Here is a 136540-nt window from a genome sequence, read left to right as displayed (position 1 = left end):
GTGCAGCAAGTTGTCTTGACATTTTCAAACCTGTTACATGTTTTGCAGTGTAGCAGCTCTTTCCCCCCCCCCCCCCCCCCCTTACTGTGAAGTCTGAAGAGATTCAGAACTCTGAAACACCCGGGGCCTCGTCTTGTGACTGCACTTCACACCAAACTATAGATAATTATAACGTGACAGCACATAAAACAATGAGTTTTGGCATCAGTCGTGTGGGCGTTCAGCAGCTGAATCATTCAATTTCACTTGACATATGAGACGGTGGAGGAACGTTAGACCCACCGGCGCTGAGGAAAGTCTTTGTGCTCATCACTGTGCCAGTAAAGACACCAGATTTACCAAAATCTTGGTTAAATTCTGACTCTCACATCCTCCTCCTCCTCCTCCTCCTCTTCTTCACGACTTCCTCCCACCTCTTCACTGTCTATCTGCTGGTTGCGAACAGCCTCTGGATTTCCTCTCACTGCCTCTTCAAAAGCGAGCTCTGATGTGTGGGTGGATGAGACACAACTCTGTAAATATTTCCTCCAATCAAGGAGTCAAACTTCAGAGTTTGGCTTTAATCTCCGCGAGTCCGTCGCTAAGACGCACTTCAAAGGACAGGATGAGGAAGATGAGTAGAGTGAGCGGGAGAGAGAGACTCTTCCACTCAGTGTTTGTGGGAGGAGGGTTTTCATGATTTCACCTCAGCCTTTCACAAATAAGCAAATTACACCATAGGGCATAAAATGTCTCTATATTTACCTTAAAACAAGACTGACTGTGCAAATATGAAACATTTTAGTTTTCCCCCATGTCTGCACCTGTGAATTTACATAAATCTATTGTATTTTTACACACTCTTTAAATACAGTCTATTGTTGCACACCTTTTCATAATCATGCTTTGGCTCCCATCATGGTTTGGGGGATGTAAACAGGAAGTGGCTTGTACAGGAAGTAGTTGACATGGGTTCATGTAGTAAACTGTGGGCTGCAGCTCAAGCCCTTTTTTTTTTCATGTTACAATGCTAGCTAAATAAAAAACAGTACAGACAACTTTCACTGGGTTACTGCTACACTGAGGGAAAGTTCTTCTGTTTGTAAGGTTCCTATGAAGAGTCTCGGACATGCGTTCATCTGGGACGTTGACGTCTCCTGAACGTGTCAGTGAATCCAAAACTCATATCGGTGTGTTGAGGTGTGTGTGAGTTGAGCCATTAAAAGTTTTAAAATGAGTTTGATCAACCTTTCTGTTTTCAATCATGAGGTTTGTTCACAATAAAAGCTAATTATATTGTACAAATTTCCTTTGTGATCCTGAATTCAAGCCTTTGCCGATGTGTGATTTAGGACGGTGTGATTATTATTATCCTTTGTATTCATGTACTTTTATTTTATTCCACTGGAACATCTGCTTCACACATTCTCTGACCCTGCTGATTCAGAGAAAGAAACCAAGAGACATTCAACAACAGGAAGCAGCGACCCAGCTACAGCAGTAACATCATACTTTGGTTTCATACAGTTTCAGTTTCTCTCTGAGCCGTCACTCTTCCCACAGAAAGCCAAATGGAGCCGGGGGCCAGTCATTACCGTCCTCTCGGGGTAACGCTCCACTGGCTGCTCCGGTCTATTCTCGCTCGCTCACTGAGCGGTGGGCGAGCGGCGGCTCTTAAAGTAGACCCCGGGTGACAAACACTCATATGGGATGTAATTCTTGCGGTGGTCTTCAAACCCCAATGAGGTGTGGGTGGAGCGCCGCTGACTACAAAACCAAACCAGGATTTCCCAAGTGGTGCCAGGGCCCCATGGGGGAAGAGACGAGTCTGGACCAAACCCGGGCTACATGCTGGCCCAGATGTGAATTCCTCAGGGGTTTGGTTTTGGGATTCGTCCCACATCCCGAGCTGCTGCTTTGCTTTACAGGTCCAACTTTTTCTGTGTGAAGCAGCAGGAAGTAGGAAACAGGAGCCGAGTCTCCAGAGCTCCGTCCTCAGTGCAGACTATGTCCATGTTTGGAGGTGCACAGCTACCTGAAGGCTCCTGTGGGTGCTGTCAGTCATTGTGGTTTGTCACGGCTCAGTCTGGACTCCATCACGGAGATACAGGCGACGTTATTTATGTTCTGTGTGTGAAGCAGCTGCTGAATGCGAAGCTGTAATAAAATCCACTGTTTTCTGTCCAGATTTCCCAACAGCCGTTTATCTTCATGTTATAATTACTACAGTGTTATCTCAGTTGTGCTAATACTTCCCTTACACGCATCAGGCTGCGTATTATTCATCAGAATCTCAGTGTCTCGGAGGTTTGTTACCGTTCTGCGAGAAACAGCAGAGACAGCGTGAGTTACTGCTCACAGGGTGTGTACTCTGGCTGTGTTTAGATTTAGAAAATTAAGACCTGCTCTTTTCAAACCTTTTCTTTTTTTGCACTCTCTCTCTTTACAGCCAGCGGCGGCTGAGATTCCTGACAGGCTATCATTTCCCCCCGAGAAAATGAACCTATTTAAAAAATGCGGCAGCGCGGCTGTATCATTTTATTTTCTCTGGAAGTGACGCAGAGGCCTCTGTGTGCAGTGCGCTGAAATAACATGGATAAAGGAACGGTCTCAGAAGCCAGAGTATTACACAGATAGCATCTCTTCCTGTGTTAATTGAGCTCAAAGTACAAAAAGAGGCGTTAGAGCTCCGGGAACTTTAAACCTCTCAGTGGCACTTTTCTGTGAGTTTGACGCTAAATACAATCACTTTTAATTATATTCTTATTGATTTGAGTAAAAGCACTGAACGAATCTCTTATTGAATGTGCCAGAAAGTTAGAGTAAGAAAAAGAAATTGAGCCAGAGAAAAACCACAGGGATTTCATGGAGGAAGCTTTAACACCAAGAGACAGTTACGATTAAAGACAAGAACAGAATCTGTGTACAATCAGCTCCTGAATACTGAGATAAGGATAGAGATACTGTAATGGTGTCTTTATAGATCTTTAAAATGTCGATCAGACAGCGGCTGGCGATCAAGATACTGTAGGAACTTTCAACTGGTTTCCTGCGTTTTACAGAAAGTATTTTAAATAGTAACTTTGGCTCTAATATCTGATCTGCTCCTCTATGAGCCCTCCAGACCCCTCACATGATCAGACACAGGTTTAGGTTCTATTCCCGGAGTCAAAACTAAACCTGATGGAGCAGATTTCTGCTTCTTTTCACCACATGGAACAAACTATCTGTTCCAGTTCAGCTCTTTGAGATAAACATGTTCTTCTGTATGCACTGCTATTTCAGGGTTTTTCATTGAATCAGTTTAATTCTGGCTTTTTTATGCTCTTTTTAGATTTTTTGTTTTTCAATCCAACACAATGCATTTCTTTAATACTTTACCCTCATGTGTTTATGGTTTCATCTGCATTTGTTTGTTCGTTTGATAATTAGTAGGATTACGTAAAAACTACTGGTAGGATCATAATGAAACTTGGTGGAAGGAAGTGGTAAAGATCAGGTTGCAGATCAGGGGGCTCATCCAGGAGTTCACTTTCACTTTCTTTAACAGTGTGAGATTTTTGGGTTTTCCACATTTTCCTTGATTTCTCAGAGAATAGTTCATGCATCTTGATGAAAAATAATCAGGTGTGTTCAGAGGCCTGATATTTATGAGTGTGTGAAATCTGGCGCTGATCCAGATCCTGCTGGGTCTTGGCGAAAGGTGCAGGCGCTCGACTGTGTGCCATCCTAGTTAGTGAGGAATGAGAAGTCAGAAGTGAAACTCTGAGACCCAGAAATGTGTCTCTGCATGAAGTCATAATGAAACCTCGACTCCCATTTCGACCACAACAGTAAACTTCAGTTTCATCTGTGGAAACACTTTGCACCAAAGCCCAGATTGCATTTTTTTGCCTCAGCGTTCTTGCTGTAAATGAATCCCTGTGCTGTAACATGGGGCTCTGAGAGGTGGAGAGCTCCTGAGTTATTCATCAGGCTCCTGCTCCTCCATCGTCAACGCCACCTCAGCAGCAGGTTAAGAAACTTCTTCCAAACTCCAGGAGCAGGAGCAGCAGGGGGGCTTCAGACTGTGGAAAAGTCCAGGAGCAGAGTTTGAGGTTCAGTTACAGAGTGAAGAGAAAAGTTATAACTCAGAATGTGAGTGTGCGAGGAACCAACTACGCCTCAAAGCTCCTGAGTAGTTTATTGCTGAGTCTGTAACTTTGTCCGTTTAGTGCTAATACCGTATTTGATCGGCTTAATTCCCTCGTTCCACGTGTTTATATTCACAGAGAGAAATGAAATGCTGACGAGCCACTCGACTTTTTTACAACGTAGACAAGGTGTCAGCCATGTTTATGCTCTGATATGTATTAACGGGGGCATAACAACCTGTGGTCTGGAGTTCTGGGCGTCAAGCTGTGTTTATTGTTCCCACTACACACTTGCATGCATCATTTCTCTCACCCTCACGAACACACACAAACTGCCCCTTCGCTTCCCGTGAATACTTGGAGAGCTTGTAATAGTTTATTTTCTCCTCTGGCCTGTGTCCTGGGCTGAACTCTCAGCAGTGGAGCTCTCTGTAATGCTCGTCAGGCCTCGCTGACCCTCCAGGCCCTACGTTACCCTCTGTGCTGAACTTTACAACCAAACAGCTCCGTCGGTTCTATTTCTGGGAAATGAGGCAATGGTGAGTCACCGTGTGCAACGAATGCTGCAAATATACATTTGTTGTTGACCAAGAACAGCACGTCGATTCTAAGTTTGTGTACGTGAGAGCTCGCACCTCCAAGGCCACGGTTCTCCCCTGGAAAATAGTGGATTGCTTTGTCGAGGTTGTGGGTGAGTTTCTTCTCCAAGTATCCCAACATGACTGTGGGGAACATGGGCTGGTTGATGCGGCATCAGCAGTAAGGCGGGTGTATCGTACCAGACTGGTGTGGTAAAGAAGGTGCTGATCCATGAAGACAAAGCTTCGACATTCTGACTCTCACCTGTGGGTCACCAGCTCTGCATAGTGACTGAAAGAATTAGAATAATTGTTTTTCCCTGCTGGGTGGCCAGGCTCAGCCTCAGAGATAGGCTGTGGAGTTCGGACATTCAGAGCGAGCATGGAGTAGAACCACTGATCAGAACGAATCGTCAAAAGGGGACAGTTGAGGTGGTTTGTCCATTTAATGTGGATGTTTACTGGACATATCCAACCAGGAGAAGACCCTGGGGTAAACCCAGAGGTCACTACAGAGACTGCAAATCTGACCTTGGAACGCCACATGGGATCCTCCAGGAAGAAGAATGTCTGGAATACTACATTTTGTATCTAGCAATCTATCTGTCACCCGATCTTGGACTAGTGGATGACAATGGATGGATGGATCCCCACATACTGTATTAAGTAAATCTTTTTATCTAATTGACATCATAGAAATCAGAGGTTGAAATGTTTGCTTTGGAATCCACAAAGAGGAATGTTCACTGAGCATTCAATAGACTTACACACTGAAGTTGATTTCCTGTTAATACCCAGAGCGACTCCTTGTGTTCCAGTTTAATGCTGCCACTCGCTCAGATTGACTCCAGCAGAGGTTTGCTCTCCAAGCGACGGCAGGGGAGTGCGTGATATGAGAGAGGTTAACAGTCTGGGGGGGGGATCACACAGTCTTGTCTTGGCTGCACTGGGGTCGGACGCCACAGCTGCAGCCCTGGAATTTCATTCTCTCGGCGGAGGCGTTTATTATGTTTCACCCAGTGGAGCAAAAAATGAGATATACTTGTGAGTGAGCCTCAGCAAAGCAAGACGAAAACCTGGTGAAGGCCAATCAGTTCTCTTCACAGATCTATCACACATGCAGTCCAGTTAAAAGGCTGACAGCTAAACATCTGAACTATCTTGAACTAATGTTCTAACTCCAACATCTGGAGGATTCAACAGCTCGAAGAATGTCTGTTAATTGTGCAGCAAAGCATTCAGGCTTCTCCCCCAGACTGCAGGTTGCTCATTTCACCAGTGATAAGCATCACACTATCCAGTCGCTGCGTAAACTCTGGGGACTTGAACAGGAAACTGATTTATGAAGTCTTGCTGGTTTTCTTTTTCTCTTCCAAGCGTGAAGCCTCAATGTAAACACCCTGACACGGCTAACGCTGATTACAAGTGAGGCAGATGGATTCCACTTCGAGGGAGTCATGTTTTTGCATTCCCCTGTCAGGGGGGAGCTGACAAATGCAACGCAGGGCACACGCACGGATGCATGTGCACATCATAAACACAAATGCACACGCTTTCCGTGCAGGTTCACTCCTCCACATTCCGTGAATTTTGCAGTCGTTTTTGTCTGTGTCCTCGAGGGGGGAAGTTTCTGTCAAGCAGCAGTGTCTGTGGAAAGCATTCAGCGGAGATGGTCAAGGTGGGTTTGTGTTCCTGCTGCGTCAGCACAGATTTGAACCCCCGCAGCAATTTGGACGTTTCATAAACCACCCAGGTTCAAACCTGAGCCTTGAAGGTGGGTCTCCACATTTGATATCCTCATAAATATATCATCTTTCTCTGCTGCCACCGTGCTGAGAACAAATGGTTCATGAACTCAGCAGTCGTACGGCTTTGACTGACGGTAATCGGCTGCGCCTGAAGGAAGAGATAGCTTACAGTACCAAGGGGCTTGGATATGAGTTGACTGTGCACAAAAAGATGAGATGTGTCTTGAACGTGTCAGCTCTTGTTCCTGCTCCTGACGTGAGGAGTAAATCATTAAGCTCTTTAGCTGCGGACTTGAAAGGTGTGAAGATTCAAGACAAGACGACAGATGGAGATTTTGAGAACTCCTGTGCATATACAGCCAGGGGCCTGCATGCACACAAATTTCCTGCAGTTCTTTTATTTCCGTCCAAAGACATGAAGGTCACAAGGATCTGCAGGCCAAAGAAAGTTTTCTGAGAAGCGAGCAGGGAAGGACATCTGCCTCCCCCCAAACCCCTCGGGTCTTGAAGGCAGAACTTGTGACAAACCCGTTCTGGCACAAGCACAAGCTGTTCATTCGCTTTTTCACACCAGTTCTTGCGCCACCGACTGTGCAGCGGTGTCAAAGTGCTTGTTTTCCAGTGACACGCAGCTCAGCTTGTTATCTCATGTGTCAGAGTGCGTTGACTGTCATGGCAGGGGTTTGTTCCGGCAGAGAGGTAAATGACCGGCAGGCCTCTGTGGGGACCACGGTCCAGATGGATGCCTCTAACCTGAAACTGTTGATTTAGTCAACCATGAGTCAACAGTTCCCAGCAGAGGGGGGACGGCAGGGTGGAGGGACAGAGGGGAGGAAGTGAAGTGGTGTTGAACGATTACATGGGGCTTAAGCTTCTGGGGTGGGGGCAAACAGGAAGCGGATGCCTGAGTGATTCAGTGAGGGATGTTTACTGACTTATGTGGATGTGAGCTGCTGTGGTGATTAGGTTGTTGGTGGGTGTTTGAGAGAAGGAGAGAGATGAGATGTTGGTGTGTTGGTGTTAGCGCATGAGAGCATGAGAGCATGAGAGCATGAGAGCATGAGAGCATGAGAGCTGAGAGCTACTCTCTCTGCACTGATGATATTTGTCAAATATGAAATTTGCAAGCTTCAGGGATGTCTCTTAAAAGTGTAGTGATTAATCTTTTGTCATTTACTCTTTGAGCTTAAACACAACGTCAGTTTCAAACAAGCTAGTTAAGTTAAATATTCCATTGATCACATCCAGAAATTCAAAAAATCTAATAAATGCTTCAAATGACTCAAATGAGTTTCATATAATTACCACTTATGAACATATTTAACAAACTAATCAGGTACAGTACCATGAAATCTTGCAGCTGTCGGATTGATCATAACTATCCTGCACGCCAACTATTGTTTTCAGACCTGTGTGCATGTGCGTGTGCATGTGCATGTCCATGTGCATTTGTAACACACCTAAGTCAAAATTGCATTGATTATTTCAATCAAACATGGGGCACATTACTTTGGGAGTGTTTCTCCAGATGCTTCAGATTTAGAGCTCATCTGTCAAAGGTCAATGGTCAAGGTCAACAAAATATGCCAACAAAAAACATTTTCTAAGATGTGAGCAAAATATTAGATAAAAGAGGTCTAATCTTGCATTGATTAGAAAGCTATTGCCTATCATGTGATGTCTGTGATTCCATGGTAGGAATTACATCATCATTACATGACAAAGTAAAAAAGTTAACATTTAATAGATATTTTTTATGGTGAATATTCCTTAAAACAAGAACATGAATGGACTTTTGCAGACGCACCAGTCCTGCACGTTAACATTCTGCTCTGCGTCTCCTCTCCGGTGTCTCCCGGCCTGTCGGGTCCTGTCCTCAGAGAGTAAAGCTGCTCTCTGACTTTCAGCTGCGTCGACTTCCAACCTGGCTCAGATCTACCGTCCCCATCAGCAGCTGTGTGCGCAACCGTGTTATTATCTCAATTACCCCTCCACCAGCACGCTCCTCCAGGCTCCACCTAAATGAAAGGGAGAAAAAAAAAATTGACAGCATCTAATGGCTGTAGTCTGCATCATTCAGACGCAAATTCATGCTCATGTTGGACTTTGTTTGCAGCTTCTCTACCCATTTTTTATTTCCACAGAGCATGTGAGCACTGTAAGCTGTGTGTGGCATCTTCATATTCCCAGCAGCTCAGTCAGTGTGTGACCCTTCGCTGTGGGAAAGGCATGAATGGAAACAGATTGTTTGTTGACATCTTATTGATCTCAGTTTCTATGTCATTATGTGCAGGCTGTTCAGAGCGCCGTGCACCCAGGGCCGCACAAGTGCTTGTGGTCTGCAGCATGGAGTTGGCCTGTACTCAAAACTTCAGTCTGTTGTTTCATTTCAATGGACTCTCAGCCGTCGTGCATACAAGTGAGGGCTTGTATTTTTAGTCCAAGTCTGTGGGATAGTTCAAGCTGAATTCTGAAAAGCCTATCCGTCGCTGCTTGTGTGTTCATAGTGCATAGAAGGAGAGGAGGGCCTATATTTCTAAAGGGGATGACTGCGAGGCTGGGCATCGTCTGGGAACATTCTGGTTCCAGGATGTATATCATGGCCAGTAGGGGAACGGGCTGCTTGGATTTATTTGGCACATAATTGGCAGGATGAGCCCCTGGAGGGTGACTATCAGCTCGAGGGAGAGACTGGCAGGATGAATGAGGCTGGAAATATTGTCTGTATTCACAGCACCGCTTTCAAAACATCTCTCTGCCCGCCGCTTCCTCTCATGATGAACTGATTGACCTTGAGTACATCAAATGAGGAAAAAAGAAAAACTCCTCCTCTCTTTCCGCAAATAAAACTGCATCAGTCATTAGGAGTCTGTTAGTTCTGCATCATCATGAGACCCACAGACGCTCACCAGAATAAAATCATGACACACTTTGAGGTCAGAGCCTTGAGGACATTGTTGCCCTCAAACAAGGGACTCTGAACAAAGCCAAACTATTATTTATTTGTCAGCTTGTTAACTCAGAAATACTGTTCTGAGAAATGGCCTGAGGTTATTAGCAAATACAAATAAGATGAATGGTCCCTGAAACCAACAATATAACCATCCTTTGACCAAGTTTCACCCTCAATCATAGAAGTTAGAGAAGCTGCAATAACAGAAGCTTCAAACTTTGTAAAGATATTGTGAGAAAATATAATATGATGGTATAGTGTATTGTGGCTGGGACTAGCATCATTTTTGATGATTTTATTATTTTTAGGAGTATATTATATATCATATTGCAAAGAAGCTGTGTTTTTTATTGTGGTACAGTGCCTTGCATAAGTATTCACCCCCCTTGGACTTTTTCCCAATATGTACTGTTACTAACTGGAATTCAAATAGACTTAAATAACCTTTTTCCCGTTTGATCAACAAAACATGCATAGTACTTTGGAGGTGCAAAATAAATTGTATTGTGACACAAACAATAATGAGAACAAAAAAGTTGACATCTGTTGGGTGCATAAGTATTCACCCCCCTGTGTCAATACTTGGTAGAACCCCCTTTCGCTGCAATTACAGCTGCAAGTCTTTTGGGGTATGTCTCTACCAGCTTTGCACATCTAGAGATGGAAAGGTTTGTCCATTCTTCTTGGCAAAAAAGATGAAGCTCAGTCAGATTGGATGGAGACCGTCTGTGAACCGCAATCTTCAAGTCTTGCCATAGATTCTCTATTGGATTGAGGTCTGGGCTTTGACTGGGCCATTTAAAGACATTAACATTCTTTAATCCAAACCATTCCTTTGTAGCTCTGGCTGTATGTTTAGGGTCATTGTCCTGCTGGAAGATGAACCTCCGCCCCAGTCTCAAGTCTTTTGCGGACTGCATCAGATTTTCTTCAAGGATTTCCCTGTATTTGGCTCCATCCATCTTTCCCTCTATTCTGACCAGTTTCCCTGTACCTGCTGAAGAGAAGCATCCCCACAGCATGATGCTACCACCACCATGTTTCACTGTTGGGATGGTGTGCTCAGGGTGATGGGCAGTGTTGGGTTTTCGCCACACATAGCGTTTTGCATTGAGGCCAAAAAGTTCAAAAAGGCTTCTGGCAAACTCCAAACGGGATTTTTTATGGATCCCTTTCAACAATGGCTTTCTTCTTGCCACTCTTCCATAAAGGCCAGATTTGTGGAGTAGACGACTAATAGTTGTCCTGTGGACAGATTCTCCCACCTCAGCTGTGGATCTCTGCAACTCCTCCAGAGTAACCATGGGCCTCCTGGTTGCTTCTCTGATTAATTTTCTCCTTGTCCGACTCTTCAGTTTGGGTGGACGGCCTCCTCTTGGTAGGTTTGCGGTTGTGCCATATTCTTTCCATTTTCTTATGATGGATTTTATGGTGCTCAGAGAGATGTTCAAAGCTCTGGATATTTTTTTATAACCTAACCCTGCTTCATATTTCTCCACAATTGATCTTTGTTAGGGGTTTCACAGTAAAGGGGGTGAATACATATGCACTCAACACTTTTCAGATTTTTATTTGTAAATAATTGTGAAATCCATGTAATATTTCCCCCCACTTCCAAATGATGCACTATTTTGTGTTGGTCCATTACATAAACTCACGATGAAATAAATTTTAATCTGTAGTTATACCATGACAAAATGTAGAAAAGTCCAAAGGGGGTGAATACTTATGCAAGGCACTGTAGATCCCCCCCAATCCATTATGTATACTGATTATCTTTATAAGGTTCCCTGGTCACTGGGTGTTTTGCAGGGTTGACATATAGATTATATAGAACAACCATTCACAAGTATAATTCCTATTGCGTTTTATTACCTACCAAATAAGTAGATATGATGGAAACTGGCAGCATTTCAGTTATACTCAATCAAAAAGTAGAAGATGCCGAAAATATATATTTGATGACGTTACACTGATATATGAGATTTGAGTTGCAAAATGCACAAATAAAAAATCCATTGTAACAAAGATCAAAGTCGGAAATATATCAAAAAATCCCGCTTGACGCACGTTACAACCTTTTGATTTGTTGTTTAATTTGTGCTAATTTTAATCAGATGTCTGAGAAATGTGTCAACACTTCATCTATGGTAAACTGGGGCTGTGTGTTGCACAGTCCAATCCAGTGGTTTCACATTCAGAAACCATCTTTAGACCATTTAAGTGTCACTATTCTACATCAGAAAATTATTATCAGATTATCCATAAAAACATTGATTAAAACTCTTTTGAAACTCTTGTTTTTCTAGATTTTTGATCCTCGGCTGCTGCCGACCAGAAACAGTTTATTATTCTATAAAGGCTGTAATTGCAGTCTCGTAAGTCGGCCCAAATCGTTCATGTGTCAACCAAATCTACACCTCGGACAAGACCGAGGAACCGACTCTGGATTCTCCTCTCGAAAACATGTGTGGTGCTCAGCAGTGATCTTGTTCCTCGGCATCAGTGGGGATGGGAGGGTGAGGACAGGAAGAAAGTGGAGATGAATTCAGTTTAGTTGATAATCGTATATTCATGAAAGCTACATACTGCGGAGATCACTTCATTATCTTGACAACAAACAGACACCGACGTCGGCTTTTATCTCCACAAACTCTCTTGACATCTTCGTCTGTGTCTTCTTTGCGTTTTTAGCTTTTTAGACGTTTGTTTTCTTTTTGTTCTCTTTCTTTCGTAAAAGCTCCTTGCATGACGTGATGTCACATGAAGTTAATTAAAACATGAAACCCCAAAGACCACCACGAATCTGAGCTCTATTTTTTCTTCGTCCCTGTTTTTCTTGCGTGATCGGTTGTTACACGGTTACATTTGTCATCGTCAGTTTTGGGATTCTGGAGCTAGCAACAGGTCAATGGAGAGGAGGCCATGTTGAGGGTGGTAGTGGTGGTGGTGGTGGTGGTGGTACGGCTACACAAGGTTGGCTGAGACAAAAGAAGCCGAATACTCTGAATATGGCGGCCAAAAACACGACATTGTCCTTTGACAGTCAAACAGCTGCTCCCTGTTCCCCTCTTCTTGTCTCTCAATCTGTCTGCATGTGTCTGTATGTGTGTGTGTGTGTGTGTGTGTGTGTGTGTGTGTGTGTGTGTGTGTGTGTGTGTGTGTGTGTGTGTGTGTGTGTGTGTGTGTGTGTGTGTGTGTGTGCGTATGACAGACGAGCAGAACTGGCTCCAGCTTGCCCCGGGGCCGATGCCTCTGTCAAACCATAATCACCGCTCTTGCTGTTTTTAGTGTCAGCCTCACATTTGATACTGTGTAAGTGTCGGTGGTCACGTTTGTGTGCCACATCATATTCTCTGCACTTCTGTAGCAACAGCTGTAATCTTCAGAAATGTGCCGGCTGTAATTTCCCCGACTTGGCAGCTCAGCCTTTCATAGTAACGTCTAATTGAGCTCGTGAAAAGTGTTGTGTAAGAAATGTACAGAAAACATATAGTGTTGCAAAGGAAGTTCAAGTTTAACGTCAATGCTTGTTCTTTTCATGCAGGATGTTCATCAGCCTTAAAAGCTGCTTTCAGACATGTCCTTCAGTCCTTCACTCCGGTTAATCTCCTGAAATCATCCGGTATGTGTCAAGTCAAAGGCTCCAGACTTCTCCAGAGTTTCTCCTGCCACCCCCCGTGTACAAACCCTGGAATATGTGAGTGGGTTAATGATGTTTCTAACATGCAACTGAGGCAGAACCGGAAAAAAATAAACAGATTACAAACATCTCTCTGCAGATTGTCGACCGTGGTGGTGGAACATGATGGTGGTGGTGGAACGTGATGGTGGTGGTGGATCATGATGATGGTGGTGGTGGAACTTGATGGTTGATCGTGATGGTGGTGGCGGCTGATCATGGACTATGATTACAAGACTTCTTGATATACAATATGTCTACTAGTAGTTTTATGTTGTTGAAGTTTAAGGACAAATTGTGCTTTGTGAATATGGGCTATACAAATTAAATTTGTTTGATTAATTGTTTGATTGATCTCAGGATGAAAAAGAGTAAACAAAGACTGGAAAGACAACAAGGTTCAAGATTTTTTACAAGACGACTCTTGAAACAAAAACACATGGTGTCCACTGCACCACCCTTTACTGCACACTACAGAGATACCTGGGTGAACACGTCTGAACAGAGAACATCCTGCTGCTTTGTTTTAATGTGCGGACATTCTCCGGAGTTCATGTCTAAGAACTGCTATAAAACCCAACTTGTCTCTTTCTGTCACTTTTCTTTGTTATTCACTGTGTGACATTTTTGAGGGATTTGATCTGCAAATGAAACCAAATCCTGAAGCTAACAGAGCCTGAACAGCTCCAGTGTTTTCACCCTACCGTCTCCAAATACCATAGAAAACCAGTGTTTTAGGATCCGAGCATCACCAATCATGTGTCAGCAACTTTGCGAAGGAAAGCCATAAACACAGTGCAACATTGTTCCTGCTTATTTTGGGGGTGTATACTTAGAATCTTTACCAGTTCCCTGTAAAACAAAGCCCATCATTATACCTCGTGTGTAAACACATGGGGATTTTTGGTTTGTTGCTAGTAGCTGTGCTGCCGGCAGAAGAAGTACAGAAGTGGAAATGATTATGCATGATCTGGGCCTGCAGCTGAGCAGTTTTTCTTCTCTTCACTGGATGTGTCTGAGCTGCAGGCTGGCTGACAGTGAATCAATGTGGCTGGCTGTTAATAAACCTGTTGTTCGGGCACTAATCCGAGGTCCTGGAGGAATTCGCTGAGAGGCTTCACCACTGCATCCTCCATATCCAGCACTTCAAGGCTGTCGGAGGAAGCTGGCCAGTCACATAGTTTCCACGTCGTGCCGACTTGCATGTGCACAAAGAGCTATTCTTAAATATGCAAATTACGAGGGGTTCATGAAAGAGCTGCTTCAGTAGTGGCCTCGTGCACGGCCTTTGTAAAGTCTTACAGATGTGCACAGCTGTAGCAATAGCAGCATTGTTTGAATGGAAGGACAATGCTCAATTCCTCTTTTCAATTATTAACTGCAGGGAGGTTATGTTTTCACCTCTTTTTTTTTTTGGTTTAGATTTGTTTTTAGCAGGATTACGTAAAAACTTCTTCAAGGATTCCAATAACTAAGTGTAAGGATGGAATATGGGACAATAAATAACCCATTGAATTTTGTACCCGATTCGGAAACATTTAATAAGACTCTGCAACCACCCTGTTATAATACTAAACATACAGCAAGCAACACTGTTATACCACAGACGTTATTTAAAGATGGACGACGTGTTTCAACCTCCTCCTGCCGTTCAGAAATGAAGCCAAAATATCCCGGACATCAATGCTGCCATCTTGTGCATTAGCGATCGGGGGATGGAGCTATGATGGCAAGGCCTCCCCTAGTTTTTCACTTCTAGAAATTACATGAAAGTTGTTTGCATGTAACCAACCTGCGACGTACATGCAGTATGCCCTGCAACATTATTTTAAAACAATGAAACCCAAACACAGTTTCCTACTTCGTGAGGAATGCACTCACCTCTTTAAATAAATGAAACTACTCTTTTGATACGAGTTAACAGCAGCTGCCCTGACTCCGGGATCACCGGTGCCATGAGCTGAGTGGGAGGAATGTGAGAACTGAAGCTGACTTGCTTGGATCCTCATGACATTTGGCAACTGAGACGCCGTCCGCAGTTTGTGAGGAGAAAGACAGCGGTGTGGAGGAAGGGAAACTATGTGACTGAGGAGGCAGGGAGGACCACGCTGGGCTGCCAAGGTGTTGAGATGTTTATGTAATCTCCCTCCCCTCAATTTCTCCTCAACTTTAGCAATTCCTTCTGTTCCTCCTACGCTCACTCTATCCAAGTCAACCGCTCAGTGTGGAGTGACAGAGCGAGGGCCAGGGACTAGGGTGAACACTGGGGCCTTATTGTAGCCCTGGTGGTGGTGGGACCTCCTCTGCACAACCCCAGACCATTTCCTGTCCCGGGCTTCCCGCCTTAATACCAAACAGACCTCTCCCTACATCTCCTTTCTATTCAGGACCGCATGGGTGTGCCGGAAGTCAGGTATTACACCCTTTACTTGGTTTGTTATCAAAAGCTTAGATATACAGTATTATGCACTATACAATATTTTAAAAGTTAAAATGAAACATGTGAGAAACAATCTTCACCAGTTATAAGTTTCATATTGTGCTTTACAGGTTTTTCTCTCCTCTAGTGTGTCATATCGTTTTCTGTGTAAAGATCTACAAAGTTAAAAAGCCCAAAGTTCCTTTTCAGTCGCTCGTCCGATATTCAGCATCATTGTTATGCCACGATGCCCATCATTTGGATAATACCCGACATTTCCTACATGCACTGGAAGTGGTTGATCAATCACAACACAGTGGATCAGCTGGCCAATCAGTGCAGACTGAGCTGTATCAGGAGGGGGCCCTTAAAGAGACAGGAGCTAAAAACAAGAGTTTCAGACAGAGGCTGAAAAGAGGAGCTGCAGCAATCGACTTTTCTGAATATTAAACCTTTCAATTAATTACTCAAATTACAAAGATGTCTTTTTTGACAGACTGCCTTTTTAAAAGCTCCAACAACTATTCAAATTGTGATTTAACCAGAGTGAATGTTCCTCAGAGCAGCGTTTAAAATGGTGACATTTTGCAGTGGAACCAATTCATTCAAATGAAAATACCACCAGCCAGGGTTGTCCACCAGCCAGAAGGTCAGTGGTTTCATCCCTGGCTCCTCTGAAGTGTTCTTGGACAAGATACTGACAATTTTCGCAGTTAGCTCGCCAGCCACAGTAAACCACCAACGGCTCTTATGAGTCCTCCCTGTGTCACCGAGCTTCAAGTATTTTGCAGGAATGCGTTGATGAATTTCACTCTGCTCTAACCCTAACCCTGATTTATTATTTATGTGCATGCGGAGGGAGTGGAAAGTCACAGCAGGGAGGACTTGAGATCACAAAACAATCCCTGTGCACAGGAGTGTGTTCCCTGTGCTGCGATCCCATCTGTGCCATAAAGAACCTCCCGCTGCCAGATGCCTCTACTGCACTTTTTTTATGGGAGGCTGGGGGTTAACGTGGCCGAAGACATGTGTTTTCATGTCATGCACTGCAAGGGTGGAGGGTGTGGACGTTACCTGAAGGTGCAGACGTAGACTACATCCATCGCCACGTTTGCCAGGGACTTTTTAATGAGCAGTTTGTAGAAACCACAGAGCTTCTGCCTTCAGTTAAAACTTCTCTTCCTCTCTTTTGTCTTCACATGTTCTGTCCTTGTTTCTCACACGATTCTCCCCCCCCCCCCCCGCCAATTATTTCACTGTCACTTGACGAAGGTTCTTCCAGGCTACATGTGTTTACAGTTTTGATATCTCCTCATGATTTTCATCTGAGGAAGAATGATGCTAAATCTCCCAGGACGCCATCCCAGGATATTCATTTCTTTTCATTCTTCAGAGAACAGATGACTCATCTGTCGGTGCTGTTTTTTTCTTCTCTGTTTCGCTCTGTCGTTGCACAAGGAAGCCAAAGTTTTTAATTATTATGCTTCCATGTCAATTATCAGATTAAAAAAAGTCACGTTGCCCTGTTAAGTGTTGGGGTTTTTCTGTAGTGGAAACAACTCGAGTGTCCCTGGTCTTTATTTTCTTTGCTTTGCGGCGTGTTTTTAAATCAGCTAAATCAAGCCTTTCATCAGAGGGCTTCATTCACACGGCCTCCCGAAGGTGCACGTCGCCCACAAAGGCTCTGTGAGGCAACCTTTGGAAAATGAGTGGGTGAGGCGGCTCTCTCATGAACGGCTCTGCAAATATTAATCTAGGTTAAAGATGGTGGTTTAGCTTTTGTTCCCATGAGGCCCGTCGGGAGCATATCGCTTTGTCAACGGGTGCTATCGTATTTAAATCTCCTCAACCCCCCCTTCTGTCCCGCACACACGCACACACACACACACACACACGCACACACACACACACACACACGCACACACACACACACACACGCACACACACACACACACACACACTCATACACACTCTGCTCGTTTCATCCTCTCCCACCTGCAGACAGACACTCCCTGGTTATCAGCCACATCTCCCTCCCCCATTTCCGCCTCCTCAACAGCTTATCATAATAAACTGTGTATTTACATTAAGCACCGCGATGGCAGCCTCAGGTTTTGTAAGACGTGATCCAGGGCCTCCTCGACAGCTATAGGTGCCCTGTAATTAGCCTGCCCTTGATTCTCTCTTAGCCCCGTTTTAACCTCTTCTTCGCTCACTTGCCTTTTCTCTCCTCTTGTCTTTTCTCTCTCCTGCCCCTAACTTATCCGCCCTCCTCAGACCAAACTTGTGCTGGAGTGTAAATCAGCCCCGGGGACAGGTGGACATCTGCCAGCCATGAGGAGATCCAGGCAGGAATGTGATGGAGCTCAGAGAAACATTTAAATCCTGGCACTGACGAAGGGGACTGAGCTTTTCCTCCCCAAAAAACCCTGTTCCATCCCCTGCACCACCTCCTCCTCGATGGAGTTGACAGTTGCTGTTGGTGAGATGCCTTCTGCTTTGCTTTTTTGTTTTGTTTGAATCCATGACTGTATCCATGATAGGATGAAGTTGGAATTTGAGGGAGAAGCATGTGGGCGGAGGTTTGATTTGGATTGATGTGCCTGAAACCCCCTGTGGGTGCGATATGCAATGTAATTTCAACCGGAGTGAGTCTACGTGACATGAATTCGTGGCTGCAGCTCAGGTTGGCGAGCGGGTTAATGAGGGAAATATGTGGGAATAAGAGCAAGATGTTCTTTCGAGCCCCAGCAGGGTGTAGCACAATAACAGCTCTGCTCGGATGTTGACCCTCTGGAAGAATAAAATGAACTCCTGATTTCATCGCCCTCAGCTTTTCTTCCCTTCTTTATCCCCATGAAGAGTCGTAGGAGCCTTAATGAAACGAGTCCTTATGCCTCTCGGAGCGTCTGGCTTTAATATAAATTTGGTCAAGACGACGCTCGGTGCATGACCACCGGGAGGGCGCGCAGCTCTTACAGCTAAGGAAATGTGTTGCCAGTAAAACGGAATATGACCAAATATGAGATCAGAGCGTGGGTTGCCTCGGTCGTGCTGGTGATCGCTGATGTTATTGCATTGGAAAAGTTGTCTCTGCATGTGGCTCACAGCTATTATTCCCTCAATGTGGGAGTTGACTACATATTTACCATGTTCTATGAGGCCACTGTCACCATAACTCCCACTGTGGTTATGGAAGGAAGTTGACTCCTGTAGTGACTCCTGGAGTTTGTTTTTATTGTGAGCCTCAATATACGAATGAGACATTATTAACCAGAATGGCGCTGAGTAGAGCCCATACCTCCACCAAGGCCCATCATTCCCCTTAAAGTCGATCAAGCTGCAACAAATTAAACTCATCTGTCATCTGACATAAAGAATACAGATTTTTCAAGATCCATAAATGATTCCCTGGGAAATATGTGTAAAAGTCCCAAAACATCCTTAAGGGTTAAAGAAAGATTCCTGGTTCTGCCACCTGATTTCTTGACTTGTTAAGTTCCAGAAAGTCAATACATCCCAAAATAGTCCGGGACCTGAAAGCCTGTGATTAACTGTTTGCCGCAGTTTCCAGTCGTTAAGCTACAGATAATCAAAAAGCTCGCTGGCACAGGTTTCGCAGGTTAGAGCGGGTCACCGTGCTTCACAGCTGACAGGTGAGCTGAAAACAAAATCATGAAATACAGCCAAATAGATTTCCACAGCATGAATAATAGTGAAAAGAATAAAGAAAAAAGAAAAAACACATTTTACCAAGTGTGTTTAAAGCAAAGCAGATCCAGCTTCACAGATGAATCACACACAGCTTCTCATAGATGGACACAAAGTTGCCTCTATGTTGTCGTTTTCTTGTGACACTGGACTGTGCATGGAAAAACTTGTGCTAATTTCCCTGGAGTTGCTTTCTCCCAGTTTCCTTAACAACAGAGGGAAAGCCCCCCCCCCACACACACACAGTACACACAGTATACACACACACACACACACACACACTCAGCCACTACTTTCCTCCCTCCTCTCTTGCCCTTTTTAGGCTGTTCCTCTTTTTTTTCCCTCCTTCATCTGAAAAAGGGGGGATAGTATGACAGCTTTTCCTGCTTCATGTGGATTGGAGCCGGGAGGGAGAAAACTCTGTTACTCACTCCGTCTCCAACTTTGAGAGGAAGTTACCACCTCTTCCCCAGACGCTGCACACACACACACACACACACACACACACACTCACACACACACACACACACACACTCTGTCTTCGGGACTTGACCACAGCAGCAACCGAGAATCAACAGAAACAGTCAGGACTGCTCGTGATGCCGTGTGTTTTTAAATGTGGAGGGAAAAGAAGGCTGAGATCTGCAGTTGCCTGAGGTTTTTTTCCCCTGTTTGGACTGAACTGTTGTAGAAGGACGTGTTTTGTTTTGTTTTTTCCTCGGCACTGACCGGTGAGTTTGACAGTTCATTTTACTGTGTGGACAGTGACATATGGAAACATCAGAGCTTTTCTGTACAGCTGGGTTTACAACATCTGGAGTTTTCTGGAGCAGAGACAGTCTAAACTCTCACTGTGTTGCATCTTATGTGAATTAAAACTTGGCAGGCTTTATCTGGAGGGGCGTGTGATTGGGAAAACATCCATGTGCTATAAAGTTGGATATAGCTGGTTTCCATCACAGCAGCTCCAGATAGTTTTTATAACAACACCTTTATAAAGTTGTTTTTCACATGATGCTGACTCAATTTTCTTTAATTTGTTGGTCAAAATTAGCAAAATTCAACTTGTATCCCCATTTGTATGTTTTTGTTGGAATCAGCCCAGATCAGTGTCCATGCATCGCTGTGTTAATGTGTGTTTCCAGCCAGAGGAGCTGATGCTGCACTTAGAGCTGAGGCAGGAGAGGAGTAGCCTGGCTTTCCTGTGCAGCTGCACATTATTCACTAACCTTGTGCTGATGAATTAGTTGTCACCTTTCAACAATCAAGGCAAACATCCTGTCGCGCTTTGTATTTTTTGTTTGTGAGGTCAGAAAGAGCAGACGTCATATAATCAGAGAGGTGAGAGACAGAGGAGGTCGTGCACATTCTCTCATATGGCTCCGTTTCTTTTCTTCTAAACATGTCCACTGAAACATTCATGCAACAACAGTTAACCATATGCGCTGGCTCTCTTAGCTCCCTCCCATGGGGCAGAACTCTTATCAGGGAGTAAGCAAGGTGAGGGTGGAGGCTGGTCTGGGCTTGGTTGCTCTCAGGGGTCTCCTTCTAATTTATCTGATCTGAATTAGCAGGCGGCACTTAAGCTGTGCCTCCTCCAGTCAATCAGATAACCCTCCATAGTGTGGATGCTTACTGCAGCTAAGTAACCCCCCTTCGGGGCGTCATGGCTGGAAAGAGTTGACTCCTGCATGACCTCTCCGGGCCAGCAGACCTTTTTTTTTTCTTCCCCAAAACCCCACTGACTCACTTATCAGTCGACCTGTCTTATCTGTCCCAAGTTGGTTGTTAACTTATTCTTAATGTGCCCGCGGGTCAGGGGTCAGACTCTGATTTGAAGAGCCTGTCTAAACTCCCCGGGCACCAATTGGTTTTCAGGGAGATAAAGAAAGTTTCAGGCCACACACAGTCAGGATGACCCCACAGCATCACAGGAAACAAACCTGGAAATGGGTTAAGGATAATCAATGATTCTGCTTTTTCATGTGTAGCACAGAAATAATCAACAAGACATATCCGCTTAAATATAGAAACAGGGACATGTGATGCTGCCATGTTGGATAAAACTCTCGTAGATGATGTTTCATCTCATAACAATGTTTTCTTTGTTCCTGCCAAACCTGTATTGTTATCACCAAACAGTCCCAGTGGAGGTTCTGCTCTAGTCACCTTGGCGGAGTGGTTCCTTTAATTTTCTGTTGCTCATTTAGTGCAGAGCCTGGGGAGAGAGTTATTCTACTAAAAATATGTTCGAATTTTGCAAATTGCATCAATAACAATAACAACAACATCGTAATTTGCAGTTGTGGGTTCAGTGATTTAGCTCATAGTGTACATAAACATAGAGTAGATAATGGGTCTCTTATGTCCCTGTATAACTTGGACATGCAGATAGTTTGTTCCCAGGTGGGCAGGTTCTGTGTTGTCGCTCTGTGCAACAGTAAATGTCAAACATATGGTGAAGCTTCAACATGCATAAACTAAAATGAGTCATGATCTCACGATGCAGCTCTGCTTCATCTTCACTCCCTGTTCTCTGACTCTTCAGGGATAAACCTGAACATAACTTGACTTTAGCCACTACATTTACTTCATTATTGTACTTAAGAACACATATTTACATGGATTTATAAATTTTACTCCTCTACAATGATTTACAATGATTTGCATGACATGTTCACATAGGTTGATATTGTATTTTTAGAAGTAAGCAACAATAAGAGAGGAATTTGCCCACTGAGTTTATCAAAACGGGTAGGTAACATTAGGCCCCACCTCTTGAAGCATCACCAGCATCACTGGTGAAAAAAAAAAAATGAGGGTGCGTACTTTGTTTGTACTTTAACTGAAGTAAAACCTTTGAATACTTCCCCCAGCCCTGCACAACTGTAGGGTACCAGTTGCACTCTTACACACTCCAGCAGTTAGTGAAGCTCTTGTGTAAACCTCATCTTAATCGACCTGTGATCTGGACTCTTCTCTGTGCTTCCACTGGGGACAGTCCACCAGTCAATCCAGAGATCAGTACGTTACCTAGTGTGACAAATATATATATATATCCATCAGAAACACACTGAGAAGAAGGGCTTTAATAAGGCTTGAAATGCATGAAGGATTTCATAGCTCATGTTTAAGAAATGACATGAAGTCATAAGTGTCGATCAGCTGATCGTCAGCTGACGTCATTGAACACCAGCTATACACCCGTCAGCACAGTGATCCATTCAAACTGAGAATTATTGCTGCTGCTGATTTGCTGTGGCTCCTGTTAACCACTAATTTTGCTCAGTGAGTTATTAATTCGCTTTAAGTTCAAATGTGATATTTTTCTTTAGTAATCTTGGTTTTTATGCACAGTAATCATGTGTCTCATTGACACCATTGGGGGGGAAACAAATTAAAAAACTCATCTTTGCTCCTTGCACCACCATGTAGCTGCTGGTTTTGATCAACGCCCTTTTCAAACGTTCACAGTGGTAAGATGATCTTATGGGGGAAATTATACTGTGGAACATGAAAAAATGAATCACTGCACCTCTAACAGTGCTTCCCTTGTGTAGCTTGTGGGTCAAAGCTGTTTAACATGCCTGTCCACTGGGGTTTGACTGAGCCTACACGGTGCAACCAACCTTTACTCTCACTGCACAAACACAGTTACTGTCACAAAATTTCCAACCCCCCCCTCCCCCCAATCTCAATGAGCTGCATCAATTGGACGGACCCAATCATGAGAAGGGCAAGCACGTGTTTTGTGTCACAGAGAAATCCGTAGGCTCCGTGTGATTGGTGCAGTGTGTGGATGGGAGCCAAGATCGATGAAAAGAGTGAGATCATCGCTCTATTTCTGGAGCTCGGAGTTTGTGCTGAGCGAACTTTAGAGGAATGTTCACGTGAATCAACTCCGACATAAAGAAACATACACAGACAAGCAGCAGCTGTCATCATGGAGTCGCATACTGTGCACACATGCACAAATAAACCCTTTCAGCAAACACACACACACACACACACACAGCGTGGGTTGCACGAGGCTTCCTGCTTCCAAGGGCTTCGCTTGATTTGCTTGATTGCCACTGAGATAATGTCAGTAAGAAGATAGTACGTGGGATATCTACTCTTCATTTACATAGTAAAGCATTCGGGCTCTGACTCACATCAGGAACACATCTGGGTGCGTTTAACCACTTGCCCTAACCCCCCCCAGCTCACTCCTATATCTCCATTACCCTCCCATTACCTGCCATAGCCCTGAAAATATGTTCTTCACGGGACAAGCAGCGCACTGTGGTTCCCTTCTGATGACACAAGGATACTCTGGGATTTTTTCGGGCCAGGGCTGCAGTTACTCTGAAGCGAGCTGGCGCCATGTTGGCTCTGCACCGATCTGATACTGATATCGGGTATTGACTCAAATTGCTGGATCTGTGACAACAGGGTCAATCTATGTGGCTGATCTATTCAATTCAAATCTATGTTGTTGTATTTTTGCATCAACGTGCACATGCTATGTCATGTGTCAGTACATTTTGCCTGAAGGAGAGTTAGCGGCGCAGAGGGAGCTGAACACAAAGAGTCAGCAGGCTGGAGGTATTTATTGCAGCTTGTAGCTATAAGGCTCCACACATGAAGCGTACAGATTATTAATTGAACACCGGTGCAGCGGTTTGCACTCACAGCAGGAGGCTTCCCAGTATGAATCCCAGCTTGGCCTGAGCCTTTGGAGTTTACATGTTCTCCACGTGTCTGTGTGGAGTTTCTCCTTGAAGTACTCTGACTTTCTTCCTGGGTCTTTTCGATCATGACGTAGCCTTCACTGATTTGTGGATAATCAATGACAAGAATTGATGTTCAGTTAAATTCTGCCTTTTAAGATGATGCAACTGCTCACATGCCTTGGAGACAAGCTATTGATCATGTGGACAGAGATCCTATTGGTTTGAAAATGCAGTTTTTAAACGAAAACATGGATATAGCTGTAGATGTAGATGTAGTATGGATGTAGCCTTTAAATTGCTCGTAGGTGAGAATATGACTGTAAGTGGTGTCTCTGCATATTGACCCTATGATCCACCTGCAGCAGTGGCAGCGGGTTGGACTTGGTGTATCTCAGTTCTTTCGTCGGGTATCATGATATTGTGTTTCTTTCTCAGTTTCAGCCTCAGGTTCAGAATGCTATGACTCATGTCTGTTATAACTGGTCTCTTGTTGAAAAGTCTAATGTCTAACATCAATTAATCAGTGACCAACACTGGCCAACTGTACGGTTTGATCCTCTTGGCAAAGGTTGTCGTCATCGAAAGAAAAGCCACTGTTCATTGCCCCCATTTGGAATAAAGAGCACGTCAACAAAGAAAAACAAAGCTTTCTTTCACACAAGCATATTCAAGAACGTTTTCACAAGATTGAATCATCTAATGGCGCAAACACCTCTTAAGTTGAATGGTGCACAAACAGCATGGGTTTATTTCCAGTTAAGTGGAAACTTGATAAAAGCTGGGCAAGTTCTGACTTCACTGTTTGTCCCTGCAGCTAAAATAGGTTTTCACCAGCAGGGGGTGTAACATTCGTGTTGAGTCAATATATAAAAGTCGGCAGAATGTTTTGTCGGAAGTGCTTATCACTGACTTGCTCTGGAGCTTTTGAACGTAATTGCATAGTTGCCATTTTATTGTATTACTGTAAACTTCAAACCCAAAGGATTTCTCATTCACTTTGGCTCAACAACTTAGGTTTACACTTTGTTCTTGATCCTGTAAACAGCCCTAACGACACAATCTGCCCTCAAGGTCTTCTTACTTGTTTGTTGTGGAACATCTGGGCACATCTCACAGTCTTCATCAGCTGATGCGGTTCGAACATCTTTATTTCCATTACAGCAGCTGTTTCCGAGCCAAGACGCGTCTGTAGCCTTGTACTTGAAAGATGCGAGATTGCGTCCAAACTTGGGATCAAGCTCCACTCTGCGTCATCATTTTTCTCTACATTTTGCATCCATTCGATGGGGTACAGTAAAAACAAAAAGGCAGAAATTTAAGACCGGAAGCGAGATTTGTACGACCTGCAACAAAGATCTCCAGCCAGAACCAAACCAGAGACTTTGCTGCTCTAATGAATGTGTCTTAACCGCTAGTCCAACAAAATGCCATACAACACTCTTTGGTGGTATTCATTACACACTGGGAAATGTGGCTACGCTTTGTGCTAACTGTCGTGCGTTTTATTTTCTGTAGCCTGTTTATCTCTATTAAATGATTTACGATCTCCCCCTATAGAAGATGCTGAGCCTTCTCCATCCTTTGATCGTAGCCTCTCTGATGTGGTGCATGAGGCACCGTCAGTCCTCACTTCTGCCATAGCTCCCAAAAACCCATATGGGGTTGTTTCTAAATGTCCTAGTCCATTGTATTACTCTATAAAGATACTATACTCAGTAGAGTGCATATCTCCACCAAGGCTTAAAAGTCATCTTAAATTCCATCATCTGCACCAAGTTTCAACCTCAGAGATAGTTCCATAAATGTGCCTGATTTCTCATTAAGCTCCCTTAATTATTCCCTGGAAAAAGAAAAAACAAAATGTTGAAAAACAAAATCCCTGGATATAACCCCTGACTCCGGTGAACACCAACATTTAATGGGTTCTTCCCTGACCCAACAAGTTTCGGGGGAAATCCATTTAGTAGTTTTTGTGTAGTCTTGCTTATAAACAAAGAAACAAACAAAAACTGACAAACAAACTAGAAGTGGTCTCAGTAGAGCGCATATCTCCCTCAAAGCCCAACAATCCCCTAATGAAACTACATTCAAATTCACTTATTCTGGATTTTTATTTGGATCTGCACCAAATTGCTCATAAATCTCAGTCCCCTTAATTTCCAGATCCTTGAATTGTGTAAAAAGAAAAGGGATCCACCTCAATTTCCCCGTCCTTGTAGCTTCCACATCCCTGTCCTGTCTCCAAATGCAACCAGCTTCCTCTCATGGGGAGACGCAGGCAGACCTTGAGAAGAGGGAAGCAGCACCGACAGTCGGCACAGCTTGAACCCCAAAGATCTTCATGTCAAGAGGAACTGGGACGATACACACTCTTACTTTCCCCCAGCAAACAAAATCTCCCTGTGGCTTCCACCAGACATTACCTCCCCCCCCCCGCTGAGCTTCATGAGCGCTTTCACAGACTCACAGATCTCGGGCTGGACGGTGTTTCTGTTTACCGAGGGGAAAGTGGGGAGAGCTTGCAGATCCATTACGGCTCAGGACTTGGACACCGCTCTCGTGCTTGATTACAGGTGTGTGATAAACGGCCTGTGGAGAAATCTAGCAGACATTTTCGCGATACAGTTTCAAGATTCCTTGGCAGTTTGTAGGAAGCCGTTAACCTCCCGTAGACGACTGAGGGGATTTCTTCTGGATGGAGAGAATAACCGAGCCAGGACTGAGCTCTGATTTCTGTATATTTTTTTAAGCGAACCACGCAGCGTTTCAGAATGTGCTCCACAAGCTGAAAATAAATGCATAAATTGAATAGATTTCCCAGATTGGTTTGTTTGAAGCTGTGTATCATGAAGTCCAGATGGATATATATTCGTCAGTAGCAGCCTCAGAATCAAAACAACTACTTTTTTAATGAAGATAATTGAAGAGCAGTATGTAAGATGCTATAAATTCTTTTGGTGGCTCATGATATCCGTTACTACAGCGAGCCTGTGTGTGGCCTCGAGGTTTAAAAACAATGAAATGGGATTGTGTTCGAGCCCGGCTATTTTCATTCTGTGGAGCTCCGTCCCAGGCGAACCACAGACGGACCCGTCCACTGTGCCAGGAATTGTGGCGGCCGCAGAGAAAGTCAAGGTATTGGAAATATTTCTCCCCCCCCCCCCTGTGGTTCGGCGTGTGTCGCAGACAATGAGGAAATAACACTGACTCGCTCCCCCAGTGGGATCTGACCTTTTCATCTTCCTCGTATGAATCAAATGCGGCTTGCGATCTGAATAAACTCAGCTGACGGGTCATTCCTTTGATTCCGAGAGGAGTGTTGTGGCTGGACGGTTTATGAAACAAGTATCTGGGGGACAAACTTTACATTAGAGGTCTGCCCCTGTAAGGAGGCACCCGATAAATCAGCCAGTGGACGTCAATGTGCATCAGACTGCTCAGTCATTCTGTCTGGAACTTATCTCAAGACAATGGCAGTGATGCTGGAGGAAGACTTCGACCTGGATGTTGTCCCCTGCGGAAAAGGGACAAACCCTGTGGGAAGGAAGAGCCATTGTGGTCATCTCCAAGTGAAGGGCCACCAGAAATAAACCCAGTGCATGACAGCTCCGAGGTTTTCTTCCACTCAGCTCCCTGCAACCAAACCAAAGCAAACAGTGCGAAGTTAGAAATAGTGTCTGACCTCCTCTCAGGCCACAACAGCGCAGCATCACTGTGTTTATGCTGGCTTCTGAGTAAGAGCACACTTTCTTTTGGAAATAGCTCATCGCTGAGACTTTGGGGAAATTGCTGAGCTGGTTGCAACCTCTATCGTTACTGACGCCAAGGAGGTGATGTTTTTGCCTCTGGTCTGTTGGTTTTTTTGTTTGTGAGAAAGATTACGCAAAAACTGCAGAACGGATCTTCGCGGAACTTGGAGGAAGAATGAGACTTTTTTTTATTGGTTTTCCCAGGGAATTTATACAATTTTGGATATGTTGGTGTGTGTGTGGAATTTGAAATTACCTGATAACATTTAAGGGGACTTTTGGGGCTTGACAGAGGTTTGGGCTCTGCTGGGTGCCATTTTGTTACTGTGATTATTAATTCCAATAAGGTGATTATGTTTTCCCCCCAAAGCTTTAGTTTCCCACACAATTCAAACCATGTCCTGATGGGCTATATGATTATTTATCAGTCAGCAGCATGTGAGGAGTCAAGATGGGTGAGTGTTTGACCTCATGCTTTGTGGACAGGACCGAGCTAATGATAAACTAGCAGGGACAAAAAAAAGGACTAAACATTAACATCACAGGAGCTCAGATGTGGAACAAAGACACGTGCTCACATTTCAACTGTCTGGTATCTTCTGCTTTCTGCATTTGACTCAAAAAATATAACAACATAAGGAAATGTATAGAAGATGGCTTGTACAAACAGGTAACACCATATTGTGTACTGGTTCATGAGATACTGTCAATTCTATGCTGGTCCTTCTCAAGGTGTTGTTAGTAGTTTGGTTTGGTTTAGGAGACATTACACGAGAACTGCCATTATTTTTATTCATAATATTAAGTTAGTTTTAGGTTGTGATGACACTTAAGCTGGAGTAAGAGATGCTAGGACAAAATGACACTTTGGATTTTTACATTATGATGAAAGTTTCCTTTTGGCCGAACACGGACATCTGCAATCCAAAAGCAAATTGGGTCAGCATGGAGAGAATGACTGAGAGTTGAGTCATGGATTGTACGGAGCTGGCGAGGAGAGGGTCTGTTAATAATTTCCTTCTCGGGGTGAAACAAAAAACACAACAAAACAACACGGCAGGATAATTAGTGTTTAGACGGGCTTTACACAGCTCTCCAGTCCACATTAAGCAACAGTTACAGATGCCAGAGTCCTGATGAAGCTCAGGTTTGCTGCATTCCCATGTGAGATGAGGCGGTTCATGTACTGTTGGTGTCCAACTGTTAGCTTCGACCTTGGCTCAGAGAGCGACTGTAGTCATCTGAGCCGCTCCCTTTATTACCCTTGAGACAAAAACAAAACAGCTAATTGAAAGCCCGTTTTCTTCAGCTCTGCTTGGATAATGATGAATAGATTCCATTAGGAGGGGGGCGGGGGGGGGGGGGGGGGATTAGACTCTGTGGGAGGGAGGAGATGAACTTGTTCATAATTGAAAAGAAAAGGAAGGAAGCTCGACAGGAAGACACCGCGTAGGTCCATCCCTACGGTGGTGAGCAGAAACAAAAGGCCCATCGTCTCGCTCCCAGTGGGGACAGAGGGGGTGGCCTGGAAAGAGTGTTGCCACAGTGAGTGCCCTGTCACTTGGCCCCCCGATGCGCTGTCTCGGTCCGGCGCTGCACAGTGTACACAGGATCTGCCAAGAGTCAGCGAGATCAAAATCTGCCCTGAAAAAGCACAGAGGCTCTGCAAAACCAACTGCAGCTGGCGGAGGAGCTTTTTCCCATAAACATCCCAAACCTCACAGCTTTACATTTTTGAACAGACCTGGATGGGCCGAGTTAGCACGTAAAGCACCAACCCCCCAGCAGGTTATAGGGGTTTTTATTGCCCTTTATAGAAAAGAGATTCAGGAGGCTTGGTAGATTGTTGTGGTTTAAATGTGGAGGACTCTGCATTGCAGCAATAGATCGCACGGTTTAAAAGTGAGCAGACATTTTGATTAAAACAATTTTTCTAACTTAAAACGACTTTAACGAAAGTAGTCCTGCATAATCTAAAGCACCCTGTTCAGTCTGGGATGGCAGAGAGCAGCTGCTCATATAACATCAGTCCCACAGCTGGCTCACTGCATGTGAGGCCTTTAAACCATTAAGAGATATTATTAACTGTTTTTAGTGTCTATAGCATAGACAGTAAATAAAGATGGTTAAATAAATTACAACCTCCTGGAAAACACCAGAGTATGTTGCACTGTCACTGAAAGTTTTTCCTGATCACTGATTTGAGCAAGTGAGTATACCCAAGCCCAAAAGCAAGGATTCTGCTGATTACTTTTAATTCAAGGTTGATTATAAAGATTCTAGTTTGCTTCGCCTCTTTCAGACAGCTCACACATTCCTGTGTCTCCTCAGCCTCCGTGCATTTTACAGTTGAACCGCTGCCTCTGGTCTCTTGCCCGACCGTGTATCCTGCAGCAGGCCTGTCGCTGTTTGCATTGCAGACACCTCAGTGAGTTTGGTCCTAATGAGGCCTGACGTCTGTATTTGTGTGGGTGACTCTCTCTCTTTCTCTCTCTCTCTCTCTCTCTCTCTCTCTCTCTCTCTCTCTCTCTTTCTCTCCCTCCCTCTCTATGTGTGTGTGTGTCGCTCTTGTCTCAGGGTTGCCAAATGAACTGTTTAGCTTGAGGACCAAAGATCACGGGCCCTGATCCAACAGTGAGGACAGAGAGAGGAGCTTGATCATTTCAAACTTCTCGTTACAACATGAGCTGGGACTGAGCCTGTGCGTCAACGTTTCATTTTTTCGGTAAGTTTGATTTTCTATCTGCGCCTCACTTTGTGTTTTACTTTCAGAGGAGAGCATCTGCTGTGTTTGAAAGTTTGTTAGTGGAGCCACACGACATATGGTTTACACGTGTGGTTTTTTATGCTGGAATTTTCCTAAAGGCTGCATCAACAAATAAGCACAAAAGCTACATAAGTCAACGAGGTATTCCCATCAGGATGGAGCTCAGGCACCGGGGTTATCAGTGGGCGTAATTTGGAGGTAAATGCAAACACAAACATGTGGTTTGTGCAATTTGAGGACCTCCACATGATCCGTGTGAAGTCACAGTGACATGTGGTTCGACTTAAGAGAGCAGTGCACACAGGTTGGAGTTGGACGGCTACGGAGCTCGTCATCGTTTTCACATTTTTACCACAACACGAAGGGGAACATTAACAGGAGAGATTAAAGCCACCTTTATTTTTTATCTGGTCTCTCTGCTATCACCTCACTTCTGTGCCTCATGGTGCAACACCATGATGTCATCAAACCCGGGAGGTGGGAATTGTTGACGAACTGGCAAAGTGGAGGAGAAAAGCCAGAGTCAGCAGGAAAGGGGTGAGCGTGGTGAAGGAGGGGAAGGTTACCAGAGAAAATACAGAGAGACCCAGCAGTACAACACGACCCCGGAATTCAATACAGGCAAATCCAATAAATGTTTTGTTTCAGATGAAACACAGACCCGCTTCTCCTGGAGACGAAGGCTACCAAGTGAGGAGGTAGCATGAAGGTAACAAGATCCGGATAATTGCTGAAAACAGACTTCAGCGGAGAATGAACATGAACTCTTGTATCTGCTGCAAGGCTTCAACGGGTTTCACTTAAATAAAGAACTTCCTCGGGAGTGTCAAAAGTCACCGCTGCAAACAGGAACAGCTAAAAACACACAATAGGGCTCCTCAGACTGACAGGATGCCAGGAGGAGTGACATCTTAAATGTCAGGGACGCCGTGTCAATAGACTTCAAGGAAGTCAGCAATATTGCACTGGCCGTTGTCCTCTGAGCTTTAAGCAAACTGATGAGCTGGGAAGAGTCCTTCGTGGGAACTTGGAAAAACGACTCCTGACCTCGTTTATAGAGGGGCTGTCATGATGCTGGGAGAATGGCAGAGGCACATCGCCATGTGCCAAATGCATTATGATGATCCCAGATGAAGCCAGTACTTAAGGAGGACACAGAGGAGCTCTTGTCGGACACTTGGAGGCCTCATCCCACCCACCCTGCTGCATATGAAGGACTGCAGTGAGTGGGATTGATGTTTGAGCGTCACACTGAATGTAAACCTGCAGGGTCGCCTAACTTCAAGCATCTGGAAGAGCGTTAATCAGGTGTCTAGATGCATTAAAGCCAGATTTGACAGGGTGTGAAATTTGTCGTTTACAGGTGTGAAGGAAACAAAGTCAAGATCACCATGGATGTGAAGAAAAAAGAAATGGACCTGCTGAGCAACAGCATAGCAGCTTACGCACACATTAAAGGTAAGCTACAGCCCAACAAAATCTGTTAGTGATGTATTACATTAAACTCTGTCTGATATTGTGTGTTTGTGTCCCTTCCTTAGCAAACCCAGAGAGCTTCGGCCTTTACTTTGTGCTCGGAGTGTGTTTCGGGCTGGTGCTGACGCTCTGCCTCCTGGTCATCCGCATCTCCTGCAAGCCACGCACCAAAGTCGCCTCCTCCTCCTCCTCCACGCCGGAGAAAAAACAATTAAAAGGCATCAGCGGGGAGGATGAGGAGGAGGAGAGTGAGGATGAAGAAGACGAGGAAGGGGACGATGTCGAGGCACAGGTCCCTTTGCCCAGCACAGAAATCCCTGTGGGTAATCATAACAGCCAGTCGGACGGGACGCTGAGCGTGAACGTATTTACTTCAGCCGAAGAGCTGGAGCGGGCTCAGCGGCTGGAGGAGAGGGAACGTATCATACGGGAGATCTGGAGGAACGGCCAACCTGATATCTTGGGGTCGGGGACAGGGACGATTGGACGAGTGCATTACTACTAAAGGGCTGACAAGGGAGACGCAAGCTGCAAACTCTGTGGAGGAGTGGCTCAGACCTTTGAGTGGGCCCAGTGTCCCTGAAGCCTGCACGACCGGAGAACTTGTGTCAAGATACAAAAGGACACACATCTGGAAACAGGATATACAGCAATGTGCCACATTTTGATACACTTGGCTCGGACAGAGCTGAACTTTGAGATATTGCACTTCTTATTAAGCAAAGTTATTTTTAACAGACAACATGAACTTAAACCAAGAGATGTCTTTAATAACTGATTAGACCACATGGAAAAGAGGCCGAATGAATGTGGGACGCTTGAAGTATTAAACTGTTTGGCGCTTAAGCACAGAGATGCACACAACTAGGTTTATGTAGGCTAAGTGAAAAATAACGACAATAAATGTACTGTATGTTGCAATGAAGATTATTTGTTCGCAGTGTAAAGGAAAATAAAATGTCATCGTTTGAACAAGCACATATCGATCAATTGTGGGGGTCAGATTATGAGTTAAAAACAATTAAAATTGGAGTCTTTAATTTATAAATGCATTTCAACTACGTCTATGTTTTCAGGGGTACTTCCAACAGAGGAAATGACAGATTTAAAGTATTAAGCCGGAACAATTTACTGTTGTTTCTCTTCATAATGTCAGACAAATATACACCAGAGCTCTTCCTCTCCGTACCTTTGGGCCATGGATTTATAATCAAGTTTTTTTTTTTAAAAGGCCAAAAGTCTATTTTTTGTCAGTGTGGTTAATGGAAAAATTTCGTTTTTTTTTGTCATTTGTTGTTTCTGCTCAATGTCTCTGTCTCTAAAGATTAAAGAAGAAAGAAGTTTTATAATAAAATTTCTAGAAACTCAACAACAATCTTCCTGTCATAATAATGTGTGTAAGTCTGATGGAATCAGAATTGTACGATGGCGTATCAGGTGCAGAATGAAGAAGAAAATAGCAGATTTCGAGATTAAAGTCATAGTAATATAAGAATGAAGTTGTTATTGAATTAGGACAAAAAACTCATAATCTAATTTGAAAAGGGTCATAATAATTTGAGAAAAAATGTTTGAAATAACAAGCAAGGAGAGCTCGAGCTCTCCGGAGTTCAACTCATTCTGGAGCCAAAATCTTGATTAGCAATCTCATTGTCTCTTGAGAAACCGCAAAATCCCTTTGGATACAACAGATGTAAACAATGATGTACTCCACCACTACCAAATAATTCCTCCACCGCAGGAGAGGCATTTCCTCCAAGCCTGTGTCATTCTTTCTTTGGAATGGACTCATTTCTTGCTAAATCTTTTCAAAGTCCTGATACTTGTGATAATGTGGCGCTGTGTATTTGTTGAACCAATAACTTAACAAGATCCTCCATGTTCCTCATTTGAAGGCAGGTTTGATCTTCTGATATCCCCTTCTAAAATGAAGAATAGCCAAACATTTAGTTATCTATATAGCCGATTTTCGCAAGTCACAATTTGTTGACTTCATATTCATAATATTATGACATTTTGCTGTCAATATTACCATTTTATTCTGGCAATGTTGTGACTTTTTTCTTGTTATATTATGACTTTTATTCTTGTAATGTTGTGACTTTCTTCTTCAAATATTATGACTTTTAAGATTACCACTTTATTCACATAACATTATGGCTTTTTTTTTCTCGTAAGATTACCACTTTTTTCTAGTAGAATGACCTTTTTTATTGTAAGATCACCACGTTTATCTCGTAATATTAAGGAATCTTTCAAATTAATTTATGCTTGTTCTTCTTGTAAAGTTATGGCTATTTGCTAGTAATTTAAGGCTTATGATGTCTTAAAATGTCATCTCTGTACCGGATGTGACGCACTTGAGTCGCCCCCTTTGATGAAAACGCGGCAAGTTGAGTCAGTCCTCAACTCCTTTCTCTCTCTCCTGCTGCTCCCATCATTTCTCTCGTAGTTTTATCGTGACAAACTTCAACAATGTTGGTTTTATGAATTAAAAAAATCATCTTCCCGTTGCTTCCCTCGTCGGTGTCGCGGCTCCATTATTGGCCGTTGATCTTCAGGCGTCCTCAAACGCCTCCTCAAACCGGAAGTCAGAGTTTGAACGGGCACCTGAGCAGCGGGGACCAGGACAACATGTCTCAGCTAAGTGCTAATTGTTCACCTGTGTAACATGGAGGATACTTCAACTCTACGTTGTGTGCTCCACAGTGACGTTAGCCACACTAGCAGTTGGTTGTTTCACCATTTTGGTTCAAACTCATAGTCTGATATGTTTTTATTTCCATATCTGACTCACATGAACAACAAACTATACATGTAAGTGGATAATGGTTGGATGGGTGGTTTTATTAAGGCTACATCTCTTTGTTCAGATATGTTTCTACCCTCCCCATGAAACAAATACATTAATATAATAATAATAGTACAAAAAGCCTAATAAATACAATGAGACTAAGTTTGGTCCTTTCCCATTCTGGTCTCTGGAGTTTAGCATTGTCGTAGAGAGTGAAATATCCTACGCGCATTGATGGTTATTCAGATGATCCCAAACACTTCTGTGATCCTATGATTCTCCTTTTAGCCCCAAGTTGCACGCGGACATCTTATTGTATCTGAGTGAAATGTCTCGAAATTTTTTTAGACGGTAAACATTCATGGTCCCCGCAGGATGACTTGTAGTAACATTGGGGTCCTCTGACCCTTTATCTAATGCCACCATCCAGTTAAAACATTCTGGTGTCACACTAAATACTGGCCAAACTAGTGTCAGTCCCATCAGCCTCAGCAGTTGTGTTAAGTGCTAAATAACAAATGTTTGGAAATACACTAAACCAAGATGGTGACCGTTGTAAACACTGCAAAGCATCAGGATCAACATTGGCATTGTGAGCATAAAGTTGCTAGTGCGGCTGTAAACTATTGTTAGATTGTGTGTTTAAAGCTCTTGACCCTGCTGAGCTTTGGCATGCTGGAGTTTGCTGCTTGTACCTTTCTGCTCTAACCCCCGCTGGCTGAATTTGCTGACTGGCTTTCTTTTCTTTTGGTGATGTTCAGCTTGTGCAATGATTCTTTTAAGTAACACTTGATATGCATGTTTGAATATTATATGTACTGGGCTCCATGGGTTTTGCAACGTCTTTTTTATGTGCTTGATTCACGAAGCCTCCTGATGTTGCACAGTGGCTTCAGGAATGTAAATGTGGCCATGACCACAGCTCATTATTATGATTACTTCCTTCTAATATTGGCTTCATACTAGTTATTCTCACATTTTCTAAAGCCACTTTATTTATCTTGGAGAAATTCTGTTCGATTCCTACTCGTGTTACTATTTGTCTTTTACATCTGTCTTTCTTCCTTCAGTGGCTGCTTTGCTTTTCTCTATCCAAATGCTGATGCTAATCTCTGGTTAGTCACTGATTCGTCATAACATTATTATTATTATTGCTCGATTATTTCTTGGTTGGAAATGCCTTGTTTAGTGGTGGCCAGACTAGTACCGGTCCCACAGATAGAAGCTGCTCACCAAACAGTGCTTCCCCTTCGTTTGTCTGCTGTGTCTTAGAATAGCCCACACATTGTAGATTCAACATAATAGATGGTGTCGGGCGCTGCTTTTTATGTGGTTTTTGGGGGGAGGAAACTGCTGTTCTGACATCGGTGCATGCTCGCAGGGAGGGAAGAGGTCATGGCTTGTATGGCAAACATCAACTCTGTATTACATTTGTTCCACTGCAATGACTGGAATATTGTTTCCCCTGCCAATAAAGACTTACAGAACATTAACGAATGACAAGCATTGGAAAAATGTTTATACTGGACTTTATCAGAAATCAATCTTCAGCGGTTTGGTGATTTACGGAAAGTTAAGGAAGTATGAATTCTTGGCATTTCATTAAGGTTGTACTAAAGGGAGATATCCTTAAAATACTCAACAGGATTTGGCATGTCCACATTCTTTCTGTTGGCCAACCTGGAGCTTGAATCTCTAGTCCATCCTTGTGGGCGACTGGTATGGCGTTACTTGGAGGAACGCCTCGGTTGGAGAGGAAAGCAGGCAAAGAACTTCTAGAATAGAGTCCTCCTCAAAGTTCACACTGTGCTGGAGGAGCAGACCGGGTTCAGGTTTGCCTTGGGGCCCGTTCTGTTTTCAGACAGAGCCCACACTGAAGTCTTCTCTGTTGAGGTCTTGGAAAAGCCCCTCATGTGGTCGCAGGCTTCAAGAAATCAGTGGCGCTGATGGTGTAGACTCTTTGAAGTAACTGTGTAATTATATTTGTTGAGAAAACCCTTGTGAACAGCATCCACCTCGAAATCACAAGACCAAAAATGGGGTTTCACTAGAGCCTACCATCGAATATTTTCAGTAGACCTATGGTACTTATGAGACAATACATCATTAAAATGAAGGGACCGTCATCATGAAGGAAATCCAGTTAGGGTAAGCTATCAGTCTGAGCTAAACCACAGCGTGGGAAAGATGTCCACAAAGACTTGCATGATACAAACTCTAAGGCTGTCATTTGTGGTTCTTGGCTAATTCCAGAAAACACCACTTTATAGATAATAACATCTATAGCTACGTCCATGCTTTTGAAGCTCCTTAGATAAATTAATCTTCTTTAATTACAATGGTCAAATGTAGAACATGAAGCACAGCATTTAACTCTAAAAAAAACTGTTAAAAGTGGTTTACATGATTTCCTCTGTCAACGGCTCCATATTAGATTTATATTTTTAACATGTGGAAGATGTATTACCGTTTTCCCTGAGGTCGTTCATATGATTTCTTTGACAGTGGTGAACTGTTCTTTCTCAGTTCAGCTCCTCCTTCACTATTTCTAATTTTAACTCTGACCTCTGAGCTCCAAAGCATTTTTCAACACTCCATTTTCAGTTCTCCCAGCAGTTCCCTCCTACGTATCTTAAATTTCTCGTATGTATACAGTGAACTGTGTTGTCTATGGCTGATAGCTCTACGTTTCTTCCAGGTTAGTCACACAAGGGGTGCATTATAATTAAGAAGAGTGCCTGTAGTGTAAGCAGGGTCCATCATCACTGAGATTATTGAAGCTTTTTGGGGTCGTTGAGTGAAAGAAATAAAATCTCAGCTTGTGTTTGCGTAGCTTTACTGCAGGAAGATTCTTTTTTCATAAAAGTCAATAATTCCCAAATTTACGACATATAATCTGACCCTTTGTCTGTTTACCCTCATGTATTTCACCCCTTGTCCAAAATGGAATGTGCCCTTGGTCGCCATTATTCAACACCATTTTTAAAAATAGTATATTCCCATGGCAGTTTCAGGAGCATCGGGTCCCTGATGAGCTCCAGATGTTGTCCAGATGTGCTCCATAGTGGGCAACTCTACTCGGCTTAGACAGGAACACACCACCACTACTAACACCGTTCGGAGCCAAAACCAAATCTCTGTGCCGCATTCTGAAGACGATGGGATCCAAATGTGGTTGAGTTAAATGTCTCTCTCCATGAATGCCGCAAAGAATTCCTCTTTATTTTTAATATACCCATGTTCACATTAATTGCAATGAGTCATTATTTTCAGTGAGTCAGTTTTTCTGAGTTACATTGGAATTCCTTTTCCACTTAACTGCAGAAAGCATTGCACCACAAACTTTGTATGAATCCTGCTGTTTTTTAAGATTGTCCATTAACACCAGTCATGTTCCCCAAACCTAAATGTCAACATGATTATTCCAAAGAATTAAATTTAAATTTTAGTTTTCTAATGGGAATTTAATAGCACCAGTTTACTTCCATTAATCCAACATTCACTGAAAAGTTTTAATGGTTCTCTTTATGTAGAATAATTGACATATAGTGCCCCTCAGTGGATTTATGCAGCATTACATTCTTATGTGGAAATTCACCTCCATGTTTTTACCTTGGTAATTCACTTATAAACATTCAGATGACAAAGCTCCTCACTCAAAATTAAACAATATTTTCTCCTATTTACAGCCGCTTATATTACACATTCTGCTTGGGTATCATGTAAAATGTGAAAAGTACAGTACAACCTAGGAATGTGATAGAGGTGACAGTTGTAATATAACAATATAAAACATTAATTTGCAACCAAGCATAACCCGCTTTACACCAATGTTTCTAATTTTCAACATTCAAATAACTTGAACAGTTCTGTATATAATTTAAAAGTCTTTTGGAGGATCAAGCTTGTCCGGTCCAGTCCAGGATCTTCCTCCTATGTCCAAATATACTTTCTAATATAGCACTGGTTTACAGGAAGAGCTCACTTGTCTTCTTTCTCTCAGCTCCACGTCAGAAAACTGCTCAACTTGTTTTAATTATCAGTTCGAGGGCCTGTACGAAAAAGTGTCGGACAGCCTGCCCAGTCACAGTGTGTGTATTTAATGCTTCATCTTCAAACTGTTGACTTCCTCCTGTTTAGAAAAGACATTTTAAACAATTAAACATTTCAGTCATGAATTCTGTGCTATATTTAGCAGGCAGGATGAGTGCATGCAAAACTCAAGACATGCTTCACCAACCTGCAGCATCAGTTGTTTGCTTCTCTCTTTCCGCAGTTCTTCTTTCACTTCCTGCATGTCTTGCCTGATCAAAAGAGGCAGAGATGAAAAAAGGAGTCTGTAGACACTCGTGTCTAAATAGGTCAGCCACACTGTTCACTGCAAGTTGAGTCAAATGGATAAATATCCATACAAAGACTTTTGAAGTAATTTAGTTTGTAGTGGATCTTAAATACTATAAATGCCGTGCAGTTAAAAAAGACATTTGTTAAATTTTCTTAAAATTAATACACTGTTAATTGTCATTTCTAATATATGACTGTTTGACTTTAACAGTCCACGTCTCACACACAACAAATTATACACAAACTGCTATCACTCTGAGGAATTCAGTGTTGTCTTAGAACTAGCTCGCCAAAATATTTGAAGCCAAAATTAATATCCAAACGTTTCCTAATGTGTGTTCTTGCGCTTATGGAAGTTGGCAGTTGTTAAAGAAATGTGATAAAATCTGTGTGTGCCTGAGTTAAACTGATATAACATGCTTTAATACAAACAAATAAGGGTTTTCATAATACTTGACCCTGTCCCATGTTGAGTCCACAATAAGAAGTTATGTGTCTACAGGGGCACATATCATGGCTCCTACCATCCAACCAGGCCTTTGTTTATTTTCATATTAAAGCAGCCAAAGAGACAAGAGATTGCAAAGATGCAACATTTTTGAGTCCATTTTTTCTGGACGGTTTTGATTGGTAACTTCCTGTGTGTCCACAAACATCATAAATCCAACTGTAATGGTATAAATAATACCTTGAGGCTCGGGTTTCACATATGCCCACACTCCAGATGAGTGTTCACTTACTCGTGTCGTGTCTGCAGCAGCTCCAGAGCCACTCTCAGCTCTCTGATCTCGACATCCAGGCTTTCCACCGTTGGCTTTTCTATATGGGTCACAGATTTTCTGTCCACAAGTACTTTGGGTGGTGCTGGTCGTACAGGAGTCGGTGATTTAGGGCGAGGCTCAGGCTTTGCAGGTGATGGCAGGAGATTTTCCGTACCCTGCATTAAATATTTGGAAGATGTTGCACAGATCAAGGAACTTGAACAATGATCATACTTTCTGAACCAGTGTTAAATTAAAATAAGATAAAAACACATGTACTGCACTGCACTCAGAAATCAGTCCATCACACACCTTTTGCAGGCCAGGTAATTTCTCTGGTTGGAACTTTGTTGGCAGCAGTTCTGAATCTGTCTGGTCAGTGGCACCCTGAGTCTGTGGAAGACAATACACAGCAACTTTAATGACATCCATTCCAAACTATGCCAGTTCAGTTTTATACCACTTTAACTATCCTTTGGGTATTAAAGTACAAACCATAAAAGGATTCTTAAATGTCTTTATTCCTCAGAACGACTCTGGATAGCCTGGAAATCAGGCCCAAACTTGTTGCCATCATTATAAAATTGGAATGTTGGCAGCTCATGAGAACCTGGGGTGTGTCTATCGCCAGGGCCTTTTCTCTTGCTCAAACAAATCTCTTGGCTGTGTTGCAGTCTGATCTACTAAAAGGGCGAATGCAGGATTTCTTATCTCTTCCTTTTTTACGATAACCTTGCTTGTATGGCTGCTGAACCCTCGTGCAAAATGGGCGAGGCAAGGAAATGAGTCTAGTCTAGAACACATTTACCACCTTTGACATAGTTTGGAAAACACATTCTGTTGTGCTAGAAATAACCTGACGAGGAAACTTTGCTCCATGTGGAAAATGAAATGTGGCAAAAAAAAATTGTGGACCTTTTCAAAGAAATCACATGCTGTGCATTTACCCAAAAAGCTTCGCAGAAGATGAGGCAGAGAGAGGCGTCATTATTGCTTTGATAATCTCAGGTTGCAAAGGTCAACAGTTTGTTGACGCACATTAGCAACATGTAGTGATCAATAAATGATATCACTAAACTGGACGTACTTGCGTGGGGGGGACCTGGCCCGTCGGCGGTCTCCTCTGAGGGGGCTTGGCTCTGTTTGCTGTTGGGTGGCTCAGCTTATCGGTCTCCACATCCAGTCCTTCAAACTGGTTGGTTTCTTTCTCCTCTGCTGGTTTTGGTGAGAGAGGAGCCACATGGCCATTGGTTCTACTAAAAAGAAGAGTTAAAAAAATTGGAGATTTAAATACCAACTTTTGAGAAATGTTCTAGTGCTGTACACAGACTTTGGTTCACATTTTCAGAGAACAACAACTTTAACTGAGCTTCGTAAACTCTGATGGGTGCAGGTGCAATGCAAAACGTGGCAGAATTGAAGTCTGTATGCCTCAATCTGCTCTATTACATATGTTACAGCACACACACACACACACACACACACACACACACACACACACACACACACACAACTCAATTTAACCTTTACATGCTGGGTTTTAACTGATGTTTGGCTCGTCAATAATTAGCCCGGAAGAGTGAGTTTATATAACATTTAGAAGGATTTTTAAAGGAACTGGAAACGCTCCTAAACATATTTGCTTGGAAACAATTTTCAGTAAAGGTTGTTCTTCATTAGCAGCCCCCTCATGACAGGGCCGTTTTTTGTTTTCTCAGTTGTGTGTGTTGGTGTGTGTGTTTTGCTCAGGAAACAGGAAATAGGCTGCTCTCGTCTGTTTAGGCCCGAATCTGACTCATCCTAGAGTTTCCACTGAGCCGTTAAAAGGTCGGGCATCCTGGCATTCTTCTTTAAGGACACCATGGCAACTGGTGGCGGCGACCAAAACCTTGAACATCTAAAGGCTCCAGTGGCCGGTGCTAGACCAAAGAGGAGAAAGTGTTCCTGACATTTTCCAAAGGCTCTTAGCTTTGGAAAGGTTGCAGATGAATCACTATTCATGTCACTGAATTGGAGTGGAAGTGCTAGGTGGTTGTGCGTGCAGATTAATAGTACAGGAGAACATCGGAATGGTTTGACAGCACTTACTTGGGTGAAACCTTGGCGGGTTTGTCTTTGACTGGAGGTGGACTGGGCTTGTTGAACGATGGCAACTTGACTTTCGTCGGAGGATTGCTTCTCAGGTCCTTCGTCTCTGGTTTATCATCTGTGAAGCAACGTCATCAAATGAGTCCACAACTTTATTTTCAGATTGAAGATGTCCCAGTAATTTTATAATAAGAAGTCATTGGTGTTTGTACCATTTGTCTTCGCTGGACCAACTTTCTCCATCGCTGATGCCTTCCCTGGAAACAAAAACAGCAGTGAATTACCTCAAAGCAAAAACAGTTGCATTTAGTATTCACCTCACACACAATGGAGCAGTGACCGGGAATTCGTCAGACAGATATTGTCCCTTGGAGTCCATCAGCCATCTGGAAAGCGTTTCTTTAGGTCGGCACTTTCATGGTCCCCTCAGTCTGCAGGACATTTCCCTGCTGCCCTTGCTTGTCATCAGTTTGATTCCAGAGCAGGTTGTTGCTATTAAAGGACATGCAAGCTCAGCAAATTTGTCTTTGATAATTAACGTTAGCTGTCGCATCTCATGGAGGTGGGGCTTCTCCTGTGCTGAGTGGACACAGGGACCCCCCCCTCTATCCATTCTGCGAAAGTTGACTTCGCCACCCCTTTAACTGTATTATAGGTTTCCTTGACGTTATTTGCTAATGGTCCTTTGATTAAATTGTAATCTAGTTTAAGAGCATTTGCCAAGGGAAGCCAAGATCACTGCAGCAGAGAAGGGCAGCTGTATCCAGTAGTATCTGTAGTAACAGTTTCCTGAAGGGCTCAACAAATTCACCAGGGACCGGCACTCACAATAACAAAGCACATAAGACAGTTTGCTTTGGAGACTGAGAGAACAGATGCTTAAATTAAGAAGCCTCGTTGAACTGAGACATCCCTGTTTGCCATGCAGGTCAAGTACTCGGTCACAAATAAGGTTGAGGAACCCGTTTACAGTCCTGCTAAATAAATACAAATCCAAGAAGTGAAACTGCTCGAATGCAGCGTCCTGAAGAAAACAAGTCACAGGACTCTGTGAGCAATAATGAGAACTTGAGACGCCTACCTTGACTGTTCAGAGCATGTGTAACATTCCCTCTCAACAAACAGCCCACACAGCACTAGTAGCTCAAGTGCTGCTTCTTGTGTTGGTTGTGAAAATCTCTGCGACAGAGCTCTCCTCCTCCGCCGCCTCCCCCCCTCCCCACTACACCTCCACCCCCTTGTTTCCTCCAAGACTCTTTAACTGTGCCACATTACCAGACTAACTATCCCCCTGTTTCACTATAGTCTGATACTTCCTGTGAGAATTATTGAGAATTAGTGATACTGTGTGGAAAACAAATGCTGTAAGGAGCAGTGGCAATAAAGTTATTTCAGGTGGCAGCTCTGGTTTGGGCCATAGCACCATTTTTTTTAATGCTTGTTTAACCACAAATGTTTTCATGAGTTTGCATTTCATATTTTCAGCCAAGAGACGTTTTTGTTGTTTTTTGTACAAAAGGTTGCTTAATTTGCAAAACTGACGGCGCACCTCAGCTGAAGCTCGAACCGTAGCCCACATCCTGTTTTGTGCGGGCTGCACGTGTAATTTCTACCTATTCTTGTTTCATAAGCTGTTAATGTGCAGTGAGTCTTTTTTAAGTAACTGAACTAAAAATGATATGTTTATTCAAAGTTGGTAATAAACGTATGAAAAGTATTTAGGCCAAATCTTTTTTCTGTGGATCCTGGTGTAAATTATGGTTTCAAATTGTGTGTTGATTCAGTAAGCACACAAGAAAATAAAAAAATTTAAAGAATAATTAACCAATGTAAAGGATGAATATGTAATATACTGTAAATGCTTGAAGTTGCCTAAGTAACACAGACATTGATCAGGTGACCAATTTTACACCACGTGCCAAAAAGGGCTCAGCCAGTAATGCTGCCAATTTCTCCATCTACTAAAACAACAGGCCATCCCTGTCAGAACACTGGCAGTCAAAACAGCACCACAGCCAGAAATCATGAGCCAGAAGATAACCTTTAAAACATGAGATCTCACCCAGCATATGTTCCCGTGCTGCTGTGTCTGATCAATCACATTGTCCTCTTACCTGTGAGTTTCTTGCTGATGCTGCGTGCAGGCGGTTGGCTTGTGGTCCCAGGCTAGAGGAGCAGAAATGGAAAAACTCAACAGGCTGGCAAGTTTGCTCCCTTGTGCATTGAAGGCATCTCTATACGCTCTCTTTCCACTGCGGGAAGTTTTAGTGAGTAATTCCAAAACAGAGGATATTTAAGAGAAGCCTGAGTCACTGTGAACTGGCTGGAGGTTAAAAACAAGGAGCTGAAGTCAGCCGTCTGTCAGCTGAAGATAAACATACATTAGCTACTTTGCAGTACTAAGACGTGTAGAAGTGTAGCTCAAATAATATTATAAATAGCAGCAAACTGCCTCAGTCTGACACCTCTGAACACATCGAAGGTCCAATTTCAAATGGTGCCTGATTCACTCACTTTCAGACTGTCCATTGGCGGTATCACCATGACGAAGTTATCAGGGAAGAGGCCATGGCGTCCGTTTATCTCTCCCTCCCACCAGCCTTCATCTTCTGTTTCCTTCAGATGGAGATTAAAGGGTCACATTAGAAACTCAAACAAACCACTGTCCTCTGGGACGTGAAATGTCTGCACAAGAGGTTAGCACACGGTCAGGCGAAACATGGCTGCCTTGTTATCAACTTGAGATATTTCTTTTTCGTGACGCCTAGCTATTCCGGATACCAGATTTGTGTCACTTAAACGTGTCTTGTGCACACGATTTCTCTGGAGGCCACACAACTGGTTAAGCCGGACTGAAAATGGCATAACACACAGGCAGAAGCCTTTGTGGCATAACACACAGGCAGAAGCCTTTGTAAGAAAAGAAGTCGCACCTGGAGGCGGCTGTCAAGAGCATGACATAATTAGAAAAAACATGACAGGTCAGAAAATGTCAACCAAATGTGCTCGAACCTTCCTCAGCAGCACGACAATGTCTCCCTTTTTCATATCCAACTCATCCTCTGCAACGGCCTTGTAGTCAAACATGGCTTGGCAGCACTCAACCACTGAGGAGACACAGTAGACAAGATAACATGTTAAGTAACCTCAAGAAACTTTCGGCATTGTTTTGTGTGATGTGAGAAGACGACTTCACCGATGATGACTAATCTTATCAGCCTTGTATGTTACCGTCTCATGACTAACAAATAGATGAAGTTACAAGAGGTCCTGATGAACTGGAGATAAAGGTTTTAAACGCCTGATCGTTGAAGGATACTTGAATCTTCTCTGCAGTGATTAATCAAGACTGGTTACGTGTACTTGAAGTATTTACTCCACCCATTACCAGTCAGCTAAAAGTGTGGAAAATACCATGAGCATCATGTTGACGGTGTCAGGAAATAAATAAACCTGTTTGGTTGCCTCTAATTAGAAAATTAGAAACCATGTCTAATGTGAGAACATCTCCGCGGTGTTTGGGTTAGTATAGTTCATAACTCTTCTATAAGACTATTTGAATTGGAGTAATTTTCACTTAAGAAAAAAATCTACATTTACCTTTTTTACCTTTCCTCCTCAGACTTGCTTTTTGAGTTATCTTCATGGGGAGAAAAACAAAATTAAGTAGAAGGGAATTGGTCTCGTATGTCTTTCTGGACAGTTATTTCTGCGGAACGTACCTCTTTAGTGAACACTGCATCTGTGAGTTTGGGTCTCGACTTCCCCTCAATGTGCTTGGATTCTTCAAAAAGGAGTAGAGATAATGATGAATTAAGCAGTTTCTTTAATGTTTGGATTAAATGTTAAAGCTTTACCAACCTTTAGGGGAAACAAAGATTTCTTTGACAAAATTTGAAGGAAATGCTCCCACTTTGCCGTTCTTTAGCCCCATCCACCATCCATCTTCAATCTGTCATGTAAAACATATCAGAGGGAGATGGAAAGAAGATGAGAGAAAATAGTTTTAAAGACAAAATAAGCATAGTTTGTTACACAGAACACTGTCATCCCGTTAACTATCAAGTAGTTAGATCTCTGATTACTTGAACACTTAAACTTCTAGTTTGTCTGAGAAAATGTTGTGAGCCTGGTGGATAAAGACAAAGAGAGTGTTGTACTCAAATTTATTTGTAAAACGCTCGTTATTTACTCAGGGAAGCCTGGCTGTGAAAACACCAACACCCCAATTTACATATAATAGTCAGGATTTGGCCATTGAGCAGCTTCAGGAACCATCAAGAAAAGTTCCTTTGCTCCAGGTGAATCTACAGTCTGCTATGACTCGTCAGCAGAGCGGTGCTGAGTCACTGTTCCGTTCTATGAGTTCAAATATGAAAGTATCAGCAGCGATAAGCGACTCTACCTCTTTTATGATCTCAATAGTCTCGCCAACAACCAGCTCCAGCTCATCTTCATTGACGGCGCTGTAGGCAAACACCGCCTCGCATTTCCTCGTCTGTTTTATCTTCTTTGCTGAAAATACAAAGAATCACCAACCCCATCAATAGACACAAGTAAAGTTCATAATCCTCCGGTAATGCTGATGGAGAAAATCAAAGCACTCAGTGTTTATTGCCACTTCTATCATGTCTAATCCCTCAAAGGCCTTGGGTTGGTCCTGATACACTCTATTTTCACACATTATAATTAGGCTTTGTGTGGCGAGGATGTGGTTAACATATATTTACAGTCTGCTTACTTGCTATAGCGTCTTAGTACATGAACCACACTGCCCCAAATGTTAAACGCTTGTGATTTTACACCAGTTAAAACAGAAAACCCCCCGACCTGGTTTGAATAACATTGTCGGATATTTTCATCGTCTATTTTAAGTTGACTGTCGTTCAAGCTGAGATAAGGAGGCTGTGTTGCATTAAATGCAGACTCGAGTATGTGAATCTTTTTACATACTCGAGGTCAGAAGGCAGTTAACTCTGGATCTTATCATGTTTAAAACGATTGATAAAACAATGCATTTATGTTCATTTGTTAAATTCAACTTATTTGAAATGTGTTTGTATTTGTGTCATGGTTTTATTTATTGTTTATATGATTAAACTGCAAAATATGTAGCCTCGATTACTTTTACTTGTCATAAGAGTTAGATAAATATATAAAAGATTTTCTCCCCAATATCAGCCTGCAAATAAAAAATATTACTCGGGGTAGAATTAATACATCTCCCAATTAAATGATTTAGAGGGTAACACCATTGTGGATTAATAGTATTTGTTTTTTGTAACAGATATCAGCCGACAAGCCCTTCACCTTTTCTGGTTAAAGTGTGTGCATAGCTACTTTATGCTTTATAAGCTGATAACAGTGAAGAAAAATGAAGAGCCTAGAATTAAGACTTAGCAATCTTACTTCTAAGGCTTCGTGGTTCCCTCTTGCTGTCACCTATCAAATAGATTGGCACCTCCTGTAACGAAAAACCAAAACAAGGCATATTGTAACATGTGGATAGACACAGACACACACAGACACTCTGTCAGTTACAGTACAATGGTGTGTTAACGCACCTTGACAAAGTTAGCAGGGAAGATGCCCCGCTTTCCTCGCAGCTCCCCCTCCAGCCATCCCTCCTCGCCGGCCTTGGTGACGTTCTTGACCACATCCCCTGCCCTCATTGTGAGCTCGTCTCCCATGGTGCCCTCGAAGTCTATCAGCACCAGCACCTCTACAGTAGAGCAGTAAATGGGGCAGAAAATTAGATTCATTGCACAAAGGCTGGCTACTTGCGTCCCAAGTTGATGTGGCCTGACATTTCCAAAGCACTGGAAGCTCGCCAAGGGATACAGGCTTCGAGCGAATCTGGATTATTGCAGATAAAACATAATTGTTTTTCTTTTGTGGGTAATCATTCTTTCTGTAAGAAGACGTATGTATCTTCCATTCCATTATTCTTCTGCAGTATAGTGAACTTTAAAGAACAACAAGACTCCATAATAGCAGTCAACAAGAAGGCTAACAAGTGCTGACATGAAAAGATCTCTGGATGGAGACAATATTTCTTTACAGTAATTAACATTTCTCAGCAAACACACATGCAAGCAATCAATCTATGTCAAGCTGCTAGTCAGTGGTATTCATACACTTCTACTTTATTCTTATTTGTATGTCAAATCAAAGTAGTTTTAATCAAGTCAACATCATTTTCAAAACACGCAGATTAACTTCAATGTTGTTTTCTGTGTTTTATCGTCTAATTCCAACAAACTGTGAAGCTAAGTCAAACGCTTAGAAAAAAATTCCACGTGCACAAGAAAACACAAAATTGCAGACTCACCCATGGTATATTCCGTTTGTTCTTCCTCTAATCTGAAAACGTAATTCCTTCACAAAGCAGCTGTAAATTCTTGAAGTCGAAGGAGATCTGAAGAGTCTGGTTGTGTCGTCTCACACCGAGAGATAAGACAGCCAAGGCCCTTCTTCCTACTTGTCAAACATTAACATTGAGCAACTTTTCCTGAGGCTAGTCATGGCAAGTCAATAGCAAGGAGTAGGAAGGGTCACACAGCCGAGAGAGAGAGAGAGACACGCACAGAGAGAGAGAAAGAGAGAGAGAGAGAGAGAGAGAGAGAGAGGGAGGGAGAGACTGTAAGACAGAGAAACAGGTAAGACAGGTTCGTAAGTGGGACTCAAAAAGGAGCATGAATATAGTTCCTCTGCAGTAGCAGAACAATAAAAGAACACAAATGACGCTGACTTCTCTCGTCAGCATTCACAAACAGAACAATGACACTTCACACCATCCAGGTCTTTTGTACCGTTTCATTTACTCTTCTCACTCTGACATGAGAAAGCTACAGATTCCATATAACTCTACGTTTTAGTACCTTATTTATGTTTATTGGAGGGAGTTTGTTTGAGTGTGTGCCTCTTCTGTTGTCTGTATGTGCTGCCCTTAAGGTGAAGTGGCTGGCAATTTATAGAAAGCAGAACCGCGTTATGCAACACTGAATTTCACAAGCCTAAAGAGAGACATTTCCTGTCCATTAAATTGTAATTTGCTCCCTCTCTTTGGTGTGTTTATGTTTTTCTTATTTTCCATTATAAATAATAAAATAAATAGAGGCTGTGGTTGTAACAGCTCACACCCTGTCCTTACTAAAGTTACAGTACAATGTGTTGGTCACCAGATATGGAGATCGACTGTGCTCACGTACTTCCTCATTATCCTCTTATGGATGTTGACATATGTCACGTCATTCATGTTTTCAGTAAAGTGAAGAATAGACCTTTTGTCTTCTATGGATTTTGTTCTGCACTGTTTTTCCAGTGTGTGGTTAAACTAGTTATTATATAATCAGTAGTTTTTCTCCTTTTCCGTCCGTGGGTTTGACCTGTCAAGAGGCCAATTTAAGATATAATAAAAACTTCATTACAACATTGCAGAGTGGACTTCAACTACTCATTAAATACAATAAAATAGTCAAATGCAGAACTAGAATGCCCCTTCATGATATATTATGACAATTAAAATGCTAGTACAGATTTGGACACTGCCCACGTGAAGCCTTTATGGACGGGAGAATATCTGATGAGTCTGTACTTTTGAATCAAGAAATGTGGAAGAGAGTGGAAGTCTCTGTTCAGGGTGGACATGCATGTGTCTTTTGATTTGATTGACCAGGGTCTGGAGTGATCTTCAGGGATCGACAAAAACAACCTTGATTGTGGAAAACAGTCTGACTCATTATTATTATTACTCCGCAAGAAGGAAGTAATCTGGGCTGCCTGTTTGAGCAGTAATAAATTCAGGCTGAGTCACTGTACTCATGCTTTCTCCACTAAGGAGGTTATGTTGTCGCCCATGTCATCATGTTTAGGTGACTAATATCTGTGAGTGTCTGCGATTTGTTGCAGCTTGATTGAATTTAAGGGAACTCTTGGGCTTTGGCCGTAGTGGCTTTCTAGTTGAGGCATAGGTTTACTGTACATTTTTTTGCCTGAGTATTTTCGATTGGAAACTAAAAAACTAAAACTGAAATTGTTGTAATGCAGCGGATACAGGTCTACCTGTGGGCATTAAAAAGCTGCTTCCAACTTCTTATGATCTTTTCCAAACAACATTAAGTCAAGAAAACCTCATGACATCTGTAAAGTGGCTCGTAAGAGAACAACAAAAAAACACAAAGAGGCAAGGAATCAAAGAAAACAGTGTCTCTTTAATTTACAATCTCTGAGAAAAAAGATGACAACAATACCTATTTAAAAAGAGCATTATTTCCGAAGCAGATAAGCTTTAAACAAGTGAATGTGAATTTCTATCTGACGGCCTGTGTTGTACAAATAAGACCACAGCACCCATGGTAAGGCACAAGTTGTTCAATTCAATTTTATTGGCAAATGAGTAATGAGTGGACATGATTGCCATGTAAACTGCTCTGTGTTTGTCTTACAAACTATTCGCTGAATTCTAGATCTGTTCTATCGTACCGTTGTCATTTTTGCACACAATTTACACAACTGGGTAAAGAAGAAAAGTTTGCAATCAGCCAACAAAAATTACATAAAAATCTATTCCAATAACAACACATTCTCCTGGACATTATTAAATCACAATCCTGTCTAGCAAGTTCCTAAAACAGCAAATAATGTCTCTGGAGGAAAACTTAAATCAACATAAATATTGTGAACTGATTAGTGGTACTGATGATTAAGCGCACAGCCACTGTAAAGGGTAGAAATCTCAGATAGCAGAAATGTTTAATGATAAATGTGTAGTACAGTAAACCTGTCGGATGTAGCATGATAGACTATAGAGCTAAACTTTTGACCCCGTACAGTTTGGTCCCACCGTCAAATCGGGGTCGTCTGTCGAGTGCTGAGTCAGCTTAACAGTGAATTTGTGTTGTTAACATAAACTACAGTGTATTTATTGCTGTCATTGTAATCCACACAAGATACCACTCAAAACAACATGCCTGCTTTTTTTCCACACAAATCTTTAGGGAATTGAATTAGATAGCATTGCATTTACTGGAACTAGTCAATGTATTTCTACAATGCATTAATCTTGTAATCTACTCAAGATAACATTTCTTAATTTTCACCAATATGTGGCACAAGTTGATATGATCTACATTGCATTGATTATCAAGCTGATGCACAGAAAATGTCGGTTTATAAAAAGAAAGGAACACGTAGTACTAAGTTGTGAATTTTCATGAGAAACAGCATTTCACCCTTCAAACAGTGCTCCTTCTAGTAACAAGCTGTATTTAATGTAGGGAAAGGTTGAGTCCAAGTGAAGAACATATCCTACAATAGGACCTTAAAACATTTTAATCTGTATTTAGCGATCCTCTGTGGTAGATACAATGACTGTGTCAGATCCTCCAACAACACAGAAGACCGTTAACATTTTCAGCAGACTGCTTCAAGGCTCAATTATTATCTCCATCTATATCTCCGCCATTATGGTCCTGCCCAGTTTCTTCTCCCTGAGGACCACCTTTCCCTCCATTGACCTGGAGCTTGTCATGGGCCCATCTGGGGTTGTTGGTGCTGGAACCTCCGGTTGCATTGCGGATAATGAAACGTGCCCTTCCACGAGAGAAGCTTCCTCGCCCTCGCCCTTGATTGTCCATCCACTTGCAGTCCGCCTCCTCATCTCTGTCGTCGTGCTGTGACGAACAAAGAAAAAGGATGGAGGGGTATCAAGCTAAGGACAAACCTGATCTACATCTGACTAAATTACACCATGTGCTTAATAGGAGGCATGGATAGGTAGGAGGTTGATCCTACCAGATAGTATTGTTTGCTTTTAGGTGTGTACTCTGGTTCCCAGCCTTCAGTTTTTTGTTGTGCTACCATGTTTATGGCATTACTATGTGAAGTGTTCCCTTGACTATTGCCTCTGTTCCAGCCCCTTCCCCGAATTCGTACTTGCTGTAATAAGAGAAAAAAGAAAAGGAACTGAAATGAAGCAAAACCTTTGAGGGCACAAACTATGAAAGTCTAATGTACAGTGTACAGTGACACAACTATTCCTCCAAACTACGATCTTTCAAGAGAAGTTGATCTCTTTAAAACACTTGTCTAAACTCACAAATCCACGTGGCCTTCCTCTTTCGGACCCCGGTAACTCCCCTTGGCCCAGCTGGGCTCTATTAAAGCCTTCATCTTTGGGATCAGACTTGTTAAGGGGCAAATCTCCTTCGTGCTGGGATTTTCTTGATGAGGAAGACGAGGACGAACGCGATCGAGAGCGCTTCTTCTTACTTTTCCTAAAATCAGAGAGGGTAGATGCAATGTCCTTCATGTCCAACTGTTTATTGTACAATGTATTTAACCCCGGAAAAAATTGTGTTGGGCAATTGCACATACCCTGATCTCTTGGGGCATTTGGAGAACTTTTCCACGGATCTCTCTCGGCTAGAATTTGGGGAATCTCCCAAATCTCGTCCCCGATCTTGATTATTATTTCTCTCATGGATGGAAAATATTTTACGCCTCTCAATATCCAAACGAAGGTCCATTGGGTCACCCTTTAATTTTCCCCCACCATCCTGAGCAAATCAAAACAGAACACATCGTAGTCCACAGACTTTGGATTAGCACAAGGATGCTATCAGTCTGCTCTTGGCCAAGTTGGCTTGTAAATTAAATGATGTCAATGGAAAATGGGGACAAACCCGGGATACAGCCAGTTGGCATGAATAAAACTCAGGAATGTTTGCATGTTTTACTAAGACTAAGAAGCTATTCTCTTAAGTATTTGGAGAACAGTTTTCTTCCTTAAAGATGGCTGTTTAAATATGGTGGGATGGTGCGAAACCAATCTTATATGCTGTGGGAAATAGTTGGTGTACATGCACTTTACAGGTTTTTGGCTATACATGCAAAGCCACCAGTATTGAATGGTGAAGAACAAGAAGATACAGTTTCCTATGATCAAGTTTACTGAATGTAAATCTCTTAGTTATGCTTCATGTTTACAAGAGGTTGATCATGCATGTCCATGTGCATCTAAACAGAAACACTGTGAAGGTCTACTCAAAAGGTTTGGCATGTAACTACACTTTGAAGCACATACTTGCTGAAGGATAATTCTGTTCCTGATTGAAATACTTACGAAGATAATTGTTTAGAGTCCTCTGAACAGCTTTGGCACAGTGGCTTCCATTTTTGACCTTATTTGATTCGTTAGCCTTGGTCAGGCTTGTGCCCACAGTATAACCAATTCACCATGTGTGAAGGCGATATAACAAACAACCAAGTCAAAGTGCCTTGTTTTGCATTTTGCATTTCTTAGACTTTGAGCCTCTTCCTTCAAGCAAAGCCACAGGCTTTAAGAGAGTGCAGTCTAAAGGCATCTGGCTCGCTCACTCTTTCTTGCTGTTGTTTGTTTTTCCAACATACTTCATACTGCAAATTGTTCAGTCACCTTGTAAGTGCCATCGTCTGAGCTTTTCATCGCCTCAAACAGTTGAGAGTGTTTCTTAAAAGCACTTGTAGAAACATCAATTCTTCTGTGAGAGAGGAACACAGTGAAAACAACAGAATTAAATGAACGTAGTATCAGGTACAGAATACAGGTGCCACAACAACAACAAACCGTGAGTTGCATAGAACTGTGAAGCCAACACCAAAGGAAAAGAAACACACTGGTGAGGAAATAAAACTGTCTCCACCAAGCACAAGAACAAATAAGTGAAGGTAGTCTGTGGATTTTCAGGTAGCAAAGATGAGAGAAATACCTGAAAGCTGTTAAAAGAGGTGGTGAAGCCACAGCACACTGAAGGTGAGAGGGTCACTCAAGAGGCGACTCTACCTGTGTATCTCTGGGCTTTTTCTTGGCTTCGTCATTTCCTTTTCGGCGGCTCGTCTGTGGTACATGGTGAACCGATCGTTAAGAGTCATACCAGACGATGGAAAGTGCTGCGCTGTAAAGGTAAACGGTCATAAAGAACAGCCATGATTACATTTTGATTTATTTATAAGATCGTTAAGGATTAGGTTGGATATGGATTAATTGTGATGAAGTACCCTGATTTGTCATTTTAAAATTCAAAGCATTAACCAAAAGCAGACATACCTGATGGTCTCTGTCTCCATTAACAGTTTCATAATTTGTTTGCCAGAACATTTACTCCACAGTTCCCTCCCCTATTGTTCTTTTTTATATCTCTCTCAATACAATGCCGCTTTTTCAAAATTCAATTGTGATGTTGCTTTTCACAGATTTGAACATTAAAACTCAGTTTAGATGAATGTACATTGTGAATAATACTCATGACTAGAGACAGAGGGGCCTCACCTTTAATGTGGTGAACGATGGTGACTATGTGCTGAGCAAACAGCTCAGAGGGACTCCTGGACTCCTGAGCAGCCTGAACGTGTTGAAAGATGGAGCGAAACTCCTGATCCTTCTTTGAGGCCTGCACAAGATCCTGAGACAACTGTCGCTCCTCAGCTAACAAATCTGAAGAGCTGAAAGTGACAAAAAGTAACGTGTTTTGTCTGCGGCACAAAATAGGTGTTGGATTGGATAAAACAACCTTTTATACTGACATCATCTTCTGATTGTTTTCAACTCACTGTTGAAAGACTGAATATGGGACAAGAAACTATAGTAAGTTGCTCACCTTAGCAGACCCTCTCCAGGAAAATCCATTTTGATATTACATTTCGCTTCCTGTTTTCTTGAAGACACGAAATACGAGTCCTCCTCCCTGACCATGAACATCTCCCTGTCAGAGTTCCTCCTGGGCGGAAGTGTAGGAGATGTTACAGAGGGAGATTTAGCCATCTTTCTGGCTTTACAATTCATATCTGGGGACAGTTCGTCAAGTTTCCCTGCCAACTCCCTCTTGGCGAGGGCGGCTGCAAAGGCAGAGGCCTTATCTTGCTTTCGACTAAGATATATCTCCTCTGCCATGGTGTCGAGGTCACTGTTAGCCACCTGTGAATAGGTCACGTTCTTCCATTTGCCAAAGCACTCTTCAAACAGCTCTCGGGCTGATGGACGGACCTGGCTATTCAGTTTAGGGGACTCATCCCCATTGTGCCAGTCTTTTTGGAGTGGCTTTGAATGAGGCTTGATGACCATCTCCTCCTCTTCCTCCCCATCAGCAGACAGAAAGGGAGAACTTTTCAGGAAGCTGTTCAGGGACAACACTTTCCCGTCCCCTTTGTACTTCCTTGACACAGAGTCAGTGTTAATGGCTGGTGCTTTGCCATTTACTCTCCCCTGATCCATATCCACATCATTCGTCTCTGCGTTCTTGCCGTTTTCCAAAGAAGATGCAGATTTCTTATTTTGCTCCTCCAGAAACCTAAACAATGACAAAGAGATGAAGAGCTGCATCCAAAAACTACTTGGAGAGACAACTGAATAAATTAGATTAACAGCTTCAAACAGCACTGAAATAGTCGTGTCTGATAAAGATACATGCATAGTGAATTAAAAACTGTTTGTGAAGACAACTAAAGTTTCTTTTAAATCTGTCCAAATCCCTGAAAATCTTTTTTGACTGTTACTACAATCTAAACTTGACCACCCAAAACGAGAGATTTGTATGATCTTAAAAAGGCATATGAAAGCATTTAAGCAGTAAACAATAACTCCCAACATGGTATTTGTATATCTGCAAAGGTTGCATGGTTTTCTAAAACAATGTCAGAAGTGATCTGAGAGAAGAAAAGTAAAATCAGCCTTACTTTCTGAAAGCAACGGAGATTGCAGATTTATCTCCATCCAGGTATTCCTCAGTGGAGAAGAAGTCAAAGCTGGAAAGCATTGGATTCAGACCTTCATGTGAGCTTTTTTTAGCAGAGGATGAACTACACACCGTCTGCCACGAGGGGGCGCCATTTCTGTTGTCGTTTGTGTTCTTAGAGGGGGCAGACTGGCTGCTCTGACCAGCATTAACAGCAGAATTAGTCAGAGGACAGGCTTTCTTTGGACTGCTGCTGCAGTCTGTAAGGCCCTGCCAGCTCCCCTCAGTTCTCTCACTGCCTGCACCTTCTTTGGCATCTCCTGCCAACGCCCCGATAAGCTCCACCGGACCCCCATCCTCCCCTCCTCCCTTCTGGACATCCTTTGAGGCCGAGGTCTCCTCTTTCACATCTTTGGAGTTCTGATTAGCCAGCAGCAAGGCTGGCCTGCATTTGGGAGAGGATGAATGCGAGGAGGAAGACGAATGCTGAGAAAGTCTGGATAAAGGCGAGGAGGATCGGTCAGAGCGGTGAGAGTGGCCATGAGTGGGGCTCTCTGGGCGTTTCTGGAAATTGTGCGATCGCCCTCGCCCTCGAGAATAGTTTTGCTGTTGTTGTTGGTTTTGAGGGTGCTGCTTGTAGTTCTTCCAGTTTGGGCGGAAGTTGTTGTTGTTGTTGTAGCCACCGCCGCCACCCCTACCACCACGCTGGAAGCGACCACGTGGGAAGTACCCTCGCCCTCTGCCCCTGAAATTGTACGGCCTCCGGAAGCCGCGGTGGTAGCCCCGGAACTCCCGGTTGTTCTGGTATTCTCTTGGATATTTCTTGTCTCGGTTATAAGATGGAGAACGAGATCTTGACCGTGACCGTGACCGAGACCTTGAGCTATTAAATAAAGGAGAGAAAGAAAAAACGCGTAACTAATTTCATGTAGGATATAACAATTGGTTCTGGCCCCAAAACAGAAATCTCCACAGCATTGTAATGTAATACACCACTACCATAAACTCTTCAAAAAAAACGCCCAAAGTCATCAGTTACATATGTATTAATTCTATTCACTGCTGTCAGACAATACAGTAAAACTTCAAAACAGGGATGAATATTTAAATAAGCATCAGTTTGAACATGATTGAACCTGGACAGTTTATAAAAGCTTTGGTTTTTGCTTAAATATTTATAGAAAGACCTGGCTGAACAAAAAAAAACATGACGTCACTGGTAAATGTTTGTGTGGGAAAATAACGTTTATAAAGACAAAGTATACTATTGCACTTTTACTACACCACTGTAAACCAGGCTCTTCAGTCTTTTTGAGAAAACACTGAATATGCAACCACTGGCCACATGGCTTCACATACTTTACCAGTCAAAAGTTTTAGAGCACCCCCATTATTTCCATAAAGTCCTGTGAATAACCTTAAATGGTTCAAAGGATAGCAGTCACCCACACATTTCCTGTAACTATGGAAGTAAATGAAGCCTTGAAAGAAAATGTAAACAATTCCTACACGTGCCCCAGATTTTGTCGATTTCTTCAAAACCTGCTGTACAAAGACAGTGTTGGAACAAACCCTGTGGTGCATAATCTGCATAAAATGTATTTGATGGTGGCTTCAGAACACGGAAGAGATGGAATTCTCTCTGGAGCTGGTTTGGCTGTGAACTGAACAGAAGGTCCTGTTACCTACAAGTGCAACACCTTTGTGTGAACTTCTGCAAAAATGTTAGAACAAACTTTTCAAACAATGGTCCATTGTAGAGTGAGCATCACACGTGATTTCAGCTGCTGAATGAGTCAAAAATGTAGATAAACTTTAGGATTTAAGATTCTATAATTCAATAAAATGTATATGCTTGAAGTACATCAAGCTGTCACGCAGTATAAACGTTATGACTGGAAAAAAAAACTGACCAGTGTATGGAAAAAGAAACATACGGTCCAAAAATCTGAAACCAATTTCCCTATTCATGAAACTTTCCCAAACCACGAAAGGAATGATGAACAGAATACATATGGCTGCTTTGTCCAGCAACCACAGACCACTTTGAATTGGTAAAACACACTGCATGTTAGTATAGAACATGTGGGCCTCCATGTTGAGAGAAACTCCCAGAGGAGAAGTGCTGAGCGAGGCTGCAGGTTCAGACTGGTCCACATGATGTCTCTGCTGAGCTGCTCATGGAAAAAAAAGCTTTGTGTCGTATTCAAGCCGAAACGTGGTCCCTACAGTATAACTCCGACACAGAGTTCTCTATTTTACATTAGTAATATCATCAGCCAAACTTCTTAGTTTGGCTGATGATAACAACACATTTCAAAATTTACAATTGTACACTGCCTTCACTGAGATCATGAATGTATCACATCTAGTCCTGACATCAGCCTGTTTCATTTTCTCTATTCAACTCTGTCTTCAGCAACTTTTTCAACAACTGTCACTAAACAAAAAAGTAACTGCTCTGTCAATGACAAGCTCAATACAATACGACTACTTGCTGAAGCTTAAATGCCAAAATATATGTGCAAAGCTTACAAATCATCGCACAACTACATCCTAAACACAGAGAGCAACGCAGCCACACTTCATGCAAACACACAACAAAGCAACAAACAAAAGGTTTGATAAAGCACAGCACTCACCTAGTGCGTTTTTTCATTGGAATACAGAATGATTAAAGAAGGCAGCGCACTGAGCAGCACTGCACACTCACAGCGCGAGCTACAGACACTGCAGCTCCTCTGGCCAGCTCTGGTAAAGCGGGGAGTCACATGCACCAAATGAGAAGGGGGAAAAAAAAAATCTGCTTGAATCCTTTTGACTCTATGTTTGCCAGTCAGAAGAGCTGTTCGACCAGTTAAGGGAGGATTCATCAAAAAAAAGAATTGGACACTTTACAAGTCTGATTAAGCCACAGTGACTACTCATTTAGAGATTTACTTTTATTGTGCCCAATATAAAACTCTGCGTGATATGTTTTTCACTACTCTTATTTTAAGTGTGATAAATCAATGGGGAAAGCACACACTGAACTGAAGCAATTAAGTGTTAATTATATAGGGATGTTGACAGGGACAAAATGTTTCTCTCTTTTTAGTTGTCAGACCTGTCAACACTGGACCTTTGGCCAAGAAAAATGTTGGAAATTGAATTATTTCTCTGTGTGTTTCTCTTCTCTAATGTTTATATGTCAATCAGTATTTATATAAAACGTATGCAATTGTGTGCATCTATGCTTTAACAGTTCAACAGACATGGGACATTGTGGATTCATTAGGAGCCTTCCATGTCTCTTCTCTATATCAATTTTAATAGGAGCTGTGGAGCTGCCAGGAAATGAGCTGCCCTGCCCTTTTACTGCCATGCCACTGCCATTCTGCCCGAAGCAGCAGAAGCATCAGAGCCTGCAGATCAACAGTCAGGGAGTTTTTTTTTAATGTTTTTCTTAAGCAAACCGCAAATGCTTCTGATAGGCTTGATAAATATCCCAAGTGCCACTGAGGTTAAGTGTTTATGTAAATGTTTTCTGAGGCAGTGCAATCAACCTTTATTATTCAATAATATTCACTCAAACTTCAATTAATTCACCAACGGGAGCTGAAACCTTTCTCAAACAACAATTTCCTCTGGATACAGAAGCTGAACCCAGATTTTGGGTCAGACCCAAATCCATTAATAAACTGCAGCAGCTTTCATATGAGAACCAAACTTTTAAAGTCCAGAACAAGACCAGGTCTTACAGATGAAAATTAATACAGGGAAAGCTGATATTTACAGAACACTGAACCGTCTTTTGACATATTCCTGTACTGTCAAAAATAAACTCCTGGCAAATATTTTTTTTTTTATTCTCAAAAGCAATGTACCATCCGTCATTTAAGATAAATTAAATTTATTAGATAGAATTTGAATTGTAAAGATTCAAACTGCAAGAAATAAAATCAATGTTGATGCCAAGTAGCACTTCGTCAGCTGCACTGGCTGCTAGTGTCTCATTCGTTCATAACCAACTTTGTGGAATCTTAACAGTTACACTCGGCTGCAGACTAAGGCTCAGGACTGAAATCACAAAACTTTTCAAAGGACAATCAAGAAAAACAAAGACATATACGGACAACAGATTTTACAGAGTGGAGGGTGGTTCATCGAATGGACTCTACCTGTAACGATGCTTCCTGGACCGGGACCTGGAGCAACTTCTGGAGCGGGAGGTGGAGCGGGATCTTGATCGGGACTTTGAGCGGCTCCGAGACCTCGAGGCTGATTTTATGGATCTGGACATCGTAGCAGCCAGTCCACCTCAAACTGTCACAAAAAAGAGTTGTACGTCCGAGTTAGGATTCAGGAAAAAAGATGGATTCAAACAGTAGTCCGTAAAAAAAAAAAAAAGAGAGAAGAAGGCTACTCGGTCACCTTCTCAAGACACCGGCTGCACAAAATGAGTATTAATCATCTGTGTGAACAGCTGAATCAGCAATAAGCATGGAAGCCAAACGAGTCAAAAATGCGTGAAATGAAAATATCCAGCAGAGATTAGCCATCCGAGATGCGCTGACTTCAAAGTCAGTCAGTCAAGAAGCAGAGCAGCTGTGATAAAGGAAGAAGGAAATCTGTGACAGTGTAGGGCATCCAAACAGAACCTGTTTTATTTAGTCACTGATCATTTGCATAGAGGGCAGTCTTCCTTCAGTCATCTGACTTCTCAACTGTCGAGTCAACTGTTTCCTTGAGTTAGTGCAGTAGACACCAGAGATTGTCCTGCACAGTAAATCAATATCTATACAATAAGCCTTGCAGACATGTTTGTCCTCTAAGTTCCAGGCTTCACATGAAGACGAGACAAATCTAGCGTTAAGTCGTATTTTTTGATGGAATTCAGGTTCTTGACATTATTACCCATATATATCGATATATATATCGATATATCGATATATATAAATATGAGTGTAAAGCATGTGAACAAGAGGAAGTGAAAGATATGAACAGATAAATCTGTGTTCAGAATTTTCTTGAAGTAATAAAATACCAGTTGAAATTATAAAAGAAGTACTTGTTACTGTTGAACTCAACTCAACCTCTCCCCCCCTCCCCCCTACTGTCGATTAGAAAATAAGAAAATACTTAATTTCCTCTAAAGCTGCTTCAGCCTATTACATTTGCTTGTTTTTTAAGATCTGCTGTGAGTCTTCTCCCAGAGATGCTCACCTCTGACTGTTTGCTCAGTGCACACACGCCTCCACTTTGTGACTCCTCCGAGGCTTCACTCATACACTCCCATTTATCTCAACAGTAAGAGCATAGCATTCCTTCAAACATCTTTGTTTGTGACATGTGCACCTTGGAGAACAGTAAATGCCTGGGATCAAATAATTGATCTTTCATTATTGGAGTCGTCCTCGGGGACATTGGAAGGAGGAAATTGCCGACTGCACATGACAGGGATTTCAAATCTGGTGCACGCCATCACACGGAGGTCTCGCTGTGAATCCTCGCTACTATTTTGGAGAGGATTGAAATGGGTCCATCTTCCCCCACCTCCTCCCCGTGCTCTGTGAACTTCCCACTCTCCTCATTTCTGGCAGCTTGTTGTTTTTGGCTTTCAGTGAATAATTTCCTGAAGGTCCAACCTCAACAGACCGCCAATACAGCTTACTGTGCACATTTGAAAGTGTGGCATTCAGATGTGCCCCCTTTCCAGCATGTGGTGGAATGTGATTTAAAAGTCAGACGTTTTGACAGCTTGCCACTCTAAAAATATTAATATAGTGTAAGAAGAAGTTGACATGGGAACTTGTGAGGAAATGTTTAACTGGTGTTATTCAGAATCTGTTGTAAAAGCTGTATGAAAATGTTAAAAGCCAACACATCTGTGTTTCAGACTCTTTCATATGGCTGAAAATAGTTTTCTGTGAAACTGTATACAAAAGGGCTTCCCCCACTAATGACACCGTTGATTTATGACTTCTGTATTCACTGTACACCCTAATTCGTAGCAATGTGCAGTATATCTACATGAAGGTGGAGCGGTTGCCTCAGCCTCCAGCGCTCAGTATGGAAATGAGTCGGTAGATTTGAACAGTGGGATCCGTTTCGATAGCCTCGCTCTGAACGCTCGAGTCGATAGATAACCAGCTGCAGCTGTCGCTCCTCCGCTCTGTGTGGTCGGCAGCATAATCACTGAGATTTCAGCCTTTCAGAAAGACTGTGGCAAGCTGGGCCTTTAATCACTTGCTACTAGATCAGGGCACGGGGACGCAGTTAGTGACACACATGCACACGATCGCAAACACTCATCAGAATATACTTGTTAGGACTTTATATTACATTTTCTCACCTTTATCACAGTCTAAACCAGAATAACAACAAAAAACACGTCACCCACTACCACCATTAAAGTGTCAACTAACCCCAAAACATGTTTCCTGTTTTAAAGTCTAACTTCCACCTTCAGTATTTCCCTCACAGGGTTTTGTTACTAACTGATTGTGCTATTGATGATATTTTTCTTGGTAGAGCTCGACTGATATGGATTTTTGAGGGGCCGATATTCAGGAAAAGAAAATGTCTGAGACCAATATATTAGAATATATATGTAAGAAAACAGCAATGATATTTACTAGCTTCTGAATGGATATCCTTGGTAGCCTTTTAGAAAAATTCTGGAACACAGGCAGGTCTTTAACAAAGCAGGATAGGAAACTGTGGGTGTAAAGAGCTGGAACAACAGGGTATGATGACAGGAGAACTACTAATAGATGGAGTAGCACTAGTGACACAATTCAATTGATAAAAGTCCCCACATGGATACAAGTTCAATACAATGAATGCGCTCATGATTTTCAGTTCGCTGGCAGTAGGCAGCAGCAGCTGTATAATGCCCATCAGCTGTTTATTTCATGTAACACCAAAAGCAGCTCAGATCAACAATGGCCCAGCAACTTGATACATAGCTCTTGATGTGTATGAGCAGAAACGCTTATGTCAATCAACTGCTCTATCATTAAGACTGGGATGCCACAGTGGCAGCTGGAATCACATTTGCTATCTATATGTGCCCCTGCAGACGCCCCGCTTGGCCATTTATGAAAAGCCACAGCAACTGTCACTGGCACAATCTTTTGGTTATTGAAATGTAGCGAGACACTTCACACGCGGAGGCGGTTAATGGGAAGCAAAGCCCTGTGGCTTGCTCGTACGAGATAAAACCCACAGCTTCCTCATTTGGATATTGAATATAACCAAATTAAACTTCTGAATATCCTGCTTCATTCACTCATTTGGTCTTGGACTTGTTTCTTTTGAGCGAGATACTGTCACTGATGATCTCATGCAGAGATTTCACTCCACATTGCTGTTTGCCATTTGGCTGCAATGACGGATGAGAGAACCATTCAGCTCGGCTTTGAGCTTGACCTCAATTTCCACGACAACAGGATCCCAGTAGCTTCTAACTGGCTAACCATTGCTGACTGAATCAATTCAATACCACTGTATTATCAGCAGGGTAATCATGTAATTATATTAAAAAATCTAGAACAGCAACATATAGAAGATAAAAACTAGAGCTTGACAGATATGGATGTTTGGAGTCCGATGCCGGTACCGATATTAGAGAGTATAAAAGTTACAAACATATGATATCAGCTCATATAAATTTTTATAAAAGTTGTCTGGAATTCCTAAGATGATATTATCAAACTTTAAAGTAATATAAGTGAGGCTTGATATTTCATAACTAACTCAAACTTTTAAATCATTGCATACATAAATGCAGATGTCAATATGTTTGTGAAAGGCTCATATCAGTGGTTTTTACTGGTTTAATCTGGTAATCAGTAAAAACTGCCCCTGCATGGTGTCTACTGTGAACATGAGGCCACTTTTGTGTGGAAAATGTCTCAAGGCAGAGTCACACTGAGACATCCTCCCACTGTCATGCCACATTCATGCCACTTTTGTCCAGACCGGTTGTGTACGAGTTGGAACTACACAGATTAAGGTCCTCCCTATTTTGGTCCGCTGACAAATTCGGAGTTTTAATTCTATATTTTCAATCTGTATATGCGGTTGATGTCTGTGTTTTCTGCTGCGCTGCAGGATCTCATCAGCATAAAGCTGGACACACAGTCTGTGTCTTTGTTGTGGGTATTATGAGTGACAGGTTGTGTAAGCCCCAGCTAAGTGCCCACATGGTTTAAATAACGTTGCAAACAGTCTTCTTTCCCACTGCAGCACTGTGAAATCGAAACATGGAAAGTTGAAGTGATCAGTAAATGGTCACAAACGAAGTGGCACAGGCAGGTCTGGGATCTCAGTATGTGCCAGCTTGTTTATTTTTCTGTGTGGCAACACCTTTTCCTTGTGTGTACTTTTCGTGTGGCTTGTGTTTGTTAAAGAGGATTGACCTCAACCCAGATCCTGTAGGCCAGCAGGACGTTGCGTGATAATGATCTCAAAGGTTTTTCTGTTTTTATGGGGATAACAAGACCCCAGAAATAGATTCAGATTGGTCCACAAAACCAACTAGATACGCATTCACAGGAAAGTCATGTCTAGGAGATTATACTTGTTTCTATATAAGACTTGTTTGGCTTAATTTGGTATTGTAGCTGTTTACAGTAGGCGGAGGGACAATTTACTAAAACTTGCAATCACAGCAGCCATTCTGCTAACCACCAAAAACAACAGCTCCACTGCAGCTGGGGAAATTAAACAACTGGTTTTCCTGAGGTCTCCGTGAATCCTCCATAGGTCCAAGGATCCACCCAAAAATATTTTCAACATATATATATATTTTTAAAAAAAAGTGCTTGGAAGATATTTCTTCAGAGCTTCCAGTAAATTACTCAGTGGCGTTAAAATGAAAGCATGGTAGAACCAGGGGGTCGTGTCCTGGAGGGGCTGGACGCTCTCTGGCTCCTGGTGCGCAGCAAATGCGTAATGATGCACCGATCAAGTCAAGAAATAACAAATCTGCCCACATCACATCAGAAGATATCACATCCATACTTTCTCTAACAGCTTACTGATGTTGTCTTCAACTATATTTATGTCAGTGACTTTCTTTTTTTTTTCGCCATGGATCATCCCCGAGCTGCGCAACTTCCCCTTAAACTCTCACTTTCCACGCTGCCGACACTGGAAATACATTATTTCATAAAACACGTACCTTCCCTGTCGCCCACAGGAGGAAAAGGAAAATGAAAGAATGAAACCAGTGAGCTCACCGCTGTGCGCTGTCGTTCGGTGTCTCCGCGTCACATTCAGCCACCGCCGCGTAATTATGCAGGAACGACTTAAAGATCTCCGGTCTTCAGTGTGTCTGGGCTCCTCAGCTCGTTTCAATGGTGTGTGTCTGTCTGTGTGTGTCTGTGTGTGCGTGTGTGTGTGTCTGCTGTAGTCTGCGGTGTTCGGGGAGAGGGGGGTGTGACTGCTCGGTGCCACTCAGAGGGTCATGTTTCCTTCCGCCTTCACCTCGGACTCTAAACACGTTCTGCTGTGCGCCACACTTCAGTTTACACTTTATTGTAATGGGCATTATGTAATATGACAGGTCTGCTGCCCCGTAATAACACCATTCTGTTATAGAAAACCAGTAATCCCAGTCGAAAACTCACTGTGGTCAGTGTACTCCTCCAGGGAGCTGCTATAGTTTGTGTGTGTCTGTGGGTCAATCTCACTCGTGTATTTATATTTATTAATAAGCTATAGTCTTTATTAGAAAATGTGTTAATAATATTTTTGTTAATGTCAATTCAGTTTATTGATCATACTGATGGTGCTGTGCTGAACTTTGTTTCTGCCCGTCCCCCCTCTGGTGCATTTTAATATTGAGGACAAAAACATTTAGATTAACATTAACATATTGTTTTAAGTGACCCGAATGCTTTAATATGACACCAGCAATAAGGATGTAATGGATTTTATTCAGTTCCAACGCTGTGGAAATATGAAGCACTTTACAGCAGAGCGGTTAGATGATTGATTAAAGGTGTAATAAAGTGATCATATAGACAACTTATATATATTATGTTGATTCTGAATGCAAAACACCAATGAGATCCATTTCACTGCACAGGCCTACGTGGTGTAATACAAGACAGTTGCAATCGTTCCCACAAATTAACTTTATCCCAAAGGAGCCACAAAAAACAACTCTTGATCAGGACAGAGACATAACCACTGGTCTAAAATATGAAATATAGGACTTGCAATTGGTTTTGTAAGTAGAGTGTTATCAAATAACTTCAAGTTACAAGTCATCTGTGGCATTTGATAGTGTGTGAATAATTAAAGTACTTTTTTATTATGCAATTAGTATGGGTGGATTAATCATGATATTTTATGTTAATCTTATAAATCACCAAGGATTATGCGACTGTGCAGTGGCCCACTTGCAAATTTGTGCACTGCATAAATAGTCCATTTAATACGTGTTTAGGTAAAATTACACTTTACACTTTAACCTGATCAGAGAGATCATCCGATGTCGAATGATTGATTCTGTTTGACCTCCTCTGTGTAAAAGTATCCTGTAAAATATACAATTACAGTATTAAATGTATTGTTTTTAACAATGTTTTGTATATTATCAATCCTTTATTGATTGAATTTCTTAAGTGTTCTCATACTGGTACCATTAGTTCTTTTGAATCCAAATCCCATTAAAGTACTTCACTGGTGTGGCACAGCACTGGGATCTCTTATCTGTTTGACGTAGCTCGTTTCCAAAATCAATACGTTCTCTCTTTATAACAGTTCAGGGGAAAGAGTTCATGTGGCTGATACTTTTTATTTCCCTCCCCCTGGAATGTCTCCCATAAAAGAGCTATTATCGTGATTATATCCTCAGTTCACAGTAGCCAACAGAAGTTTATATAGAGACACTTTTCTTCCACATTCCCCCTGGGAAGAAAATTACTGTCAATTGTCGTAATAACAAAAATAAAACATTGTAATGTGTTTGTAGACATACATCAAACTTGACATCGATGATATAACTTTTGAATAATGGCTGTCAGCTTCCTACACGTGGCGGACTCCCTGTCCCACTCTAATTCAAAATGAAGACATGCTCTAAGATTTCAGCCTTTTGTTACTTTATAAGAGACTTGAATCTTTTTACGAGGTGATAATATCCTTAAAAGCTCCTTTTCTCCAACCTGTACAGCTGCTGCTTGGCAGGAGGATCCTTCTGTCTGTAAAACATGGTGGTAGTGATGGAGAGGGGATGAACAGTTTATAATATACAGTATTGATGCTGTTTTATCTCAATGAAGCTAAGCACCATCTATATAAAATGATTCACTGTGCAATATTCATATCATTAATGTTATTTATAATAGTAAGATGGATTGATATATCCTATATACTCTATTGCTACCTTATGCTCTTCACACCCTCGTTACCTCCACTTGTGTTTGCTTAAATTTGTCAACTTTATTTTATACATCTTTGACTTATTATTATGTTTCCATTATATAGTAGCATTTGTATATTTTCTTTTGTAAATCCTCATAAGAGGCACAATTGGATTTAATGAGGAGCATTTCCCATTGTGATAGGATTAGTTGTTTCTTCTTTTCAAATAAATATCGTAGGCTGAGGCATTTATGTCCATTGGGCTCCTCTTTTTTAGTGCTATGGTAAAATGTTTCTTAAATATTTTGACTGTTGTGATATTGAAAATAATTATTAAATAAAAAATATTATTTTGTGAATAATATGCATCAGATAATTTCATGTAAATCAATCCAGTTCCTCCTAAATCCTTTCAATCTCTTCCTCTCATGATGCAGTTGCTTTCTGACTCACACTGTGTAAGTATTATCTCTTTTGGCAGGATTACTAATTATAAGTATGTGCTTAGCAAATCTTGTTAATGGGATAAGTATTTTATAGTATTTCGAGCATAATGAATTAGCCAAAAATTTGATAAAACACAAAGTAAACAATGTTAAAGATGAAATTGACCAATAGTAACATTAGTTTTATCAAACTTTACACTTTAACCATTATCACGTTTACATTTAGCGATAAAATACATCCTACTGCTCCCTATCCGCAAGCCTTAATGACGTCGGGGTCAGCTGCAGCAATGTCTATTTGCATTGGAAGTACTTTGATTTGCCTGTGACCACGTGTGCGCATTTCCTTGGAATAATTCAAAAATAGAAATTAACACGGTAGAGTAAAAGACTTGAAAGAAAATTAAAGGGTGAATAGACAGGAAGAGGTGTGTTTGTATATTTGTAAGTTCATATCGTCAGAGCAAAGAGCCGCTCTGAACACAGCACTTTACTCTGCAGAACACCAGTGCCAGCAGAAGATTAACTGTGCTCACGCTGAAAAGGCCATGCAATTAAAAGCCAATAAGTTAGCAATACGCCACAGCAAATCAGACGGGGCAGCTCATGTTTCTTTTTGAGTAAATATATATTACAGTATAAATGTGCATGTTGTGCAATGTGCATGTTGATGTATCAAACAACTTGGAACTGCCCCAGTAACACAGATCGACCCAGTCTAGAAAATGTCTGCTAGGTTAAGAAAAAGAAAAAAGTGAAATGAAACAACAAATATACATTTTCTGTTAAAGAGAGTTCAAGCTGTTCTGTAGTTGGACATTCTGTTATTTCATGTGTTTTATAATGTTATAGTTATGTACCTACATGTTATGTAGGTATGTGGAACTGTATATGTTTGTGCAATGTACATGCATTTATGTTTAGGCATCAAACAACTCTACTGGGAACCCAATAGCCCAGGAAAAGAAACGTAGCCACATGTCATGACTATAGATGTAATTCCCAGTCGCTGGCGTGACAGTTGCCCTCTGAGTTCACAGCGCTTTGTTCTCCTGCTGTTCACCCCAGACAACCCGGAGCGTCTTTACAAATCCCTTTATTTCTTCTATACAAACATGATTTCTCTCAGACAAGCTTGTATGAGTTGACATTGACTCTGACCACATATTGTGTGGCACATTTTTACCAAATTTATAATGTCAAACATTTCTAAAATGGATTCTCAGACTTTCCACTGATACAAGAAGACGCACATTCTTGCCTCAACCAGAAATGCTATAATATAGCCTTTTCAATAACGATTTATTTACAACTTATAATACTTGTTTTTCTAAACGTGAGGACAGTTTGCCATGTGGCCCCTTTCCCATCCATCTCCCTCAGCAGCTCTCACCCGATCTGCATCGTAGTGCCACTGTCCACACACCCCGCAGGTTATTTTGGGGGCAATCCCTCTCACACCACTTTCTCCCTCTGTGCCGGGATAAAAGGCCTCGTGCTCCTCCCACTTTATATCCTCCCCACCTGTTGGAGCTGTCAGTCTCCTCGCTGACACGCCTGGACACACAAGAGGTTCAACTTTGCCTCTTAAAAGCTCCCCAGGGGCGATGGACTTAGATCCTGAGCGACATATACTGCTGCAGAGATTAGCCGTAAGAAATCAGTCAATTTCACAGGACGTTTCACAGAAATTGAACCTTTCAAAGAGCGTAAGGACTCCTCCCAATATCAATATCCCACTGAGTTGGTTTAGCCTTTTGTAGGTAAATGAACTATACAAATATTCATATTGTATTATATATAATAAAAGTATATTTTAATCTCCTCTGTAGTTTTACCAGAAACACACAAACCGGGTGTTTATGCCTTTTCTCACCACTGTTTTTGCATAATGTTGGTTTGATACGCCCATCTGGTTGTAGTTTCCTCTCGTCAGGAGCCAAACTCTTCTTAATAACGCAGTTAGTGACTGGTTCCTTATGTAATTCATCTTTAGGGCACTGTAGGAAAACCATGAATGAATTGTTTCAAAATAAAGCTTCAATTGTTCTAAAGATTGAAACCAGTCTCATTCAAATGGAAGATCACTGCTCATGAATGCACATGGTGAGATACAGTATGACTCAGAAACGAGCCTCTGTGAAGTCTCACATTAGTTCCAAGGTCAGTTATCAACTCACTCTGTACGATATGTAACGCTGGAACATGTTGGTTGTTCTGCCGAACGAGAAGCACCGATATTTGACCTGTGGTAATTCTTACAGCTTTTCCACCTTGCACTGAATTTCAAAGGTCAGTTCTTAAAAGAAAAAGAAAGAGGTCTGCTTTAAAGGGTAAAATCCTCCATGAGACTCTGAAGGAGACAAAGTGGAGACTGTGTGTTTGAGTCATTTACTGTCATGGTGCTCGATCCCATGACTCATCACCCCACTTTGTCTGTACCTCGGAATTGTCTCTTCCAACCAGAAGGAGTCTACATGAATATACTGTTTACACATGTGAAGTATCTTCTTTTGAGAAGATATGAACAATGTTTTCAGTGAGGTGATTGTGCCTCCACTTGACCAGTACGGGGGTCCTCATTTCACTCTTTGGTTAACTGGTTGGACTGGTTGCATTTAAGGCCCACTTAGAATTTTTTGATTTGAGGAAATTAATAAAACAACCAATATTTATCAGAAAATAGTTACTTAAGATTTTTGTCCAGACTTAAGTGGTGGAAGAAATATTCAGTTTATTTGCTTAATTAAAATAACCGGTATAGAAATTAATCTGCATTCAAAATACTACTTAATATACTACTTAAAAGCGTTAGTTTTCAAAGTTATATTTTGGGTTTTATGTGCAGGTAATTTCAGATGCAGCTTTCCAACCCTATAAATGATTGTTTTTGGCACGAAAGTAAAAAGACACTTGCTATGTCCCCGTCCATCTGCACTGTCCTTCAGTGTCACCTCAGCCGTTATCCGACACCCGTCCAACACAACACGGACGTCACCCTCGTCCTCTTCGTCGTCAACACATCCAACTCAGCTGGGTCTGGGTCCAGAGCCTCTAATCTCCATCTACATGTTTCAATCCAACCCTTGTGCATGAGACCCTGAGCTCCGTGTTCAGGAGGTTTAATATGAGCTTTGATTATACACAAGAGTCTGATGTGATTAGTAGACAAATAAAGGCTTCCAAGAATTCGTAACACTGCCGCACAGATTGTCAAGTGTGCAGTTGTTTGAAACCAAAGACATGTCCCTGGTGTCTCCCTCAAATGTTCAAGGTAACATACTGAATTTTTTTTAACCTTCTACCACACAGACGAGATTGTAATGGTTCGTGAAGAACCCATCTGAAAAAGAACTTTACATGTACCTTGTCTTTTTCACTGCCAAGATTGATTCAGTGAACATTTTGGCTTTAGCAACTTTTATACTTCCCCTCAGAGGAAATATTCAGAATACATTGCAATAAAATATAACTGGATAAAGTTAAATTAGCCCCTTTCTGGATCACAAAAATAATACATTATGACCTTCATAAAAGCGTCATTTATGTGAGGGTAAGACATTGGATTTATAAAATTGAGCTTTTTATCGTGTCTAATCAAGAAGGTTTACTCTGTCATCTTGTAGACTTGACTGTGAAGGTAGTGCTTAGTTATTAGGTCTTGCAGAGGTCAACACACTGTTTTAAAGAAGTATTTTTTTAATTTTACTGGATGAGCATCCCTTCTCTTCCAATAGTACTTTCTTTGAAAGTAAGGGAACTTGTTGTCCATTTATTGTGTTGTTTTGTCTCTAAATTCTTGTTTAATGTTGTAAAATTGGAGATATTTGTGTTTCTCCTTTGGTGTAAACATGAAAGTATTAAGTCTTAAACGAGCTATGAAACTAAATACTGTAAATAAAGAAATGCCACAACCCATTGACTCACCACAGTGCGAAAGGATGTTACTATTGTTATCCTTATACTTTAAAATGGACAAAACAGAAAGAGAGTAAAACAAACTACTTTGATGCTGCTGACAAACAGTAAAATTTAATATTGTCAGTCTGACTGGAAAACCAAGTTAAGTTAGCAAGTAGGCTTCTGTCTTTTATCATGAGATCATGATCAGGTATTCGATTTCAAATAAACAGGAACATGAACTTGCTAAATCTGTTTTGGAAAAGAAAAGAGTCTCTCTTGCATTAAGAGCACATGTCAGGCACATGATCCAAAGACTTCGGCTACTCTCACAAGGATTTGTTTTACACATGTTTTTCTCTCCAGACTAATTGAATATATTGTGCATAATTTAAGCTTTATGACTGGCATCATTACGATGTATTTTATTTGTGCCGTTAACACATCAGCCGCAGGATTAAGTGAAAAACCTTGGGATTTCTTCAGCTCATAGATTTACCCATCACATTTAAGTACCTCTCCTGAATCTGTTGTTCATGTCCAAAAAACACTCAATAACTTTCTCTCTCTTTGTTTCAAGAGATAGTTACTTAGACTTTTGAAACCAAAACCCTTTTGGCTTTGGATCAGATCCCACCAGAACATTATCTCCTGTGTTTCCAATGGTCCTGCTGTTTCAGTTCAGAATAGATCGGACTGTCCACTCGCTGTGCTCTAGTGATCGCTTTTCCCAGCAGGGCTTCTTCTTTCTACTAAGTCTCGTTCTTAAGCCCCTTGGTAGACTCTATGCCAGCAGGCCAGACCTAAATAGCCTACCCATATGATGGAGCACAGCAGTCTCATTAAAGAAGAACTCTCTGTGTGCAGCAGCTGGTTCAGTTGGAGTTACAGCTAGGGGCGGTCAGCGGCAAGTGGGGAATTGTAAGTGGGGGTCTCCAAGGTTTCCATGTACGAGGTTTTGATGAATCAGTACATGTGGGGACCTGGAAAATGTTGTGCTTAAAGTCTGAAACAAATGTATGACTGGTATGAACGTCAGAGCAGTGTTAGAGCGGGGGGGCTGTCGAGAGGCGCAATTCTTCCGTCTAATGCGATTCGATTTATGATGGCTTCATTTCTAACTCCGCTCAGCAGGAAAGGACAGCAGGTGGTAAGGCAATGCAAACAGCCAGGGAAGGCTAGTGAATGAGCAGAAAGCGGACTAAGTAGGGGTCTAAGGGCACATGACACCTCTTGTGGCATCCATCTAAATACTTTGCAGACTGAGGAACTGGATCCTGATCGTTGATTGCCTTCGGTTGCTTTACAGCTTCTCAAGTTTGATATTCTATCAGCCTGGCGCTGTGAGCCGTGCTGTCTGGGATAGAGAGGCGTATTATGCCCTAGGTGTAGGAGGTGACTATGGCAACATGTTGGCAAGCCGGTGAACATTTCGCCACAGAGATACTATGAAGCAGATGTTGTGGTGGGATTCAGCCCTTTCAGCAGCTGACACATTTATTTTCCATCCTCGCTGTGCTGAGATGAGACATTCTGCAATTCACAACCTGCTTTTCAGCTTCAGACGATTTTAATTAAACGTTACTTTAAAAAGACGAAGTGTCCTCTTCAAAATGGCCATCTTCCTTTACTGTTGGCAAGACACGAGACCTAGATCTGCAAAACAACTTGAGCTGCAACTGCAGAGTTGCTCAGATGGGGAGTTAGCGGTGTCTCAGCATCACTTGGATATGTTTGTGTATGTCAAAATACATATGGGAGTTCATGCTCGAGGAAAAACACTTAAGGTTCCATCACAGCTGCACCTTCTCAGGCCCAAAGGAGGCGTCCCTTGGGGTAGCAAGATGCCCAGAGTATAGTCTTTATGATGGAGAGCAGCTGAGGCTGCCACTCTCCACTGGCTCTTCCCCATGGAGGGCATTTTGTGATCTGTTACATCAATAAAAAACATCACACGCTCACTTCTCCCTAGCTGCAGTTAGCGGGACTGTTTATGCGTGAGGTGAAATGATCCGCCTTCGCATTTGGATTTTCTGTACAGAGATGCTACACAGGTGCCTTCTCGTGCCGGGAACCCTCTATCTGCGGTCTCCCATGGATAAAATTAGTGCCTGTGCAAATCCGCCCAACCTTTGGTGCCCCATCTCCATGAGCTGTCACTCAGTATCACAGGCTGTCAACGGTTTCACTTACAGTTAGTGTTCCAGTGGATTGCTGGTAACCGGAGAATATAACCAGGAGACAGGCAGCATTGAATGGGGCTAAAGATTCCCCCATAAAGCGTGTATATGGCGCTCCGACACCGGAGAGGCTGATCAGTGTTTTCCCTTTACCTTATTTTCACTTTGTGGGGACTAGTAAGTTATATTTAATTTCCTTCTACTTTAAAAAGACTTCCATGTAGTAAAGAAATGAAAACTTCTGCGGGTGATTATGCAACAATATTGAAGATCAAATAGGCATACTTTTACTACTTAACTACTTCAACTTCAGCTATAGTAGTAGTCGTAGTAGTAGTAGTCGTAGTAGTAATAGTAGTAGTTTATTTGCAGTTTATGACATTTCCTGTGATAGGGATATTGTCTTTATCAGAGTGAAATAGATACGAGCTGGTTGACATCATGTAAATTATATTTATTTGTTGATCTTTTCCTGTCATTATTTATGGGGCTACATTTTTAAAGGTCATCTCCTAGGCTGAAACATAATCATAGCAATGAATGGATGGCGGGGGTTGGGGGGGGACAGCCAGACCCTTGAGGCCACTTTTGCATCTTGGTAACGTAGTGAGCTGGGACACCACAGTTCGGCTGAATCGCAGCTCGGACTGCTGCCCACAGCCCACATGAGATGACGTGATTTCTCATGAGGATCTGTAAATATGGTTCCAAATGTGAACATTGTTTTATAATTAAGGTCTGTAAAATCTGATCATAGAGTGGAACATATGCTTAAAGGCAGTGATTTGAGAGTCTGTCTTTCCCTCAGTTATTGTTCAGTGTATAAAACAATTCTACTGTGTTTATAGTTCCTCTGCACATGGTAAAGACTTCAGCAGATCATGTAAGTTAGAGCTGGAGAACCTTCTCTGTTTTGAACATTACTCAATACCACTCAGTGTTAGAGAGAACCAGTACTCTTGAAGTGAATTAAACTGAATCTATGGTTCGTTAAACGAAGGCAGATGCGTACTACAGAGTTTTATATCGACTTGCAGCAGCACCAGTGGATCAGTGGGAACAGCATCAGCTTGATGAAAGTAAAAAACCCTCACAAAGAAATAAACACATAAAATTCCACACAGTTAAATAAAGAGTTCAGCTGCATTTAACTGTCTCCTAAAAAGGAATTCTGGAAATGGAGGGGAAACAGCAGAATGCTTTTGGAAGACCACAATGAGGCAGCTTTGGTAAAAAATGAAAAAACACCCCGACAACACTACAAGTGTAGAGACAGAAAAAGATCAGTACGGCTCATATCTCCTCTTTTCTCACATGGCTTCAAACCAAACATTTTACCATGTGCACATAAAGTCACTAGATATTGGATGAGTCCAAAGAAATGGTCAAACTCTACCTGACAAGGCACAACTGATGAACACTTGTCATTGGCCTCTGAATATAACACAGCCAGTGGTTACGTCTAGGACATCAAAATATATATAATCAGTATTTTCGTGATGACATGATTTGGCTGCTACAAGAAGTCTTTAAATAACTCAACCAATAGGTAGTTTGTTATAGACGAGACAGAGCTGCTAATCCATGTGAACAGGGCCGGCCCAAGCCTTTCGGGGGCCCTAAGCAGAATTTGATATTGGGGCCCCCCCTCCCACCTAGCGGAGTCATTTGCGCTCGACGATTATTGACAAAAATGTCACACTACAATGATTTGACAATGAATTAATTGACATTATCAATTGTATTAATACTGAATTACGTAGATGTGATTTCCTGTATTTTTTATATGGCCAGCTGGAGAAGGGAAATACCTAAATTTAAGCATATTCATAGCATTTTGCTTTTTGAATTATTGAGATGGTGACTTGGGCTTGGGCTTCAGTGCCCCTTGACCTCTTGGGCCTGGAAGGCTCATTCAGTTGCTCTCATGCCAAAAATATTCTAGACTTTTGTCCCTTGATAGACCCCTGTATTATTATAGTCGTTATTTACACCAAAACAGTCACCTTTTAACCTTAGAGGGCACTTAGATCACAGATTTATTTTAAACTTTCATATTCAAAGTAAAGCATCAAGTGTGGTTTACTGAAGTTAAATTGTAAAATAATTAAATACCACAGCATTTGTATTTTTTTTTAAAGTATCAGTTTAATAAACAGATCTTTCAACAGATTTGTAAATGTGCAATCTTAAACTGAAATCAAAATACACAAACATTAGTATTATCAAAAATAACATTAAAAAATAAAAAATAAATAATGATAGTGCCTCTGTATTCCAAACAAACGATCACAAACATATTAAATAAATAATTTGCAACTGTGCAAATGCGTATTAAGTTAGCAATTTCCAATTACAAAATAAAACCAAAATAGACAAGCATGAATATAATAAAAAATAGAACGTTACATAGATACATAGATTAAATAATGAAAGTGACTCAGTATTCAATTAACCTTTTAAACTAACTATTTGGAACTTCTAAAATCAAACTGTTTCAAAACATTCAAATAAACGATAATAACAAAACTGATAAGTCAGTAACATGACAGCAAGGGTTCAACAATCAATTATTGTGAAAATATTCCCAACTGTCTCAATACAATGTAACTGTCCTCAAAATCTTTCCTTCCTAGCTTTTCGGGAGGCAAAGTCATTGATGACATCATTATATGATATTGCTTGGCCAACTTTGCTATTAATACTAATAACAATAAAAGACTATGTAGCCATTTGCCATCAAGAAAAACCTCACCTGCTGTATCATCAGCTGTGGAGGCACTGACACTTGATGACACATCGGGGGCAGGTACAGTTGGTTGTGCTCCAAAATACTTCAACAGTGTTCCTGAAAAAATAACATTGCAAAAGTGCATAGTTGATAGTGAGTTTATGAAAAATGAGTTTATTTTGCCATCATTACTTACACTCATCAACAAACAATTCCACACCTAACCATTCCTATTCTAGTGAGGCAAAATAAGGCACAGCCTAATTGCAGTGTGGTGAACACTTAACATCCTAAATATAATATTAATACAATATAAGTATATTTTTATCACAGACGTCTCCTCACTTCAACATGGTGTTTTCTCATAAAGACCAATAGGCCATCTCTCAACAAAGATCTTAGAGCAGAGCGCACATTGTGCTCCATCTTTGGCTGAGATGTCACTTTTACTAACGTGCACAGGCACAGCAATGCTAGCTTGCATCCCTTACACCTAGAAGGTTAAGTTCACCTTTGGCTGTTTCCTCCAATATAAACCGATATCTCACGGACTAAGACTCTGCACTTAGTCGCTGTCAGACTCACCACTATGTCACATTTATAAAACAGTACTGTTTTCATGTAGCTAGCTACTAGCGCTCATGTCCACCTCAGTCAGCGAGCTAACGTTAGATTAAGCCTGGCAAGAGCTAGCAGTACATGTTTGATTGAACATCCTAAACACTGCCAATATCGTTGACATCTGATATACACCTAGATAAATGTATATTAATGAGATACATACACTGTTGATGAATATAGCTCATGTGATGGCAAATATAAGATGACATTAACTCGCTAGCTAGCTAGCTAACTCCTATGATAGCTTGAGCTGCTCCTCCCTCAAATGAGTTCAAAACATATTTTAAATAATCATGCAATCATACCTTTATCTTGCTCTTTTTTCTCATCTTCTGTCCTTTTCTTTTTCCGTTTTTGGGCACCAGAGAGATACGTCCTTTTAGATGACATGCATATATATGTCCCTTCCAACTTAACCTTGAGTATTATGCAGTGTCTGTCTATGACCGCGAATTATCTGTCAGCAGATTGAGCACGCAGTTGATATGCATGACTTGAACGCTGGCAGATATATTGATCGTAAAATCAGAATTTTCTTGTATAGATGTATTCTTTATTTCATTCAATCAGGTCACTTGTTTAAGTTATTTAATATTATTATTATTATTATTATTTTTAATTATTTTTAATTATAATTTTTTTTCTTCCGATAGGGGGCCCCCTGGCGGTCAGGAGGCCCCAAGCGCCCGCTTGTATCGCTTATGCCTCGGGCCGGGCCTGCATGTGAATGTGCGTTTATATATTAATGGAACATTCTCCTAAGTTATATAAGGAACATTTTTACCAACCTCAAACAGTATCTGTTCATGCTGACAGTGAGTTATTGTACATTTTGCTGTTAATTTGTGTAGGTGATATGAAGAAAGGCTTTTAAAGTGTCTTCAGAATGTCCTCAGTAGTTCAGTGAAAACTATTTGCAAAGTGTTCTTTGGAATATTTAGAGTAATCCGATCAGGACTTTATAGGCATGACAGCAGATGTCTCAGAATATGGGTATATAAATCCAAAATTACAGTATCTGTGTAACCACTGAGAGAGCATGCTTTTTTGTATTTTGCTCGACCAACCCACTAATCCCTCTGGTTTCCCTGAGACGCTCAACTTCAACATTTCACTGAAGAACATCACAAATCAGAGGCTCTTTCTGCACAGTTTGTACAGCTCAAACTTTTTCCACTCTCATTAATAGTCTTTAGTTTTGCTTTTCCATTTACCTTGGCTGCAGTAAAGTTGCAAGTGGCTTCTCATTAAGGGCAGACTGTGACCTGGAGGCAGAACTGACGTTAGTGTCAGCAGTGTAGGGCTGAGCAGGCAGCTCACAACCAAAATATAGTTTAATGTATGCATGTAAGGGTGTGTGTGTGTGTGTGTGTGTGTGTGTGTGTGTGTGTGTGTGTGTGTGGTCCAGGTATTACTATTGTTGCGGGACCTAAAGGTGTTTTGTTGTGACTTCTCGTTCTAATAACATTTTAAGGTGGATAAAGTTTAGGTTAAGGTTGAGCTTAGGTTTAGGTTTTGGTAAGGTGGAGGGTTAGACAAGTAGTCACTAGGGTTAAGGTTAAATTAGGACTCCAAGAAATCAATGTTAGTCAATGAAATATCCTCTGAAGTAATGGAGACACGACTTTGTGTGTGTGTTTATAAACATATGTATACGTGTGTGTGTATATATGTATAGACTCATGCAATGTTTGTATGTCTCTATGTGTACTGTAAGTATTTGTGTGTGTGTGTGTTATATATACGTATGCAAAAGTCCTGTCCTCCTTTACACATCCGTCACAGAGAGTCACACAGTCATAGTGAGATGCTCCCAGAACCGCAGGTTTTGAGCGTTTCCTGCAGACCAGCCCCGACCAGAGCAGTAAAACTCGCCTCGTAATGTCAGAGTCATGTCAACAGAAGCTGGTGAAGGAGCGGAAAATCTTACTTATTCACATCTTTGCTCGGCCAGTTTCTTCTGCTCCTCGAGCTGAGGCCTTAACGGGACGCTGAGTGATATTCAGTGCGCCACAACCACAGAGATGTTAGTTTCACCTGACGGGATTCATTGACTGTGTCACCCTGAGGCTGCATGCACACACTGCTCCACCAGCGTCACATTAAAACCAACAGTCCACTACTTTGCTCTGTTTTACACACATGGCCCTCGAGTGTGGACTAATTATGTGAAACTACATCTCGCTGTATTGTAAAATCCTGCTGGACAAGGCAAGTGATTCCGTTACTTACAACACATCAGCTAACTGTGAATGGAAACTGACACAAGCAAACAAAAGCCAATGATCTACAAAGAATCCATTTAGTCAGCAAGGGAAACAAAATGTGGTCTGAATCAGCCGCTTGGAAGAGGAACTCGGTAAAGCTCCAGCTTTTGACTTTTTTTGAATAATAGCTGAATGAGACAGAAAGCAGCGACTTTAATTAATTTCACATGGCTGAGTGTAATGGAGGGAGAACTGGCAGTGTGTGTTCATGGCTGAGTGGCTATCTGTAGTGAATCCTCTAGACCATTTGAGACTCTGATGAGCCTGGAGCCACATGCTCTCTAACTCAGTTTGCAAGCGTCACAGGATCCAACCTGTGCTGGCTGTGTCTTACATGACTGTGACTATCAGAGCTGCTGCAGTGAAGAAACAGAAATTCACAGGTAACGCGGCAGATGAGACAAATTTCTTGGTTTAGAACAACAATGTCAACAATCGCTGTTCGCAACCAGCAGCAGAGGGACGACTCTAAGTACCAGTAGTGATACCAGTGAAAAAATACATAAGAGGAGACTTGTAATTGTTTTTCTCTGAGTTAAAGCCCCAGAGGAGTGTCACTGTGCACAGGACCAACACTCTAATGAGGTGTGAGGTCTGTGGGGAAATCAACGCCCTTGCAAACCTGTCACTAAACTCTCTCTCTCACACACACACACACACACACACACACAAAGAGACACAAGCTACAGACAAATGTTTTCCCGAATGTTTTATTGTGCAGTTCAAAAAATATTTTAAAACTTTTATTTATGTGGACAATGCTCTTTTCATCAGTACTGTAATATTAAATAATTGTGAATTATTTTGTTTTTGGAGACAAATTGTTTAGCTAAACTTACATTTGAATAACAAATGTGTTCTATGTGGTTTTCATCAGGAAATAAACCTTATAGATGTTACATCACAGTTGTTGGTGTCTTTCTAAAACACAGGAGAGGTCTGTGCTTATGCTGGGCTGATCTGACATCACATATCACTTTGCTTTAGCCTAATTCTCTTGAGGATCCAAGAATATGACTATTTCAGAGGTGCAGTGATCTATTGATTTACAAATATGGATGAATAACTTAAAATTTGTGGAGACATTGAAACGCAGATCAGATAAACATGTTGGGAGAGAAACGTCAGCTCACGTGGTCCTCGTTCTTCACATATTCACACCCAGAGTGACCGTGAGAATGAAACACGTCCGTTAACCTAATTAACTGCACTGGTGAAAGCTCATTGAAAGTGAAAGCAGGCAGTGCATCTGAGAGACACACACACAGAGAGAGAATCACAATACTCAGCCTGGTGATTGGTTCTCTTCCTTTTCCTGGAGGAGCTCCCGTCCGCGGAGATGTGCCAGGATGCCATCTGGGTTTGATTCGCTCTCACACTGTGTTACCTAACTGGAAGTAATTGTTTCCCAGAGACCTACAGACTTCACTCCCAGTGCATACAAACGACAAAGAAGCTATTGATTTGCATCAGATGTTGCATAAATGATTCCTTGGAAATATACACTTCTCATTCATGTGCTGCAGTAAATAGTTTACAGACTAATTAACACCTAATCCAGCAGCTAATAAAGGAGCAATAGATGACCAGTGTGCTGCCAGGTTTTAAAATAGGTGTCCCTCTTTATCCCAACTCAATCTTTTTGATGTTTATTTTCGATGTTGAAACTCATTCCATGGTTTGCCTGGAAATAACCCTATTATAATTTTTGTAGAAACGTCCCTGCAGGCAGTGTTGTACAGTTGTTTGTTTTATTTTCCAATAAGTTTGCTGTTTCCCAGAGGTTTTGGTATTTCATATTGGACGCAGAGCTCATTAAAATGACCAGAGTACATCCGTCTGGATGCAGAAGGTCAGTTTGTTTGTGGGAGAACTGATTCATGCCGATTACTGACCTTTCTGAATCCCTGGAGCAGCCAATCAGATTTCATTCATCCATTATGTTGAAGAGTAACCGTTCACCTCGACGGAACATGTCTGACGGAAAGGAGAGCACACAAAGAGGAAGGAGGAGAAGGACACAACATAATCATGCCACTGTGACGCTACAATACTGAACAGCAGAATATCTACAAATATAATAGAATTATAGGATTATGACTGGAAGTCAAAATCAGCTGATGGACTTAATATCAGGCAAAATGTTCTCTATGAACACACTGAGTTCTCTCAGTAGCAGCAACAGTTCTGTTAATGGCAGTATCGAATGACAGCTGATTTGATTTTGTGTTTCCCATGCTTTCAGTGTTCCCTAACGTTCCCTCGAACTCGGAAGAAAACTATTTAATATCTGGTTGTGAAACAGCAGAGAACATGTGGACGTTCTGGTTCTACATTTTGTATCTTAGACACAAGTCAATGCAACTTCTAGATCACCTAGTATGTAAAGTAGAGATGAAATGGTTTCACTGTAACATTCCTGACGATTAGTTTTACTTTAAAAATTTTTAATTTGAATCATCATTAAAAACGTGTTTGATTACAGTGCTTTGAAAATCCTTTTTTCCGGCCTGAGTCACATTGAGGTTTTATATGAGTTGTGATGGAAACTTGCTCACCAGTGTTTACTGAACGTGCAGAGTGACAAACTCTGTGAAGGAAGTAATGTTAAGAATGCAAAGCAGGTTAACTCTCAGCTCGATGAAAGAGGAAGGGACGGAGGAAATGTCACAGTTTGTGTATCTTGCTTATCGCTCGTCAGTGATCCAACCTGAAGCTTTCAGTGTGCCATGTGTGTGTGTGTGGGGCTGCATGGTGTGTGTGTATCTGCTGAATCTATTGCTCCATGTAAAAGATAATGCGTCACATAGTTTACTTTTAACCTTTGTTCTTTTAAACTGCTTGTTAAAATATTCCAGCAGGAGAAACCCTCTTCTACACGAGTGGGAATGGGATATAATAGCCTAATTAGCAATATAATATAAACTTAAATAAATCATGTGTAGATGTGACTGTGATGAGCCAGCCACCTGTTTGTTTTTCTCATGTGGTTGGGTTTGTTTTATCGTCTCTGAACTGTTTGTTTGAGTTCAAGCTCATTTCTCGTAGTCAGGAATTTGAGCTGACAGCCGTCCGGGTGGTGGAGGATTTAAAAACAGGAGTGAGAGAAGAACGGCAGCATCCAGAGGATCAAAGTGGAATCACTCTGTGAAATTATTAGTTTGCTCTTACTCCGCAGAGGGAAAGTTTTTCCAGTCCCTTCCACTTCCGGAAAAGAAACAACTCCACAAGGAAAATATGAGGCTCCATCAGCTCTAACCCAAACAGTTTGTATTTCTTGTCTTGCACCTCCATAGCTTTATGTTGAAACGTATACATACATTGGCTTCAGATGCTGTTGTGGAATGGAAAGGATTTTTCTATTTTCATTTAATTTCATTTGGGCATTTCATTGATTGCAAGAAAAAAAGAAGCAGTGATCTCATTTCATACCCATTGAAACTGGTGCCAGGGAAAAATGGTTTGGTTTGAATAGAGCCACTGTTCTACTGCCCTGTCTCTGCATGGCTCAGGGATGCTGGGTCCAGAGCTACTTTTGTGGCTTTTGGTTCGTCTCCAAGATTCGGCTAAGCGGTATTTCCCCTTTCTCCCCCTCCCCCCTCCCCCCTCCCTGTCTGATCTGTGCTGCAGACACGTGCACAGTCTGTACATACACTGGTTTTTACACATAATGCAAAGAGCAGCCGCGATGTCACACATGTTCCACCGGCCTCTCGCTCGACACACGCAACATCCCCGAGCTCACCAAAACATTTTTCTCACACAGCGGGGGACGTCACAGTTTCCTCTCTGCTTCAGCTGAGAGGTGCGACAGTGGAGGGGGAGAGGGAGAGAGGGAGAGAGGGAGAGAGGAGGAGAGGAGGAGAGGAGGAGAGGGAGAGAGGGAGCAAACTGTCCGTCACTATGACATGCAAGGCTGTGTGGCTCGGAAAGCTTTGGCTGTCAGGAATAGCAATGGTGACATACTACACCTTGGAGAACTCACAGGACTCTCTGCAATGGTTCCTCTCATAAACAGCCTAATGCTCCGGTTCAGTGACAGGCCACAAACTGTACCTGCTGTTAAGCTGCCTTGCCCATTTGTATTTCTCCTGTTTCTCTTAGTAAATTAAGTTTTCATGCAGTGTTTCTATAGCAAAAATTAGGAGAGCTCAGCTTTTTCTCATATTGCATAACAGTGTTTGTGAAATCGCATTTGAACGTGAACATGCGGTGACCATCTGCCTAAGATTCAACAGACTTTTAAACTATCTTGAAAGATCTGTTGTTCTAAAAGATAGAGATCAATGTGATTCTGGTCTTTCTCCAGCTCTGAAAACCATTCACTTTTCCCTCGGTACCAATGAAAAGCAAGATGTTGCTCAAGCTGGACGTCTTCTCTGCATCCGAACGACCAACTGCACGGCCGGCCGTGGAGAAATGGACTTTTTATGATCGGTGTGTGCAAAGATGCTTGGCTTTGCAGGGAAATCCTCTAATAAGGATCCTCTGCGGCGGACTTCCAGATCCAGAACTGTTCTCATCCAGTTTTTTTTTTTCATCCTTCCTCAGTTCCCACAGCCTATTGAGTCTGTCTTTTATAGAAAGTTGATTTAGTGCCTTTTTCACACCAGATGAAGAACACATGGCGAGGACTTTGGGTCGTGGTGTTCCACTCTCCGTTTGTTTGCTTTATTCAAAAAGGGAAAACCAGGACAACTCTTGTTCCTGCAAAATGTGGAATTGACTTCATCATTCAGAGAATAAATAAACATCAGTAGAGTGATTTGAACGGCTTCCTGATAAATACAAGCTGCCGAAAAATGTCATGTCGTGACATGACACAGCACTTTTACCTTTGATAACTGATGCCATGTGAGTGTGTCACTTCGTATTGCTGAGCTTAACATAAATGAAATGAAATATTCTTCACATCAGCACATTTCGATCTTTTCTCTGAACCCAAGCTAAACAAACATTACAAGCTTGTGGAACCTATAATCAGCCTCCTCTTCCCCTGTAAGTCATTTGCTGTTATTTTTCTTTGAACCAGATTCACATGGGAACTGGGCTTCTCTTCCGTGACTACAATGTGTGCTATTCACGCAAAACATATTGACACTCAATCTTGCTTCATTCAATTTTTTCCCAAGAAAGCCAAACACAACAGAAAAATGTGATATTCATACACGACTTGAGTGATACCCAGTGCTAACAACTACATGAGAACACGGATGCAGCCTGTGGCAACATCTCCCAAGTGCCAGTCCTTGGCTCACTGCAGCCGGTCTTGGCTGCCACTATTGCTGTTGGATCTCAGTAACACGATTTCCTAAATTCAATCAAGTCCAAAAAAGTTTTTTAAGTAACCAGGACCAGCTTATGCTCCTCGGTGCCAACCTCAAGGCTTCATTGGTGCCAACCATCGCCAGCTATTTCCTTCTTTGGCAATAATCTGAGGGAGCTCGATCGTACGCAGGACTCTTTACAACCCATGCAGTCTGGAGCCACTTGAAGTGACGAGGCAAGACGCAATGTGATACGAGTTCACTACGGTAAAGTCTGAGGGCTCAAAACGTGATGAAGCACAAGAGGTGGATTTCTGTTGACCTTGGGTCAGCTGCCATGTTGCTGAACAAACAACTTCTAAATGAGAATCTGCGAGCAGGGGGCGGAGGGCGTCGACAGAGGCAGAGCGTAATATAGATGAACCCCCCCGACAGAAGCCTGCTGTGAGACTACCTCAAACACAAAATGAGAGTGCAGACAATTTTTGTTCTGTCTTGGAGATGGTGGGAGCTGATCTTGTGACCCCCAAGAGGGAGCATGAGGGAGGTGGTTGTTCTGCAGGCAGCGGCTGTTTGTTTTTAATTAGTGCTGCTCCGAGAAGTTGGAAGAGAAAAGGTTTCACTGAGAAGAAGCTTTGTCCCGACGCTCCACCGTGCAGTTTCTAAATCGTAATCAAGTGTTTCTTCGTCTTCACCGGTGGCCCGAGTGAAGAGTGCATGCAGCTGGGATATGAAGAGAACATATTTCAGGCCTGTTCTTTTCATCAGCACCATGTGATCATAGTAACTCAAACAGTATATCGTGTACGTCTGTGACCCTGTTTGGCCTCGATTTGTTTGGGACCATAAAAGTTTTGATATTGTTCACTTCAAAGGCGTTTCCTGGTTCAGGCTTCAAACAGAATATCTGATATGGATTTCCTCCTTCATTCAATTTCTAAACCCACAAACATGTGATGTCCCGCACGGCACCGGGAAGGAAGGCCCTGTTGCATTTGGTTTAAATTGAATTACAGCTGCAGTCCATCTTGATATCATTAAAAGGGTTTACATCTAAGATTCATTCACACAATACAACCATCCCGACTGTTGTAAGACTATTGGTCAGACACCACCGGTCGTCTTATCAGCTCAGAGATAGATTTACAGAGAAAAGGCCGAGCCACGTCACAAACCAGACAGCTGACACTGCTGCTGGCAGGTTGCTCTCCTCTCACATGTGAGGAGGAAAGCAGTAAGAAACTGAAAAACGGGATGAGCACAATGATTCACTGAGCGGGGACTTTCCACCGAGCGTGAGAAGCAGCTGCGTCTGATCTCCCCTGATGTGAAAATGGAAATGTTCAGTTAATCAGTTAAACTTCTAATATTCACAGAATAATGGAAGAAAGAGGTAAAAATGATGTGTGCTTAGTTTTTCAGCATCGATATTGTGATGTTTATTATAGCCGGGTGCGTGTTGAGTATATCAAAGCTCTCGTGCTACCATTCAGTAGCTGCAGAGGACTCACATCTGCTCACTGCTTCCTGTGCTTTACAAAGAGCTTACTATGAATAATACAGAGAAATATCAATAATCTCCCTGAAACCTCTGAGCCCAGTGGTGTTTCCCTCTGGAACACTTCATCAAGCAAATGTCACAGGTGCAACTCTGCTCACTTTCCAATTGATCCTTGAGAATCTTTCAGTTCTGCATCTAAAGCTGATTTCAAACGGAGATTATCAGGAGGAGCTGTCGGCCAGAATACAAATGTCCGTGTCAGTTGCAATCTCTGGAGTTCTGGAGACGTGAGCCAGGAAAAATTGATATTTCAGCGTGGAAATAAATGTGCTATTAACCTAGAAGATGCCAGCGAAGATTTGGAAAGACGATGAGACTCTTTTAGACGACAAGTGCCAACAATGGTGTTGATGTGGTACAAACACTGTATTTCTTCAGCGGTATAAATATGTTATGAACTGTCTCTTTCACGCTCAACCCAGATAACACCCACCTCAGCCCTCATCCAGACATTTTCCTGTTGTGAGCGCGTCTGACCCGGAGCATCTCGTGACCCATATGTTAAAGTCAAAGTCCGGATAAACTCTGTAAATGGCTTTTGTTTGATTTCATTTTGTTTAATACACATTTTTATCTCCTATCCTCTGCCCATTAGTAGATATTAGTGAACTGTTGATGAGCAAACGTTCATATTTATGAAAAGTTTCCCATGAAGCTGCATAATTATGGAAAGAAATCTCTGGAATCTGGTTTTTAAACGGTGCTTTTTAAAAGTGAATTATAGTTTAATTATAGTTAAAATACATCATTCTGTTAGACACAATCCCTTTTAGTCACGTTTACTGCTTCTGCAAATGGCCGTCACTATTTTTGTATCCGTGCGAGAGCAACAACACAACACACTGCTTCACAGCAAAGAGTCACACCACGTCAACAGAACATCACAGGGGAACAGAGATGCTCGGAAAGAATTTGGTTGAATCAGGTCATCGGACAGAGCTTCGTTCAAGAGCATTGAAAAGTCAAATGCAGGTGTTGGTGTTTTTTTTTTTCCTCTCAGCATCTTTGAATGCTCACCTGGTGTTTGGTGGCAGTTTATGTAAATGTGTTTTAATTTTCAGTCTCTTTTTCAGTAATGGGTCCGTCATCTTGTCTACTTTGGTCCCACTGTGGTGTGAAACAGAGAGGTGCCAGTGTTCTTTTTAAACTCTCATTCCTCTGCTTGAATGCTTTCGCTCTGACAGCGCTGACAAGTCAGGGCCACTGTCGTCGGGAGGGACGGTGGTTTCAGCCCCCGTCCTCGCTACTCTCTCTCTCTCTCTCTCTCTCTCTCTCTCTCTCTCTCTCTCTCTCTCTCTCTCTCTCTCTCTCTCTCTCTCTCTCTCTCTCTCTCTCTCTCTCTTTCTCTCTGCTCTCCAGGGACCCAGACGGCTGTTCTCATGCGTCATGCACACACACTCGCCTGCTCCCTCCTTCACTTACGCACACATAAACACACACACACATTCTCTCAAGTTTTCACACATGCAAAAGTCAGGATCAGCACGTACACACATCAATCTAAATGCTAACAAAGGTAATGCAGACACAAATGAAACAGCACACCCTTGCACCTTTATTAACGCCTTGACAATAATTGAATGCGGACTTATAATAGAAGTTGTTCCAAGTAGTTCCGGCCTTATAATAGAACAATAAAAATTGCATTGCCTTCAAAACATTAACTTTGACTGAAACTTGCTAAAGAGTCAACTCACTGTGGTCAAACTCTGGTTTATGTTGTCGTTATGGACGTCGTAACTTCTGCATAGCAGGTAGTGTGAGAAAATCTGGTCCATTCAAAAGTTACTGGGAATCTGAGCAAATCATAAATTATACAATGGAAAAATGTAATGTTTCATGCAATGTGGTGTTGATGTTCCGAGTGTTAAACGGCGACCAGGACCCGACATGTCAGGTTCTACCTCACAGAGACACTGGAGGTGGCACCAGTCCAATAGCGAGGGGGAATCATCTATAGGGGTCCTGCCTCAGTGAGCCAACACTAACACAGGCGGACACCAGGGAGGATCCCCTTTCCTCTTTACACACATTTGGCTTCTTCAGTTTCTCCTCATGAGTCTCCTCTTTGGACTTTTTCCCTCCAAATGGAACATGAAGCAAACCGAGGGATCCAAGGGGCTCTTACTGAAGCTGGCAGCGAGTGTGCAACAGGGATTAATTCTCCATTATCCCCTTGAACCGAAAATAACCGAGCTTGCAACCAGGCAAAATTGAAGCTGCCGTGCGCTGATTGGAGATGATGCTGTAAAACTGTCATCTCCGAGATGAAGAGACAACACATTTGAAATCAAACCTGTGTCGCTGTCTAAATGTGAAACCTCGGGGGGGCAGTTTGTTATGCTGCTTTTTCAAAACCAGTCACCGCAACGCTGGGACTTGGCGATGGTCCACACGTTCGTCCACAGCATTGGTCCCAACTGAAACGTCTCCATGACAATTGGATTGCTTGCCTGGACACTTTGTTCCCACGTTCGCGGTTCCCAGAGGATGAACCCCTCTGACTCTGGTAACCTGCTCATGATGCTGCTGGCACCATCAGGCGGAGGGATTTTTTGTTTTTTAATGAAACTCCAACATGGAACAGCACAAAATGTGTACAGAGATTCATGGTTCCTAGAGGATGTGTCCTAGTAACCTTGGTGGTACCTTGATTCTTCTTCTCACATCATCATGAGTCGGACTGATTTTCATAACATTGGATACGGACGTTCATGTTCTCAGGTAGAAACAACTCTTAAATAACTTGTGATGCGCTAACCTTTCGTTTAGCATCATCTTCAGGTCAAAAAGTATTTGTAAAGTTTCTAATTCGGTCAAACTGGTCCAGAACATTTTTACCATCCACGCAGACAGTCGGTCCTCATAGGTTCAGCTGCAGTTGTGGGATGCAATTCAGTTCTCTCTCTCACTGGAGACCTGGTCTCTCACTCTTCAGACTGTGTACCTGTCACTTGGAATCTGTTGCATGTGAAACTGCACCTGCACCCCCGTTATACACCGCCATAGATGTAATTAAATGTTAGGAAAATGCTGTAAGTACATATAATACTGGGCTTCTTTTCCAAAATGAATTATTTACAAATATTTTACATGTTTAACAACTTTGGAATCAAAACTTTTTTGTCTGCTGCTGCACTTTATTAAGTCAGATTGTTGCTCATGTTAAATCTGTCTTGTTATATTTTATATTTTTATTTTATCATCTCTTAATTAAATCCGACCTGAATCTCCAATCCCCTGTTTCTGTTATAGGGGATTATAGAGTGATATTAAATGATTTCAAACACAGTCTTTGTGTTTAATGCTGATTAATAAATTATATACTGATGAAAAGATGAACCTGGTAAATATTATACCTGAAAGCATAAAATTAATTGAGTTCATTTCTTCCGAAAGTTCTTTTGAAGGTACAGATCTATCTAGTGCAATAACGACAACATCGTCAGCAACACAGTTATTCAGGCCGACATTCCGTTATCAGCAGTTAACAAAAGAATCTCAATATTAGTCAACCACCAAGCAGATGCTCCCATAAAGTAAATGCCTACTCCGATAAATCTGTTCCCACTTACTCAGAGCCTGCTTCACAGCAGGTGCTCACAGGGAATATTTCATGCCCTCATCTCACTGTGATGCCGTGCAGAGTGACCAAGTGAGGCCAGCCTCTTTAAATACGGGTAGCAGACATCGCTGAGATATTAAGGGGTCACAAGAAGGATTCACAGACCCGTCTGACCGAACAGGGCTCGTCCTTCTGGCCTCCAGCAATTAGACTAATCCCAGAGACAAGGACACGGAGACAAAGGTTAAAAAAAAACAGAGGCGCTCCTGGCATTTTGGAGAGATTTATTACAAACAATAAACGTGACATGAAGGGATTAGAGTAAAGGATTTCTTGTAACGTTAATAACAATATTTAACTGCTACATCCAAGATGTTACATGAATTAGCTTGTCATAGGCGGTGGACTAGTGGCAGAAACTTGGACTATGGGCAGAAAAGGTCTCTGGTTCGACTCCATGGAGAAACAACAAAAAGACGAACCTGGATTGATCTGTCCAAACAAAATCCAAGAGGATTCTCCCTACCCTGTCTAGCATCCCTGAGCAAGGCACCTTACTCCCCAAAATCTGCTCCCCGTGCGCCGTACATGGCCGCTCACTGCTCTGTGTGTCCTGCACCAGATGAGTTAAAAGCAGAGGTTAAATTTCCCTACGTGCATGAGTGTGCCTGTGATTGTCTGTGCATGTGTTTGGGACAAATAAATGCATCTTAATCTTAATCATGTAATTATCATGAAGGTGTAAACCTACGCCCTCTCTTTCCTTCCCTAACACACCCGATACCAACTCTGACTTTAAAACCGGTATTTTTCCTTTTGGCACTTGGTGTAAACCCAAAAAATGTAAATTATTTCAAGTTAAAAACAACAAGTGAAGATTTGATGTGGTGTCGTTCTCATCTCTTAGTTACACACAGTCTGACCAGCACTGTGTGTCTGCCAAGCTGGAAACTGGTCTGTTGGTAAAGTCTCCGTTCACTTACCTCCTCTGCCAAGAAGGTGATGGTTTCACCCCTGTCACTAAAACTACTGGACAGATTACCACACAACTTGGTGGAAGCATGTGGTATTTGTCAAAAAAGAACTCATTGCATTTTTAGTGCGGATCCGAATCAGGGTTCCAGGATTCTTTATTGTTTCCTTCTTTAACATTGCGACAGAGGGAGTTTTTCATATTTTACGTGCAGCTTGATTGAATTTAAAGGGACTGTTGGGGCTTGTGTTGAGTTCTGTTTCTTTTTCTCCCACGAGTAAATCAATATGTTGCATAATCAAGATTATGCAAAAAACTACTGGACAAACGACTCTTTGTGGATGTGATATCTGTCGGGGAAGAAGCCATTACATTTTGGTGAGGATGTGTGTGCAGTACACATCGCTGCTTGATTGAATCTGAGAGGACTGTTCGGGGGGGTATGCGCTCCACTGTGTGTCATTCAAGTTGACAAGGTTTTAAACGATGCACCGATACACAATCCACATCTGATGTTAGGCCCCTTTTAATACTCCTGATCTGGTGGAACATCATACACTCAGGAGGGACCTCATCAAAGAGCGTCCATGTCCGTCAGGCTGTGACAATGATCCAGCAGCTGCCCATTTAGACTCTGCTGCTCCCCGTCCCTGGTGACCCCCCCCCCCCCCCCCCCCCAACAGGGTGTGAGGTCTCGGGTTCTCTGAGCAACGTCAGACAGCAGCTTTCTGGTATCAGGGGCCCTGCAGGGGTCTGATGGGGGTCACTCCAAATCTTACCATCTCCCATCGGAATAGCTGAGACGTTGCCCAGCTCTGACAGGGATCAAGAAACAGGCCGGGTGTGAGTGGCCTCTCACTAACGTGCCGCCATCGGAGGAGAGCAGCTGTCTGAATGGAGCCTGTTGCCGAGCAGATAAAGACGGTTCCGTGTGAGAGGGCGTGTGAGCATTAACACTGACCAGTGGTTGGCTTCACAGGCTTTGATGGTTGCGGCAAACGCATAGCTGCACCAGTGGTGGTCTTATCTGAAGTGGGACTCAATGGTGTGACCCGACGCTGACCCCCTGTCTCTACCCCCTATGTCTCATGTAAAATGGAGGTTGAGCTGGCACCATCGGCCACTCCTGAGATATTTGCAGGATTCCTCACGGTCCTCGAGTACGGAGATTTACGACTGAAACGGTGATAAATCTGGAGCGTGTGCCCCGATGGCGGCCGGCTGCACAGCTGGGACAGGGCGGGAGGCGAGTGGAAAACAAAGGTGTGACGACATGCTGGTGAAATGACTCACACATGACAGGAAGTGGGTCATCTCTTTGTTTTAAAGATGAACCTTAACATGAAGTCGGTCGTCCTCACCCGGTGGAGACCAAAATAAGTGGAGTCATGGGTAGTGACACCTCCAGCTCACCCATGTGGAGATAATGCACCCATCAATCAAAGAGGCACAGGGAGGAGGAGGGACCAGATCTTTAACTTTAACTGGCAGATACTTTTAATGGGACATTGGGTGTTAGTGTCACGCTTCATATTTACTAATCCTCCTCTTTTATTTATTTGCTCATTCATTCTTCACGAATTCAAGCAGAAACTTGGTTCCACTCAGCCTGTGAGTGTGCGTGGCCTCGCTGACATCTCCCTAAAAATAGTGCCCACTAATCCTCGAGTCCCCTCTGAGAGGTTCTCCACATTACCAGGGACTGACTCGCAGATCGAGTGCGTCCAAAACTATAAGAGATTAATGCTTTAAAATACATATCTGCAGCCGTATTATTATTGGAGATGTTTAGATTTAGATGTTTAGATCTCTGCTGACACACCGTTGTGTCAGAGTGAAGAGCAGGCGTGACTCCAGAGGCAGCAGAGGAACGTGTTGTCTCGGGCCTCCGTGCTGCGGTGCTGCACCCTCTGGTGGGATTGATGAACACAGCTTGTAGCAGCAGCCGCTCGTGTTGACAACTGCAGCAGCAACATGTTGAACCAGGGAGATCGTGTGTGTGTCGAACCCGACCCTGCAGGGGAGGTGTGCAGGCAGGGGCCGATTGAAACTGAGCTGTGAGAGGTGATGTCTTTGTTCATATCTGGTCGTATTTGAAGCCTCGTTGTTTCACACGTTAAAGACTAAAAAGAAGTCAACGCAGCTGGAACTAGAATCTAATTGTGGTGCTTATGTAAAGTTCAAGTTTTCCAGCGTTTGGCAGATTGAGGGGAAATTAATAGGAACAAGCATTCAAACCTCCGCCAAGGCCCAACTGTTGCATTTAAATTCGCTGGATCCAGATTTTTATTTGGAGCTGCATCATTACACAAACTCATAAATATCAGTCCCCAGATCAGATTTTCTTCATCAAGTCCCATGAATTATTCTCTGAGAAATAAACAAAAATTTGGAAAAATGTTCTATCCCACATTCCCTAAAGAAAGTGAAATAAATTCCTGAAATCGCCTCCTGATCCGGACCATCATTTAATGGGATCTTTCCAGACAAGTATCACATCCTTCCACCAAGTTTCATGTTATCTGTTTAGTTGTTTAGTCGTTATCCTGCTAACTAACTCAAATAAACACATAGGAAAACAATCTCCCCCATGTGGGTAATAATAGAATTTAAAAATACTTTATAATCTTATCTCGCTTTATCTCAGTCTAGTTATCTACGTCCAGAAACACTTTGAGTCTCCTTCACCGTGGATCCTCGACTCCTCCCTCTTTTCCATCTCGGGGGCTCCTGTTTCATGTTAATTAAATCGTTTCCCTTCTTTTCAAAGACCGTTATAGCCCAGTTGCATTGCTGAGGGCTTTCCACTGCATGGTGATCAAATCTGACGCACCCAACTGGGAGGGACGAGGCTCGATTTAACCAACCGCCCCTCGGTCCACTGGGCTCCTCTTCAGTTCCTTATCACAGGCGGCTATAAGTCATTTAAAGCACATAAGTTCTACACGATGATGAGTGTGGCATGTTTAGTGGAAGGGGACATAAATCGTGTTCGTAATTCACTTCAGCTGCAGATGGCTGATAACCGTGTGCCAGGCCTCCCTCTCGCCATCAGAATATACTGAGGGGGGGGGGGGTTGGGGGCATCAGATACTGGCAGGCTGCCCCTGTTGGGATTCTGTAAAAGGAGACCCAAAGTGAAATGGACAGCTGAGCCAACACGCATGACTTGAACATCAACTGCAGGGCCTGCCCTCTGGTACCATCTCTAAATCTGTTTTCCTGTGGTTGGGGTGCTCGCTCTTCCTGAGAGGGTATTTCCCCCTTTAATAACCAGAATTATAATGGGCCTCAGGAGAAAACCAGTACAAAACATTCCCAAACTATCAAATTAATAACAAATGCTGATCTGCTGATTCATGTTTCAGATGATCATTTTTGACAGTGAGATTCAACTTGTACAGAACATCTGTATTTTTTAATTTTTCTCGTCTCACAAACTTTAATGTTCTCAGTGAAGCATTACCAGGGTCTCAACAAGTACAGTTTACACTTTTTAAAACCTTTTTAATGAATCAAATTTAAAACCTAGAGTTGTCAAGGATGACGGATTTGAAGCAGTCCAAGAACTGCTTTCATTTCCCCATTTTTTAAGAGAAGCATCGTTGAGAACATCAGAATGCCACGTTATCTGACAGAATAGTGTGTCCATTGTCTTTACACCTAATTCTATAGCTTAACAGAAATAAATCAAAATTAACATTATTAAGACTGTCAACGTATTTAAGACTGAGCACATAGTATATTGACGTAGCCGCACCAAATTGCATCTACTCATAGATATCAGTCCCCTCTGTCTGTTTTTGTAAATCAAGAGCCATAAAATAATCCCGGGAAATCTGTAAAATTGAAAAAAATTGGTTTATCCCGCAATGTTAAAGAAAGTGATATTTAATCGGTTCTTTCGTGGCGTAAGTGCCATGGAGATCGGTTCAGTAGTTTCTATGTAATCTTACTGACAAACAACAACCAACCAACACATAATAGGACAGAGGTGAATACATAACTCCCTTGGCGGAGGTAATAATCCCTGAATGCAGTGAATCCATATATGATCGGGACAAACAGACGAGACCACAGACTGGACAGCTTGTCTTTAATAAGACTGAAGATACTCCCAATGACCTTGTAACACACATCAAAATATATTTGTAGCATTTTACACGCGCCAGCATTTGAAATACACACGAGTCCACGACATCTCAATGCAAACGAGAGAAATGAGTCATGCTTGCACATGTGAAATACTGTTAAATAATGCAGTAAATCCCTGTTTTCAGGGATCTCACCTCGGATCACTTGTGATTTCTTAATTGTAAATGTTGCACAGTCATTACATCCAATCTGCATACAATCAATCTGAACATGAAGCTGTATGTTTACACGCAGTAAGAAGCCGTTGCATGTGAGCTAACATTTCAAATCTCTCCAGATTTCTCAGTTTAACTTTACAAAAATCGGATACATGAAGCTTTTTACACCTGGGACTACCTGGGTTTTTACTGAAGCGTACTCCGAGCAGAGCAAACGACTCCCTTTCATTCTGAAATCCACACACTCCTTCCTCCTTTGTCTGACAACACCAAAGTTAATTTACATTATTCACAAAAATGTACCCACTCTTTTCATATTCCTCTCTCAGTTAAATAGCTAAAGACCAAAGAAATCAAATGCTTCTTTTTTTTCAGCTTCTCATAATAATTACTCAGCTGTACTGTAGTGTACAGAAGATGACAATGTGGAGTAATAAGGTGCCTGGAGTCGGTGCCACAAAGATCTTTACAAATGTGAACCGTGATGCACCCGAGTTGCAACCTGCACCGTCTCCTCTCCTTGTCTCCTCCGTCCTCTGATGCTTGGTCATCATCTTTTGTGGCCACTTTATCTTCAGAGACGTGTTCGCTCTCCCGAGCTGAGAAGAAGGTTGTTGATTGGCACAGGTCACGGGGGGTCTCCCGCACCCCACGCCAGCAGTGGCAGGGTTGCGAAAGGTCAGTGGCTTAGGGTGACGAGCCCTTCAACACTGGAACATGTCACAGGACCTCTGTGAGGGAGGCACAGAGCAGAAGGATCAGAAAGCAACGCCACGGCCAGTGAGGATTAATCCAAAGTTGCAAGCTGGCACAATTTAAAGCCAAATCCCGGTCGTTAACCTGAGTAATGACGTGGACTGTGACCTTCTGACCCTGTGACGATGCTAAATGCAAAAGGATGTTGAACATGTTGCAGGAGGAATGAGCCCATAAATCTTTCCTGACTCGTTTACATGGGGGTGTAACGACCAGACCTTGACCTCCTTTATCAAAATCAAATAGTCTAGAGTATTCATATTCTCAATCATTAACGTCTTGTCAGGTCAGAGTCGTGTTAAGTGTCATGAATTTTCAAGAGTGGAATAAATCAGAGAGTTGTTATACAACAGAAAAGAGAAATCAAAAGGAAGGAAAATGTGAGGAGGACTCGTAAAGGTGACTGCCCTCCATTTACTTTCCATGATCTTTATGACTGCTGACTTGTTCTCGGTGAACAGGTGAACACTAAGATCTAAAAGGAAGTGAATCGTGGCTGCTGCTGACGGTGTCTGTGGTTGAGTGAGGAGTGATACGGTCCTTAATTGCCTCGGGGTCTTGTTTCTAGCCCCTGCCAGGGAAGCACTTGTGGATAGAGTCTCCTCAGCCATTCTAGGAATTCCTAACTGGGTTCAGGTCCAAGAGAGCGAGGCTGCTGAGTAAAAGCTGTCATCGGCATAAAGATACGTCGCCTATCTTCACCCTTCCCTGCACTATGTCTTCCATATTGCATCTCCACCCTCTTTGCTGGTGTTGTGTTGGGTTCCTCTGTGCCACACCATCCTCCCCACAGGAAGTACTCACTGTGACACGTTGAGGTATAAGTTCAGTTTGCTTCGGGCCAGTGACCACAGCACTAACTCTGGTACCTTGTGCTGCAGACTTTATTGGGTAATGTGAACTTGGCCAAGTTTAAAACCAGCTCGGAGGAAATAATCATACAAGCTTGTTGCCAGTGAACCTCGGTCCTGTTCTCTTATAAAAGAGAAAACAGCCATTAAGCAGTTCCTTTCACTCAAAATGAATCTAATGAGGATATTTTTTTAACTTAACTTATCTCAAGTGAACATGTGATTGTGATCATGAAAGCTAAAACCCTTTCCAAGCTACACTGTCTGGCTTTTTACTTTGTAAAACTCTTATTAACAATATTATGAAAGATGATATGAAGTTTTTTTTATCAATGATAGTTAAGTCATTGCATTTATTGTCTGAGAGACCATTATTAGCTCAGGTAGAAGCTAATGCTGCTTTAGTTCATCCAAAACGTTGCTGCCAAAGCATTAGCGTTTAACTGCTAATAGCAAGCGATAAAGCCACATGTAGTTAACTCTAAGATTCAGATTCACAGTCACGTTTCTTATAAGGAAACTTTTGCCAAAACATTGGTGAGAAAATCAATCACAATTAGCTTAGCGTAGCATTAGCGCTTTATTTTGTTTTGTTCAATCTGTACTAACTGGCAAAGCTAAGCTTATCGCCTTTTTTTAGAGCTTTTATTCTTCGTTTCTTCTTGATAATTTTATCATATTAAAGGTCTCAAGTCTTGAACAATGTGTGGTTTTATATTATAGCCACTCTTGTGTATCGTATGGCCGAACTGTACCTGCAACATGCTGCGGCTTCATGGGGCCGGCCATCTTCATGAACGACTCCTCATTTTCAAACGTGAGTATCGGCTCAATGGCCATGCTGTTCTGGGAACTGTCCCTCGCTCCGTTGGTGGTGTTGCCGTGGTTGGCGAGGTGGAGGATATCCTCAAAGTGGGAGGTGTCTCCTTTAGTGGAGAGGCCGTTCTCATGTCTCATGGACTGGAGCCCGTTGATCACTTGGACTGAAGGGCTGCTGGTGAGAGGGGACACAGAGCACAGCTTGGTTGTAGTTATGATGCGTCAGAATGACTCATACAACCGATGAGTCACTCCACTGCTGTCCAAGTACAGAAGTCCTTCAAAATCTACCCCAAGAGGTCTCAAATACAAAGAATAAACATTTCAAGTAACTTCCTTCTCCCAGTATTACAATGGTTTACTGTGGGCCTGGATCTTGTGGCTCCTTGTATTTTCCGCTGAGGTTTACAACAATGTGAAAACCACCTAGACTTGATTAGGAGTCAGCTCCCGGCTTGGTTTTCTGGCACACCAGTTTCATAGCGTTCACGGTGGTCCTGGATTCACATGCCCACAGATAAACTGTCACTTTGATCTAAAAGGAGTAAAAGTGGTACCTTTCGTTGACATTAGTTTGTCCATTTTCTGTCTTGTTATTGGGGAGAGTGACCTCTGGCTTTGGCTGGTAGTCAGCAACTAGAGAAAAAAACAAAAAACAGCCATTGATTCAGTGCAAACCAAACAAACACCAACAATCACATACATTGAACACCCGCCATCCTATCGGCATGCTCAACCACAGGGTGACACACACCACAAATGATCAACCTTGGACTTTGTTCAAGCTAATGTTAACATTCAGGACAGGGATGCTAAATTGTCCTGGGACAACCTTTCTGTGTAGACCAGATCACCACCCCCCCCTCCCCCTGACTCAGCTCCACTGAGGCCATGACTGTGGTTCAGACAGAGCCCCACACCCCTGAGCAGAATGGAGGTGTGCCTGCCAGGCCTCCAACCACATCAGTGACTCGCTAATGTCTTCCACCATTCACCAGTTAATCTCGCAGACCACAATGAGCGCCCTCATCTTACTCATCTACTGTACGTGACGTGGAAGCTTAGACGAAGACGGTGCTCCAGTTATTTACTTGGAACATGAATTGTTCCACAAGTTGTAGGGAGAGGAGATATGGGTTAAAGTATATTTTATCATCTGTGTTGAAAGTAAATGTTTGTTAACTTCTGGAAGCCGGGAGCCCACTCTTCCTCTCTGCTCCCTCAGTCCCAATACTTCAACGAAAAGCAAGAACACATGGGCCCCATTGTGCAAAGAAGAAGTTAAAGTGCAGCTGTGCAGGATATGAGGCAGAGATCTAATTTATTAACCCATGTAGGCCATGTGTGACTCTGACTCACAAGGGAAGTAAAGCACAACAAATAACCCGGGAGTTTGTTTACTCTAACATGTGGAAGAGGTAAAAATAAGAGAAAGATGCAGAGGAGAGGGAGAGGTGGGATAAGAATGAGTTCATGTGCAAAAACAGATTAAACGTTCAGACACAACCTTAAACGTACTATGTCGTTAATTTGGATTTTGCTAATTGAAGCATAACGAGTTAGAAATCCACTTTAATGGAGGATAAATGAACCAACTATTGTAAGTAATGGCTGCAGATTAAGGGCTTGAGGTTGGCGATCACTCCATCACTCCAGTCCTAACAGATGTTCTGCTTACCTTTGCTGCTCTCTGCTTCTTTGTCGTTGACATGTGCAAGTGGCGAGGACTTTGTTTCTTTCTGTAAAAGACCAGAGGTAATTTAAAAAAAAAAAAATCAAAATTGAACTGATAAATGTTAAAGCTTTTTTTTGATCAAACTGAACAACAGCTGTACCTTCTCGCCTGCATCCGTCTTGCGGGTCCTCTTCATGATTTCATCCAGACGCTGAGAAAAGAGGAGAAGATGGATGAGTGTGTGTTTGTAGATTTTCACTGATGATTAGTGACACCAACACAGTAAGAGTTGTGTGTAGCTAAAAGTAAAGTTAAGTTTTCATTAAGCCAATCAGATATGGAAGTTATCAGTGAAGTATCAACAACAAAATGTCTTTGTTAAAAGATGCACCCACACACCTTGTTGGGCTGCTTTGGTCTGAAATTAAAACTTGGTTCCTAACTTCTCTTCAGCTGTGTAATATTAGAGTTTATATAATATGATTTTGGTTATGACTTGACCTGGATGATAAGTGTGCATTATGCAAATGTAGGCTTTGTGATGTCACATGACACAGCGATTCTATGGAACTATCAGCCCGATTACTGCCAACATGTTTGCATAACTTTTACATGCACAACAAACCTAAAACACGCTGAAGGAAAGAAAAACTGAAAGAGCATCATATTGTCTCCTTTAAATGAATAAACTGAGTTGAACTGTGTCAATGATGACGAAGCAGCACTTGTGTGTTCAGCTGCATCGACAGCGTAGGACGAGTGAACAGTGAATAGAAGAGGATGGATGATCCGACTGAGCTGAACTCACACACTGGGCCGCTGTGCGAGGCGTATTTGTATGCTCTGAGGGAGGTTTGATACGAGATGCGACCTTCATCTGAGGACACAGCGAGTCGGACACAGCTCGGCCATTACTGCAGCTGCCCCTCATAAAATGTGAAGCATACGTAAGTTCCACGGTTTTTCATGGACGGCTCAAGTTTTCATCACTGCTTTGGCATCTAGCTTGGCTGCAAAACATCTGGACCTGAGAATCCTGTTGTCTAATAAGCCCCTCAGCACACTTTTAACCAACTAGAACAATACTCTCAATAGAGGTGATAGGAAGAGTGGGCCAGTCTGTTTTGGTAGAATACAGTAATAGTGTACAGTACAGGGTGACTAAGCAGTGAGAACATGCTGTTCCTGTTGGCTAATTCCAGGATGAAGCCAGGCTTCTTTTCCCTGAGCCAGGCCTGGCAGGTCCAGATAAGAGCCTTTCACACAGAAGTTAGGGATGAGGAAACAAAGAAAGCTAACACACACACACACACACATAAACACACAAACACACACACACACACACACACACACACACACACACACTCACAGAGGCTTGAGTTAACTGTAGATATGGGTGGGATAATTGAATAGAAGGCAGTGGTCACATAAAGTGCCTGAGCAGCAGCAGCCCACGCGCACGTATGAGCACACGTGTGGAAAGATGTGCACAAGTTCACATAGAGATGACCGGCACAGAAAGCCCTCTATTATTAGTGTTTATATTTAGCTTTGCCTCACAACACTCTAAGCCATCTGAAATCGTGGCATGCAGACAGCTGATCCAGGATAAACCAAAAACATCATTCATCTTGGTTTCAAGGACTCATTGGGAAAGACGAACCACAGAATAGAATACCTCCACTGTGGAGCGCTCGCTGTACAATGACAGCAGAACTCATTGTGTGTTGCTGTGGGATGTGTGCAGTTCAGAGCAGTGTGGTACTATAAATTAAAGTATTGAGTGAGTTTTTCCACTAAATATTATAAATTAGGATTTTTCTTCTCCTGCACTGAAAGTATCTTGTTTATTGTCTATTAAGAAAAGGAAATTTCTATTTCCATTATTATATTGGTGACTTTAAAACCCAGCTGAAAGGACATATGCCCTTCCCTACCTTTTTCCTCTCCAGCCTCTCCTGCTCCTCCTTCTGGAAGTGTTTCTCCCTCTCCAGACGCTGCTTCTCCGCCTCCTCCCGGGCTTTAGCCTCAGACTCCTCTTTCTGAAATAGACACAGGCGAGAATCCAACCACAACTTTAATGCTGGCAGAGGGAGGTGGGGGGGAAAACTTCAGCCAAAAGAACATGCCTTTTACGTAACAAGGGTGTGGCTGCTCCCTTTGCAATTGTTGTTTACAGCCACAAAGGGGATATATTCCTATAGCTTTGTGCCAAAAATATCTATTTTCAACATTTACAGCTTCTAGAGGCCCATTCACAGTGAAATACTTGGGCCTTTGCATGATTACATTTGATCATGTTTAACCACAAACGCCATTTCTGTGAGCGACCACAAGGGGGTGACAAAGCATAAGGGCTGAACACTGGACATTTACCGAGATAATAACGAGAGCTTCATTTATACACATGCAGGTTATTTAGTAAACTGAAATGTAAAAATTGCCTATTCAGTCTGATTTGGATTGATATTTGTCATCAGTGGACCAAAAAAAACAAGCTGGACTCTGTTTTTGGAAGAGCCTGTTATCACATGAGGTCAGAATGAGGTGAACAGCTGAGCCCAGACTGTAAACAAGTGTCACTGAAAAACACCACAAACTGGTTGTTTACTAAAGATAGGGGAGAGTGTCGGTTTGTGGTGTGACGGGCAGAGAGCCTGGGACTGATGTAGGGATGCAGTGGTTGTGTGTGTGTGTGTCTGTGCGTGTACTTCATCGTACCTGTTTCTGCAGGCGCAGGTTCTCCTCCTGCTCGGCCTGGGCTCTCTCCCCGGCCTCCTTCTCATCCTGCAGCCGCTGGACTTCGTCTCTCTTCCGCTGCTCCTCCGCCATGGCGCGCGCCTCCTCCTTCCTGAGTTGGCTGTCCTCTGCCTCCCTGGCTATTCGCTCGTCTCTCAGGACCCTGGAGTCATCACAGACAAATTAAAGAATAAGTATTTCAAACAATGTGCTAAACTTTACTGAGTGTGGTGAACAAATTTAAAATGATTCCATTGATAGGACATTTCCTCTTTAGTTTACATGCGAGCCAAATCAGTAGAAACCAAACTTTTAAAGGGAGTGGAAACAAGTGGAAGTATGAGAGCCAGCAAGTTATCACATCAATAGCCAAGCTGTAAATAGTGACTTGCTGTGGTTAGAATCAGCCAACAGACTTTTTACAGTTATTTACATAGTCACAGACGGAGCTGAGTGAAGTTTTATTCAGACATTAATGTTCTGTGATGATTCATGAAGACTTCCTGATTGGTTTTACTAAATAAACTCAAAAGTAGGGCTGTGCATTTGAACAATATCAATGGTTATTACAAAACCTCAGCATTCATCATTGTCTGAGAGTTTAAAACCTCCGGTTCAAAAGTACTGACAGTGATAATTATCAACTGATGATCCAGCCCTAAGGGAAATATCTTTGTTGTGTATGCACCAATAACCATTTCACATTGGCATCATATAAATTAATAATCAGTTTGTCTGAGGGGAATGTTGCAAATAGACATCTTAATACAGTTCACATTATATAACAATCTGCATTTGTGATGGCAGATAAAAAAAAAAGGAGCTTTAGGAAAACAGCCTGGGAATTACTTCCACTGAGCTGTGAGTCTGTCGTGTTTAAGATTCACACATTGACCTGCAAAGTCAAAAAATGAAATGCAAACGGACCAAGTAGCTCTGGCCTGTTCTGACCCGCTCTGTGTTTTGAAGTATATTAAAAACGCTCTGACCTCTCCTTCTCCTCCTGTTCGCGCCGCTCTAGCTCCTCCCTGTCCCTCTGCTCTCGGGCCTGCCGGCGTCTTTCCGTCAGGATGCGTGCCGCCTCCTCAGGGTCGTTGGTGCCCGCCATGGGCTTGCCTGAAGGAGAGGGCGTTGGCGACGCTGCGGAGGCAGAGGAAGCCGAGTGGCTCGGCTCAGGTGAGGCTCTGGCTGTGGCTGGCGTGCTCGATGCGTGGGGTGAGGGAGCAGCTGAGGATACTACGATGTGAGGAACCACAGGGGAACCTAAGTATGATTAAAGGAGAGGCAACATACATTAGGCAATGCAACTATTTGTGTCCCTCTACCAGTAAGGACTTTTAAAGTGGTACTTTTCTCAAAGAGGTTTCTATCGACCTTCATAAGTACCACATTAAAACGCAGTCTTTTCCATTCACTTGCACCGTGAAACTGTCCACGGCAAAATGTAAACAGCCTAAGAACTTGGTAATGACATAATTAAGGGTGATTAGTGCAGCCTGCTAGTGTCGTGTGAGCAGAGCGTGGAGCTGTGTGTGGCTCCGTCAACAGGCTCTCTTTGTTTTCATGCCTAATTAAGCCTGATGCTAATCTGGGCCTAATGCTCCTTGAAGAGGAAATACAGATTTTCCAGAGGCTCCATTTTCCATTAGATCCTGTCTTCTCTGACAGGAAAAGACCGAGCCAGACAACAAAATTATATAAATACAGTTCCACTCAGCCACAGAGGGAAGAACCCCCAAATCCAGATGTTGTGTATCTCATGGTGGTGCGAATAGGACAGGTAGTCAAACTGGTAACCAAATCCAGATGTTCTATTATTAAGTAGTATACATCATTAAACAAAGTACCTAAGCACGGGTTTAATCAGGGGATGGATATGGCTCGGTTGTTATCATATGACCTTAAATCAAATTTAAATTAAGTAATGAGAGGAGGTCAACATGGTGACACGTCACTCAGCTGCAAGAAACTAACAGACAAACTAAATCTGTTTTCAGTCACGAAGTCTGGAAAATGTCTGGAAAATTGGGTCCCAGACATTTTCCAGAGTTTGCCTTCACTTATGAAGAACGCAGCACGAGATGTTCCAGGTCAGATGTGTTCACAGCTACAGGAACAGGGAATTCAGACGAGGGGGAGGGGGGGCCCTTGAGTCCAGCATGTAGGAGTCAGGACATTTCGTACAAACTCAACTGCAGAAATCAAATTGTTTATTCATTTTTACTATGAACTGTGAACGACTTGATGGTTGACTAATGATCATTACTTTCTTATGTACTCACTCTTTCTCTCCTCAGGGGTGGCAGGTCTGCGAGGCTCCCTCACTCTCTCCAGCGGGACAGGGGAGGAGGTCCGGTGGTCTATCCTGGCAGGGGTCCTGGCTCTTTTGGGCCGGGCCTTGGGAGTCGACGGCGTTCCCCGTGTTGATGGAGGCTTGGGGGAGGCAGCGGGGCTGGGGGAGGCCGTTCTGCCCTTGGGCGTGGCTGGGGATGCCGGCCGCTGTCTTGATAATGGACTGGGACTGAAAGACAGGAAAACGCAAAGGGGTACATATAACCTGATTGGAACTCATGTTTATGTTTGTTTAAAATGCCATGTGTCCTGAAGAAACCTGTTTTTCAGCAAACAGGTTCGCAGCGGACAAAGCACTCAAACATTGCATCATCCTGTAAAGTGCATTATCGGTCAGCATCCCATGCAACACTTGGAGGGGAAATCCATTATGCTCAAGTAGGATTTCTTTTTTCCTCCAAGCCTCAGGTGCCGACAGCTCTGCCGCCTTTTAGTTGAGTCAAAGAACTATATCTCCTTTTCTCCGCGCGTCATCCTGTCTTTCATGTCATGTCATTTATTCCTGTGGCCTTGGGGTTAGAGAGGAAATGACCTTGTGTCTTGTGATCTTTCACTCAATACTCAAACAGTGCATGAAATACACACATGCACGTGGTCGCTCTGTTTAACTCCATCGCTGACCAGAAGTGAGCTGTGGGTCAAGGGGATAAAAGGTCACTCTTGTTTACAACACAGTTTTAGAGCAGTGACTGTGTCCGTAACATTTTTTTAAATATAAATAAAATGTCCTTGAATCCAAAGTTACATCTTCAGATCTTTAACTCTCGTTAACTCTCCTGTGATTAATCTACAGTCGTGATGAAGGTGCTGATTTATTCATAAATTGACTGAGAGAAAATAATAATAACTTTAACACAAAAAGATTTCTTTAATTGGTGGATATTATTGTAAAATTAATACTTATTTGGTAGTAAATATATAAAAAGTAAAGACAGAAAATATGTTCTTGTTGTTATATTATGAAAGAATTCAAAATAATTGATCTAAATGTATTTTCAAAAAGTGTGAAAATAGAAATAAAGACACTTTTTTATTCATACCTTGGATCAGGTCTGTGTCTCATGCTCGGTAGAGACTGTCTCTTCTTCAGCACCTTCTCCTTAGTCAGCGCATTTTTCTCCTTCTCGTTCTCCCGCTCTTTGTCTCTCTTTTCTTTCTTGTTCTTATCCATCTGTTCGACAGAAAGATTAAACACACAAATTCAATTGGTTTCATTACATTTAGAAATCAATATTGAATCATAAAAACACAAAGACAATATTCTATATAGATTGTTTTATGTAAACAGGAAAAGAACAGATCAAAGTCTGGAGTGAGATGATGTTTTGCTCTCTTCAGTAGTAAACGCTGATATAGAGAATCTAGAGAATATATCAGAATATGATGATTTAGTTATCGTGGGTCTCTGGATACAGTCATATTCATTTTCTAGCGCTGCTGTAACTTTATGAAGACTGTGACTACACTTGGCTGTGAGTGGAGAACATGTCAGATATGTTTCACAGTTAATTACACACCGGTGTGGAGCTCCGTCTGCGTTGGCGCTGGGTGATGTCCGGTGTGCTGGACGTGACCCTCCAGCGGTCGGAGCAGCGGCGGTGGGGCTGGTGGGCGCACAGGGTGAGGGGGCTGGCTGAGTACGAACGGGGGCAGAGAGGAGATTCTGAAGGGGAAGATGTTGTGAGGTTATACCGTATTTTAACGTAGGCACTGTGAGGAATCAGAAATCCAATCAATGCTAATGCCTTTTTTGTTTGTCAACTTACGACCATCTTTGCCATTGCTGAGGACGCTGGCGGCGCTGCGGCTCCTGGCGATGAAAGACAGCGTCGGCGTCATCAGCCGGTCGACTATACTGCTCTCCCAGGGACTCAGAGCAGGGCTGCGGGCTGCAGGAGGGACAAAAACATGAATTAATGTCAGTTTCAATTAACCTGAAAGATACGGCTTAAATGGATGTGCTTAGGTGAACCCGGAGCTGTTAGTACATCAGCTCCACACTGTCGACAAACCTGAAGTATTAGAGGGACTTGAGAGGAGCTTTGAAATCTTCAATCCATTAATACCACAACATAGCACCAAAATTAAAATCCAAACCTTTTTCACCAGGAAGGAAATTAAAAGAGAAAGTTTGTCAAGCCTGAAATGCAGCAAGTGTCTAGAATCCCTACACACCTGATCTAAGACCCCAAAACCAAGTAAGACACCTCTGGGCGGCACACAGAGATTATGAGAGGTGGAAAATGAGCCCCAGTAAATATGTCTGTATAACCTTGAGCTGTACGGGTACCACCCAAGAGAGAGGGTGATTTATTTGAAAAGCTTGTCTAGACAGCGAGTCAGTTATTTATAACCACAGCCTCCAGCACAGGAGCAGAGAGCACGACGAGTAAAGACTCATCACTATTTATTCAGGAGAGACATTTTTCTTCTCTGGCTGTAAGGTGGTGTAACACGGGGACGACGTTTCACCGAATCATCCCGTGGTTAAGCAGCGGAGACAGAGGTGTGTGTGAGACGGGGGATGGGGGGGTGACAGGAGGAATAAAGCTGCTACCCATCTTTTTTCTAGCAGCACAGAGAAACCGTACCTGCTCCGGGGCGTTTTCAGAATACATTATCTCCTGGAAAACGCTGACTCACTGATTCACTTTCTAACTTTACTTTTTTCAAAACTCTACAGTTTCTCCAGCTCTGCAGGAGAACAGAGAGACCTGGTTAAAGTTAGACCTACAAAAAGAGAACAGCTGCTTAAATCTGGAGCATGAAGACAGGTTGATTCTAGAGATGTTCAGATACCATTTTCTATTCCTGTCACCAGTTCTGATAATCAGAACCTGTGAGTCAGGTGACACCGATCACATGCCAGTTCATTTAGAAAATTACCCTGTAATTACCCTGTATGGTCATTGTTGTATGGCCTGGTTTAGTCATTACAGTTTTATCTGAGTGAAACTAATATTTAAAGAGTGGTATCTGATCTGTGAATATATTTGCATACTCGCAGACGCACGACTGAGGCATTTCTGGCTCTGGTATCAGTATCGGAACATCTCCAGTCAATTTATATTCATATAATCACACCCACCACAGTTTCAATCAATCCATACACCATTTAAGACATAGAAAAGATTCAGCATCCAGCATATTGGGATGAAAATGAAACACAGAAGGATCCGTTTGTGCAAACACACCAGGAATGAAATGACCATCATCTCACAATGAACCAACCAAAGGATAGTAACAGACAGTAAAACACAATATGAACACGTACATAACCCAAAACCCGTATCCACATATGAGCATGCAGAGCATGTCAAACGTGCCGAGCCCCGACCCAAATTATAGACCCCAACAAAAAAAAAGGAGATGGAAATGGATCAGCCATCAACCATCAAGCACAGGACAGGGACTGAAATCAGAAAGGAGTAACTGAAAGGACAATGACGGACGGGGCCGGAAGTGTCAGCAGTGGCAGGATGATGGACACATTTAACGAGTGGAGGGAGGAGGGGGGGCATTCCAGATGTTGTCTTACTTCTGCCGGGGGAGTTCCAGAGCGTGGCGGAGGACTTGGACAGTCGCTTGTTTATAACAGAGTCCACGTGTTTGGGAAGGTTGACCGTTGACAAAGAGCATCTGCCTATAGGAAGCCAAAAGAGCGCCACACAGATGTTCACACAGGTCACATGGTTGAGAGGAAGAGGAGGACCTTCTGTGGCGGCACGCTTCATGCTCAAATGATGCCTCCACAAACACACACCCACTCATTGTATAGGCAGTAACACTTGTGTATTTGAAATATGGACAACCCCCATTAAAGCAAATTCTTCAAAGCTCATACACGCACACAGCACATCTGTTCAACCAGCCTTCAGGTGTATAGGCAGCCATCGGTGTTTTATAATTCATAAAACATATGTTACCATGTCATTTACATGTATGAGACTTCTGCCAAGATTTAAATACAATGTCAATCAAAGAAATGTCGTTTTTGGTGCCTAAAACTAGCGTGACCGAAAGAAGGATATGTGCATTTATGTTTTTAATTTCACATTTAAAGAGTCTATTTTTCTAATTCAAGCTCTATATATGTGGGTTTTTATTTTATTATTTTATTTAGAATAAATGTATGATTAAACCTCTAAATTATCAAGCTTCAATTGCATTTCTTTGAAACAGAGGTTTGACATCTTAGGGAATCATTGCCAAAAATGTAAGAATAAATATATTTCTGTATATTTTAAATATCCCTTATATCAGTATCGGCTCCCAAAATACTCCAACATCTCTTTCTAGAAACTGTGTCCCTATTATTCTTTATAATTCACACAGTATATTGTTAACACTGTACATTGGCACCACTTCTTGATGATGAAATCCTCTGTCAGTGAAGTCTTTGGATTATTCAGAGTTAACCAGGAACATCGTATCCGGTGAGAACAAGCTGCTAATAAATATTTAACATCTTCCAGGCCAGTGAGCAGCACACTACGTTCACTTCATCTCTACAGAGGTACATAAGGTTGCTTTTTTGTGGAAGGGGTGAAACATCATTTTAAGGGTCATGCCTACATGACAACAATTCAAATCATCAAAAGTATGTTAAATACTCTGAGGAATAAACCTTCACAAACCACCTTTTCAAGCCACTACACTTGCCCCATGGAAACAAAACAAGTGATGGAGCAGCTGCTGGGAAACATGTTCTCATTTCAAGGCTGATGACGTTAACTGGAACTTCAGAAAAGAGCAAAAAATCTGTGCAATCATCCGTCTGCAATACTTGCATCAATTCCCAGTTCCACATCCCTTTTATACACTGCGATCAAATGAGTGTTCTCTTTCCCTGGATGTCGTCAGACAGGACGTGATTCAGAGAGCTTCACAGTAATGAAGGCATTAAATACATTCAGACATGAAGCACGCTCTAAGACTCCTATAGCATCTCCCCTAAAATAACAACTGTCGGCCGTTCCACTGCAGCCTCTTCACGCTGCCATGGTCTGACAGACGGCTGGCGAGAGAGGAAGGAGCGGAGAGATTGATTGGAGTGTCAATAATTCCCCTGGCATATGGCAGAGGCGATTACATGACGTAAGATGGAACAAGAGTCTCTTCAGATTTTGGACCTTGTGTCAAGAAGGATGGAACAAAGCATCCATCTATGCTCAGTCGATCAAGCTGCACTGTTAACACATCGTTTCTGCAGCATTACCTCATATCTGCATCAGACTGGTCTCATCAGCTGTGAGGACATTTATCAGTTCAAATGAAGCTTTATTGGCCAACACTTGCTGCTGGTGGACAGAGCCCTGCTTACCGCAGCTGTCGTAATAAAGCAGCTCAGTGCATTTGTGCAATCAATTCAGTCTGGTCCTGATAAGAGGCTAATGACTCTGGTTGTTTAAGAGGTGAGCAGCAGTCTGCAGGGACGGAGCTGCAGCAGCTAACACATCGGAGGATATGTTGTGGTGAGGTTAGAGCAAAGGCAGTAGATTCAAATATAACATAAGAAAACCTCCACGTGTACACAGATCTGCATGAGAAGCTCTTATAAGACTGCTTCTGGCAGCGTTACAGGCCAAACCCAGCAGTGAGCATTAAATACTGTACACATAACATGGATATCTATTTTTCCGTTAGGTTTAAGAAACACAACAAAATGGATTTTAGTATAAATCCCCACAAACAAGTGTTAATGTATTCAATTCAGGGTGAACTGCTTTAGCTCCACCCAAGGGCAGAGGGTGTGTGTGTGTCTGGGTTGGACTCACCTTCTTTCTGGCTGGAGTTCTGGCTGAGCGCACCGGCCCATGACCATCTCTGCTGGCGGATTTCTGCCCACGTCTTCTTGGTCGACCTGTGGATGGCTGCCTCGTAGCGTTCCTGGAGAGGAGCCAGGGACAGATATCATGTAGTCAAACTGTCAAATGCTTTAAAGGCAATGTGAAGGACACAGAACATTATTCAGCAGAAAAACCTTAATATGCATCTGAATCTGCTTAGATATTCCAGTGCAGGGGGGTATTAATATTTATCCTCTCTTGCATTTGTAATTGTCACCTCTTACAACTACTACAGCATCATCTATTGAAGCGATTATTTAACAAACGTACTTTGTTCTTCTCCTGTTTCAGCTTTTGTCTCTCCTCCAGGGCAGAACGCCGTCTCTCCGTCTTGATCCGCTGCTCCTCCAGCTTCCTGCGCCGCTCCTCCAGCTGCTGCTCCCTCAGCTGCCGGGCCTTCTCCTCTTTCTCCAGCCACTGGGACTTTTTGGCAGCTGGGATGGGAGAGACGACAGAGTCAGGAGAGTAGGATTTTTAACAGTAAGTCACCTGTCCTTTCTGAATAGTTAATAATACTCATCCTCTTTCAAAAGGTATTTGATTATAAAATGTCTGGTCTTGAAAGAGCAGTGTGATATCTGAAAACACACATTTGTCACGATAAATATCCAGAGAGTGAATCCCCTCTGAAGTTTACTGTCGCCCTTCACCTCCATGCCTTTTGTGTTGGGAAAATAAATTCAGTTCCTTGACTTCTCCACAAAGTAGAGCATAATGCCAGGTTAGATACAGTACTTCTGAGGTGACACTTTTACTCCACAAAGCCTGCACGTCAGCTTCAATAAAGCACACACACTTTGATATGGAAATGGACTCCTTGTGCCTGAGCCATTCAAAGAGGGGTGTAAAGAAGCGTTTAGCAGCTGTTTGTTCACAACTCGCCGTATTTCTTTAAACTACAAAGTAAAAAAAAATCCATGAAGAATCGGCCTCTGCAAAGGGGAGAGATTTAGTTCTCTAAAGCATGAGATGCAGATTAAAAAAAAGCAACTGGTTGTTGATTTCAGATTCTGGTGATGGAGCGTTGCAGTGACGCTGGGGGATGGGGGGGGGGGGGGGGGGGTTTATTGAGAGCCGCACAGTTCGGCTTTTATCCGAGATGGAAACAAAAAGCTGAGTTATACCGAGGCGCCGGCTGCCAGCACCTTGCGGCAGAGAAAAGATCTGCTGCAGTGCGTCTCTGCGCTCCTCACACGCCGATGACCTCGATTTGAGAGACGCCACATGTTTACCTTCCTGTGATACAAAGCTTTATGGGAACTGTAGGTGACGTGCGGTGGAAACGGCTTCTAGACTCATCCACTGTGCAGCATTTAAAGGTTATTAAGAGAGATCACGTTTTCTCCATCTACAGGGAAAACCCCCGATTGCACATTTAGCGTAACAAGCCTGCATTTCTTCAAATCAGGTGTGTGGACATTTGCTAAATGAATATTTGAATTGGACTTATTGTTTTGTTGTATTTTTCCAGAGTACAGCTGTAGAATTACACCATAACACAAAGAGTTCGTAACCGCCCACAAATTCAACCTTTAAGTGTCCTGCTCGTGATTTATATAATTTAATTTCTCTACGAGTGCCACAAATCTTCAGTCATTAAAGAATCAATTTCATAATAAACAAATATCTTACGCTGGAGTGGCTTTATGATACATTCCACAACTCCCTCCTGACTGTGATCAGTGCTGACACGTACCATCGGGACCCAAGATCATTAAATAATCATGAAGGCGTCTGTTGTAATGCTGGTGTCTGAAGTATTTATACCCTCCAGGCAGGGGAGTAGCTGCTGTGCAGTCGCAGCCGATTCTCTGACGCAACTCTCCCAAAGCTTGGTTTAAAAATAAAGATCCAACGAGACACAGGAGAGAAAATGTGTGGATTTTCTAATCCTGACACTACAGCCGAGGCCTGATAAGCCGAGTCTTCCTGACCACGATCTCTGTTAAGCTGATATCGTAAACACAAGCTTTGGCAGCGTCTTATCTTTTATCCAAGTCTGAATGACGGTATTAAACCGGAGCCGTACCATCTGGCGCGCCCTTGTGATCGCCCAATTAGTGTCGACCGCAAGTGTGTCAAACGCATCTTACTGCTGTGGAACACACAGTCGGATCAGAAAACACAGTGTTACAGTATGTATGCAAAGTGTATAATAGAAAAACTGGTTCAAAAGAATCCTGTGTCACATGGGGACATTTATAAATACCATGAATTCTTTCTGTTTTGTCGGGAAATGTCCAAATGTGATAATTATATAAATATCAGTTTTCATCAAATAAGTTAATTCTATGTTCCACTAAGTCAGTTTCCCAGTTTTTCCTGAACTCCAACGTAAAGAAAAGAAAGATTTATCTGATTGATAAGTTTTGACTGAGAATCTTTGTCCACGTGTATCTAGATAAAAACCTACGAGAGGAGAAGTTTCTGCTTAACATCCAAACAAGTAAACAGTCATTGACATATTTTCCTTCCCCTGGTTTGGAACATTTTGAACTGTGTGATTTCCTTTTGGCAACTCAAGATTTGTTTAGGTGTCAATTTCACGACCAGGATGAATTTGGCTGCAAGCGTCTCTGAAGCCTCAGATTTCTGCAGTGAGACGATAATCACGGTGCTTTTATGACATGTGGCTCAAACGTGTCATCTTCAAAAACAGGATCCAAAGAGTTCAGTGGTGTTTGCAGCTGGATCATGAGGATGAGGTTCAAACTCAGGTCATGCTACATCTTCTATTGATTAGCAATCAATAACGTTGATTTACACATAGATGATTAGTCACGTGATCACTATAACTACATGAATTCATATGAAAACAATTATTGTGATGTTATGAGAGGAAAGCTGACAATTAGTTGAAATAAAAAATAATTTGACACCAAGGAACAACATGAGGATTAAATCAATGAAATACTAGGGCTGGGTCATGTGACCAAAACTCTTTCATAATATTTACTTTATGATATATTTATCAATCAAGTTTTAAAATATAGCTTTTTAGCTTTTTTGAAGCTTATATATATTTTGAATTTGCTAAATTTCTTCTTTTTCAGATGACATAATGTGAGAGTTGAGGTCGGATCATGTAAAAATATGTTTATCTGTATTTTACCATCGGTTTCATTGGAAGATCTTATGCAACATTGGATCCAGTAATCATTATTTCAGTGTGTATGTGTTTTCTGTGTATTGCCCAGCTCTAGTTTAAACTACTGAACGTCTGAAGGTTGACGCATCCACATGAAACAGTATGATCAACAACAACATCTCCACCACCAACACCACCATCACCATCACGACCATCACAACGTGCACGTGCCTTAGTGGCTTACCTTGTAACTTGCTGAGCTCTTCTGCAGGAGGAGGAGGAGGTGAGAGAGAAGACAGAGGCAACTGTCAATCATGCAAAGCAGTGCACGCCCGGCACGGAGCCGGGTGCTAATGTGACAGCCACGTGTTAAAAAAACAAAGAGCTGTAACTTCATCGGACACATGGAGACAGCTTTGTCAGTTGATGTGAAGACAGAGGGGAACTTTCCTGTCAATCAGACTGATGGGTTTCATTTAGAGCCCGACCGATACATCAGTTGGCTGATATGAGGCTTGCACAGAATATATGAATTATATTCTTAATTAAAGTTCGCAATATCTTGTGTTTGATTTTTTTATAAATGTTTTGGGTTAAATGGTAAAATATCAAACCTCTTGATCAAGGTTTGATACCAGCATCTTAGGATGTGATGAACCATCAATCTCCATTATCTGTATCGGCCACAAGTTGATATTGGTCGGGCTCTAGATTTTTAGATTGCAGAAGAAGGGTTTGGTGCTTCGGAGACTCATCGCTGTTAAAGGGGAAACATCTCAAAAGGAGTGACGTGGGATTTTCATTACGGCCGCAAAAGGTTGAGGTTTTGTGAGCGTAAGGAAAATTTCGAATTCAAATTATATATTTTAGTGCAGACGTGAGGATAAGCAATAAGTCAAACAATAAAGCAAAGGTTTTAACAAGAGCGTTTCAGCAAACATGCAGTAAATAAATGCTCATGTGTCGTTGGTAAAATGGTGACTTGCCCCATGTTTCTGTTCTACATGTACATGCAAACTGCAGCCTACAGCCCCGGAGCAACACAAGCTAAGGGACACTAAACAACCTCTTTCACCCCGACACCAGGGGGCACTGTCTTCTTGTGTAAAAGGGCATTTCCTCTCACGACCCCTTGTTTCCACTTACCCAGATATTTGGCCTTTTCCTCTCTCCGCTCCTTGGCGAGCTTCTGTCTCTCATCTGCCTTTATGATGTCTGCAGACGAGAATGGAAGAGGGATCAATAAATATGTTTATCAGCTGTTCTAAACAAAATCATGTTACAACAACATCAATTGATCCGACACAATCTGGACATATTTCAGTAAACAGCTGCTTTCAGGCGTTAAAATGTTCAGAGAATGCAAATGTCCAGGTCCCTGCTAAAATTTGAACATGTGAGAAGGGTGGAAAATTGGACGTGCGTTGATGATGGATCCAAAACAAAAAGAATACGATTATCTCAGAATGCAAAAAGGTGCCATGATGTCAACTTGAAAGGACAAAGATAAGAGTGTCTTGGAGATAAGAGCTGAGGCCAAGATCTGTTGTAAACAATAACACAGCAGAGTTTAGTACGTCCTGCCTCGTGCACGCTCTCAAGGCGCCACCCCTTCACCTGAATGACAAATATTCCTGTGAACTGTGTCTCACCTGGACAATTTCCTGCTGTGTTCTTCACATGTGACCGATCATGAGTTAAAATTCCTTATAAAAACTTCTGGACTTGTTCCAAACTGAATCAGATTCACAACATAGATCTACGTAAATAAACAAGACATTTTATTACTACTTAAAAAAAAAAGAGTACATTATCACTAAGAGCTTCCTTAGATCCTAATCCTGCAAATTAACTTTTATCCATCAGGATTTGTGACAGATATTTGTTTCTGAATAGAACCTGCGTCTGCCCTGCGACAAACACATGACTAAGTGTTTCCATAATTCCTGCCAAGTCTGTGCATCAGAGGCATTTAACTGTTAAACCACACGGAACTGCAAACCACGTGACAATGAAAAGACACTAGCAGCATCAACATTTCAACACCGATGCTCGACACATGGCTGAAACTGATGTGTTGCTGAAACTACATGGTTTTTTCTAGGTTTTTCTAGAAGAACAAATGAAAGAAAATAAATCAACAGGCAAGCTAATCTCCAAATAAAAGCTGCAGCATGTGGCAGGTCCACTAAATCTCCTGTGCCATCTGGGTGTTGGTGCATGTTTCACTGTGGTATGTAATGGCTACAGGGGAGGACTTACATACATTTCTTGTCCTGTGACATCTCTGATGCTCGTTCAACAATCCCTACACATACCTCACAGAGGAAGAAGCGAAGAGCAACGCAAACAATCACTGGACTAACCCATTTCAAGAATTCAAACTGCGTCTTTCTGAAAAAAACTCACCTTTGTTCAGAATGTCCCAAAGTCAAATATTCAAAACTAAAGACAAAACAATGATTTAATTAATCAATGAGTTAATGTGTGGCGTTCTATATATCAACTATATTGATATATCAAGAAGATCATAGGTAAAATCATCATCATTGAAGATAATCATCAGTTGCCTCTATATTTACAACACAAAGATGACTGCAGCAATTTAATTGATGCTTTCCCAGTTCTTACTAATAATAGCTCAGCAGCAATAACAGCTGATTTAATGATGCTGAGCATGATAATACTGCAGCGTCTCATCATGGGAGGTTTTCTATAGATTTATTTATTTCTGCTGAATCATTCTAACAAATTAGCTTCAATGTTTACTGACCATGTGAAGTCATATACTCATATGCACATTTTACCACAGATAACTGGGAAACACAGACTCTGACTCCACTCTTCGTCTTTCTAGAGCCTTCACGCTTCATCATCAGCCTCAATCTTCACCGACCAGATGTTCACCATCAAACACAAAGGAACTTATCCTTCAGCATCATCTAATGGGGGGAGGTGTGATTCATAAGCATGACAACAATCTGCGGCCTCCCCCTGAGAAAAACTCTGACCCACTTTGAATATTTGCAGGACCCAGGAAAGCCCAAGTGCACGTTGTCGGCCAATGTGATGCTGCTGCTGCTGTTTGCAACGCACAACCTTGGTATTCATTACATCATGTGCACAAATGTGGTTCTGAGACACAAACAGAAAATACACACACACACACACACACACTGGTATTCTTTTAAAATGTCAGCTCTATTATTTTCTTCGCCTCTAAATTGCTGTTCTATGCTGTGCAGGGTACAGTGCCACTTGCAGCCCTCATTTGGACAAATAATAATAAGAACAAACAAAAAAGAAAGAATATATTGTTTCTTCCACTGTTCTCTGAGGCAAAATCAACATACTCAGTCATAACAATGCAAGAATCCTTGACGCTAGCTGCATGAGGAGCTTCCCCTGAAACAATCACTGACAGAGATGTGACAAAAAACAGTGAGCAGACCATGACCAGAAAGGAACTACAAGCCTCGACCTTTCATTTGACTAATGAAAGAGCCACAGAGTGTTTTTCCTCTTCGCACCCACCTGTGTGGTGCAAACACAAATAATGAGCTTAACGGAACAAGCGGAAAAGGAACCTGGAGAACAAAGGGGAAGTATGGATCATTTTTGGTATCAGGAGAGTTAGGGCTCAACCACATGTTTATCCAAGTTAACCAAGGCAAATAAACAAAGAACTGCTTGTTTTCATATAACTGATGTGGCAAAGGAAGCATAACACAAATCAGAACTGGCTGCGTTGTTGTAGTTTTGTGAGCAGTTCTGAGGTTTTATCCTCCTCACCTCATGCTTCGGGAATAAAGACCATGACCACAGTGAATGGATTAATGGATCGAGAATAAAGAGGCTTACTCTCCAAAACCCCTCAAACGTGCTCCTTAGACTCTGCAATATGCTGTTAGCCGGTGGCTGCGGGGAGTTCAATCGGAGGCAGTGTGGACGCAGCTATGGTGCAAGTACCAGGCCGAGCTAAACGCCTTCTTGGCAACCGGTAGTCTTCCTCAGGTTTCCTCTGCCCACCCTTCACCAGGGACCAGTGCATGGCAGTGATTAGCATTGGCTATCCACTTACTAACAAAGCTCATTTGTCCACGAGTTGTTTTTCTTGACTAATTTAATTCGGCCAGAAATCTTCAGACCCAAAGCTGTGGACTTCTCACATCAGCAGCTTGTTTTCCAGCACTTATAACCTGCAGCAGCTCTATTGGATTTAGCTTCATGTCTGAAAGCGTGTGGTGGCTGTAACTCCGATACTGAAGCATTACCTTCCCTCAGGAGAGCTGCCCCGACTCCAGCAAAGTGCAGATGTACATAATGGCACCATTATTGGAACACAGAGCCAAAGAACAGGTCAAGTTCAGCCTCGAGAGCAGGTTTTTCAAACAACTGAACTCGAAACAGGTTACACAGTTTCTTTCTAAATATCTTTAAGCCTCAACAGCAGGGTGGCACACAGAAAATCCATCTGTACGTGTCTCATTCTTGTGAAAGTCTCAGGAACACCTTGTGGAAATGTATTTTAAAATTGGCACAATTTTCCTCTTGGATACAAGAATAAACTGATTCGATTTTAGACGTCAAGATCATTTTTAAACATCACATTTTCACCATAAAAAGATAAGATACACTTTTAAGTTCAAGCTCAAGTTTTCACTACATGAGTCTTCACAGATATGAAAACCTGGCTGGTTGGTGGGAGAATACAAACAGTGAGGCAGTAATAATTTCCCTTTACCTTGTTTCGACCTGGGTGCAGGTGATGCTGGTGATCTGGGCATGATGTCAGATTTCCTGGGGGTACTCAGCCTTCGGTCTACATCCTTCTTAGCTGGAGACTCCATCCTCTTGGGGTTGTCTGAGGTCGGGGGGCTGCTCTCCCCCTCTGGGTCAGGCCTTGTGGGGCTTGTGTCCAGATTAGAGTAGGGAGCTGGTTGAAGAGACAGACAGAATAAAAACAAGTTGAGAAAATGACACTGTTAAAAAGGCGACAGGCATACATGGAACTCAACCAGTCGGACTTCATTCCTGTCAGTGCCGGGCCTATGAGGTAGTTTTGTGGATGACGTAAACTTCCGCAGAGACCTGCACTGCAGCGAGAGGGGTGGAGTCCGTGTGTCTGATAACTAGACTATTTTCTATGAGAAATGACAACATAACGAAAGAGAACCAAACCACCCGCTCCTCTGTTTCAGCACAAGGCCTCTTTCAGCTGTTGAGCAACATTTACAGCTGAAAAGATTACACCATTTGCTCAGAAGCACAAGATAACAGGCCTTAAGCCTGCTCTTCTAACTCTATGACTAATACCATTTCTACTCTGCGGTTGATTTATCGAGGCACCGGCCAGAGTGGATGGCCGGACGCCCAGGCAGAGCAAAACATTAATTGGCTTTTTGGCTTTCTGATGATTCTGTTCAGGTGAAATGATTTGCTTGGGAAAACCGAATCAGTGAGATCACGTTTTCAGAAAAGTTGTCAAACTTTATTTTGATGAAAAGGCCTCAGTTTAGGGTCTTCTGTTCTTTCTGAGTTTTCTGTTTAGATAATAGCCGGGTGGGTTTGGACCGCAGCTTCACTCGCAGCACCATGACTCATGTTTGGCAGGCTGCTTGAACCTGAAGCTCCTACTCTCCTTCCATTAGATTGCCGAGGCTTTGACGGCCGGACAAAGACCCTCACGGGAGGGACACTCGGCTTTGTCCGCTCAGCATCGCACCGCCGTGCTCCCGGTCGAACCACGTTGGAGCACAGTATCTTTCTGCATAGTCTCTGAAGGTAAACACTGGGGCAACATGCTGTAAATTATTCAGACTTTGGCTTAAAAACAACACAGACAGTGGGGGGGCTGTCACATCGAGACAGTGAGCGCACTGAAGATTTACTATTCAAATGCTGGGCTATTCAGCAGTTTCCAAAAGACGAGCACCAATGAGGAGCGAGACCAATGCTGTGCTACTTCACAGATCCTAGAGTTGAGTACATAACTCTACAATCTGCTTCTTCTTCAGCCAGAAACGTTTCCACAAAGTGCCGTCAAACTTTTCTTTTAATCAATTCCTTGTGAGTACAAGCCAAAGATCTGCATGAATAAATATCAGCTTTTCACTGATAAAATGCACAAAGATACAGTCTCAGGCCTTATAAGAAAGATTGAGTCAATGTCCCCCATCTGGGGAAAGGGAAGCATCTACTGACGACTTTGAGTTGGACAAAGCCCGATGGGTAAAGAGAGAGAGAGAGGAAGAGTAGCCGGCGCGAGTCTATGAAAGAGTTCAGCTGGGAGACAAGACATTGTGTTTCCCTTGTCCAAGCATGCCACTATTAAATAAGCATTCCTCGGGCAGCGATGTGCTCCGACAGAGAGGGGCCATTGTTGTGGTCTCTGCTTGGCAACGGGACGGCAGCCAAAACACTGCAATGACAGCGAGAGGGGAGCGGTAGTGAGATGGAGTGAGAGAGGAGGAGGAGGAGGAGGAGGAATACACTCCTCTGCTCTACTTGTTGTCAGAGCAGTTTTAGGAAAAAATGTAACTTTGTGGAAGGAAATATGAAAGAAGAACCCAGATATGTATTAAGGGATGAAATAAGAGAAAGGAAAAATAGCTTCCTACCGAAGGAAAGGTAATCCCCATTGCAACACTGGTCCTAGTGTTTGTGACTGACTTCATTTAAACCCAAATAAATCTAGTGTCTCTTCTCTTACTTAATTGAGTGTAAACCCGTAAAATGAGGATTTAGTTTCATTTAACAATGTAATTATCAAACAATTCCCTACAACACTTTGCGGTAAAATGATGCTACACAACCTCATCATCATCATCATGACTACGCACATTTTCTCAACAATCCCTTTGGGCAGATATGACAGTTTGGGTTTTGTGTTGCTCGGAACCCTGGGAGCACTTTACCATTCATCTGAGAACTGGAGCTACTAAACAACTGGCTGACTGACGAGACAGCGGGAGAGACTGTGATCCATACTGTCAACGATGGAGAGAATGAGAATGTAACGTACTCCGGATCGTAGGTGGCCCTCACAATGAATACCAATGAAACGTGAAGCTCTCTGGGGGAGATGGGATGGGAGCTGAGGGAGAGGAGGACCGCTGCTGCGTAGCGAGGGACTGAAACAAGGGCTGATTGATGGAGGGAGCCACTGAGCGAGCTGCCAGACAACCGGGAGGGTACGATACACAACGTCCTTGAGCTAATGCAAAAAGAACACTATGAACTGTGGCTAGAACTAACAGTTATTTCCTTTGGTGTTTAATCTAGTGAAATCCTTTAGTTGATCTGTAATCTAGAAGTCGTAAATTGTCTGAACTACTGTCAGACCGATAACTGTACAATAAATGACTGAAACATTATTGGATTTAAATGGTCTGTTCTTGTTTAATTGAATCAAATAATCAACTGTTCATTTGAGAAAGGGTTGGATCTTTTAATGAATGCATCCCTGCTGTGTTTCCATCACGCACACTACCTCGTGCATGTGTGCAACAGTGTGAACAATGACACACTCATCCCTGCTGACAGAATTCTGCTGATTAACAGACACTAATAATAACTTGCAAAGTAGCATTGTAATATCTCAGCGAAGGCCGTGAAGGAGAAGAGGGATGAAAGTTAGCAAATATGAATAAAGTCCATGCCAGCTTTCTTTAAATGTCTCTTAAAAGTAAATGCATTCAGAAGGTCAGGCCTCAAGAACACAACAATGTTATAAGGCGAGGAATAAAACAATATCAATAATTATCAATATCAGCAAAAGCATCATAACAATGTTCAATATATATCAATATAATTCTTACAGTGAGGAGGTATAACACATGATTGATCTACATCAGATTTATAAAATGTTTTGTTTATATCAAGTGTTTGTTGTTCTCTGCCCATAAAGACACGTTTAAAACTCTAATCCTCCCTCTTTAAACTTAAAAGAAATAATAATTTCACACTTATCATGATAATTATCAATATCAACTGTTGTGAAATTAAACAGATCAGGTCCCAAGCACACAAACGATGCATTTTGCTGTTGAATACTTAACAAAAATGTAACTTTGTTTACAAGAAACTTCCACAGAGCAACTTAAACATTTAAAAAAGAATAACAAGTCTGGTAAGTTGAATCATTCCAGTCAATCGGGGGCGGCTGCTTGTCCTAACCTGACATGCTGATGATATTTGGAAGACTGTGACCCGAGCAAACAAGATTGTGACATACTCATTTCGGGCTTTAAAGAGCTTAAGCTTAAGTAATATTTGCACAGATGACCTGATGCAATGACAAAATCTGTTCAGCAATCCATGAACTCTGGGTTTTGGCTAATCAAATTATCCTGTTTTAACATTACTCATGTTCTCATGTGGTGCATTCATGTGTGAAATCGTTGCATAATCGGGAATATGAGTCAAATTTTATGTTGTTATTCCCACAGTACAACACAGGGGGTTGCTTGTGTCACCTGAGTAACCGCCTCTTCAATAATAACACTCCAGCTTCCTAAAGGATCTGCCCCCAGGGGACAGCTACAGCCAAAATCCATTAGACCACCCTCCGATGACATTTCCTGCATTATTCATATTCATAAATCAATGCACATCAACTTCCTTTAGAGAGGCTGGAGTTTCCATCGAGACCAAACATGGAAATTCACTTTGATGCCTCTTATTATTGGAGGGACAGAGACAGTGGGTCAGCAGTTCACAAGCTTGAAGACAGTCTGTCCTCAGCATTCCTGGAGACCTTTATGTCTTGTATGGTTATTTCCCAGGAAAGATTAAAGATATTATGTTTTGCCAGTGTCAGACTCTCCCTGGTTTAAAGTGGAATGGACCTGGTTTCTTCATATGAATCTCACCTTTACAAAACAGTGGACTGATAACCTGGTTAATTGATATGAGCTTTTCACTATCAATGTTGTTTACTTATATATTTGCTTAAATGTGCCTATATGAAATAGATTATTACACAAACAGTGCAGCTTTTTTTTTCTTTTTCTTTACAGCTATTTATAATCAAGATAAGTTGTAACTTATAATATAAAAAACGCTTCCATTACATTTCTTTGTCATTATGTTTTGATAACGACATCCTAGGAATTATTACCAATTATTTTTTCAAATATATATCAGCTGATTTATTGGTTTAACAATAGAGATTTTAAGCCAAGCTTTTAGTTTGAAGTTGCCAAATAATCCAAAAGCCTCTTAGTGAAGCCTAGTTCCTATAACTACATTAACATATTATTAGAATCATCTCTTTCTAAGGTGGTAGAAAGTATAAATCATTCTTAAGAGCATCTTAAAGTTACTGTCCTGCTGTGATTGCTTTTGTTTAACCTCCATTTCAAATGGATATTCAGCAGCTATGAGATCCTGCAAAGTGGGTCAGAGGAGGTTCAGGAATCGGCAGCATGTTGTGCGTGATCATTGGTTGAACATCACACTGTAACCCTGCACCACAGCTCAGCTGCCCCCCCATCACATCTCCCCATGGGGGCCTCTATAGCTGCAGATGTGGAACAAAGCCCCATGCACTGAAACAGTTTACACGCAAACTTAACACAATGGGAGAAGCTTTCTAAGTCAGCAGAAAGGGTAAAGGAACCCCTGCAGAAGTGGGTGGGTAACTCATGCATGCACAAGTACAGTGTGGGAGCAGAACGGCAGGTTGAGAAACAGCAGGTGAGGAGCTGCCTTCTCCTTGATAGAGGCAGGTCTGGTTGGTCGAAAATGCAATCGCAACTCCAAATGTTGGTTTGGGAAAATGTGAGGCAGCCTCTCAGAAGCCCTGTGGTACATTCAGTCCCAGAGCACAATTACAGAGGAATTCACTGCCTTACAGTTTGGCTTATGACATTGGGGAGTACGGTTAAAAACTGGGACAACTGCTAATTCCGTCACAGAAAATGGGATTTAGAAGAAAGGCTATTTCACAGTGTAATATTTCGTTAGAGCAGGTTATAAATACACGGAGCCGAGGCTGCTTCTTTTTCTGTCACATCACCTCCGAACCTGCAGGGCAAGAGAGCCCTTCTGGTTTGATTATTTTAATAACAGAGTAGGACTATTAATGTCAAAGTACAATAACAATTAGATGAGAAAAGAATTAGAATAATAAGGAAGCAGAGGTGAGAGGATATGTCCTTGCAACAGCATGAACCCACATTGTAATCGGAGTCGGTTCATATCAACACAGCTATATGAGCTATACGATCTGACAGGCAACTGTTCTAAGCACAGCAACTCAGCTATTTTTCTACCTGTTCATCAGGGACCTATGAATCAGGGTAAGAAAAACCCTGTGTCCTCTGAAACAGAGAAAAACACATGACTCACTGTGTGACAGAATCAGCAAACTAAGACAGCACATTCATAAGACACTGTTTGCTCTTTGACAGCTCAGAGAGGAATACTCTCGGTCGAGAGAAGCTGTAAGAAGGAAGAGACAAAAACAAGCCGACATGACGGGTGTTATGTGGGAGTGATGGTTCGTTTTGAAATGATCTTGGTGTCATGATCAGCTGGTCAGATGTGATGACTTCAATGTAGAGCTGCTGCTAGTTCCCAGTGCAGCACCCAGAGCACAGAGTGAAAATATAGGGCATGACATGGAATATTTATGAAGCCGAGAACTGTGCTCTTAAAACAACCCTTTCTGCCTCCTGCCAAACAGATAGGAATATATGTTACCACACAATCAGACCACCAACAAATTTAACTAAAGGCTTATAACACAATAGTGGCACCATTTAAATATAACTAATCTTTTTTTTTTAAAACATAGTAAACAGTGTTTAAATCCAATTCATTCTCCGGGAAAAATGTAAATGAGGCAAACAAAGTGCAGAGGAAACGGAATTGAGTGTGAAATCAAAAGAGTGGAACGGAGGAAAGGGCGGCAACGAGGGGGAAAAAAGGAAAAGGAGAACTCTGGAAACAGCCAGAGAATGGACCTGCATCTCATTTGGACCATGGGACTAATGAACTACCTCATCGCTTACCCCCCTAACCCGGCGCCCCTTCACCCTGTTGTGTCCCTACAGCAGCGAATAGGGTGATGTAAGGGGGCAACAGGGGGCCCAGACACACAGGAAGCACAGTGTAAACAACAAGCAGCGCCTCCAAGCCAGACCGGGCCCTGCATGTGTGTGTGTGTGTGTGTTTAGAGGGCAAAGTTTTCATTACAGTCGCTTTCAGCTGAGAGCTACAATTTCAACAGGAACTGAGAAAAAAAATATCATTAACTGATGTAAACTGCACTTTAAAAAAAACAGCACAAAAGATCCTTCAGTGTCCCAGCAACGAGTGGTTTTAAATTACTGATTGCAGGTTTCTATTATGTCTAAAAAGAAATTGATTGGTTCGTTAAAACCAACAGAGAAGTTTGAGAAGGAGAGTTATCACATGTTCTTGCTTGTTTGGCTCGTCAACGTTCCTAAAACCAATTTTTTGGCGGTGCATCAGATAGGGGCTGTAACTGAAGGGATGTTTTCATTATCAAATCTCAAATATACCAACTACTTCTGGACTAAACCATACATTTTTAATTCCAGGGGCAACGCGGACATACCAGAACAGCTAGTTTTGTAAGACCAACACTCCAAAACCCAAAGTTCATCTATTTATTAACACAAAGGCATCAATGTCTCATGATAAAGAGGCTGAAATTGGGATTTTCATTCATATCAAAGCGTTTTTAATTGACTATTCAAGTTATTGCCTGACTGTTTCAGCTCGTACACAAAATAAAATTCGTCAAAGAGATCTGATGCAGACTGGTTGGACCAACGGCCATACTATGATTGCTGTCTGCTGGACACCAACCAACCAGGACAGAAGACACTTCAAAAGACAACATTCCTTCACGGCATGTCAAGTGACCGAGGCATACTACTGTCTCTGTCAGTGGCTGGAGCAGTTTTCATCCCATCACCTGGACCAGGCGGAGGATAATGCCTGCAGTTTAGTTGCTGCTGTCTCCCGCACTATGAGCCAAAGCCCCACTGCTGACAACAAGCTCAGCCTATCTGAATTAGCAGCAGCTCCCCTGGGGACCCTGCATTCGCCACCAACATGCTACCATATAAACAAATAAGTGACCTAGACCTCTTGACCAGCTGGTGGCCGAGAGTGTCGAGAACCTCCAAACTCGAGGGATTCTCGACGGGACATTAGAGGATGTGGTTGGATTTCTGGGCGGCACAAGCTGCCATTCAGAGCTGGAAGCAGTGTATTGGCATGCCAGCCAGTCGCTCCTGGCAACCTGTTTTGCGTGTTTCCCATTTTGGGGGTTGGGAAGTGACAGCATGATCTAATTCGAATTGGTATCAATGGGCGAGTGGGGGTGTTGTTGTGGATGAGTTTTATTCAGAATGGGATGTAAGCCATTTGTACTGGTTTTGGAAGAGTTTGGATCTTTTGTAATTAAAGTTTGCGATGAACACCATTTAATTTCAAACTAATTCAATCAGGTTAAAATCTTTTTGAGAAGACGATCGATTGCTTCACTGAGCTTTCAAAAAAGTCAAGATATATAACTGATGACTGGCTACACCCTCTTCTTCGGGGGGAATCTATAAATACTCGAAATATGACCATTAGAAAGTACATTAAATGGGCTCTAATGGCCTGTGGTCAACCAGTTAAACACTTGCAATGCTTTCCTGCATCTGCAACGCTGCCTTTATGAATTTTTCATCTGTGTGGCAGTCTATTTGTCTGTGTGAGTTCTTGTGGTAACTCACAGAACCACCACTTGTTACCTGGTTCTAAAATTAATATTTTTGTGAACATTACCTAAAGCTAAAATTCATGCGTAAACAATAATCTTGTGACGGTTCAACATACAATTACCACCAACAGTTATCATTAGCTGGATTTTTTTGTCTCTCCACTCAAAAAACCCAGTCCTCCTCTATCCAGTCATGGGTTTCATAAACAGGTAACTACACAGAGGCACCTACTCCCTAGTTGTGAATCCTGTCATTTGTAAGAAATCAGGCAAAAGAACTAAAAGAGCTGCCAACCATAACTCCAGATAACATATGATACATCTGCCAGGGAATATTCAGGGTGAGTGTATTGTAGAAGAAATGTGTCCTTTGGCTGAACAGGAAGTGGCCTAATATCAGCAGATAGGTCCAGTGACTGGAACTGTCAGAAGAACAGAGAGCAGTCACACGTCTGGGGATATTTTCAGCCTTGATGGAGTTGGCACTGGCAGGAACAAGTGACACAGTCCAAATCTAGACTTCCCTCCCCTTGTCCTTCGACTGTCCCAGGAAGAAGGGCGGTACAGCTGACTGATAATAGATTAAAGCAACAGCACTGCAGCACTGCACCTTCTTTACATATTGTCCCCGTCGAGACAGAGAGAGAAAAAAGGGGGTTAGGTAAATCAGACGCAGACTTCAAGTAGCGTGTCTGTATTTAACGAGGCTCTTGTGGGGAGTTGGTTGTGAGAGTGTTATGCTTCTTTGGCATTCTGCTCGGCTGCTGCAGCATCTACAGCCACATGTAGGCCTATATTCTATCCTTTTGTTTTGTGTCTTATACTGTCTTTAGTATGTGGTGGTTTAAAAGTAGAACAGAATTGTCTTCTGTCAAATATGATATACTAGCCTTGCCTTTCTTTGAGCCAATAATTTGAACAAACTGCATATTCATCATTCTGGTTTCATCCTGCTTTGGTTATAATTTTGTTTTATCTTGGAACCAATCTCCCTGAATGTCTCTGTGTGTTGGAAACCGTAGAACCTGGAGAAAACCCAAACAGGCCCAGGGGGAACATGCAAAAGTGCCATGACACCACTTCACAATCAAGCCATCTCTTTTACTAAATAACTTTCCTTTGTGTAATAACACACACTTATTTCACCAAATAGTTGGAACTCTGTTACCATCTTATTCTCCTGCAGCTGATAGCAAATTACAGGTGGTCCTTAAAACAAGACCCAACTCTCTGAACGATCAACTGTGTTATATTTCAAAGCCCAAAATCCAAAAAGATCCAAAGAGATGAAGACGGGTTATGATTCATTCATTCAAGTCATTCTTCAAACACATTGTCAAAAAGTGCTCGGGGCAAAATGTAAAGTATCTTTTGAGTATCTTCTAAAACTGTAGCTCCCAGACATTTCTCTAAGTGTGGCTAATAACTTCTCACACTCATCATCATCACAACAGCCTTATAACACAAAAGCTTGTATCAATTATTTCTCATATAATTAGCATTTAAGTGACATTAGCTGGTGAGACCACAGGAATGTTCTCTGGGGTATTTGAGCCACCAGGTGGGTTAAACAGGTTAATGGGTGATTCAAGAGCAGACAAGTTAACAACTTCAATCTTAATTAATTAGTATTTGTAGAGATTCTTCTTGTAAACAAGACGTATCTCTATTTCACTTTCAGGAAGGACTCACCAGGGCATACAAATACAAACATGAACTGAGGCAGCATGCACGTATTGACCACTTTTCAGAAGCTATTACCCGGTAGAGACAGACGGAGAGCTTGCACACTTTGAGTGCTGGTTAATGGGAAGGCTTTCTACATCATTTGCTTTTCCAGCGCACTGGGTTTGAGATTCACCTCTACTGGCCTGTGAGAGGTCGATGTCTGGGCGGTATGATTTACACCATCTGGGTGATACAGAGCGGGCTGGCAGTGACGTGATGCCTCCTCTATGTGGATCGCTCTCGATAAGGCAATAGCGATTGTTTTGTTTTCACAGTTTTCACATTACTGCTTGTGTTGCCTTCCGCTTGTCTCATTCAGTGTTGTCATTGCAGGTTTATTCCCCTCTGTGGACCATCCTAAACAAACAGGACAGATTGGCTCTTGTGCATAGACATGAACATGGCAATAGTAAAGGTTGCACATATACGGGTTGTCAATTAAAGGCACCAGAGAAGCTACTTCAGCATTGAACACACTCCTTGAGTATTTGGACAGTGACAACATTTTCTACTGCGTAATATTGGATTTAGAAATGAAACAATGACTCTGCAGTTCAACGGCCAACTTTCAGCTTAAGCTTAAGAGTGAACAGTGAAGGAATTGTAGCCCAAACATTAAAAAAACGTTCAAACCAATGTGTGAAAACCTCTACTTGATTATTAAAACCTCAGTGTTATTATTTTAAATCCAGTGGAGCACAGAAAAGCCGAAGCAGCTGAAAATGTGTCACAGTCTAAAAACTGCGCCGTAGTTTCAAAAGCAGAGCTCAGCGCCACGGTGCTGGCACGACTTCAGTCAGATCTTTGTGACTCAGATGTTACTGTTCACTTCTCGTCTCTATCTGAACTTCATTGGAACAGGGCTGAGCGAGAGCTTTGAACATATCAGAACATGTGGGAACCAGAGAGCCCCCAGCTTCTAGCTTTAGAGGAATAATCAATGCATCTACAGACCAAAGGAAAAAGTTATATGACAAGAGTGCAGAGTTTGCTAATTAAATTTTTGGAGCCACAAATGCAGTTTGTCATTTATTCTAAATGGTAGAGATTAGAAAAATTGAAAAAGCCATTGGATTGCAGTGGCTCCACCCAGTAATCATCAAATTAGACTAATAAACAGCTAAATAATAAAACAAATATCATGTTGTGCCATTATTTTCTTTGACTTGTAAATTCTGACTTAAAGCATTACATTTTCCGGTCCACACAACAGCAGATTCCAGATCTATTGCCTCAAATATACAGTATAAAGCCAGACTGATTCATTTATAGTTATTTATATTACATTTATGGTTGGACTGCAAAATATCAAGCCTCAAATACATTTCTTTGACATAAGAGTTTGATGACGGCATCTTAAGAATCAACCAATGATATATTGGTATTAGAATAACTTTACTGCCGAACATGGGGATCGGCATCAGTCCATAAAAATCCATATGTCAGCTCTAAATTAATATCTGTACGTGTTGTGTTACAGTAGAATGCACATTTACTGCATTACCACAAATACAACCATGAAGGCAAATTAATCTCTTTATATTCACAAACATTCAGTCACATGTTTTTGTTTTCCTACATGACAGAGGGTGATGATGCTGCATTTCAAACATAAGTGGTTTTCACATGTGGCCGACCCGTCATACACGTCTCCCTCCCGCAGGACGTGACAACATGACATCAGGACACACACGTCACCACCACGCACTGTTCACAATTAATAACAAAGCAAAAAGCCTCTCTCTCTCTTCTGTAATTCAGTCGGGCTCCATTATCAGCCTGCGGAGCTCGCTGTGCTCACGGGATCCCGGCCGATGCCAGTTTACAAAGATGCTGTAGCGTCACTCTCCAAAAACGGGACATGGTTGCACGTATCCCACCGATTACATAACAGCTCCTGCGGCTGAAGATGTGTAAGCGACTGATCCTGGTCACTACAGGCTCGACAGCTAAAAGCCGCTGGATTCTCCTGCATCACACAATAAGCAAGGATCTGTCTCCCTGTCAGTCTGCTGAGGCTCTTTATCCTCAATGTGTCTGTCGTCGAGCAGCTTGTGTTGTTTTTTAATCGCTTATAACAAAGTTTGCATTTTGTCTCATTAAAATCTTTAAGCATCCCCTCTTAGACACGTTGCAACTCCAGTAAGCATTCCCAGTGAGGCTAGAAAAGGTTAATCACAAGGGGAGCAGAGTAAAAAAGTGTCTATTCATCTCAGCTGGTCACAGCTTATCTGTTCAGGTAGGGAAATTAAAGAAGACGACCGAACAGAGCCGAGTGTCAGAGAGTGTCGCAGAGCGCGGAGAGGAGAAAGCCTGAATAGAGAAAAGAGGGATTAGGAGATCTTCTCCAGAAGTCCTGACAGCAGGTTTTCACAATGATTGGCCAGGCCCTCTGCAGATCTGGTGCAAATGCAAAGGAGTTCACAAGCAAGAGGGATCAAGTGGGTCCTCTTCAGTGGCACGATTCCAACAAAAGAGGAAAGAAAATACGTCTGGGAGGATTTTTATGTTTGCAAACTACCATTAATCTGATTGAGGTCCTTCCTGGTTTCATAACAGGTTTACATCTTCCTCATGATCAATGTTATAACAATATTTTGAGAGTCATCCTGATGTGCTCCAGATTGAAATTGGGCACGAGGAGTGTGGGAGCAAGTTGCTTATTAGAGAAATCTTGTGAAGCAACTTCTGATCATTTTTAATGAGCATGAGAAGCACATCATCATCCGTCTGGCTGACGCATCACAAACACAGGGCCTGATGTATGATGGCAGCTTCTCCCAGCTTCAAGGCTACATATAGAGTATGTTATTCTGAACATGGCTGTTTTAAAGACCCTCCACTCTGATTCCCACGATCAGGGTGGAGCACGACTCTCCTCCTGCTTGATGCAGAGCCAGAATAAACGAGTCGACGTCCGTCCACGCAGCCCCCTGTCAGCAGGAAGGAAGTTTGCTGTTGTCAGAGGGAGGTCACATTGTGAAGTCCCCCCGTCTGTTTCCAGAAACAGGCAACATGTCAATACACAAGACTCTGGCATGGAGCCTCACAGAACCTCCTTCATTCCCCAATAGCAGGAATCCAACATACTACATGTTAACGCACATGTAAACCTGTAACTAAGCCAGACTCCTCTTCCACTTTGCTCCTGAACTGATCTTTTCACATCTTCCTCTGGAGTGTGTTGATGCAGCATATAACAAACCAAGCCTGACCTGCACCCGATCAACACCTATTCAACTGGAATTGGGGAAAAACCAGCATCCTGTGGTGGAAGAGGGGGGGTGAGCGGGATGCCAGACCCCCTGCAGCTGCATCATGTAGAGCTAAACATAACATACGGAGGGGGATGGGATGGTACTAGTGAGATTACCTCATCTAACGCGAATTGTGTTAGTGCTATTATATCACTCTGTGGGGCCAGACCTGACAGCGCCACCAGGGGGAGGACGATCAAACCGGGATTGTGCGTTTATCACGAAATCACGTTTTCATTCTCACTCATGTAGCAGGTTTGAATCTGCCCCTGGGGGGGTGAGGCTTGAAAACCAAAGTTGCGGGATTTGCACAGTCTCCTGGTGGACTGGAGACAATCCACCTGATTCACCTGCAGTGCAACACTTGACTGTGAAGTTCGTACCAGCTCAGGTCTCCTACAACGTGTGGGAATGACCCAGCAACTCGTGCTATTCTCCTTATGAAATAAAAGACCCGTCCAGCTCTACCTGGTCCAGTGGAAACTTACATGTGGCTCCTGGCAGCGCTGGTCCCTCCATGTCTCCGGCGGCAGCCTCGCTTTCCTCTCTTTTGTTCATTCCAACATGCGGCTCGCTGCTGCGCTTCCTCTCATTCCCCGGGCTGGATGTACGTGTTGCGGGGGAGGAGGAAAAAAGTTGCTCCAGTCCGGCGGCACCCGACGTCCTGACCGCACCGCACCGCACCGGGCAGGGGGGAATAAAAAACACAAAACCTGGTCCGACGAGGAGGGAGACGGGCAGCGAGGCGGTGGCGGGTCCCGTGAGGAGGTGCGGACGGAGGAGCAGAGGAGCAGGGACGTGTCGGAGGAGTTTTAAATGGAGGAAACAGGTCGAGGATCAAAGGGACAAGTTTCCACCTCTCCCCACAGCTGATGCTCTGCGCGTGCGGAGCCTCCCTCTCGAGCCTGCGGAACGGACCGTACCAATGACACAACCTGAAGGGGGGGGGTCGGTGTTAAGCTTTGGGCTACCTCCGTTAAATAAATAAAGATTTAACGTTATCGAAGACAAGTTAAAAGTAACGTTGGGTTATAATACATTCGTATTGTTATTTTGTGGGGTGAGAATAACCTTACACGCAAATAAGTAGTACTTTGAAATATACAAGGTTATTGGTTCACCCCCTGTCAAACTACAGTGCTCATACACGGTTCCCACGTTGAATATAAACTTTACTACAAACTTATTATCATGTTATTATTTCCTACAGTGATTTTTTTTTATGTACCTGCTTAAACCACCACTTTCTTATAACCAAATTTGAAAAATAATTGTTGTTCAAGAACTCACCTTCGACTTTGTAACAACATTTACTATATTTCAAAAGATTTTTATTCTTATATTTCTGACCAAATGTGGTAAAAGGTTTTGCGATTAAAACTGCTTTTTATTTTTTCCCTTCAATTCAATATTATTAACGTGTAAAGCCACTTGTAACTGTGTTTATAACTGTGCTATATAAATCCGCCTTTTCATTAAAAAAAAAAAATACAACATTTGCATATATTTTTTGTTTGAGGGAAATGATATTATAAAAACATTTAATTTGGTCTTCAGATTTCCTTGGATGTTTTGGTATTTTAAATAATCATAAAGGTTAAGTTTCTGAAGCTGTAATTTTCTTCTATGGAACTTAAAAACAGAGAACATATAAGTATAGTTTCCAGACTGTGTTTCCAAAGTAGATATTTACTGAAAAATACATTTCTGTGTCTCTTTCGCCAAGCATGGCTTGTGAAGTCAGCCCTCTCGTCCAACTGGGACTGAACCATAATATCTCTGGTTAATTAGTTGTAAGTAGTAAATTGCACATGCATGTAATTCCAGTGTAGAAACAACACCGTTCCTGTGAGCATGCTTTTTGTTTTGGATGATGGATGTTTGACATCTATCTCCATCCAAGAGCTAATAAAGTCATACATTCAATTTATTAAAGAATATCAGACACAACCTGGACCAGCTCACAACAAGTTACCAAAAATGGCTCTTTGTTACGTCACAGCTTTGAGACTCCAGAGTGTCTTCTCATCTGCCACCTGTGGATCCCTCCTAGCATCTGCCGAGGTGGGGGCTGGGCCAGGGGCCGACCGGCACGCTTGAGAGGGAACTCCCCATCAAAAGGACCCCAGTGGGGCTCTTTTGTGCAGCTGTTGAGTCGTGGTCACCCCAAACCCCCAAGAGCCACCTGTCACTGCAACTGGAAAGTGGGGGGATGCTGAAGGAGGTGGGGGTTGGGTGTGTGCTGAAGTATGTGTGCGTGCGGGGTTTGATTCTGCAGAATTGAAACCTTTTGGAGTGACAGATGAACAAAGTCCACTTGCGCCTGTGATCAGATTCTTCCTCAATGTCCTTGATTAGTTCACACCAGGACTAAGATAACTGTTTTTTACCATAGATCGCAGTCACCTGAAGTCATCGACTACTGTTGATTTTTGAATGATCTGTAATTGAATCAAAGATAAGTTTAGGAAACTATCAAGAGTTTCCACTCGTTTCAGGTCGAGGAAAGATTGGAGGAGAACAGGAAATGGCTTTGAATGGAAATGAAAGCTTAATGGCTTCAAACAAAATCCCCCAAAATAAAAGTAATTTCTTTCTTTTACATAAACTTTGCATTAGATTCCTATATAAAGTTACCAGGCAGGCTTTTGAATCTAAATATTTTGGATGAATAAATAAATGTTTACGATGGTGTACTGAGTATAAACATCCAATAATTATTTGTTTGTGCGGGTCTCTTATTCCTCCATTCATGAAACATGGATCCACACATTTCCCATCAAACAGACAAATTCATTTTAATTTTTAATATTGGAAATGTCATCGTTTCCTCTTTAAACATTCTGCTTCGTGTCCTTTGGAGAGAAAACCAATAATAAATAATTCATTTTGGGAAAAAAAAGTAGCTTTTATAGTTTCCTGTTATGGATTTGCAGTAGAAAAAATATTTGCAGCGTAAACACAACGACTCAGAGGTCATAAAAATGTGCTCTGTACTCGTCAAGTGCTCCATGGATCCACGTTTTTAGATCTTTTGTGCAGCCTCTTCATCCAAGCATTGAGACCCTCAGATCCTTTCAATCTCATTTCTATACCGAGCTCTTGAGCCTTGAGCACATACTCGCCCGTGAACACCTGTGCACACAAAACACTACTTTCTGCAGAAAAGCGAATCGACAGGATGTACCACAATATTATGTTATTGAGCTTGTTAAAGTTTTGTGAAGACATAGTGTGAATAGACTTATTTTGTTACGCTGGTTATGTCACTGACCTCGGAAAGTGGATGAGGCACAAACAAATGAAATGAAAAAAAAACGTCACGATGATTCATTTATTTTATTTCCCAGGAGCCACATTGATCAACACATGATCATCTGGCCATTATTTCATTTATAAACTAATAATATTGGCCTCCATCAGATGTTTTTAAATGTTGCATATCGTGAAAGTCTGCAGGTCTGACAGACACACAGAGATGCAGTCTGATGCCTTTATACGTTGTTTTTTTGCCCTCACATCATCGGCAGGCTTTAAACCTGCATCTCCTCCATAAGCAAACCACTCGTGACCCTCAACTGCACACAGGAAGTGGAGGAACCCTCCTCGTCCATCCACCGCTGAGTGCTCAAGAAAAGACTTGATTTTGGAGCTGCAGCTGCACCCCCCAATTAACACACACACAAACACGCACACACACACACACACACACACACACACACACACTGATTTCGTTAAAGGGCCACAGATCACTGTAAGAAGTTCAAGGATTGAAATGGAGCAGTTAACAGTGAACATCAATAAGACAGTTCACAAAATGTGTTGCCATGAAGAGACATGGTTGCATCAGTAAACAAACAAGAGTAACTATTATAGAGACAATAAAACTGGCTGAGTTGAGATCAAGTAAAATCAACTCAACTGATACTGCAGAAGAAAAGAGAGCTGCAGATGAGGCTTGATCTTCTCACTGAGTACTGGGTTGTTTGAGCAGGAACTGAGAAAGAACAATTTTACAGGAAGAACTCACGTGATCATGGAGGGACTGAGTACTGGAAGACATTTTATTTGATTAAAATGACAGTTATTTATTTGAGAACTGCTCACTAGGAGTTTCACTAGGAAAGTGCCAACTTGGCGTCCAGACAGCAACCACTTCTATAGGAATAATCCAAGTCAGCCAATTCCCATCGACCCAGAGATGCTGTCGAATGTGCTGAGAATTATTTTCTCAGTTTTACTTTATGAGGGTATGAGATCAAAGCAACTTTTAAATTTGACATTTGATGCCACTTCATATCTGTTTGTTCCACATTTTGCAATCAATCTAATAGTTGTCCGGACATTAAATTGCAAAAAACGATCTCATACTGGCAATACAAAAGAGTCCAGGAACACCAAAGTCAAATAACACAGTCATACTTGTACAATGCAAGAGTCTGGGGATCACCAGTATCAGCTGGCTTTATCTCTGGGGAGCATGAATGTTTGAGCAAAATCTCCTGACAATCCGTCCAATGGTTGTCGAGGGATTTTATTACGGAGAACTGCAAACAACAATACTGGCACTACACAAACATATGGGTATCACCAAGGTACAACTGGGTTCAGCCTCTGGGGACCATGAAGGTTTGTGCAGAAATTCATTAAAAAACAATCTAATGGTTGTAAAGTTATTTCAGCCATACTGCTACTGTATAAAAGCCGAATTGTTAATTTTCTAATTTACTCAAACACAAGGACAAATGCAACCAAATTACTATGACACCAGTGGGTGTAAGTTTAAATAGTTTACTTCCTATAAGACCAATGAAGAACCAAAACAGTTTCTTTCGCACACACTCTCTGTTCCGAGGAACATGGTCAGCACCACCGACATCGAGTCTAGAGGTCAGGTCCAGTGAAAGGCAAGGGTAAACCCTCAGCCTCTTAATGAAACAACAATAGCAGGAATGTCCCCAATGTCCCCAGAGGACGTGGACCCTGCCTACGTTATAGACTTCTCCACACACTATCTCTGCCTCTAGCAAACGGCTGGACTCCAAGCAGCAGGGGTGGGGTAGCATAAGGGGAGGGTGGAGCTGAGACTAACTCACTATGATGGTTTTAGTGCAGGAATATGTTTGTTTACACTTGTTTAATCTGTCGGAGCTAAAGAGGTTCAGCGGAGGCGGTTCTAAGGTTTCAGCGATATCATCACCGGAGTTGAGGTTGTCGGTTCAGTCCCAGAAAGTGACGCTATTTTTTGCTACACCACTGCCTCAAGTCATTATGGTCAGACGTCAGCGCCACGTGAAGGGGGCCCGCAGATTCAAATAATTTACGGCCGTGTTGTCTTTTGTTTCCTGTAGCGTGATTGAATCAGACACTACATCACATGTCACACTGGGGAAAAAAAGAGTGTGTGTGTGAGCGCAGGGAGAGAGGTAGAGGGAGAGATAGAGTGTGGGAGAGTTGCCAGTTGCTTTGTGTTTCTCTCTGGGGTGCTGGGAAATAAATTTAAAAAAAAGAGCACTGTTTGGTTTGAATCATCTGAGTTTAGTCTGCCTGTCATTGCGGGCTGGGGTTTTCAACAGGGCGGGGAGGTCCTGCTGTATCAGAAGGTCCACAAGCAAGAGTCCTGTAATTTGCATGTTTTAGATACAATGTGTTTGGACCTGCGGCGACGCCTCAGTGTGAGCGAGTGAGGAGACGACCGGAAAACATCCTCCATCTTTCTTTTGTTAGCAGGAGGGTAATGTAATGCAAATTTGTAGATCCCATTAAGTCGATGCATTCTTCTACTGACCCAAACTACCCAACCACTGCATCAGTATGACCAAGCAGAAAATGTGATGAAACCCTATGTTCTACTTCTTCGAGTCACCCAACGACCAAACAAAGG

The 136540-nt window shown here is 42.3% G+C and overlaps 4 protein-coding genes and 2 long non-coding RNA genes across 19 annotated transcripts; 2 read left to right on the top strand and 4 right to left on the bottom strand.

The window, feature by feature from the left end:
• Positions 1-4706: 4706 nt before the first annotated feature.
• Positions 4707-13648, top strand: LOC128449760 (uncharacterized). Of its 2 annotated transcripts, none has more exons than XR_008339909.1 (3): positions 4707-5356; positions 12939-13091; positions 13174-13648. It is a non-coding gene; the product is annotated as an uncharacterized LOC128449760 (long non-coding RNA). The 2 variants fall into 2 exon arrangements; XR_008339908.1 differs by lacking the exon at positions 4707-5356 and adding an exon at positions 7241-7346.
• A 5928-nt stretch (positions 13649-19576) lies between these two features.
• eva1ba (eva-1 homolog Ba (C. elegans)) lies at positions 19577-36197 on the top strand. Of its 3 annotated transcripts, XM_053432398.1 has the most exons (5): positions 19579-19934; positions 29999-30095; positions 30245-30392; positions 31798-31892; positions 31976-36197. In XM_053432398.1, exons 4-5 carry the CDS (start codon positions 31826-31828, stop codon positions 32413-32415), a joined length of 507 nt encoding a protein of 168 aa, XP_053288373.1. In that variant the 5' UTR covers positions 19579-19934; positions 29999-30095; positions 30245-30392; positions 31798-31825; the 3' UTR covers positions 32416-36197. The 3 variants fall into 3 exon arrangements, with proteins under 3 accessions (XP_053288374.1, XP_053288373.1, XP_053288372.1); XM_053432397.1 differs by lacking the exon at positions 29999-30095 and having other exon boundaries at positions 19582-19934; XM_053432399.1 differs by lacking the exons at positions 29999-30095; positions 30245-30392 and having other exon boundaries at positions 19577-19934.
• Positions 36198-37901: 1704 nt separating this feature from the next.
• On the bottom strand, positions 37902-48534 carry sh3d21 (SH3 domain containing 21). Of its 2 annotated transcripts, none has more exons than XM_053432886.1 (17): positions 48229-48534; positions 47462-47619; positions 47307-47361; positions 46303-46412; positions 45759-45849; positions 45620-45681; positions 45498-45537; positions 44910-45004; positions 44412-44513; positions 44012-44063; positions 42110-42154; positions 41898-42015; positions 40897-41062; positions 40122-40202; positions 39789-39985; positions 38945-39008; positions 37902-38836 (listed from the first exon to the last, which is right to left on the bottom strand). In XM_053432886.1, exons 1-17 carry the CDS (start codon positions 48230-48232, stop codon positions 38804-38806), a joined length of 1473 nt encoding a protein of 490 aa, XP_053288861.1. In that variant the 5' UTR covers positions 48233-48534; the 3' UTR covers positions 37902-38803. The 2 variants fall into 2 exon arrangements, with proteins under 2 accessions (XP_053288861.1, XP_053288860.1); XM_053432885.1 differs by having other exon boundaries at positions 40897-41065; positions 48229-48522.
• A 1556-nt stretch (positions 48535-50090) lies between these two features.
• thrap3a (thyroid hormone receptor associated protein 3a) lies at positions 50091-65027 on the bottom strand. 4 transcript variants are annotated; one of them, XM_053432034.1, is made up of 11 exons: positions 64837-65024; positions 59770-59914; positions 55611-56492; positions 54536-55225; positions 54208-54380; positions 53722-53833; positions 53335-53419; positions 52275-52456; positions 51997-52174; positions 51693-51836; positions 50091-51571 (listed from the first exon to the last, which is right to left on the bottom strand). In XM_053432034.1, the coding sequence occupies exons 2-11, from the start codon at positions 59889-59891 to the stop codon at positions 51332-51334; spliced, it is 2808 nt and encodes a 935-aa protein (XP_053288009.1). In that variant the 5' UTR covers positions 59892-59914; positions 64837-65024; the 3' UTR covers positions 50091-51331. The 4 variants fall into 4 exon arrangements, with proteins under 4 accessions (XP_053288009.1, XP_053288011.1, XP_053288012.1 ...); XM_053432036.1 differs by lacking the exon at positions 64837-65024 and adding an exon at positions 60023-60239; XM_053432037.1 differs by lacking the exons at positions 59770-59914; positions 64837-65024 and adding an exon at positions 58252-58398.
• A 10404-nt stretch (positions 65028-75431) lies between these two features.
• On the bottom strand, positions 75432-77441 carry LOC128449532 (uncharacterized). Its single transcript, XR_008339884.1, has 2 exons — positions 77154-77441; positions 75432-76344 (listed from the first exon to the last, which is right to left on the bottom strand). It is a non-coding gene; the product is annotated as an uncharacterized LOC128449532 (long non-coding RNA).
• A 17529-nt stretch (positions 77442-94970) lies between these two features.
• Positions 94971-131540, bottom strand: map7d1a (MAP7 domain containing 1a). Of its 7 annotated transcripts, XM_053432249.1 has the most exons (19): positions 131145-131538; positions 117668-117859; positions 114070-114138; positions 113168-113188; positions 110106-110269; positions 109764-109875; positions 107525-107629; positions 105753-105875; positions 105504-105649; positions 105027-105157; positions 103917-104155; positions 102624-102897; positions 101617-101797; positions 100833-100937; positions 99056-99106; positions 98899-98959; positions 97778-97856; positions 97157-97395; positions 94971-95525 (listed from the first exon to the last, which is right to left on the bottom strand). In XM_053432249.1, exons 1-19 carry the CDS (start codon positions 131212-131214, stop codon positions 95515-95517), a joined length of 2373 nt encoding a protein of 790 aa, XP_053288224.1. In that variant the 5' UTR covers positions 131215-131538; the 3' UTR covers positions 94971-95514. The 7 variants fall into 7 exon arrangements, with proteins under 7 accessions (XP_053288224.1, XP_053288222.1, XP_053288221.1 ...); XM_053432247.1 differs by lacking the exon at positions 94971-95525 and having other exon boundaries at positions 95533-97392; positions 131145-131540; XM_053432246.1 differs by lacking the exon at positions 94971-95525 and having other exon boundaries at positions 95533-97395; positions 131145-131539.
• Positions 131541-136540: the final 5000 nt, after the last annotated feature.

The sequence above is a fragment of the Pleuronectes platessa genome, chromosome 10 (assembly GCF_947347685.1).
Source record: "Pleuronectes platessa chromosome 10, fPlePla1.1, whole genome shotgun sequence".
In the NCBI taxonomy this organism is placed as follows: Eukaryota; Metazoa; Chordata; class Actinopteri; order Pleuronectiformes; family Pleuronectidae; genus Pleuronectes; species Pleuronectes platessa.
This window is presented reverse-complemented; position numbering and strand designations above follow the sequence as displayed.

Coding starts and splice junctions, on each gene's coding strand:
- map7d1a (XM_053432246.1), bottom strand. CDS start 131,214: ATGAACAAAAGAGAGGAAAGCGAGGCTGCCGCCGGAGACATGGAGGGA. Junction 107,630..109,763: donor GAACTCCAGCCAGAAAGAAG/GTGAGTCCAACC, acceptor GGCTTCCTATAG/GCAGATGCTCTTTGTCAACG. Junction 97,396..97,777: donor CAAACTAATGTCAACGAAAG/GTACCACTTTTA, acceptor CCCTCTCACCAG/CAGCCCTTCAGTCCAAGTGA.
- thrap3a (XM_053432034.1), bottom strand. CDS start 59,891: ATGTCCAGATCCATAAAATCAGCCTCGAGGTCTCGGAGCCGCTCAAAG. Junction 53,420..53,721: donor AAAAGCCCAGAGATACACAG/GTAGAGTCGCCT, acceptor CCTCTCTCACAG/AAGAATTGATGTTTCTACAA. Junction 52,175..52,274: donor AAATGCCCCAAGAGATCAGG/GTATGTGCAATT, acceptor CTCTGATTTTAG/GAAAAGTAAGAAGAAGCGCT.
- sh3d21 (XM_053432885.1), bottom strand. Junction 45,005..45,497: donor GAGGAGGAAAGGTAAAAAAG/GTAAATGTAGAT, acceptor GTGTCTCCTCAG/TGGTTGAGTGCTGCCAAGCC. Junction 39,009..39,788: donor CTGCTGCAGACACGACACGA/GTAAGTGAACAC, acceptor TCTTTTGATCAG/GCAAGACATGCAGGAAGTGA.
- eva1ba (XM_053432399.1), top strand. CDS start 31,826: ATGGATGTGAAGAAAAAAGAAATGGACCTGCTGAGCAACAGCATAGCA. Junction 31,893..31,975: donor AGCTTACGCACACATTAAAG/GTAAGCTACAGC, acceptor TCCCTTCCTTAG/CAAACCCAGAGAGCTTCGGC.